Raw genomic sequence first — 142680 nt, forward strand, 5'->3', positions numbered from 1 at the left:
TTAAATATAGCCAATGAACTGGCCTCAACTGTTTCCTGTGGCAGAGAATTCCACAGATTCACCACTCTCTGTGTGAAGAAGTTTTTCCTCATCTCAGTCCTAAAAGGCTTCCCCTTTACCCTCAGACTGTGACCCCTCGTTCTGGACTTCCCCAACATCGGGAACAATCTTCCTGCATCTAGCCTGTCCAATCCCTTTAGAATTTTATATGTTTCAATCAGATCCCCCCTCAATCTTCTAAATTCCAGAGAGTATAAGCCTAGTTGATCCAGTCTTTCATCATATGAAAGTCCTGCCATCCCAGGAATCAATCTGGTGAACCTTCTTTGTACTCCCTCTTTGGCAAGGATGTCTTTCCTCAGATTAGGGGACCAAAACTGCACACAATACTCCAGGTGTGGTCTCACCAAGGCCTTGTACAACTGCAGTAGTCCCTCCCTGCTCCTGTACTCGAATCTTCTTGCTATGAATGCCAGCATACCATTCACCTTTTTCACCACCTGCTGTACCTGCATGCCCACTTTCAATGACCGGTGTATAATGACACCCAGGTCTCGTTGCACCTCCCCTTTTCCTAATCGGCCACCATTCAGATAATAATCTGTTTTCCTATTTTTGCCACCAAAGTGGATAACTTTACATTTATCCACATTAAATTGCATCTGCCATGAATTTGCCCACTCACCCAACCTATCCAAGTCACCCTGCATCCTCTTACCATCCTCCTCACTGCTAACACTGCCACCCAGCTTCGTGTCATCCGCAAACTTGGAGATGCTGCATTTAATTCCCTCATCCAAGTCATTAATATATATTGTAAACAACTGGGGTCCCAGCACTGAGCCTTGCGGTACCCCACTAGTCACCGCCTGCCATTCTGAAAAGGTTCCGTTTATTCCCACCCTTTGCTTCCTGTCTGCTAACCAATTCTCTATCCACATCAATACCTTACCCCCAATACCGTGTGCTTTAAGTTTGCACACTAATCTCCTGTGTGGGACCTTGTCAAAAGCCTTTTGAAAATCCAAATATACCACATCCACTGGTTCTCCCCTATCCACTCTACTAGTTACATCCTCAAAAAATTCTATGAGATTCGTCAGACATGATTTTCCTTTCACAAATCCATGCTGACTTTGTCCGATGATTTCACCGATTTCCAAATGTGCTGTTATCACATCTTTGATAACTGACTCTAGCATTTTCCCCACCACCGACGTTAGGCTAACTGGTCTATAATTCCCCGGTTTCTCTCTCCCTCCTTTTTTAAAAAGTGGGGTTACATTAGCCACCCTCCAATCCTCAGGAACTAATCCAAAATCTAAAGAGTTTTGAAAAATTATCACTTATGCATCCACTATTTCTTGGGCTACTTCCTTAAGCACTCTGGGATGCAGACCATATGGCCCTGGGGATTTATCTACCTTTAATCCCTTCAATTTACCTAACACCACTTCCCTACTAACATGTATTTCCCTCAGTTCCTCCATCTCACTGGACCCTCTGTCCCCTACTATTTCCAGAAGATTATTTATGTCCTCCTTAGTGAAGACAGAACCAAAGTAGTTATTCAATTGGTCTGCCATGTCCTTGCTCCCCATAATCAATTCACCTGTTTCTGTCTGTAGGGGACCTACATTTGTCTTAACCAATCTTTTTCTTTTCACATGTCTATAAAAGCTTTTACAGTCAGTTTTTATGTTCCCTGCCAGTTTTCTCTCATAATCTTTTTTCCCCTTCCTAATTAAGCCCTTTGTCCTCCTCTGCTGAACTCTGAATTTCTCCCAGTCCTCAAGTGAGCCACTTTCTCTGGCTAATTTGTATGTTTCTTCTTTGGAATTGATACTATCCCTAATTTCCCTTGTCAGCCATGGGTGCACTACCTTCCTTGATTTATTCTTTTGCCAAACTGGGATGAACAATTTCACATTTCACCCTGAACCCCTGACATCTAGTTCAAGTCTCACCCCACCTTAGTAGAAAAAGCCTGCTTGCACTTACCCTATCTATACCCCTCATAATTTTGTATGCCTCTATCATATCAAATCTCCCCTCATTCTTCTACGCTCCAGGGAATAAAGTCCTAACCGATTCAATCTTTCCTTATGACTCAGGTCCTCAAGTCCTGGCAACATCCTTGTAAATTTTCTTTGCACTCTTTCAATCTTATTGACATCTCTCCTGTAGGGAGGTGACCAAAAACGGCACACAACACTCCAAATTAGCCCTCACCAATGTCTTATACAACTTCAAGATAACATCCCCTGTGTTCAATACCTTGATCTAAAGTATGAAGGCCAATGTGCCAGAAGCTCTCTCTATGACCCTATCTACCTCTGACGCCACTTCCAAGGAATTATGGGTCTGTATTTCTGCACTCCGCAGTGCTCTACTGCTCACCGTGCAAGTTCTTCCCTGGTTTGCCCTCCCAAAGTGCAACATCTCACACTTGCGCTTGCCTGCATTAAATTCCATCAGCTTTTTTTTAGCCCATTTTACCAGCTGGTCCAGATCCTGCTGCAAGCATTGCTAGCCTTCCTCACTGTCCACTACACCCCCAGTCTTGGTGCTATCCGCAGATTTGCTGATCCACTTTACTACATCTTGACTCTTGAATTGTTGATATCCAGTTCCCTCCTGTCTGGCCATTCTCCTCTGACTTGCGGCTAATGAAGTGGTCTCTGAGTGTAAATGTTGAACATCACCTCACTCTTCATCCATTGAATCCATCTTACACAGTCATCTCATTTCACCAGTCCACTGACATTTTCCTGCAGTCTCAGACATTCCTCGTCACCCCCAACCACACAGACAGTCTTGTAGAATGCCAAGGATTAAGTATCAAACTAAAAACTGTGAGACTGTCAGTCTCAGGCTTCTCCAGGAGTTAATGTGACAACTGTATTGATAACTTCCATGGGAGACAGAGTGTAACATGGTGACCTTTGCTGACAGTATGAGGTAGATCATAAAGAATTTGAATTGACTTTATTTCTTACATCCTTCGCATACAGGAGGAGTGAAAATATTTATGTTATGTGTCCGTCTAAATGTGCAATGTGCAATTTATAGTGACTTGTAATAAATAGCATGTTCATCAAGACAGTCAATATAACATAGAAATACAATTGTGCCAGTGTGAATTAATGTCTGATGGCCTGGTTGAAGAAACTGTCCCGGAGCCTGTTCCCTGGCTTTTATGCTGCGGTACCATTTCCCCAATGGTAGCAGCTGGAACAGTTTGTGGTTGGGGTGACCCGGGTCCCCAGTGCTCTTTTAGGGCTTTTTTACACACCTGTCTTTGTAAACACCCTGGATCATGGGATGTTCACAACTACAGATGTGCTGGGCTGTCCACACCACTCTGCAGAGTCCTGTGATTGAGGGAGGTAGAGTTCCCATACCAGGCAGTGATGCAGCCAGTCAGGATGCTCTCAATTGTGCCCCTGTAGAAAGTTCTTAGGTTTGGGGGCCCATACCAAACTTCCTCAACCGTCTGAGGTGAAAGAGGCACTGTTGTGCTTTTGTCACCACACAGCCGGTATGTACAGACCACGCGAGAACCTCAGTGATGTGTATGCTGAGGAACTTAAAGCTGTTCACCCTCTCAACCCTAGATCCATTGCTGTCAATAGGGGTTAGCCAATCTCCATTCCTCCTGTAGTCCACAACCAGCTCCTTTGTTTTTGTGACATTGAGGGAGAGGTTGTTTTCTTGACACCACTGTGTCAGGGTGATGACTTCTTCTCTGTAGGCTGCCTCATCATTATTTGCGATTTGGCCAATCAGTGTAGTATCATCAGCAAATTTAATTAGCAGATTGGAGCTGTGGATGGCGACACAGTCATGGGTATACAGAGAGTAAAGGAGAGGCACAGGACACAGCCCTGGGGGGCACGTGTGTTGAGGGTCAGAGGGACAGAGGTGAAGGAGCCCACTCTTACCATCTGCCGGCGATCTGACAAGAAGTCCAAGATCCAGCTACACAAGGCAGGGTGAAGGCCAAGATCCCTGAGCTTCTTGTCAAGCCTGAAGGGAACTGTGGTGTTGAATCATATGTGCACTATGGTGCACATCTTTCCCTCCCCCCCCCGCTTTCTGTGGGGATCGCTCCCTACGCAACTCCCTTGTCCATTCGTCCCCCCCATCCCTCCTCACTGATCTCCCTCCTGGCACTTAACCTTGTAAGTGGAACAAGTGCTACACATGCCCTTACACTTCCTCCCTTACCACCATTCAGGGCCCCAAACAGTCCTTCCAGGTGAGGCAACACTTCACCTGTGAGTCGACTGGGGTGATATACTGCGTCCGGTGCTCCCGATGTAGCCTTTTATATATTGGCGAGACCCGACGCAGACTGGGAGACCGCTTTGCTGAACATCTACGCTCTGTCTGCTAGAGAAACAGGATCTCCCAGTGGCCACACATTTTAATTCCACATCCCATTCCCATTCTGACATGTCTATCCACGGCCTCCTCTACTGTAAAGATGAAGCCACACTCAGGTTGGAGGAACAACACCTTATATTCTGTCTGGGTAGCCTCCAACCTGATGGCATGAATATCGACTTCTCTAACTTCCGCTGATGCCCCACCTCCCCCTCGTACCCCATCTGTTTCTTATTTTTATACACACATTCTTTCTCTCACTCTCCTTTTTCTCCCTCTGTCCCTCTGACTATACCCCTTGCCCATCCTCTGGGTTCCCCCCACTTGTCTTTCTTCCTGGACCTCCTGTCCCATGATCCTCTCATATCCCTTTTGCCAATCACCTGTCCAGCTCTTGGCTCCATCCCTCCCCCTCCTGTCTTCTCCTATCATTTTGGATCTCCCCCTCCCCCTCCCACTTTCAAATCTCTTACTAATTCTTCCTTCAGTTAGTCCTGACGAAGGGTCTCGGCCTGAAACGTCGACTGCACCTCTTCCTACAGATGCTGCCTGGCCTGCTGCGTTCACCAGCAACTTTGATGTGTGTGTTAAATGCTGAACTGTAGTCCAAGAACAATATTCTCAAGTGGGAAAAAGGAGATTGGTGGGCGAAACAAGTGGACATAAAAGACATCACCTCATACAAATGCTTAACTTAGTATTGATAAGGGGTCTTTCTGCTGAACAATGTCACATTTATTCTGGCTTTAAATGTTCCCAAAGTACATTCCTGTCATTAGAGCTCTCACGAAGCTCTCTTGCTTCATTGCTCAGCCTCTGGGCTCTGATCTCACGGCCTGTTGCCTGTTTCAGCAGGGCCTGCTGTTCCTGCATCACATCATTGGACCTTCACCTCAGAGCTGTAAGATGGCAGCCAGTAGCTGTCATGTTTGAGGAAGATCAGAGAGGAAGGAAGTGGCTTGTGGCAAAAGGGCTGCTTGAGATTCAGCTGACGGGACAGCGGACCAGTCGAAAGTCTTCAAACACTTCTCCTTTCTGTGAAGGGATCTGCTCCACCAATGAACGCAGAGTGGAGGTGGGCCCACAGACTTTGGAGCCTGGTTTTCAAGGCGGACGCTGGTGTCTCTGTGTCGCCCGGCCAGCTCTCAGGCACACTTGCCTTGTGCAGAGATGTCACGAATATTGCAGCACAAGTTTGCCGAGAAACTTTCCATTCTGAATGATCGAGCGAAAGGAGTGCTCGTTCGAATTTACAACATTAAGAAGGTGAGTGTATGTTTTCAGATAGTACGTTTGAGCCACAGTTCCTTGTTTGCAGCTTGGGCCATCTTAAGCTCCAAGAAACTGGACAGTTAGGTCCACCCTTTGAAGGAAATCATGCAGCTCATGTAAAGGCATAAGTGTGCATTCTTCTAGAACAGTGGTAAGAAAGTGCAAGTTCTGCATTCTGGTGTGACAGGAAGAGTTCACTTGAATGAGGTGTGGCACTTACGCTTGGATGATATTACAGTCAAAATGTTACACGATGAAGGCTCGTTGCAAAACCAAGGTTGTGTTATTTGGACGGAGAAGAGTAAGGGGTGATGTGGCTGAAGGGTTCAGAATAACACAGGAGCTAATGAGGTTGGAAGATTTCCTCTGCTGGAAACTGAAGCTTCAGCATTGAAAAAGGCCAATCAGGGTGACATCATAAGCACTAGGTCATGAAAGGCAGCAGAAGTTTGGAATGATCTTCCAACATTTCTGATGAAGGAGAAGATTATGCTGTAAACCGAGAATAAATTACTCAGGGATCGTCCAGTGAGGCTCCAAAGATGCAGCTGAGAAATTGGGGTGGGGGAGCGGAATCACTTTGTTGGGATTGTACTATAGTCTCCCAAATCTCAATGGGAATTAGAGGAACAAATGTACAGAGACACTGCAGAAAGTGGCAAGAATATTTGGGCTGTCGTACCAGAGATTTTTTAAACACTTTTTTAATATAGACTGGGCATGTCATAGTGCTGAGGGCTCAGATGAGGTGGAAAGGGTTAAGCATGTTCAGGAAAGTGTCACCAGGCAGTTCATCAAGGGCCCGACAAGGGAGTGGGCAAAACTCATCATATGCTCAGGAAATGGAGCAGGGCCAGTGGCTGAGATGTCAGTACTGGAGCAATTTGGAACCAGTGGCCAAAGTCCTATTATGGATAGGTTCACAGGTTAAGCCCCTTGACTGGGGCAGAGCAAATTTTGGAGCTATCAGGTAGGATCTTAAGATTGTCTGGGCAAGATTGTCTGCAGGGAAAGTGGAAGAGCATAAAAGTATAATGGTATATTGAAAGTGAATGGGTAACAAGCAAGAGAACAGGTCCCCTTAAAGGTCAGCACAGCCATCTGTGTGTGGAAACAAATAAAAAATGGGAGAGGTTTTGCATAATTTTAATAACAAAGTCTTCCACAGTGTAAAGGAGACTCAAAGAATATATCAGTTGAAGATACAGCAGGAGAGGTGGCAGATGGCGTGTAATCTGTCTAATACTTTGATAAATCAAATGAAAGGAGAAAGTATAAACTGGAGGGGTCTGTCACTGTGTAACACTGGGACACGGTACCGGTGGGGACGGGTCTGTCACTGTGCAATACCGGGGTACGGTACCGGTGGGGACGGGTCTGTCACTGTGTAACACCAGGGCACGGTACCGGTGGGGACGGGTCTGTCGCCATATTAACACCGGGGGACAGTACCGGTGGGGACGGGTCTGTCACTGTGTAACACCGGGGTACGGTACCGGTGGGGATGTGTCTGTCACTGTATAACACCAGGGTACGGTACCGGTGGGGATGGGTCTGTCGCTGTGTAACACCGGGGTACGGTACCGGTGGGGACGGGTCTGTCGCCGTATTAACACTGGGGGACAGTACCGGTGGGGACGGGTCTGTCACTGTGTAACACTGGGGTACGGTACCGGTGGGGATGTGTCTGTCACTGTATAACACCAGGGTACGGTACCGGTGGGGACGGGTCCGTCACTGTGTAACACTGGGGTACGGTACCGGTGGGGACGGGTCTGTCACTGTACAACACCGGGGGACGGTACCAGTGGGGACGTGTCTGTCACTGTGTAACACCGGGGTACGGTACCGGTGGGGACGGGTCTGTCACTGTACAACACCGGGGTACGGTCCCGGTGGGGACGGGTCCGTCACTGTCCAACACCGGGGTACGGTACCGGTGGGGACGTGTCTGTCACTGTGTAATACCGGGGTACGGTACCGGTGGGGACGTGTCTGTCACTGTGTAATACCAGGGTACGGTACCGGTGGGGACGTGTCTGTCACTGTGTAACACCGGGGTACGGTACCGGTGGGGACGGGTCTGTCACTGTACAACACCGGGGTACGGTCCCGGTGGGGACGGGTCCGTCACTGTCCAACACCGGGGTACGGTACCGGTGGGGACGTGTCTGTCACTGTGTAACACCGGGGTACGGTACTGGTGGGGACGTGTCTGTCACTGTGTAATACCGGGGTACGGTACCGGTGGGGACAGGTCTGTCACTGTACAACACCGGGGTACGGTACCGGTGGGGACGTGTCTGTCACTGTGTAATACCGGGGTACGGTACCGGTGGGGACGGGTCTGTCACTGTGTAACACCGGGGTACGGTACCGGTGGGGACGGGTCTGTCACTGTATAACACCAGGATACAGAACTTTATACTTTATACTTCATTGTCGCCAAACAATTGATACTAGAACGTACAATCATCACAGCGATATTTGATTCTGCGCTTTCCGCTCCCTGAATTACAAATCGATATTTAATATTAAAAATTTAAATTATAAATCATAAATAGAAAATAGAAAAATGGAAAGCAAGGTAGTGCATAATCACCAAGAGGCAGGTCCGGATATTTGGAGGGTGTGGCCCAGATCCGGGTCAGGATCCATTCACCAGTCTTATCACAGTTGGAAGGAAGCTGTTCCCAAATTGAGTCGGTGGTTCCTAGGTTGAGTTGGTGGTGAAGAAGGCAAATGCAATGTTGGCATTCATTTCTAGAGGAATAGAGTATAGGAGCAGGGATGTGATGTTGAGGCTCTATAAGGCGCTGGTGAGACCTCACTTGGAGTACTGTGGGCAGTTTTGGTCTCCTTATTTAAGAAAGGATGTGCAGATGTTGGAGAGGGTACAGAGAAGATTCACTGGAATGATTCCGGGAATGAGAGGGTTAACATATGAGGAACGTTTGTCCGCTCTTGGACTGTCTTCCTTGGAGTTCAGAGGAATGAGGGGAGACCTCATAGAAACATTTTGAATGTTGAAAGGCATGGACAGAGTGGATGTGGCAAAGTTGTTTCCCATGATGGGGGAGTCTAGTACGAGAGGGCATGACTTAAGGATTGAAGGGCACCCATTCAGAACAGAAATGCGAAGAAATTTTTTTAGTCAGAGGGTGGTGAATCTATGGAATTTGTTGCCACAGGCAGCAGTGGAGGCCAAGTCATTGGGAGTATTTAAGGCAGAGATTGATAGGTATCTGAGTAGCCAGGGCATCAAAGGTTATGGTGGGAAAGCCAGGGAGTGGGACTAAATAGGAGAATGGATCAGTTCATGATAAAATGGCGAAGCAGACTTGATGGGCCGAATGGCCGTCTTCTGCTCCTTTGTCTCATGGTCTTATGGTCTAAATCTGGCCGTACGAGTCTTCAGGCTCCTGAGCCTTCTCCCGGAGGGAAGAGGGATGAAAAGTGTGTTGGCTGGGTGGGTCGGGTCCTTGATTATCCTGGCAGCACTGCTCCGACAGTGTGTGGTGTAAAGTGAGTCCACGGACGGAAGATTGGTTTGTGTGATATGTTGTGCCGTGTTCACGATCTTCTGCAGCTTCTGCAGCTGGTGGGGACGGGTCTGTCACTGTATAAAATGGGTACAGTACCGGTGGGGACGGGTCTGTCACTGTATAAAATGGGTACAGTACCGGTGGGGACGGGTCTGTCACTGTATAAAATGGGTACAGTACCGGTGGGGACGGGTCTGTCACTGTATAACACCGGGGTACGGTACTGGTGGGGACGGGTCTGTCGATGTATAACACCAGGGTACGGTACCAGTGGGGACGGGTCTGTCACTGTATAAAATGGGTACAGTACCAGTGGGGACGGGTCTGTCACTGTACAACACCGGGGTACAGTACCAGTGGGGACGGGTCTGTCACTGTGTAACACCGGGGTACGGTACCAGTGGGGACAGGTCTGTCACTGTATAATACTGGGGTACGGTACCGGTGGGGACGGGTCTGTCACTGTATAACACCGGGGTATGGTACCAGTGGGGACGGGTCTGTCACTGTGTAACACCGGGGTACGGTACCGGTGGGGACGGATCTGTCACTGTGTAACACCGGGGTACGGTACCGGTGGGGACAGGTCTGTCGCTGTGTAACACTGGGGTACGGTACCGGTGGGGACGGGTCTGTCACTGTATAACACCGGGGTACGGTACCGGTGGGGACGGGTCTGTCACTGTATAACACTGGGGTACAGTACCAGTGGGGACGGGTCCGTCACTGTGTAACACTGGGGTACAGTACCAGTGGGGACGGGTCTGTCACTGTATAACACCGGGGTACGGTACTGGTGGGGACGGGTCTGTCGATGTATAACACCAGGGTACGGTACCAGTGGGGACGGGTCCGTCACTGTGTAACACTGGGGTACGGTACCGGTGGGGACGGGTCTGTCACTGTATAACACCGGGGTACGGTACCAGTGGGGACGGGTCTGTCACTGTATAACACCGGGGTACGGTACTGGTGGGGACGGGTCTGTCGATGTATAACACCAGGGTACGGTACCAGTGGGGACGGGTCTGTCACTGTACAACACCGGGGTACAGTACCAGTGGGGACGGGTCTGTCACTGTGTAACACCGGGGTACAGTACCAGTGGGGACAGGTCTGTCACTGTATAATACTGGGGTACGGTACTGGTGGGGATGGGTCTGTCACTGTATAATACTGGGGTACGGTACTGGTGGGGATGGGTCTGTCACTGTATAACACCGGGGTATGGTACCAGTGGGGACGGGTCTGTCACTGTGTAACACCGGGGTACGGTACCAGTGGGGACGGGTCTGTCACTGTATAATACTGGGGTACGGTACTGGTGGGGATGGGTCTGTCACTGTATAACACCGGGGTACGGTACCAGTGGGGACGGGTCTGTCACTGTGTAACACCGGGGTACGGTACCAGTGGGGATGGGTCTGTCACTGTATAATACTGGGGTATGGTACTGGTGGGGATGGGTATGTCACTGTATAAAATGGGTACAGTACCGGTGGGGACGGGTCTGTCACTGTATAACACTGGGGTACGGTACCAGTGGGGACGGGTCCGTCACTGTGTAACACCGGGGTATGGTACCAGTGGGGACGGGTCTGTCACTGTATAATACTGGGGTACAGTACTGGTGGGGATGGGTATGTCACTGTATAAAATGGGTACAGTACCGGTGGGGACGGGTCTGTCACTGTATAACACTGGGGTACGGTACCAGTGGGGACGGGTCCGTCACCGTGTAACACCGGGGTACGGTACCAGTGGGGACGGGTCTGTCACTGTATAACACTGGGGTACAGTACCGGTGGGGATCGGTCATTCTAGACTGGGTATTGAACAATGAGGATGGGTTAGTTAGCAATCTAGTCATGCGAGGCCCCTTGGGTAAGAGTGACCATAATATGGTGGAATTCTTCATTAAGATGGAGAGTGATATAGTTAATTCAGTAACAAAGGTTCTGAACTTAAAGAAGGGTAACTTTGAAGGTATGAGATGTGAATTAGCTAAGATAGACTGGCAAATGATACTTAAAGGGTTGATGGTGGATATGCAATGGCAAGCATTTAAAGATCACATGGATGAACTACAACATTTGTTCATTCCAGTTTGGCAAAAGAATAACCCAGGGAAGGCAGTGCACCCGTGGCTGACAAGGGAAATTAGGGATAGTATCAATTCCAAAGAAGAAACATACAAATTAGCCAGAAAAAGCAGCACACCTGAGGACTGGGAGAAAATTCAGAGTCCAGCAGAGGAGGACAAAGGGCTTAATTAGGAAAGGGAAAAAAAGATTATGAGAGAAAACTGGCAGGGAACATAAAAACTGACTGTAAAAGCTTTTATAGATATGTGAAAAGAAAAAGATTGGTTAAGACAAATGTAGGTCGCTTACAGTCAGAAATAGGTGAATTGATCATGGGGAACAAGGACATGGCAGACCAATTGAATAACTATTTTGGTTCTGTCTTCACTAAGGAGAACATAAATAATCTTCCGGAAATAGTAGGGGACCGAGGGTCTAGTGAGATGGAGGAACTGAGCGAAATACATGTTAGTAGGGAAGTGGTGTTAGGTAAATTGAAGGGATTAAAGGCAGATAAATCCCCAGGGCCATATGGTCTGCATCCCAGAATGCTTAAGGAAGTAGCCCAAGAAATAGTGGATGCATTAGTGATAATTTTTCAAAACTCTTTAGATTCTGGATTAGTTCCTGAGGATTGGAGGGTGGCTAATGTAACCCCGCTTTTTTAAAAAAGGAGGGAGAGAGAAACCGGGGAATTATAGACCAGTTAGCCTAACATCGGTGGTGTGGAAAATGTTAGAGTCAATTATCAAAGATGTGATAACAGCACGTTTGGAAAGCGGTGAAATCATCGGACAAAATCAGCATGGATTTGTGAAAGGAAAATCACGTCTGACGAATCTCATAGAATTTTTTGAGGATGTAACTACTAGAGTGGATAGGGGAGAACCAGTGGATGTGGTATATTTGGATTTTCAAAAGGCTTTTGACAAGGTCCCACACAGGAGATTAGTGTGCAAACTTAAAGCACACAGTATTGGGGGTATGGTATTGATGTGGATGGAGAATTGGTTGGCAGACAGGAAGCAAAGAGTGGGAATAAACGGGACCTTTTCAGAATAGCAGGCAGTGACTAGTGGGGTACCGCAAGGCTCAGTGCTGGGACCCCAGTTGTTTACAATATATATTAATGACTTAGACGAGGGAATTAAATGCAGCATCTCCAAGTTTGCGGATGACACGAAGCTGGGCAGCAGTGTTAGCTGTGAGGAGGATGCTAAGAAGATGCAGGGTGACTTGGATAGGTTAGGTGAGTGGGCAAACTCATGGCAGATGCAATTTAATGTGGAGAAATGTGAGGTTATCCACTTTGGTGGCAAGAACAGGAAAACAGATTATTATCTGAATGGTGGCCGATTAGGAAAAGGGGAGGTGCAACCAGAACTGGGTGTCATTGTACACCAGTCATTGAAAGCGGGCATGCAGGTACAGCAGGCGGTGAAAAAGGCGAATGGTATGCTGGCATTTATAGCGAGAGGATTCGAGTACAGGAGCAGAGAGGTTCTACTGCAGTTGTACAAGGCCTTGGTGAGACCACACCTGGAGTATTGTGTGCAGTTTTGGTCCCCTAATCTGAGGAAAGATATCCTTGCCATAGAGGGAATACAAAGAAGGTTCACCAGATTGATTCCTGGGATGGCAGGACTTTCATATGATGAAAGACTGGATCGACTAGGCTTATACTCATTGGAATTTAGAAGATTGAGGGGGGATCTGATTGAAACGTATAAGATCCTAAAGGGATTGGACAGGCTAGATGCAGGAAGATTGTTCCCGATGTTGGGGAAGTTCAGAACGAGGGGTCACAGATTGAGGATAAAGGGGAAGCCTTTTAGGACCGAGATGAGGAAAAACTTCTTCACACAGAGAGTGGTGAATCTGTGGAATTCTCTGCCACAGGAAACAGTTGAGGTCAGTTCATTGGCTGTATTTAAGAGGGAGTTAGATATGGCCCTTGTGGCTAAAGGGATCAGGGGGTATGGAGAGAAGGCAGGTACAGGGTTCTGAGTTGGATGATCAGCCATGATCATATTGAATGGCAGTGCAGGCTCGAAGGGCCGAAGGGCCTACTCCTGCACCTATTTTCTATGTCTGTATGTTTCTATAACACCGGGGCACGGTACCGGTGGGGACTGGTCTGTCACTGTATAACACCGGGGTATGGTACCGGTGGGGACAGGTCTGTCACTGTATAACACCGGGGTATGGTACCGGTGGGGACAGGTCTGTCACTGTATAACACCGGGGCACGGTACCGGTGGGGATGGGTCCGTCACGGTATAACACTGGGGCATGGTACCGGTGGGGACGGGTCCGTCACTGTATAATACCGGGGCACGGTACCAGTGGGGATGGGTCTGTCACTGTATAACACCGGGGTACGGTACCGGTGGGGACAGGTCCGTCACTGTGTAACACTGGGGTACGGTACCGGTGGGGACTGGTCTGTCACTGTATAACACCGGGGCACGGTACCGGTGGGGATGGGTCTGTCACTGTATAACACCGGGGTACAGTACCGGTGGGGACAGGTCCGTCACTGTGTAACACTGGGGTACGGTACCGGTGGGGACTGGTCTGTCACTGTATAACACCGGGGTACAGTACCAGTAAGTCGGGTGCATCACTGTACAACATTGGGGTACCATAATGGTGATCTGTCTGTCATTGTGTCACACTGGGGTACGGCTGCTCAGGTTGTTCCCATCCTATTCACTCACTACCCTCTCGACCCTCTAATTTCCACCTGAGTCCCTGCATGCCTTTTGAACACGCAAATTCTTTTGTCTCAGCCTTAATTATCCAACCTGCTGCCCCCTGCTGTTACATTACACCTAAAGATTCTCAGATACAGCTCTGCAGGGCAGAAAACCACAGATTACAATTATTTACTTTGAACTACAAAGCTTTGTTTATTCGGACAGAATAGCAAGCATTAGCATTAAAATATATTTATCTATCTATGCGTGGGCCCCTCTTGCACTGCAGCACATCTCCTGTTCTGCTGAATCCATGCGGTTGTTCACGAGCAGCCTGTTAATGAGGCCTCAAAGACTACCTTCAAGTCCCAAATGCTCTATTTTATACCCTCTCTCCTCGTGTGAAATGTTGCAGTAAGTGGACCAATACATTGAGAGCAGCTGAACCTCTGAAGCAGAACCAGTCATCACTCTTCGCATGTATTCACCTGGCTTTCATGTCCCGCGGTTGTGCTCTCACAGCTGCTGCTTTGTCCTCCCACAGGATTTTGCATTCTCACTGTCCCAGTCATGTACGCTCAAGGCCAGGCCGCAGTGGAGAAGATAGTAAACTAGCACAAAGATTAATTTTTTACCATCCACCCTAAAAATCATTGCAGGCAAACCCAACCTGCAGAAGTCACAGGAGCCAAACCCTCACTCTCCTCCCGAGCATCACTCAACATCCCCAGACCTATCCCCACCCACGGGTTGACCAGGCTAGGAGCAGGATTGGTTCTGTCCGTGACTCTGCCGCCGCTGCTCTCTCCAGCGGTGTGTTCCAGAGACTCACCACTCTCTGGGTGAAGAAACTCCCCCTCAGATCCCCACTAAATCCCTCCCCCTCCCACCCAAAATCTGTGCCCTCTAGTTTTATACACCTCCGATACAGGGAACACTTTACACAGTGTAAGAGTTTACTCTCCTATCTGTACACGAAACACATAGCACAGAGATGGGTGTTTTCAGTCCACCCATCCTCAGAGAACGTGCCTCTCTGCCTTCTCCCTTTTGCCAATATTCAGCCTCCAATCCTCTCTGCCATCCTTATCAGACCATAAGACCAAAAGACAATGGAGCAGAATTAGGCCATTCAGCCCATCAATTCTGCTCCGCCATTCCATCAGGGATGATCCCAGATCCCACTCAATCCCATACACCTACCCTCTCGCCATAACCTATAATGCCCTGACTAATCAGGAAAGTATCAATTTTCGCTTTAAATATACCCACAGTCTTGGCCTCCACAGCTGTCTGTGGCAGAGCATTCCACAGATTCACTACTCTCCGGCTAAAAAATTCCTCCGTACCTCTGTTCCAAAGGGTCGCCCCTCTTGAGTTAGTCCATATCTCTCCATTCATGTACCTCTCTAAAAAACTCTTGAATGCCTTTATCATATCTGCTTTCACGACCACCCCAGGCAGCCTCTGCCACTCCAAGGAAGAGACCCAGCCACTCCAAACTCTCCTCGTAACAACAGTCCTCCAGATCAGGCAACACCCTGGTGAACCTCCTCTGCACTCGTCCATCATAATTAGTACCATAATCAGAGTTCACTTCTCCAACAGACAGCAACAGTAATAATCTGAATTGTGAGTGTGTGTGTGTGTGTGAGTGTGTGTGTCTCAGGAAGTGTTGCAAATGTTGTTTACTCACTTATTCACCAGGTGTTGGATTGAGGTTGAGAGATGCAAATCCAGTTTGAGAAAACCAGACAGATACACTGAGCTGGAAAGAGCAAAGCCCCAGCTGACAGCTAATGTCCAGATCAGTTCCAGCTGTGGTGCTGTGGTGGGCTGTGGGCTGATATCTTTCTTGCAGGCATTATGTGTATGGCATAATTCTTGGATTTTTAGTGTGTCCCTCTGAGAATGTATATGTGTGTGTGGGCCTGTGTGTATGTGAGTGTCTCAGTGTATGTGTCTGTGTGTGCGTCTGTGTATGTCTGTATGTGCGCCTGTGTGTGTGTCTCTGCGTGTGTGTGTGTGTCTAGATGAGTCTGTGTGTGTGTATGTCTGTGTGAGTGTGTGTGTGTCTGTATATGTGTGACTGTGTCTGTGTGTGGGTGTGTTTGTGTGTGTCTGGGTGAGTCTCTGTGTGTGTATTTGTGTGTGTGTGTCTGTGTGTGTGAATCTGTGTCTGTGTCAGAGAGTGTGTGTGTCTGTATGTGTGTGTGTCTGTGTGAGAGATTGTGTATCTCTGTATGTGCATGTGTGAGAGTGTGTGTGACTGTGTCTAGGTGAGTGTGTATGTGTGTGAGAGAGAGTATGTGTGTGTGTGAGAGAGAGAGTGTGTGTGTGTGTGTGTGTGTGTGTGTGTGTGTGTGTGTGTGAGAGAGAGAGTGTGTGTGTGTGTGTGTGTGTGTGTCTGTGTGAGAGATTGTGTATCTCTGTATGTGCATGTGTGAGAGTGTGTGTGACTGTGTCTAGGTGAGTGTGTATGTGTGTGAGAGAGAGTATGTGTGTGTGTGAGAGAGAGAGAGTGTGTGTGTGTGTGTGTGTGTGTGAGAGAGAGAGAGTGTGTGTGTGTGTGTGTGTGTGTGTGTGTGTGTGTGTGTGTGTGTGTGTGTGTGTGCATCTGTTGTTCAAGAATAACTTTGTCCTTGATGTGAGGTTGAGGGACGGATGGGGATGTTGAGGTCACCCATCCAAATGAAGTAACACTGAGCCTTGTCGCTCGGATGGCTTTTGCTTCCTGTTGCAAGCTGCTCTCTCAGCGACAGTCTGCTGCCCCAGCATGTCAGTGTTGTCAATCTGCTTCCAGCCTGATAGGTTGAACTCTGACTTCCACCAGAGCAATATTCTGGCAACCTTTTGGGTTTATTTCTGTCAAAAGATTTGTTCAACCCAATCTAATCGAGATTGGTAATGCGGCTGCCAAGCTGATGGAGGTGGATGTCACAATGTGACCACCTGTCAGTGTCAGACTGTGCTATTGGCTGTCACTCAACAACACTCGTGTAATGGAGGGCCGGGAAGAAGCATTCACCCTGCAGCCTGCCCCACCATCCACAACAGTCCCAGTTAAACTGTGCTTCAGCTGTCTCCCACCTTGGCCCACAGTTCTTCAAACATTGGGATCACAGAAACCCACACTTGAACAGGTCCTGACCTGCCTGCAGATCAGGGATCCATTTTCCAGAAGTCAGCCACTCAGAGGGCCTGATGGTGATGCTGCCAATTTCCCGGCCTGTGGAACACTTCATTGGCTCAGTGACAAGGAGAAGAGGGTGAAAGTGGAGGGTTGTTTCACCAACAGGAGGCCTGTGTCTAGTGGTGTGCCACAGGGGCTGGTGCTGGGATCTTACATGAACAATTAGGATGAGATGGGGTAAAGCACGGTTAGTAAGTTTGCACTAAAATAGGCAACACTCTCCCTGGGGAGTGCTGTCGAGCACAAGTGCATGGTTTCCTGAATGTGGTGTCGCAGATAGACAGGGCGGTGAAGAAGGGCTTTTGGCATGTTGGCCTTCAACAGTCAGGGCATTGACTATAAAAGTCGGGAGGTCGTGGTGCAGTGTACAGGATGTTGGTGAGGCTGCATTTAGAATATTGTGTTTTGGTCATCATGGTGTAGTCAGTGGGGGGAAGCTGGGGTTTAATCCAGAGTCATAGGGGTACGGGAACCAGAGCAGAACAGATGGTGGAGAGGTTGTGGAGAAAGATGTTATTAGACCTACAGTACGTACAAGGTCAGGAATGAAGAGGTTGGGCGTGGTGGGACTAATGTTCTGAGCTGCGAATATTTCAATGCAAGGAGTGTTGCAGGAAAGGTGGATGAGCTCAGGACATGGATCAGCACGTGGAATTATGACATTGCAGCCATTAGTTAGATTTGGTTGCAGACGGGACAGGACGGGCAACTCAGCGTTCTGTGGTTCCGTTGTTTTAGACGTGACAGAGCAGGAGGGATTAAAGGGGGAGGAAGGGATGGCATTACTAGTCAGGGAAAATGTCACAGCAGTGCTCAATCAAGACAGACCGGAGAGCTCAACTAATGATTTATGGGTAGAACTGAGGAATAGGAAAGGTATGACAATGTTAGTGGGATTATATAACAGACCACCCAATGGTCTGGGGGATTTAGAGGAACAAATTTGTAGAGGGATCGCAGACTGTTGGAAAAAACATAAGGTTGTGATAGTAAGTGATTTTAACTTTCCACATATTGACTGGGACTGTCATACTGTAAAAATGACTGGATGGGATAGGGTTTGTCAAATGTGTACAGGGAAGTTCCAACTAGAGAGTGTGATACTAGGTCTCCTGTTACGGAGTGAGACAGGGCAGGTCACAAAAATTTGTGTAGGGGAATACCTTGCATTTAGTAACCATAATGCTAATAGTTTCAAGGTTGCTATGGGAAAAGATAGGTCTGGTCCTTGGGCTGAGATTCTAAATTGGAGAAAGGCCAATTTTGGTATTAACAGAAAGGATCTGGCAAGTGTGGATTGGGATAGGATGTTTTCAGGCAAAGATGTACTTGGTAAGTGGGAGGCCTTCAAAAGTGAAATTTTGACATAGTATTGATGGGTGTATGGACCATTCCGAAATCTGATGGTGGAGGGGAAGAAGCTGTACTTGAATAATTGAATGTGGGTCTTCAGGCTCCTGTACCTCCTCCCCAATGGTGGTAGCACAAAGATGATGAGAGTCTTTACTAATGGATGCCGCCTTCTTGAGGCACTGCTTGAAGATGTCCTTGACGGGGGGAGGGTTGTGCCTGTGATGGAACTGACTGAGTCTACAACCATCTGCAGCCTCTTTCCATCCTGTGCATTGGGGCCTCCACATCAGGCTGTGATGCAACCAGTCAGAATGCTCCTTACCATACATCTATAGAAATTTGCAAGAGTCTTAACTAAGCACACAACCTTCACTACTCTCCATTCTACCGGCAGCTCACCTGTGGCTAATAATGATGCATATGTATCTCCCAGCCAGAACTCCCATGATTTCTTCCCTAGCCTCCCACAGTGCTAAAGTTGCTGGTGAATGCAGCAGGCTGAAAACCTACGCTCTGTCCGCTAGAGAAAGCAGGATCTCCTAGTGGCCACACATTTTAGTTCCACGTCCCATTCCCATTCTGATAACCCTCCCACTTTCAAATCTCTTACTAGCTCTTCTTTCAGTTAGTCCTGACAGAGGGTCTCGGCCTGAAACGTCGACTGTACCTCTTCCTAGAGATACTGCCTGGCCTGCTGCATTCACCAGCAACTTTGATGTGTGTTGAATGAAATTCCAGCATCTGCAGATTTCCTCGTGTTTGCGCTCCCACAGTGTTCTTGGCTATAACTGATCATGTCCAGAGATTTATCTACCTTCAGAAGTTTTAAGACATCCAGTACCTCCTCTGCTATAATATGGACTATCCCAATACCTCCCCACTAACTATCTTAAGTTTCAAAGTCTACATCTCTTTCTCCACAATAAAACAGAGGAGAAATACTCATTGAGGACATCACCCATCTCCTGTAGCTCCACACAAATGTGATCATCTTGGTCTTTGAAGGACCTCATTTTCTATCTAGTTACTATTTTCTTCTTAATGTCCTTATAAAATCTCTTTGGGTTTTTCTCAACTTTCTCTTCCAAAGCCATCTTTTGTTCCCTTTTCGCCCTCCTTGAGTACACTCCTTTATCCCCTATACTCCTCCCAGGATTCACTTGATCCCAGTTCCTTGGACCTGACCCATGCCTCCTCCTTTCTCCTGACCAGAACCTCAATGTCTCTCATCATCCAGGGTTCCCTGCTCCTGTCAGCCTTGCTCTTCACTCTAACAGGAACATATAGACCTTGAGCTCTCATTATTTCACTTTTAAAATCCCCCCGTTTGCCTGTGTCCCTTTGCCGCAAACAACCTACTCCGAGTAACTTTTGCAGGTTCCTGTCTCATACCGTCAAAATTTGCCCAGCCCCAACTTAGAACTTTAACTTGTGGACCAGGTCTGCCCCTTCCCTTAACTAAGTTAAATCTAATAGAACAACGGTCAGTGGCCTGAAAGTGCTCCTCCCCCACTGACACCCCATTCCCTTGCCCTGACGTTTTACCCAAGAGCAGGTCGAGCTTTGCCCTCTCCATAGTCGGGCCTTCAATATGTTGTGCAAGGAACCTTTCCTGAACACACTTAACAAATCCCACCCAATCTCAGCCCTTAATATGGTGACAGTCCCAGTCTATATTAGGAAAGTTAAAATTCCCACTTAGGATAACCCTATCAATCTTGCCACTTTCCACAATCTCCCTGCACATTTACTCTAATTCCCATCAGGGGGCCAAAAGTACAATCCTAACAATGTGATCACCCCTTTCTTATTTCTCAGATCTACCCATGAAGCCTCACCAATAATGTCACCTGTCATGACATGCCCCCTAATCACTCCCATTAATTTCTTTCTTTCTTTTTAAATCTTTTTATTGAGTAAGTATACAAAAAAGGTAAGCCATATAAACATTAATACAATGTTAAAGTATAATAAAATTCCAAAAGGTATCAATACCAAAAAAAAACTACAAACAATGTAATTTAAACATAAGAAACCAAGATAACATAATAGTATACTAAATTTTATATATATCAATGGAAAAAAAGAAAAAAAAAACCAAAAAAAACCCCACCGTGCAACTAACTAAAAGCAAGGCAAAGCAATGGGCTAACTTGAAACCAAACAGAGTTAAACTTAAAATCACGTCCTCAATCCCGACCTCCATTAAAAACAGTGAAAAAAAAACAAGAAGGGTATATATTACATTAAATGAAAATATCGAATAAAAGATCCCCAAATCTGTTCAAATTTAAATGAAGAATCATAAAGGTTACTTCTAATTTTCTCCAAATTCAAACATAAAATCGTCTGAGAAAACCAAAAAAAGGTAGTTGGAGCATTAAGCTCTTTCCAATGTTGTAAAATACATCTTTTCGCCATCAAAGTAAGAAATGCAATCATTCTACGGGCTGAAGGGGAAAGATTACTAGAAATTTTAGGTAGTCCAAAGATAGCAGTAATAGGGTGAGGAGAGATATCTATATTTAATACCTTAGAAATAATATTAAAAATATCTCTCCAAAAAGTTTCCAAAGTAGGGCAAGACCAAAACATATGAGTTAAAGAGGCTATCTGCCCCGAACATCTATCACAGAAAGGATTAATATGCGAGTAAAAATGCGCTAACTTATCTTTGGACATATGTGCTCTATGCACCACTTTAAATTGAATTAGGGAATGTTTAGCACAAATAGAGGAAGTATTAACTAATTGTAAAATCTGCCCCCAATCATCCACAGAAAAGGTAAGCCCCAATTCCTGTTCCCAATCTACCCTAATCTTATCAAATGGAACTTTCCTAAGTTTCATAATAATATTATAAATCATAGCCGATGCACCTTTCTGACATGGATTGAGATTAATTATCGAATCTAAAATATATGTAGGAGGAAGCATTGGAAAGGAAGAAAGTATAGTACTTAGGAAATTTCTAACTTGTAAATATCTAAAAAAATGTATTCTTGATAAGTTATATTTATTAGATAATTGTTCAAAAGACATAAGGGAACCATCTAAAAATAAATCCAAAAACCGTAAAATACCCTTAGTCTTCCAAGTTTGAAAAGCGCGATCCGTAAAAGAGGGAGGAAAAAATATGTTACCTAAAATAGGAATCGCTAACCCGAATTGATTAAGATCAAAAAATTTTCTGAATTGAAACCAAATGCGCAAAGCATATTTAACTATCGGGTTAGAGACCTGTTTAAGGCGTTTCGAATCAAAAGGGAGAGAGGAGCCTAAAATAGAGCCAAGTGTATAACCCTGAACAGATTGTAATTCCAATGCTACCCATTTAGGAATAGATAGTATGTCCTGGTCAAGTAACCAAAATTTCATATGTCGAATATTAATAGCCCAATAATAGAATCTAAAGTTAGGTAATGCTAAACCTCCATCTCTCTTAGCTTTCTGTAAATGTATTTTACCCAGTCTCGGATTCTTATTCTGCCAAATAAATGAAGAAATTTTAGAGTCAACTTTATCAAAGAAAGATTTTGGAACGAAAATTGGTAATGCCTGAAACACATATAAAAATTTTGGCAAAAAAAACATCTTAACTGCATTAATACGACCAATCAAAGTTAAGTATAAGGGAAACCATTTAGATAAAAGTTGAGTAATATGGTCTATTAATGGTAAAAAGTTAGTCTTAAATAAATCTTTGTATTTACAAGTAATTTTAATCCCAAGATATGAAAAATAATTATTAATCAATTTAAATGGAAATTTATAATATAAGGGAAGATGTTTATTAATCGGAAAAAGTTCACTCTTACTAAGATTTAATTTATAACCTGAGAAAAAACCAAATTGTGCTAATAACTCTAAAACAGCAGGAATGGATTTCTCAGGATTAGAAATATATAAAAGTAAATCATCAGCATAGAGTGATAATTTATGGGACTTTAATCCCCCATTAATTTCATCTCTGATTAATGCCGTGACATTCCCCCTAATCAAAAAAGCAGCTCCCCATCTTCTCTTTCCTCTGACTGCCTAGAGCACCTGTACCCTGGAACATTAAGCTGACAGCCTGTCCCTTCTCAGCTATCTTTCCATAATGGCTATCTTAGTCCCATAGCTATCCATGTCCTGCATTTATCCACCGTACTAGTCAGATCTCTTGCATTGAAGTACATAGTCATAGTCATAGTCATACTTTATTGATCCCAGGGGAAATTGGTTTTCGTTACAGTTGCACCATAAATAATAAATAGTAATAAAACCATAAATAGTTAAATAGTAATATGTAAATTATGCCAGGAAATAAGTCCAGGACCAGCCTATTGGCTCAGGGTGTCTGACCCTCCAAGGGAGGAGTTGTAAAGTTTGATGGCCACAGGCAGGAATGACTTCCTATGACGCTCTGTGTTGCATCTCGGTGGAATGAGTCTCTGGCTGACTGTACTCCTGTGCCCAACCAGTACATTATGTAGTGAATGGGAGACATTGTCCAAGATGGCATGCAACTTGGACAGCATCCTCTTTTCAGACACCACCGTCAGAGAGTCCAGTTCCATCCCCACAACATCACTGGCCTTACGAATCAGTATGTTGATTCTGTTGGTGTCTGCCACCCTCAGCCTGCTGCCCCAGCACACAACAGCAAACATGATAGCACTGGCCACCACAGACTCGTAGAACATCCTCAGCATCGTCTGGCAGAGGTTAAAGGACCTCAGTCTCCTCAGGAAATAGAGACGGCTCTGACCCTTCTTGTAGACAGCCTCAATGTTCTTTGACCAGTCCAGTTTATTGTCAATGCAGTTTAATCCCACAGACTTTCCTCATTCCTGACCTTCCTCCTACCTGACATGTCTATTCAACTTGTTGTCACTGAAATCTGCGTCACTTTCCAGCTGAGAATCCCACTTCCCAGCCAAATTACTATTGGCCGTGTTGTGAAGTGAACAAGGTCACTGGAGGGTGGTAGATATGAAGTAGTGTCTTTATTTGACAAGGTGAGACACAGTAGGCATCATGTTGAGACCCTTTCAGAGGAAGGGGTCAGTACGACCCAACATTACAGGACATTTTATATGCTAAAGATCAAAGGACAATTCTATATTTACAATGTATCTACAGTGCTTCCTTTGAATTACATACAACTTTCATACCTCCTTTGCACCCACACTACAGACACCCAAATGAATATTAAATCAGCATTGTCTTGTTTTCCTATTAACTGCGGCTCACGGCTCTTCTGAACCAATTCCAGAGCTGCATTTTAAATTTAATCTACAGTCCATATCCAGATCTGAAGAATGGTGGCTGAAGATAGTGCTGAAATTAATAGTTAATATTTTGCTGTCTATCCTAACCCCAAAATTTCCCTAACAGGCCTTTCCTCTTAGGACCAGCATATCTGCCTGCCAGGATATTGATTCCTCTCCAGTCCAGGTGTAATTGTTCCTTTTGTATGGCCCAGATCCCAATGGCCCAAAGATTTGAATCCCTGTCCCCTGCACCAGTTTTTCAACAACACATTCTTCTCTTCCTACCCCTTAAAACTCACCAACCTGCACGTTGTTAATTTTTAAATTATTATGTATTGCACTGTACTGCTGCCACAAAGCAACACATTTCACGACATATGCCAGTGATATTAAACCCAATTCTGATTCTGATTCACCAACCTACACGTTGTTGGGATGTGGGAGGAAACTGGGAAACTCACTTGGTCACATGGAGAACGTACAGACAGCGCCCAAGGTCAGGATCGAATTTGTGCCTCTGGAGTCGTGAGGCAGTGGCTCTGCCCATTGTGATACCACGCTGCCCTAGAAAAATTAACTTTCAGTAGCATCATAACAAATAACTTAGCCATTGCCTCATTGTCGTGGGGCCACGCTGTGCATACATTGGTGTTTCTTATTATTGCAATAGTGAACACACATCAAAGGTGTCTGAAACACTTTGAGTTCTTGCAGATGCAACAGATGCTTTAGAAATGCATGTTTACTCTTGTATTCACAAGAGATTCTGCAGGTGCTGGTCCTGATGAAGGGTCTCGGCCCGAAACCAAAACATCGGCTGGTTATTCATTTCCATAGCTGCTACCTGGCCTGCTGAGCTCCTCCAGGACTGCATGCGTCGCTCTAGTCTCGTAGTTAAGCCCCTTCATGATGTCAATGATTCATTGTGCACAAGGCCAGAGTTTTAACTTGCAATCTTTCCTTCTCTCTCCTGCAGACATGTTCAGAACCCAAGGCAAGGCTGCCCTACTTAACAGAGAAGAACATGGAAGCTGCTATCAAATGCATCACGAGGAAGTTTCCAACAATTGACATTCGAGCCAACAGTGTAAGTATTCCCTGTTGGTCTTGGGACTGCCTGTGTGCTGAAAGCCTTGCTGCACCAGTCCGGATTGTGTGCTTTCGAGTGATATCCCGGTGCACACAGGAAACAAAGCTTCATTGGGTAATCATGCTGAAACCCTGCATTGCTCCAAATATCAGTTCATTGCTAAAATGGGAGTTCTGACAGCAACGATTGCTGTCAGAGAATGCTTCAAGTACTGGGGTGGGGCACACTTCCCCAAAGGTTAATGGCACTGGTCAGGTAGTCCAGTACCAGTAGCAGAGAGTGAAGTCTTGTGAAAATACCAGTTGGTTGAAGTTTCTTATTGCAGTTTTCCATTTCTCTGTCACTGGAAGTAATCACACTGATAAATCTCAGCATCTGGTGACGCACGTGTCTCTGAACCTAGGCTGGATCTGTTTGTTGAAACGGGAGCGAGTCAGGGTGACGCAACAACACCAGGCCCAGAAATGGAATTTCCTCAAACATGAAATGTTTCCAAACTCCCTCTGCTTTGCACAATTTCCTCCTCCTTCCCAACTCTGGAACGCACTGCCAGAGGAGGTGGAGGAATCAGATACAACCATGATGTTTAAAAGGTATTTACTCAGACATTTCAATAGGCAAGGCATGGCAGGGTAGGGTCCCAATGCAGGCAAGTGGGAGTGATGTGGATGTGCTAATGGTCGACATAATTTAGTGGGCCGAAGAGCCTTTTTTTGTGCTGTACCACTCTGATCTTCATTTATGGAATTCCTCTCATTCCTTTATTCCTGCTCCCAGTGCTATCCTCTCCTCCTCACCACATGGAGCTGGATACCTGGTCATGGATGCTCCTGCCCCATCCTACATCTTGAGTAAAATTGCCTGTAATTGCAAAGCAGGAGCAAAGTGTACCAGATCTCATGAGACATGGTCTAGTATACACTCAATGGGCTGAATGGTCTTTAAGATCAATATAGTCCTTTCCTCTATATAACCCTCCATTTTTCCATCATCCACATGTCATGAGCCCTTCAGGCCCATGTGGCTAACTGTAGCGTGTTGGGCTCCGAGACCACCAGTATTTGTTAATTGCTGTTGTAATTGGAGTCGTTAAGCCCTTGTGCTTTGTTTAATCTTGTCAAGTTTATTTTGACAGGCACAGGTTTTCTGCATTCTGTGATTATTTAAAGCAGACTCCCAATTAGCCCTTATTGCAGGGTCCCTGTTTTGAGAATTTGTCTTGCGGTTGAGCCACGGATGTTCTGTTAGAATTCCTCATTTCCGCCATACCTGGGTTCAGTCGTTGCCATTGTGCCTACCTAAGAGTCTCTTAAATGCTCTTAATATATCCGCCTCTACCACCACCCTTTGTTCCACACACCTACCATTCTCTGTGTAAAAAAATCGACCTCTGACATCCCTCCTATACTTTCCTCCAATCACTTTAAAGCGATGCTCGAGAGAGAGTGGAAGTGGAGTCACTGATGGTATCCAGCTAGGAGCTGACAAGGAGGAAGGCGAGGGCTGTGAGGCCAGGACTGGATCAACCTTCTCTGTGGGGCAGCCTTGAGGAGCTGAGTTGCCTCCTCTTGCTCCTGTTCCTTGAGTTTTTATGATTCCATCAAAAGATTGGCGGCACCAAAAAGGTAACAGTGGGGTGGGGTGTGGTGCTTCAGCCAGACCTGGCAACATCAGGCCTTCTTTAAAGACAGCCCTTCTTTATTTTCTTGCAGCTCTCCATCACAAACACCTTCAGATCACACTTACTTGCATCAGGATTTTTAACGATGCTCCTTAAATCGCTGCTGCTACCTTCCTCCTTTCGCAGCCAGTAGATCTTTCGAGCTGAGTCTCCTAATCCGTTCGGGTGTTGTAGGCCATTGACCACAACTTGATGAAAGATCAACAAGACAGGTTTTGCAAAAATATCCATTGTCCTCCCATACAACAGTGCTCTGACCACAGCTGGAGTACTTTGTAAGTTTTGGTCACCACACTGTAGGAAGGATATGACTGCACTGGAGAGAATGCAAAGCGGATTCACCAGGCCATTGCCTGGATGAAGAGACTAGAGAGACTGGGTCTGTCCTCCTTAGAGTGGAGAAGGCTGTGAGGGGTGGGGGGAATCTGATAGAGGTGTACAAAATGATCAAAGTCATTGTTAGGATGAATAGAGGGAAAATTTCCTTCATGGTAGTGGAAATTGGGTTAGGGGAAGGAGTGGGGGGTGGTTAGAGGGGATAGAAACCATAGACAGACTACAGCACAGAAACAGGCCTTTTGGCCCTTCTTGGCTGTGCCGAACCATTTTCTGCCTAGTCCCACTGACCTGCACACGGACCATATCCCTCCATACACCTCCCATCCATGTATCTGTCCAATTTATTCTTAAATGTTAAAAAAGAACCTGCATTTGCCACCTCGTCTGGCAGCTCATTCCATACTCCCACCACTCTCTGTGTGAAGGAGCCCCCCCTAATGTTCCCTTTAAACTTTTCCCCCCTCACCCTTAACCCAAGTCCTCTGTTTTTTTTCTCCCCTTGCCTCAGTGGAAAAAGCCTGCTTGCATTCACTCTATCTATACCCATCATAATTTTATATACCTCTATCAAATCTCCCCTCATTCTTCTACGCTCCAGGGAATAAAGTCCTAACCTATTCAACCTTTCTCTGTAACTGAGTTTCTCAAGTCCCGGCAACATCCTTGTAAACCTTCTCTGCACTCTTTCAACCTTATTTATATCCTTCCTGTAATTTGGTGACCAAAACTGAACACAATACTCCAGATTCGGCCTCACCAATGCCTTATACAACCTCATCATAACATTCCAGCTCTTATACTCAATACTTTGATTAATAAAGGCCAATGTACCAAAAGCTCTCTTTACGACCCTATCTAACTGTGACGCCACTTTTAGGGAATTTTGTATCTGTATTCCCAGATCCCTCTGTTCTACTGCACTCCTCAGTGCCTTACCATTAACCCTGTATGTTCTACCTTGGTTTGTCCTTCCAACGTGCAATAGCTCACACTTGTCTGTATTAAACTCCATCTGCCATTTTTCAGCCCATTTTTCCAGCTAGTCCAAGTCCCTCTGCAGGCTCTGAAAACCTTCCTCACTGTCTACTACACCTCCAATCTTTGTATCATCAGCAAACTTGCTGATCCAATTTACCACATTATCATCCAGATCATTGATATAGATGACAAATAACAATGGACCCAGCACTGATCCCTGTGGCACACCACTAGGGATCTGAGGAAGATTTCTCTTCCCTGGGCAGGTTGCAAGCAGGAACACACTGCCTGAGGGGGTGGTGAAGGCAGGGAGTCTCACAATGTTTAACAAGTATCTGAACCACATTTGAATCGCCAAGACAGAGAAGGTTGTGGACACAGTGCTGGTAAGTGGAATTTGGCACAGAACAGCAGGGTACAGAAACAGGCCCTTTGGCCCACGATGAACTAACCCTATCACCCTGCGCACAGTCTGTATCCCTGCTTGGTTATGTGTCTGTCTAAGTGCCTTTTAAACATCACGATCTTATCTGCCTCCCTGTCTTATGGGGATGGGTTGAGTGAGCTTTTCTCTTCGGGGCAAAGGAGGATTAGAGGTGACTTGATAGAGGAGATAAGAGATGATAAGATAATAAGAAGCATAGATTGATTGGATAGCCAGAGACGTTTTCTCAGGGTGGAAATGGCTAATACAAGGGGGGCATCATTTTAAGGTGATTGAAGTAAAGTATAGGGGGATATCAGAGGTATGCTCTTTACACAGAGAATGGTGGGTGTATGGAACGTGCTGCCAGAGGCAGATACAACAGGGGCAATTAAGAAACTCTTAGGTAAGCAGATTGATGATGGAAAAGTGGAGGGCTGTATAGGATGGATGGGTTAGATTGATCTTGGTGTAGGTTAAAGAGTTAGCGCAACATTTCAGGCCGAAGGGCCTGTACTATGCAGTATGCTTTATGTTCTATGTGGAGGCAGATGGGATATGTTTAAATTGACTTTGTGTTTGGCACAGATATGGTGGTCTGTTCCTGTGCTGTTCTATGTTCTCTCCTGGTGAATCTCTTCTGTGTCCTCTCCAAAGCTTCCACACCCTTCCTGTACTGGGGTGATCAGAACCACACACAATACTCCGTATGGCCTGACCACTATCTTATACAGCTGAAACATTATTTCCCAAGTGTTATACTCAACATCTTGACCAATAAAGGCAAGTATGTCATACCCCTGCTATCCACCCGATATATTTGTGTTGCCATTACAGTGAGATATGACCTTGCATCGCAAGATCTCTGCTATTTAGAGAATATTTTACTCTTATACTTGACCTCCCTAAGTGCAACACCTCACACTTGTACAGATTAAATTCTGTCTGCCATTTCTCAGCTTTTCTACAGCAATATGAAACGTTGCTGTAGGAAAGCAACATCCATTATCAAAGATCCTCACCACCCAGACCTTGCTCTTCTCTCGCTGCTGCCATCAGGTCGAAGGTACAAGAGCCTCAGGACTCACACCACTAGTTTCAAGAATAGTTACTCCCCCTCAACCATCAGGCTCTTGAACGAAACGGGATAGCTGCACTCATTTAAGGAGTCTTTTCGGGACTCTGTTATATTGATGGATGTTGATTTGTTATTTCATGCTCATTATTTATTGCTGTTTATTTACATCTGCATTTGCACTGTTTGTTTACAGTTTAGTTTCTCTTCTATAAATTTGCTAAGTATGCCCGCAGAAAAAGAATCTCAGGGTTCTATGTGGTGACTTGTATGTACTCTGATAATAGGTTTTACTTTGAACTTTGAACTCTGCTCACATTTCTAACTGATCTCCATATTGCTGAATCCTTTGACAACCTTCCTCCGTCGTCTATGATCAAGTGTAGGTGGGCACAATGGTTGGCACGGACGTGATGGGCCGAAGGTCATGTTGCACAACAACTCTGTGACTTGTTTATTCAATTCTCCATTGCCAGAGTCAGCTCAGCAGCATCCAGAAGGAAAAGTCTGAAGTTCTGAAGAATGTGACCAATTTCTACCAGTCATTTGTGGATGTCATGGAGCTTCGGGTAAGTCTGGAGCTGAATGACACTGTCAACTTTGATTTTACCCAGAGACAGGTTGGACTGTGCAAGTTAAAGGCTGATTTATACTTGTGTGTCAAATGTACGCCCTAGGTACCGCGTACCCTACGCTGTAAGGTGACGTGCACCTTCACAAAAATGTAACTCGTGTTGCAGCGACGCAGACCGCAACAGCTGTGATCGGTCTGCTTGGTAGCATCGCATTTCCGGTTGCTTTTCTCCGCCGTGTCTGTACGCTGATGTGAAATAAATAGTTGGAGACAATGAACCAAATCGTCAAATCTACCTGCCGACATCCGAAAATATTTGAAATGCATTTCCTCATCCATGTCTGTCACGAAGATACTCAACACAGTGGCATAGAAACCCTGCCGCCAACTAGCGTTTTGGCGGCGAATTGCAGAGCGACGCAGACTCAACAATGCATGCTCACTACGGCATAGGGCTACACAAAGGTATAAATCAGGCCTACGGCGTAGGCTACGGCATAGCCCATATGTACAAGTGTAAATCAGCCTTAAGGGTTAAAGTGTGTTAAGTGAGACACACACCAACAACCCAATTCATTGCCTGGGGTCATGCACCATGCATTGATATATTAACAAATACGGTTTGGGTGCCACAGCCGAGACCTCGGCGATTCCCCTGAGCACATCCAATACAAGAGTTGAACTACTTATCCCTGATGTGCAGTGTATCATTAACTCTGACATTGACCCAAAGCCAACCGAGACCGGTCAGAGGCCATGGACACAGTAGTGACTGACTCACCTCCCGACACCCTGTAGACTTCTCAGCGTCCACTTCAATCGTCAATTGCAGGGCGGTGAAATATTTTGCCTCAGCATGAAACACACCAATGAGTGTTGCTGGTCCATTTCCCATCACTCCCAGCACAGTCGCCCTTGCAACCAGGGTGCACAGGATGACATCATTCCTTTTGGATCATTAGCGGGAATGTTGGACCTCATTACACCAGGGCTCCATCATTGGCACTGACTGCAGTCAGGGAATTCCCTCTTCAATTCCCCCAACAGTGCAGTCAGCACCACCACTGCCTCCCCTTTTCAGAACCCCCTCCTCCATCACCCTGTCCCCCATCACTCAGCCGGGATCTGTCCCACCAGTGGAGCCCTCTCCTGAAGACTATTTCGTGGCCTGCGTCCCCTCCTTGTTTTGGAATAGCAGCTGCTGCGTCTTGGGCACGCATCACAGTTACAGCAAGGGCCACTGGCTGTGGCTATCTAGACCACGAAGGGCAAAAATGGCCGATATGAGAGGGTGTAATTTTGAGGTGATTGGAAGAAAACATAGGGAGCATGTAATATTCTAAGTTCTACATTCTATGAAACTTGAAACACAAGGTTAATATTGCAGTCAATAATGAAGCAGAAAAGAGGAAGTGTCGAGCTGAACCGAAAAAGGAAATGAACAGTGAAGATCAAGTTTAAGTAACGCAACAGTGAACTCAGAAGTTTATTCTGAGCAAATGTAGGAAGGGTGTGGCTGACTAGGGGACATGTGAGTGCAGAGTGTGTGAGTGAGTTACTGACTGAGCACCATGTGTCTGTCCTCACTGGAGGAGGGGACGGATTCGATGTGCCAGCAGGGCAGGCGGGAGCAATGGTGCCTGGATCAGCACTGCCACATAGGGTCGGCCCCAATGGTCTACGGGGGGGGGAGGGTTAAAAACTTTCCTCAATGTATTCTTATCTTTGCTGGATCACACTTGTGTTTAATAAAAAAAATACAGATGTAGAGCTAACACAAGGGAGCATGGTTAAGATTTACAAGGATGTTGCCTGGAATGGGAAGCATGCCTTATGAGAATAGGTTGAGTGAACTTGGCCTTTTCTCCTTGGAGTGATGGAGGATGAGAGGTGACCTGATAGAGGTGTATAAGATGATGAGAGGCATTGATCGTGTGGATAGCCAGAGGCTTTTTCCCAGGGCTGAAATGGCTAACACGAGAGAGCACAGTTTTAAGGTACTTGGAAGTAGGTACAGAGGAGATGTCAGGGGTAAGTCTTTCACACAGAGAGTGATGGGTTGTGTGGAATGCACTGCAGGCGAAGGTGGTAGAGACGGATACAATATGGTCTTTAAGAGACTCTTAGATAGGTACATGGAGCGTAGAAAAATAGAGGGCTGTGTGGTAGGGAAATTCTAGGCAGTTTCTAGAGTAGGTTACATGGTCAGCACAATACTGTGGGCCGAAGGGCCTGTAGTGTGCTGTACAAGCTGGTCAGTGACGTGTACACTTTCAAGTTAGTAATGTAACTCAGCTGAAGAAATAATGTAATAACTGATAATCAGCACACATTATATCCTGACACTGTCCACTACAGCAACTTGAAGGAACATCAACAAGGAAGGAATGAGAGAGAGAAAGAGGGTCATGTTGGGGAGTCTGTGGAACAAATTCTGGAGCAGCTGAAAACATGGCTACCATAAATACTGAGGTGCAAGAGTCCAGAGTGACAGGAGCTTGGAGATGTCTAGCTTTGGAAGGGCAGGAAGAGCAAAGGTCTGAAATTTGCCCCTTCAAAGAGTAGGACCAAGTAGTCGCTCTCAGTGAAGATGGTTAATAAGAATTACAGCTGGATCTTGATCTGCTGAGTAAGTGGACTGAGAAAAGGGAAATGCATTTAGTTCAGTGAGGACAAGTTGGGGTAGGATGTTCACAGTGAATGGTAGGGTCCAGGGGGATGTTGTAGATCAGAGGGACCTTGGAGAACATGTATATTGTTCCCTGAAAGAGGCATTGCAGGTAGGCTGGAAGGTGAAAACAGGAGGTTCTGGAGATGCTGGAAGTCTTGAGCTGGGGGATCTCAGCAGGTCAGGCAACATTTGTGGATGGGAATAAACAGCTGAAACTTCAGGCTGAGACCCTTCATCAGGACTGGAAGGGAAAAGGCCAGAGTAAGGTAGTGGGGGCTGGGGGAAGGGGTACAAACTGGCAGGTGGCAGGTTAGACCAAGGGAGTGGGAATATAGGTGAGTGAAGTGAGAAACTGGGAGGTGACAGGTGGACGAGGTAAAGGGCTGAAGAAGGAATTTGATTGGAGAGGACAGTGGAATGAAGAGAAAGAAGTGGAGAACCAGAGAGAGGTGATGAATAGGTCATAAAGGGAGGGGAGGAGAAGAAATGGGGTGAGAGGGTCAACAGAATATGGGAGAAACAAAACTAGTGTGTGGGGGGTGGTGATTATGAATACTGGGAGGAATGGTTACCTCTAAAACAATGTCCATGCTATCAGATGGAATATGAGGTGTTGATCCTCCAGACTGAGTTTGGCCTCATTGTGGCAATAGAGGAGACCGTGGACAGACATGTTGGTATGGGAAGTGAAATGGATAGCCAGCAGGAGATCCTGCCTTTTTTTGCTCAACAAAGTGGTGCCCCAATATCCATCGGGTCTCTCTAACGTCAAGGAGACCGCACTGGGGGCTCCAGATACATGACCCTGGGCAGACTGACAGGTTGAGATGCAGCAGTTATCACTGTTGCAGAGATAAGTACCTTGAGGGAGATCTGTGGGGAGGGATCAATGGGCCAGAGAGTCACATCGAGAGTGATCCCTGTGGAAAGCAGAGAGCGGGGTGGAGGAAAAGATGAGCCAGGTGATAGGATCCCGTTGGAGACGGAAATGGAGAATGATGGATTGATACTTTATTGATCCCAAAGGAAATTACAGTGTCAGAGTAGCGTTACAAATGCACAGATATAAATATTAGAAGAAAAGTAGAAAGAATAAAAACAAGTTGCCACAAACAGTCAAACATGATTTCCCTGGCTATAGGTTGACTCATTATAGAGCCTAATGGCTGCAGGTAGGAATGACCTCATATAGCGCTCTTGGGAGCAACACAGTTGTCTTAGTCTATTACTGAAAGTGCTCTTCTGTTCAGCCAAGGTGGCATGCGGAGGTGAGAAACATATGATGTTTTGGATGTGGAGGCTTATGGGGTGGTCGGTGACTGCTGGATACAGAAGCTAAATGTCATGATTAATCTTTGATATCAGGTGTCTTCAGCAGGTCTGGGAAATGTTGGTATTTGCAGCAAATTCTTTTTATCATTAAGGACAAGTTTTGGCTGTTCATCTGACTTCCAGTATCGCTCCTGCCTTCTGACTTCTGTTGAAGGTCCTTCTGTTTGTGTTTTACAGGACAATACCTATGAATTACTGACTACAATGGATGCCTGCCAAATGTTCCTGGACATTGTAAGTACCTTATTCAGGACAGGAGATATGCAAAGTAGACAACAGACAGTTGTTCACACTGCTGGGAGGTGGGATATGGGGTTCCTCAAGGATCACTGCTAGGGCCATCGTTACCTGATGCTGCACACAAATGACACACGTAGAAAAATCGATGTGATCCTGCAGAGTTAATACAGAGAGTGAGGAGAGAGGTTAAAAAGCAGGACCTCAGGTGTAATAAACTCTGGATTGCTACCTGTGCCATGTACTATTGAAGGGAAGAGCAGGAGGATATGGTGGCTGAAGGATTGGTGAAGGGGAACAGGGATTCAGATATCTGGATCATTGAGATCTCTTCTGGGGCAAGGGTGACAACAGGGACAGGTTACACCTGAACTGGAGGTGGACCAGTCTCCTGGCAGGCAGATTTGCCAGTGGTACTTCATAACATGGGTTTAAACTGTATTGGCAGGGAGTGGGATCCTGAGGTAATGGAAAGGCAGAATAGAGATTAATTTCAAAGCAAGAAGCCTAACAGGTACATTGGATGAACTCAGGCCGTGGATAGCTATCTCTGCCTAGCTCTCTAAATTCTCTTTTCAGGACCTCATTGCTTTTCCTTCCTATGCCAGTGGTACCAATATGTACCAAGACATCTGGCTGCTCCCCCTCCCTCTCCAAAATGTTGTGGATGTGATCTGAGACATCCTTGACCCTGGCACCTGGGAGGCAACATGCCATTCGGGTGTCGTGTTCACGTCCACAGAATCTCCTGTCTGTTCACCTCACTATTGAGTCTCCTATCACTACCGCTCCCATAGAACCATAGAACCATAGAACATTACAGCACAGAAACAGGCCTTTTGGCCCTTCTTGGCTGTGCTGAGCCATTTTTCTGCCTAGTCCACTGACCTGCACTTGGACCATATCCCTCCATACACCTCTCATCCATGTACCTGTCCAAGTTTTTCTTAACTGTTAAAAGTGAGCTCGCATTTACCACTTCATCTGGCAGCTCATTCCACACTCCCACCACTCTCTGTGTGAAGAAGCTCCCCCCCCCACCGCCATGTTCCCTTTAAACTTTTCCCCCCTCACCCTTAACCCGTGTCCTGTGGTTTTTTTCTCCCCTTGCCTCAGTGGAAAAACGCTGCTTGCATTCACTCTATCTATACCCATCATAATTTTATGTACCTCTATCAAATCTCCCCTCATTCTTCTATGCTCCAGGGAATAAAGTCCTAACCTATTCAACCTTTCTCTGTAACTGAGTTTCTCAAGTCCCGTCAATATCCTTGTAAACCTTCTCTGCACTCTTTCAACCTTATTAATATCCTTCCTGTAATTTGGTGACCAAAACTGAACACAATACTCCAGATTCGGCCTCACCAATGCCTTATACAACCTCACCATAACATTCCAACTCTTATACTCAGTACTTTGATTTATAAAGGCCAATGTACCAAAAGCTCTCTTTACGACCCTATCTATCTGTGACGCCACTTTTAGGGAATTTTGTATCTGTATTCCCAGATCCCTCTGTTCTACTGCACTCCTCAGTGCCCTACCATTTACCTTGTATGTTCTACCTTGGTTTGTCCTTCCAAAGTGCAATACTTGTCTGTATTAAACTCCATCTGCCATTTTTCAGCCCATTTTTCCAGCTGGTCCAAATCCCTCTGCAAGCTTTGAAAACCTTCCTCACTGTCCACTACACCTCCAATCTTTGTATCATTAGCAAATTTGCTGATCCAATTTACCACATTATCATTCAGATCTTTGATATAGATGACAAATCACAATGGACCCAGCACTGATCCCTGTGGCACACCACTAGTCACAGGCCTCCACTCGGGGAAGCAATCCTCCACTACCACTCTCTGGCTTCTTCCATTGAGCCAATGTCTGATCAAATTTACCACCTCTCCATGTATACCTAGCGATTGAATCTTCCTAACTAACCTCCAATGTGGGACCTTGTCAAAGGCCTTACTGAAGTCCATGTGGACAACATCGACCGCCTTCCCTTCATCCACTTTCCTGGTAACCTCCTCGAAAAACTCTAATAGATTGGTTAAACATGACCTACCACGCACAAAGCTATGTTGACTCTCCCTAATAAGTCCCTGTCTATCCAAATACTTGTAGATCCTATCCCTTAGTACTCCTTCCAATAATTTACCTCCTACCGATGTCAAATTTACCGGCCTATAATTTCCCGGATTACTTTTAGAGCCTTGTTTAAACAACGGAACAACATGAGCCACGCTCCAATCCTCCGGCACCTCACCCATAGATGCTGACATTTTAAATATATCTGCCAGAGCCCCTGTAATTTCAACACTAGTCTCCTTCAAGATCCGAGGGAATACCCTGTCAGGTCCTGGGGATTTATCTACTCTGATTTGCCTCAAGATAGCAAGCACCTTCTCCTCCTCAATCTGTATAGGTTCCATGACTCACTACATGTTTGCCTTATTTCCATAGACTCCATGCCAATTTCCTTAGTAAATACAGATGCAAAAAAAAACATTTACAATCTCCTCCATTTCTTTTGGTTGTGCACATAGCCAACCACTCTGATCTTCAAGAGGACAAATTTTATCCCTTACTATCCTTTTGCCCTTAATATACCTCTAGAAGCTCTTTGGACTATCCTTCACCTTGACTGCCAAAGCAACCTCATGTCTTCCTTTAGCCCTCCTGATTTCTTTCTTAAGTATTTTTTTGCACTTTTTATACTCCTCAAGCACCTCATTTTCTCCGTTTCCTATACATGTCATACAACTCTCTTCTTCTTTATCAGAGTTCCAATATCTCTTCAGAACCAAGGTTCCTTATTCTTATTCACTTTGCCTTTAATCCTGACAGGAACATACAAACTCTGCACTCTCAAAATTTCTCCTTTGAAGGCCTCCCACTTACCAATCACATCCTTGCCAGAGAACAACCTGTCCCAAGCCACGTTTTTTAGATCCTTTCTCATTTCTGCAAATTTGGCCTTTTTCTAGTTTAGAACCTCAACCCTAGGACCAGATCTATCTTTGTCCATGATCAAGTTGAAACTAATGGTGTTATGATCACCGGAAACAAAGTGTTTCCCTACATACACTTCCACCACCTGTCCTAACTCGTTTCCTAATAGGAGATCTAATATTGCATCCTTTCTAGTTGGTATCTCTATATATTGATTTAGAAAACTTTCCTGAGCACATTTTACAAACTCTAACCCGTCTAGACCTTTAACAGTATGGGAATCCCAATCAATATGTGGAAAATTAAAATCCCCTACCACCACAACTTTATGTTTCCTGCAGTTGTCTGCTATCTCTCTGCAGATTTGCTCCTCCAATTCTCGCCGACTATTGGGTGGTCTATAATACAACCCCATTAATGTGGCCATACCTTTCCTATTTCTCAGCTCCACCCACAAGGACTCAGTAGACAAGCCCTCTAATCTGTCCTGCCTGAGCACTGCTGTAACATTTTCCCTGACTAGCAATGCCACCCCCCCCCCCACACCTTTCATCCCTCTGCCTCTATCATGTCTGAAACATCGGAACCCCGGAATATTAAGCTGCCAGTCCTGCCCCTGCTGTAGCCAAGTTTCACTATTGGCTATAATGCTGTAATTCCATGTGTCAATCCACGTCCTCAGCTTGTCTGCCTTCCCCACAATACTCCTTGCATTGAAATAGACACACCTCAGAAGATTATTACCACCACACACAACCCTTCTGTTTGTGACTTTGCATGAACTTTTAACGTCATTTATTTTCATCCCCGCTCCACTATCTGCTCTGGCACTCTGGTTCCCATCCTCCTAGTCTAAACCCTCCCCAATAGCCCGAACAAACCTCCCTGCAAGGATATTGGTTCCCTTGTAGTTCAAGTGTAACCCGTCTCTCTTGTACAGGTCCCACCTGCCCCAGAAGAGGTCCCAATGATCCTGAAATCTGAAACCCTGCCCCCTACACCAGTTCCTCAGCCACGTGTTCATCTGCCAGAGCATCCTATTCTTACCCTCACTGGCACGTGGAACAGGTAGCAATCCTGAGATTACCACCCTCCAGGTCCTGCTTCTTAACTTACTCACTTTCCAGGACCTCCTCACTCTTTCTTCCTATGTCATTGGTACCGATGTGCACCACGACATCTGGCTGATCACCCTCCCACTTCAGAATGCTGTGCACGCGATCAGAGACATCCCTGACCCTGGCACCCAGGAGGCAACAAACCATCCAGGAGTCTCTGTCACGACCACAGAACCTCCTTTCTGCACCTCTAACTATCGAGTCCCCTATCACTACCGCTCTCCTCTTCTTCCACCCTCCCTTCTGCACTGCAGAGCCAGACTCAGTGCCAGAGATCTGGCTGCTGCAGCTTGTCCCAGGTAACTAATCCCCTCCATCAGTATCCAAATCGGTATACTTGTTGTTGAGGGGAATGGCCACAGGGGAACTCTGGTCTACCTGCCCTTTCCCCTTCCCTTGCCTAACAGTAACCCAATTAGCTGTGCACTGCTCCTTTGGCGTAACTACCTCCCTGTAGCTACGATCTATAATCTCCTCATTCTCCCGAATGATCCGCAGGTCATCCAGCTCCTGCTCCAGTTCCCTAACGCGGTTTGTCAGGAGCTGCAGCTGGATGCACTTCTTGCAGATGTTGTTGTCAGGGACATCGGAGGTCTCCCTGACTTACCACATCCTGCAGGAGGAGCATTCCAACATCCTGCCTGGCATTCTCTCTACTCTAAACAAACAAAACAAAACTTACTGGAACCTACCCTGGCCTCTGCCTGTTCATGCCAAAGCCTGTTGAGCCAAAGCCATCCCACTCTGCGCCCTTCTTCTCTCTTTCCCTTCTGCACCACAGACCCATGGACACATTTCCATTTATTTTATTTGTTTAAGCTTACAATATCTTTCATGATCCTTTGTCCCTAGTCTTTGTCCATCACAGGAACATGTTGGTCCAGAATTCTGACCATCTAGTCTTTAAATGACTCCTTCGTGTCAGACATGGACCTACCCAGTAACAGCTGCTTCCAGTCTACTCCCCCCAGCTCCTGCCTAATACCGTTGTAATTAGCCTTTACCAAATGTAATACCTTCCACCGTCACTCTCTCTGTTCAATCATCAAGCCATTTGTGTATCCAATCTTCCTGGATCCCATGCGATCTAACTTTACATAGCAGCCTACCATATGGGATCTTATCAACAGCCTCACAGGGCCACATCGACCGCATCTACCACTCTACCCTCCTCAACCTTCTTGGTTAGTTCCTCAAAAAACTGAATGAAATTTGTGTGACGTGATTTCCCATGCACAAAGCCATGCTGACCATTCTAATCAGCCCCTGACTTTCCAGATGTATGCATATTTTACTTCTCAGAATCCCCTCCAATAATTTACCAAGCGCCTTACTGACCTATAGTTCTCAGGCTTTTCTTTGCAGCCCATCTTAAATAAGGATACAATATTAACCATCTTCCCAGTTTCCAGCAAATGATGGCAAATGATGAGGAAAATATCTCAGCCAGGGCTCCCATAACTTCTTCTCGAGCTTCCCATGGTCTTTTTGAATAAACATGATTAGTCCCTGGAGATTTGTCTACCTCCATATGTTTTAAGACTTTCGGTGCCTCCTCTGCTGTAATGTGGACTATTTCCAAGATTTCCCCATTAGCTATCTCAAAGTCCAAAGTCTTCATGTCTTTCTCCATCATTAAAACAGAGGAGTAATATACATTGAGGACCTCATCCATCTCCCATGACTCCACACAAAAGTGTTCACTTTGATCTTTGAGAGGATCCTATTGTGAGCAGTTTGGACCCCATATCTAAGAAAAAATGTGCTAGCATTGGAGAGGGTCCAGAGGAGGTTGATGAGAATGATCCCAGAAATGAAAGGGTTAATGTGTGAGGAGCATTTGATGACTCTGGGCCTGTACTCGCTGGAGTTTAGAAGAATGAAAGGGGATCTCATTGAAAACTATTGAATATTGAAAGGCCTCGATACAGTGGATGTGGAGAGGATGTTTCCTAATTCTGGGGGAGTCTAGGACCAGAGGGCACAGCCTCAAAATAGAGAGGTGTCCATTTAGACCAGAGATGAGGAAAAATTTCTAGAGGTGAACTTTTTCAATGATTACTTCGCTTGCAGAATGTAAACTACGACCTTACCAAGGGTTACCTTGATCTGATAACTACGTACACCTCCATCGTCATCCTGTTGGCTCGTGTTGAAGATCGCAAGATCCTGCTTGGCTTGTACAACTGTGCCTATGAGATGTCCAATGGCACCAGGTAAAGCAGCTTCCCATTGCTTACGTGATTACTGAAACAAAGAATTGGAAGGCCCTCACCATTGTTAATGAATATTTAGCTATCTTCCCCTCCATACTTGCCCTCTTCCACACTGTCCCTAACCCACACTCTCCACTCCCTCTCACTTTCTCCCCACTCTCTCACCTCTGACACATTCTCCAGTGCTCCATATTTTCCCTCTCCCACTCTCCCTTCATCCACTCTCACCCACTTCTCACTCACACTCTCCCTCCGCACACTCTCCCCGCCTCCCTCGCTGTACTTCCTCACTCCTCTCCCTCTCTCTGTCACCTCTGACACACTCTCCCTCCCCAATACTCTCCCTCACGCACACTCCCCTTTGCCCACACTCCCCTTCAACCATTCAACCCCCTCACCCACTCTTCCCTCCTTCTTTCTCACCCACCCCACATTCCCCCTCTTCTATTCTCTCCCCTCACTCACTCTCTTCTTCCCCATATTCTCTCTCAACCTCTCCCCTGCCCCCACTCCTTCCCCTTCCCACACTCTCCCTTACTCCAGTCTCTCCCCTCCCCCATTCTTTTTCCTTCCCCACTACCCTGCATTGTCACTGAAAACATCCCAAATGAGAGCTGTTTCAAAACAGAAATGCTCAATTTTCTCTTCATCATGGTCCTGATGAAGGATCTCGGCCTAAAACATAGAAACATAGAAACACAGAAAACCTACAGCACAGTACAGGCCCTTCAGCCCACAAAGCTGTGCCGAACATGTACTTACCTGTGAAATTACCTAGTGTTACCCATAGCCCTCTATTTTTCTGAGCTCCATGTACCTGTCCAGGAGTCTGTTAAAAGACTTTATTGTATCTGCCTCCACCACCGTCACCAGCAGCCCATTCCACACACTCACCACTCTCTGCGTAAAAAACTTACCCCTGACATCCCCTCTGTACCTACTTCCAAGCACCTTGAAACTGTGCCCGAAACGTCGATTATTTACTTCATTCCATAGATGCTGCTCGGCCTGCTGAGTTCCTCCAGCATTTTGTATGTGTTGCTTTGGATTTCCAGCATCCGCAGGCTTTCCCTTGTTTGCTCAATTTTCCCTTTTTTTTCCAAATTAGTGATTCCAATTATTCCAGGCTTGGGCAGATGTTCCTGGATTATGACCACCCACTGAAGAAACTGACAGAGGAATTTGAATCCCATTGGAAGGTGAGTCTTCACACAAAATCAGAGGTGGGGCCTACATTTTTCCAGTGAGGAAATGTTTTGTGCCTTGGTTCCAGTGCTTTTGGTTGAGCTCGTGTTTAAGATCAAATCTTAGGCCGATGCCCCATTTCACCGAATCTTGCGTTTCTCTGCTCTTGTTCTCCATCCAAGCTGCCTACCTCTGTAGAGGTGGGCCTTGGTTCCGTGAGTGCACTCAGTGTAGAATCTGAATGTAGCAGCTTTATCAAGTTAAGAGCCATAGGTATGGTCCCTTCCCCTCAGCTGGAGAAAAGGAAGTTTTTTTCCTATGTTTTTCTGATAATGGTACTCAGTATTGTGCGCTGAACAAATGCACAATTCCTTCTGGGTGGCATTCATCTGTTTGGTGTCACCGGTTGTTTAAATGGCTTCTTTTCTTGTTGTAGCTCCTCACTGATGCCCTCCTCTCGTTGCAAACCCTCTTCCCAAGGAGGAACCTCACGGCTGACCATTGGCGGAGTGCTCAGCTGCTCAGTTTGATCAGCACCTCGAATACTATGCTGATTCCTGCTGCCTCCAACACCGTAAGCATAACCGGTCGCTCGGTTTCCAACATAGCTTTCTGTCACCCATAGAACTGATCAGTTGATAAGGCCAGTGGGTGTTTTGTATTTCTCTACCTGCCTCTCACCCTTCTCACTCCCCTTTCTCCAGAAACCTATCTAATTAGTTTTTAAATCTACTCATACTCTGTGCTTGAATGACTTTGCGAAGTGAAACTGACAAGACACTCCGGCTCCTCAGGGTTGCTATTTGCTCTGGTACATCAGTCGATGACTCTGACAATTCACACTCGCTCTCAGTGCATGAGGAGTACAGCCCAGCCCCTGTCACCCACACTGGACAAAGAAATGCCATTTTTACACAGAAATTGATTAGTTGGACACAGATATTGATCCAATAGAAACTCTGTACAATTCAAAATCCCATCATTTGCATATTTAAGCATCAGTCATATTTTATTATTTATTTTTATTGTGCGATCACACAGAATAGGCCCTTCTGGCCCTTCGCACCATGCCGCCCAGTAGCTTGTGATTTAACCCGGGCCTAATCACAGGACAACTTACAATGACTGATTAACCTACCAACCGATGCCTTTGGACTGTGGGAGGAAACCAGAGCACCCAGAGGAAACCCACATGGTCACGAGGAGAACATACAAACTCCTTACAGACAGTGGCGGAAAGGTGTTAATAACTAATTAGATCTATGTTAAAGACCAATAACACTTGGGAATTAGTCAAATAACTGTGCAATAGTAAGCGTTGCCCTAGAATCCTTCGTTTGCCGTGTTCAGCCTGGGTGACTGCACTATGTGTGCACGCCGTCTCGGTCAGTTTATCATCTTGACTCTTGCCTTAATGAACTTCCACACAGAGGAAGGCCGTACAAGGTGTTTGCTCTCTGTTCTGTTAGTGCACCATTTTAACTCTTTCCTTGCTGCAACTTCCGCAACGTTGTGTGTGATTCAGGGTCGGAGCGACGTCAATGTGCCTTGCTGTGCATTGAAATCTGGGTCCCACATGCCCACTCACCTGGGTCCTGCAGCACACCATTCTGCGTGCTGATGCAACCCGAACTGTGGGTCGTTACCTTTGCTGCACTGCTAACTAATGAATGAAAATATCTTTGGGTTCCCATTCCAATGTTAGTAACACTGATGCGTTGGTTGAGAACATGGGGAATGAAAGTAACCCTTGAACTCTTGTCTTTTACTTCAGATGCCGTGTGAATATTTGTCCCTGGAAACAATGGAGAAATGGATTATCAGTGAGTATCACAACAGCATCAGTACAGCTCACCTGAACCCTGGGTTTTAGAGCTGTACACAATATGGACCATACATAAGATAGAAGAGACATGATAGTAAATGCAAACAAAACTGATATTGCTCTGATTGAGTAGTGCAGGAAGTGGAAATTAATTTTTAATCTGGATTTGCACATACATACGGTATATAGGTGAAATACATTCCCCATTCCCAATCCAACATGGCCTGCTCTTCTGCCATAATGAGGCCACTCTCAGGTTGGAGGGGCAACACCTCATATTCCATCTATGTAGCCTGCAATCTGATGGTACAAACATCAATTTCCTTAATTTCCAGTAATTTCAAACATCCCGCCTCCTTCTCCCTTTTTCCAGTCCCCATTCCGGCTCCCCTCTTACCCCTTCCCTGCTCTTCACCTACCTATCAGCTCCCTCTGGTGGCCCCCCCTTCCCTTTCTCCCATGATCCACTCTCCTCTCCTATCAGATTCCTCCTTCTTTAGCCCTTTACCTTTTCCACCCATCACCTCTCAGATTCTCAACTCAACTCCTCCCCCCCCACCTCCCCAACCCACCTGGCTTCACCTATCATATTCTAGCTCGTACTCCTCCGCCTCCCCCAACCTTTTTATTCTGGCCTCTCCTCTCCTTCCTTTCCAGTGCTGATGAGGGGTCTCGGCCTGAAACGTCGACTGTTTATTCATTTCCATAGATGCTGCCTGACCTGCTGAGTTCCTCCAGCATTCTGTGTGTGTTACCTTGCAAATAACTGCCAAATAACAGATAAATGAAGTAAAAAAAAAATCTGGAGGAGATGAGAGTCCAAATACTGCCAATGCTGGAAACCTAAAGTCAAACAGAAAATACTGAAAACACTTTAATCATTGGGGCGTAAAGAATGAGGGGAGATTTGATTGAGGTATGCAAAATTATGAGGGGTATAGACAGGGTAAATAAAAGTAGGCTTCTTCCACTGAGGTTGGGTGAGACTAGAACTAGAGGTCATAGGTTAAGAGTGAAAGGTGAAATATTTAAGGGGGAACCAGAGGGGGAACTTCTGCACTCAGAGGGTGGTGAGAGTGTGGAACGAGCTGCCAATGGGAAGTAGTGAATGTGGGTTTGATTTCAACACTTCAGAGAAATTTGGATAGATACATGGATGGGAGGGGTAAGGAGGTCTGCGGTCCAGGAGCGGGTCAATGGGACGAAGCAGAGTAATAGTTTGGCGTAGACTAGATGCGCCAAAAGGCTTGTTTCTGTTGAACCAAACAACAAGTGTCTTTGCCATGAACCATGAATTCTATTTCTCTCTTCACTGGTACTGACTGACCTGCTGAGTGTTACCAGCATTCGTGTTTATATTATAAAGAATTATCCAGACATTGTTAGGCAATGTTTGAAAGTCCTCAGAATCTGTCGCTCTGCAGTGTCCAGTTAAGTACATGTGGCACAAAGCAGTTTAGAGACATTTCATTTCGTCTTGGCGTTGGTGCGGACCATGATGGATCCCTGCCAGGGTGACATTTTCACGTTTGCATCGTTTCCCATTGACAAATTTGACTGGATGACATGAGGATCTGTGGAAAGCTGTCTCTGGTGTAGTTCAGACCTGTGACAGGAGGTGGGTGCAGTCTGAAGATCCAGTGGTGGACAGCCCACTCAGTTCACCCACTGCTGACACCAGCGCAGCCTTGCCTTGTCGCCTCCCAGCCTCCATCTCCACCCTCCCTCCCCACATGCCCCCCTCGTCTGATCTACCTACGACCTGTCAGCCCCTGCCTCATCCCTCCCTCGCACCGCTTTACACCAGCTCTCTCCCTTCTACTCTGAACCCCGACCCAGAGTCTCGGCCAGAAATGTCGACTGTCCCTCTACCTCCCCAGCTGCTGCTCACTGACCTGACCTCCTCCAAGGTTTGCTTTTTGCTTCAGATCATCTCCAGACTGATCACGGACCCTACAGCCACAGCCAAGTCACTCATGTTTATTCTACTGGCAGTGAACTTGGGAGCATGGTTCCCTGCTCGAGTAATCACAGGGGCAGCCACGTCGAGGGAAACTACGTTCTGCAGGAGCTGCAGGGGAACGCTGTGTCTTTCCAGGCTGCTGTGTAGCTGAGCACTGGGAGATGCAAGAAACTTGAATGGAGACCAAAGGATCCCAATTTCTAAATGGCACCGTTAAGTTTTTCGAGAATGTGAGGGCTTTGGAGAGGGTGCAGAAGAGGTTCACCAGGATGCTGTCTGGATTAGAGGGCATGAGCTATATAGAGAGGCTGGACAAACTTGGGTTGTTTTCTCTGGAGTGGCGGAAACTGATAGAGGAGACCTGAGACAGGTTGATAAGGCTATGAGAGGAATAGGCAGGGTAGACAGCTTGTATCTCTTCCCCAGGGTTGAAATGTCTAGTACCACAGGACATTTATTTCAGGTGAGAAGGGGAAAGTTTTTTTGCACAGAGAGTGATAGGTTCCCAGAATGTGTTGCCAGGGGTGGTGGTGGAGACAAATGCAATAGAGGTGTTTAAGAGACTGTTAGATAGACACATGGTTGTGCAGGGAATGGAGGGCTATGGACATTGTTCAGGCAGAAGGGATCAGTTTAGTTAGGTGTTTAATTAATAGTTAATTAATCAGCACAGACATGTTGGGGTAAAGGTCCTGTTTCCATTCTGTGTTCCATGATGCCCCAAAATGGTTAGAATCAGAATCAGGCTTATTATTCACCGGCACGTGACGTGAAATTTGTTAACATAGCAGCAGCAGTTCAATGCAATACATAATCTAGCAGAGAGAGAGAAAAAAATAATAAAAATAAAGTATAATAAATAACAAGTAAATCAATTACACATATTGAATAGATTATTAAAAATGTGCAAAAACAGAAATACTGTATATTAAAAAAAGTGAGGTCGTGTCCAAAGCTTCAAAGTCTATTTAGGAATCGGATGGCAGAGGGGAAGTGTGTGTGTGTGTGTGAGTGTGTATCTGTGTGTTTGTGTGAGTGTGTGTGTGTGTTAGACCCGTGAAATGATGATCAGGTGTTCACGTGTTTCTCTGTGGGGAGATTCTATCCTGACAGGACTGGGTGCCGTGTTATCTTTGTTCTTGTGGACCGGCACTGTGGAGGGACTATGGGCAGATGTGCAAACAGAACACGCCATGCAGTGAACTTGAATAAAATGCACCCTTACTTGTGCCACATTATACACCTTTCGCACCTCTAATAAATTCTTGTTTTTCTCTGATTTAGTTGGCTTCCTGCTCTGCCACAGCAGTTTAAACTCAGAGCAAGCATGCCAGTCACTGTGGAAAGAGGCGCTGCAGTGCAGTCTGTGCATTGAGCTTTTCAGAGACGAAGTTCTATTCCATCACAAGGTGACCGAGGAGCTGTTCAGCAGCATGAAAGGGTAACGTATTTAACTCCACTGTCATGTTACCTGGACTGAGCCTTCACTGGGAATGTGAAAGCTTTATTCCACAGTGAACCTTCCCTGTAGATGGAGCTGTACTCCACCTCTGTTGCTGCCTGCAAATGGCCAACGGCACAGTGTGAGGTTTGCTTCATTTCACTCATCTCCTCTATTTCTCTGTCACTCACTCTCACCTGGCCTCAGCAAGGCCTTGCCTCTCCTTTGCTGAATCCTAGTAATTCCCCAGTCTTCAGTTCGCTCCTTTTGTCGACATTATGAGCCTTTGTGATCTAACGGTGTCTTTAACTTCTGTTGTTAACCACAGCTGAAGCGTTTTTGTATTGATATTCTTTTGCCAAAAAGGCTTACATATGACTTGTGAACAACGTATTGAAGTGTTACATGCTGTACAGACCATATAGTGTTGCTTCCCAACTCCTCGTTGCCAGGGAATGGCTCGTAGATAGAAGAGCCTGGTTAGAGATTGAACTAAATCATTTCATAGATAGATAGATATACTTTATTGATCCCGAGGGAAATTGGGTTTCGTTACAGCTGCACCAACCAAGAATAGAGCATAAATATAGCACTTCCAGTCCTTCCACTGTTCCCTGAAAGCAAATCCTTGCCCTCTTCTCGCGGTTACCATCCAGCAGGAGGTACAAGAGCTTTTTGTCCACATTATGAGCCTTTTTGATCTCAGATCTTACGTCTTTTTCATAAATTCTGTTGTATTCTTTATTTTCCTGTAAATGCCTGCAAGAAAATGAATCTTAAGGAACTATATAGTTTGACTGATTGCACAATGCTGGAGGGAACTAAGATTCATTGGTTTTCTGTTGTTCCTTAGTGTTTCACCCCTCCGTGTACTCCACCCCCACCCAACACATCCCATCTCCAAGGAATACGTCCCCTCCTATCTCTCCTTCAAGGAAGACGGTCCCTTCCTATTTTTCCTTCCCACAGAGATCTCTGCCTCCTTCACAATGGAGGGTGGGTGGTGGGCCCCCTGGGCACAGGCTCAGGGCCTACCAGATGCTTCCAGTCAGGTGGTAATTCAATGGTTTCAGTACCACCAGCCCAAGCTGTGCCTGGGTTCCTTTCTCTGGGAATGGCATCCTGCCGGTCCCAGACCCTTCCAGTTTAGGGCAGAAAGCCAGGGAGCTGTCGGTGGGGATAAGTGCAGGAGGGAGAGGCAGCTGTGCAGTCCCTCTTAGAGTCATTGAATCATAGAGCACTACAACACAGAAACAGGCCCTTCATCCCATTTAGTCCATGCCAACCTATTTTCCTGTCTAGTCCCATCGAACCATAGCCCACCATACCCTTCCCATCTACAGACTTAACCAAACTTTACTTAAACCTTGATATCAAAACTGCACCCACCACTTCGCTAACAACTCGTTCCACACTCTCACCACCCTCTGAGTGAAAAAGTTACCCCTCAAATCCCCCTTAAACATTTCACCTTTCACCCTTAACCTATCACCTGTAGTTCTAGTCTCACCTAACCTCAGTGGAAAAAGCCTGCTTACCCTATCCATACCCTCATAATTTTCTATACCTCTGTCAAACCTCCTCTCATTCACCTACGCTCCAGGGAATGAAGTCCCAACCTACTCAGCCTTTCCCTATAACTCAGGTCCTCAAGTCCCGGTAGCAACTTCTTCCAAAGTTCTTGCTGTGCACACGCACACCAACCTCACCAAAGTTCAAAGTAAATTTATAATCGAAGTACAAATATGTCACCTGAGATTAATTTTCCTGTAGGCATTCTCAATAAATCTGTAGAATAATAACCATAACAGAATCAATGAAAGACCACCCGAGTTGGCCGTTCATGTATCAGGTGTGTGCTGCCGAGGATAGAGCAGGCCGGCTTCCAACCTGCTGCCTTCACTCCGTCACTTTCAGACCATTTTGCAACTTATGTCCCATCCGTGCTTCCCCGGATCCACGATCCGCGGCTGGAAGGGAATGACTGTCCTCAGTCACAGCACTGACTGCCATCTCTGCCCTTGCAGGTACAGTAAGCGGATCAGCGATGTGAAAGAGTGCCGGGAGCACGCCACCTCGAATGGGTAATGGACCTGCGTACGGACACAAACAGCGAGAGGGGCTCAGGAACAGGAAGGGAAGGAGGCCGAGGGAGAGAAACAGGGGAGGGGGGGTGTCAGGACATAAAGGTATGGGGACTGAAGGAAAGAAAGAGTGGGGGGTTATGTGGGGGCGTAGGAGGATCAGTGTGGGGTCAGGAACTGTTGGGTGGTGGGAGGGGTCAGTCAGGGGTGGGTGAGGGTGAGGTGAACAAGGGTGGTGGGACAGGGAAGCTACCCTCAGGGAGGGTGAGATCGGTTCATGGGTTGGAGCTTATGGCCAGATCCGCTGTGGCTTGTTAATGGGGGAGCAGTTCTTTGCCACTGATCCCCTCCTACCCCTACTACCCCTACTGACCCTGTCCCACTGTCTCTGACTCATTCTCAACCCAACTTCAGGGCTTTGTTTCCTCCGTTTCAGAAACTGAAATGGGAAGGAACGGTCACTTGGAGAGGCAGTTATTAATCACAGTTTGAAATCGACCATTTTAGTTGTCTTTATTTGGAATTGGAATTGGTTTATTATTGTCACATGTACCGAAATACAGTGAACAGCTTATTTTTCACACTGTTCATACAGATCAGATAATTACACAGTGTATTGAGGTAGAACAAGGTCAAACAATAACAGAATGCAGAATAAAGTGTCAAATACTTTACTTCAAGGCCACATTTGCAATGTTGTGTTCGGCTCTGGTCGCCTCATTACATGAAGGATGTGGAAGCTGCAGAGAGGGTGAAGGCGGAGATTTATCAGGATGCTGTCTGGACTAGAGAACACGTCTTAAATGGATAGGTCGAGCAAGCTCGGGCTTTTCTCTCTGAAGTGAAGGAGGATGAGAGGTGACTTGACAGAGATGTACGAGATGACAAGAGGCATAGACTGAGACTTTATCCCAGGGCAGAAATGGCTAATATGAGACGGCATAATTTTAAGGTGATTGGAGGAATGTATAGGGGGGGTGTCAGAGGTAAGTTTTTTCTTACACAGAGAGTGGTGGGTGGATAGAACGCCCTGCCAGGGTGGTGGTAGAGGCAGATACATTAGGGGCACTTAAGAGACTCCTAGATTGGCAAATGGAGGATAGAAAGATGGAGGAGTATGTGGGTGGAAAGAGTTAGGCACAACAACATGGGTTGAAGGGCCTGAACTGTGCTGTAACGTTTGATGTTCGATTAATGGTTTATGTTCTACTGAAAAAGGGCAATGCATGTAAATGGTTTTGGTGGTGTTCACACCTAGGAACTTAAGAGCTGTCAACCCTCCCAACCTCAACACCATTGATGTAGACAGGAGCATGTGCACCGCCCCAATCCTGAAGCCAACGACCAGCTCTTTGGTTTTATTGACAGTTAGGGAAAGGTTGACGTCAGGACACCATGTCACTAAACTCTCTAGTCTTTAGGCCAGGGAATGCCCTGGGGCGAGGTGACAGATCTGTTGACACTGGGTTTGTGCTTTTCATTTAGCGGATCTGTGCACAGGGAGAAACGGAACTTCCTGAGGGGTGCCGTGAGGGAACTGAGTACCATCCTGACTGACGAACCTGGGCTGCTGGGACCAAAGGTAGGGGCACCCTGGCAGGTGTGGATACCGTTCATCCAGAACCACTGCAGTGCAGGCAGTGAGAAGCTGAAACAAAACCAAACACTCAGGGCTCTGTGAAAATCTTACCTGGGTTTGACTTTCCAAAATGCAACACTTTGCACTTATCTGAATTGAACTCCATTTGTCTTTCTTCAGCTCACTTTTTTATAACTTTCTTCATTGTCCATCTACTTTAGTGCCATCTGCAAATGTCCTGAACATGCCTTGTACAATCTCATCCAAATCATTGATACAGATTCGAAACAGCATCGACCCCTGAGGCACACAACAAGTCACAGGCCTCCAGTTCAAGAAGCAACCTTAAAAATCTTAGGCACATATGTATAGCTAGTTTGCCTAAAACTTTTACACAGTACTGTAATTGCCAATGTGGAGCAGAGAGCAAGTTTATCAGTCTGGCAGGAGCAAAGGATGTTGGAATGTCGAGGGTGGAGTGCCCTGGGAGGGGTGTGGGACAGATGGCAGAGAAGGAGTGCCAGAGACAGGGGGTGGAGTGGGTACAGACACACCCAGCCCTGAGACACCAGGCAAGGTCGTTTGATTCCAAACAATCAGTTTATTGATCATTACAGAATGTCTCTCTGGTGCTTTCCACTCCCTCCCCTTTTCCTAACCATGACTCCCCCCTCCCTGCCCCCTTCCTACTCTCAGTCCACAGTAGAGACCCAGATCAGAATCAGGTTTATCGTCACTCACATATCTCATGAAATTTGTTGTTTTTTTTGCTGCAGTAGTACAGTGCAATACATAAAGTTACCACAGTACTGTGTAAAAGTCTTAGGCATCCTAGCTATATATATGTGTTTTTGCACAGTACCATATTATCCTTTTTTAGCCCCATTCTGTCTTTTCCCCAGAACTTTTAATGCCCTTACGAATCAAGAACCTATCAATCTCCAATTTAATATTGCCAATGACTCGGCCTCCACAGTTGTCTGCAGCAATGAATTCCACAGATTCTCCACCCTCTGACTAAAGAATTTCTGCCTCATCTCTGTTCTAAAGGGATGTCTTTTATTCTGAGTCTGTGCCCTCTGGTCCTAGACTCCCCCAGTTTAGGAAACATCCTCTCCATGCTCACTCTACCTAGGTCTGTCATCAAATGCTTATGTGACCTGACTTTACAGAGCAGCCTGCCACGTGGAACCTTACAAAGTCACAAGAACATATGAAGTAGGTGCAGGAGTAGGCCATTAGGCCCATCAAGCCTGCTCCTCCATTCAATAAGATCGTGGCTGATCAGGCCATGGATTCATCTCCATCTACCTGCCTTTTTCCCCTAACCCTTAATTCCCCTACTACGCAAAAATCTATCCAACCTTGTCTTAAATATACTAACTGAGGTAGCCTCCACTGTTTCATTGGGTAGAGAATTCCACAGATTCACCACCCTCTGGGAAAAGCAGTTCCTCCTCATCTCCATCCTAAATCTACTCCCCTGAATCTTGAGGCTACTTGAAGTCCTGACTGAAGACCATATAGACCACAACTACTGCCCTGCCCTCATTACCTTCTTGGTCACATCATCAATAAAATCTATCAAGTTAATAAGACACAATCTCCCATGCTGACTAACCCCTGTCTTCCCAGCTGTATGTGTATCTTATCTTTCAGAATCCTCTCTAGTAACTTATCTACTATAGATGTCAGAGTTACTGGTCTATAGCTCCCAGGTTTTTCTTTGCCGTCCTTTTTTAATATAGGCATAACATTCAGCATCCTCCAGACTTCAAGCACTTCATCTGTCACTAATGATGATACAAATATTCTCAGCAAGGGTTCCTGCAATTTCTTCTCTAGCTTCCCACCAGATCTGCCTGATCAGGCCTTGGAGATTTATCTACTTTCATTCCCTTTAAGATATCCAGCTCCTCACCCTTAATCTTCATCTACCATTTCTCTGCCTATATCTGCAATTGATCTATATCCTGCTGTATCCTTTGACAAGCATCTTCATTGTCCACATCAGCACCAATCTTTATATTGTCTGGAGATTTACTAGCCCACCCATCCACAGTTTCATCCAAGTCATTTACGGTACATGCATCACAAGCTGCAGAGGTCCCAGTACGGATCCCTGTGGATCACCACTAGGCAGATTACCTCCAGCCAGAATAAATCCCATTGACCACTGCTCTCTGCTTTCTATGGGTAAGCCAGTACTGAATCCAAACAGCCAAGTCACCGTGGATCTCATGAATCTTAATCTTCTGGACCTTGTCATACGCAACAGAGGGGATGTCAGGAGTAAGTTTTTCAAATAGAGAGTGGTGAGTGTGTGGAATGGGCTGCTGGCGACGGTGGTTGAGGCTGATACAATCGGGTCTTTTAAGAGACTCCTGGATAGGTACATGGAGCTCAGGAAAACCCTAGGTAATTTCTAAAGTAAGAACATGTTCGGCACAGCATCGTGGACTGAAGAGCCTGTATTGTGCTGTAGTTTTTTTCTATGCAAATAAAAGTGACGCCTTCTGTATCTTGGTCAAAGTTTCACTGTAAACTTTTTCTTTTTGATCCAGGCTCTTTTTGTCTTCATGGCTCTGTCATTTTCTCGTGATGAGGTTTCATGGCTTGTGCGTCACGCTGAGAACATCACTAAAACCAAGACCCCCGAGGACTACATAGACAGGTGAGGAAGAGGGATGAGAGAAGGAACCCCACACCGTGCCGGGCGAACTCGTAGGTTGGGCTGATTTACATCCTTATGTCTGGCAATGGTGACCAATTAAATAAATATATGGAGTGAGACTCTGCAGTGAGACCTGATTCACCCCGTAGAATGTATTGAAGAGTTAAGGAGAGCAGTAGGTACATTGTTGCTATCTGGACCGAGCTGGTGGAGGCAGGAACTGTTGTGGCGTGGATGAAATCACTGGAGAGACAGTCACTTGGAGATACAAAGCAGCTTCTTTATTCGACACAACAAGGTACAGCAGGCATCATACGGACGGAGACACTTCCGGTAGAAAGGTCTGCAAGCCCAATGTGGGCTCGATATTTATATGCTAAACACAAAGGCAATCGCTACTTAAAAGTTATAGACAACGCATAGACAATGCTTCCTATTGAAGCTACATACAAAACATCACACCTTCTGACTTCATCCTTTCCTCCCGACGCAAACTTGTCTGGGATGGTATCCACTGCCTTTAGGAGTGCAAGTTAAATCCACAATACATTTATTTGGCATTTTACATGCTAACGTAGAAGACAAATTCATATCTATGAAGTATAGATAATGCTGTCTTCGAAACTACCTGTAAACTTCCCACTTCCATCCGCAGCGTCTGGCTTGTATCCCGATATTTACAGCTTTTAGGAAATGCATTGTTGTGAACTCAGTCCACAGTACTTTGTCAAACAGAAAGCTGGTGTCCAGAGTCATTTAGGCGTAAATGAATCATCTACCCAAAAACCCACTCTAACAGGAACAGTAACAACATGGACAAGGCACCTAGACAAATACTTGAATGAGGAAAGCACTCAATGGGGGGAGTGGAGCCTTGGGGCAGAGGTTTCAAGAGATTGGTGGATGGGTGAGGAGAGTGACTGGAGAAGGGAAACCCTTGATGAGCTTGGTCATGGGACCTGAAGTGCTCATATCTGCAGATGTGGACTACAGCTGGCAAGGGCTGGATGGGATGAATGGCCTCTCTCCCTGCTCTAACTGTCGAAGATTGCATTCTCTACCCATCCATCAGTGGACTGCTTATCACACCAGAACGTAAGAAGCAGGAGGCCATTCAGCCCCTTGAGGCTACTCTGTGGTTCACCACAATCACACCTGATCGTTTCACTCCATGCTGTTTCCCTGGAGTCTCCTCTGACTGACATCATGTCCAAAAATCTATCAGTCTGTGTTCTGAATGAGCTGTGTTGCACAGCCCTGTGGGGAGAGAACTCCAGAGAATTTCCCCACCCCAGTGCAGAAACTTCTCCCCATCTGTGTCCTGAACTGTCGACACCATATTGTGAGACTGGAACCCCAGTTCTGGACCACCCAGCCGGAAGACACACCATCCCCACATCCAGCCTGTCTCAGGCCCTGGAAGGATTTTGTCCATTTCAATGAGATCTCCTCTCGTTCTGCTAAACACAACATAGTGCAGGCCTAATCTGCTTCACATTGCCCTGATAACAAACCTGCCATCCTGGCAATCAAATAGGTGAGCCATCCTTTCGACAATATAGAAAGAAGGATCTGGCTCACAGAACGATCCCATGGCTTTAGTGGCGTCCCTGTGACCTATTCTCGTCAGTTCCCTCAAATCCAATTTCTACCCCTTGCCAACAAATTAGGGGTAATTTATAGTGGCCAATTAACCCACCAACCGGTATGTCTTCCATGTCTTTGTGACCTTGGAGGAAACCAAGCATCCAGTGGAAACCCACATGGTCATAGGGTGAACGTGCAAACACATAGAAACATAGAAAATAGGTGCAGGAGTAGGCCATTCGGCCCTTCGAGCCTGCACTGCCATTCAGTATGATCATGGCTGATCATAGTATGATCACATAGACAGCGCCAGATCAAACCCAGGTCTCTGGAGCTGTGCGCCACCAGCACTACCTGCTGCACCACTGTGCCGCCCATTGCATTCACTTTATTGGAAATGCAGGCAATACAGGGGGAGCTGCATTCCGCAAAACGGCCGCATCATCCGTGCATGTGTCAAGAAATGTGTGTTGAAAAAGATATATTTTGTTTTTTCCTTTCTATTCCCCCACCCCTCAGAAATTTGGTGAGAGTGAATGTTGTTCTGTATCTCAAAATTTTGAGTTGTGGTTTGTGAATTCAGTAAGGCGAGTTTCTGTTCTGTATCGTGGAGGTTGATTAGTGATCCTGCCTTAAATAGATTAAAGATAAAGATTTAAAAGGTTACCTTTATTTGTCATCAATGACCAACACAGTCCTAAAATGTTCTGTATCATTGCACAAATCCTCTTGATTCAAAACCAACATAACTCTTACTCACTTCCATGCTGTTCCTACATATTAACCTTTAGTGACTGTTGTACATGGGCTCCCAGGTCCTTCTGAACATTAGCACCTTTCAAACTCTCATCATTGAAACAACACTGTGCCTTTCTCTGGTTTTCTTCCAGTAGCCTCACGTTTCTGCATTCAAGTGGCTATATCCCCCAACGTCTCCCCGCACCCTGCCCATATCCCACACTGCCAACCAGTTTTCTACCATCACCAAACTGGGATATATTACACTTGATTCCCTCACTCAAGTCAGTGATAGATTGTGAACAGCTGGAGCTGCCGTGAAACTCCTCCTTGCTCTTGTACTCTCTGTCTGTGCGCCTTCCCCAGCCAATTTCGCAGCCTGTGCTGCTGCTTTTAGTGATGTGCACAAAAGACCACCAGACCTCCCTGTTCTTGACTCCTTTTTAGAATTGCTCCCTCGTGTTTATACTGTCACAAGGGAAGGATGGCTGCTGTATGTTCTGAGGTTTAGATATCTCAAGAAGGATTGTTTTGGGGGAGGGGGAGAATGGTGGCTGTGCTAATCAGGAATAGTATCACGGCTGCAGAAAGGGAGAACGTCCTGGAGGGATTGTCTTCTGAGTGAGTGCAGGTGAAAGTCAGGAACAGGAGGGAGCAATCGCTCTGTCTGGAGTACTCTATAGATCCTCCAATAACAACAGAGACAATGGGGAACAGATCAGGAGGCAGAGTTTGGAAAGGTGCAAAAATAACAGGATTGTTGTCATGGGGGACTTCAGCCTCCCTAATATTGATTGGCTCTTGCTTCGTGCAAAATATTTAGATGGGGAGTGGTTTGTGAGGTGAGCCCAGGAAGGATTCCTGACTCGATATGTATTGAGGAGAGGCCATACTGGATCAGGTGTTGGAACCAGGTCAGCTTAAGATGACGTATGTTGTGTTGTCCTTCATAAGTCAAGGGATTGAGTTCAAGGGCCGTGAGGTAGTGTTGCAGCTCTATAAAATCCTGGTTAGACCACACTTGGATATTGTGTTCAGTTCTGGTCACCTGATTGTAGGAAGGATGTGCAAGCTTCAGAGAGGGTACAGAGGAAATTTGCCAGGATGCTGCCTGGTCTAGAGGACATGTCTTATGAGGATAGGTTGAGCGAGCTAGGGCTTTTCTCTTTGAAATGAAGGAGGATGAGAGGTGATTTGGTAGAGGTGTACAAGATGATAAGAGGCATAGATCGAGTAGATAGCCAGAGACTTTATCCCAGGGTGGAACTGGCTGATACAAGGAGACAATATTTTTAACTTAAGCTGATTGGAGAAGCGTATAGAGGAGATGCCAAAGGTAAGTTTTTTTACACAGAGAGTTGTGGGTCCGTGGAGTGGTGCAAGAGGCAGATTAGGGGCATTAGGAATCCCTTAGGCACATGGATGATAACAAAAATGGAGGTCTATGTAGGAGGGAAAGGTTAGATTGATCTTGGAGCAGACTAAAAGGTTGGCACAACATCGTGGGCTGAAGGTTCTGTACTGTGCTGTAATGTTCTATGTTAGCTCCTGCCTAGAAAGTCCATCTGCCGTATTTGCTTTTTCACAGCCCACACATTCTCCCAGCCCGTCTGTCTCCTCTTGGTCCATTCCAGTCCTGGCCACAGTTCACTATGCCCCCAATCTGGGTGTCATCTGCACATTTGCAAACAGTGCCCAGTAAACCCAAGTGATAAGGAAAGCAGGAGCAACGCCTGGAGAGACAACACATAATGAAAACTCCTTACCTGTTCTTACCTCCGACTCACCTGTGCCTCCTTACCAAAGCCTTAGACTCCTCCACTGGCCTACTCACACAATGCCAATCCAAAAAAGCCTCCACCTCTTTTTGTTGAAGCCTCTTGAGCCAAAACCCTATTCTAACACTGTCCACTCCAACAATCGCCACTCCCAGGTCACGCTGCTTAAACCTCATTTCTTTTCATTGGCTCAAGTGACTCACACACGCAATGAGACGATGTTTTTAGTAGCTCACACACTCTCAGGCTTTATGTAAGGTGTGACAGAGCTCCCGGCTGAATCAGCTCACTCCCCATCTCCTCTATGTCTTCCAGCCACATTGCAGAGCTCCTGTTTGTGATGGAGGAGCTGCGCAGACTGCTGCGCACGTACAAAAAGGTGATCCAGCGCTACTTCCTCCTGTTCCTGTCTCGTTTTGATGCCGTCAACCTCAACGAAACCATTCAGGTAAGGAGAGGCCATTGTTGGATTCTGGAGTTTTAGTCCAACGTTCTTTCCGAAGTCAGGAAAGAGGCACAAAACTTGTTGCTACACGGTCGTTTTATTAAGAGTTAATAAAACAAAGGAAAGTTGAACAGACTGTGATAGAGGTCTTCTAATCTAAGGACTGAACAGTCAGGTCCAACATTGTTTTAAAGGGAAGAAAATATCTGGGAGAGCAGTGTGGCGAATAATCACATTCCCAAGAACAATGCACAAAAAGTGCTGGAGGAACTCAGCAGGTCAGGAAGCATCTATGGAAAGGCATAAACAGTCGATGGTTCGGGCTACGACCCTTCATCGGGACTGGAAAGGAAGGGGGAAGAAGCCAGAGTAAGAAGGTGGGGGGAGTAGGAGTACGAACTGGCCCGTGGTAGGTGTGGGGGAAGGTGGGAGGGCGAGTAGAAGAAGAGGGAATGAAGTAAGAAGCTGGGAAGTGAGAGGTAGCAGAGGTAAAGGACTGAAGAAGAAAGAGTCTAATAGGAGAGGAGAGCAGACCATGATGGACTGGGCTGTTCCACTACTTTTTGTAGGCTTTTCCATTGAAGCACATTGGTGTTTCCATACCAGGCCGTGATGCAACCAGTCAGCATACTCTTCACTGTGCATCTAGAGAAGTTTGTCATAGTTTTAGCTGACATGCTGAATTTTCGGAAACTTCTAAGTAGAGGTGCTGCTGCACTTTCTTCGTAATGGCACTTATGTACTGGACCCAAGACAGATCCTCTGAAATGATCAACAGGGGAATTTAAAGTTGTGAACCCTCTCCACCTCTGACCCTCTGATCCCCGGGCTCTAGTTTCCTGTTCCTGTAGTCAATAATCTAACACTGAGTGAGAGGTTGTTGTTGTGACAGCACTCAGCCAGATTTTCACTCTCCCTCCTGTATGCTGATTCATCACCAACTTTGATTCAGCCTATGACAGTGGTGACATCAGCAAACATTAATATGGCATTGGAGCTCTGTTTAGCCACACAGTCGTCAGTATAAAGTGAGTAGAGCAGGGAGCTAAGCAACAGCCTTGTGGTGCACCTGTGCTGATGGAGATCGTGGAGGAGATATTGTTGCCAATCTGAACTGACTGGGGTCTGCAAGTGAGGAAATCAAGGATATAATTGCGCAAAGGAGTATTGAGATCAATGTCTTGGAGCTTATTAATTAGTTTTGAGGGGATCGTAGTATTGAATGCCGAGCTGTAGTCAATGAAGAGCATCCTGAAGTATGACCTTCACCGTCCAGATGTCCCAGGGTTGAGTGAAGAGCGAATTAGATGGCATCTGCTGTTGACCTGTTCGGACAGGAGGCAAAATGGAGTGGATCCAAGTTACTCCTCAGGCAGGAGTTGATATTTTTCATCAGCAACCTCTCAAAGCACTTCATCAGAGTGCTACTGGATGATAGTCATTGAGGTAGATTACCATGTTCTTCTTGGGCACTGGTATAATTAACCCTGTCTGAAGTAGGTGGGTACATTAGGCTGCCAAAGTGAGAGTTTAAAGATCTCAGAGAACACTCCAGCCAGATTAGCACAGATCTTCAGTACTCACCCAGGTACTCTGACTGGGCTAGATGCTTTCCATGGGTTCACCTTCCTGAAAGATGCTCTCACATTGGCCTCAGAGACTGGAATCACAGGGTCATCGAGGGCTGTGGAAGTTCATGAAGATGAAGGTCAAAGTGAGCATAAAAGTCACTGAGCTCATCTGGAGGCAAAACCTTGTTCCACCTATGCTGCTTGGTTTCGCTTAGTAGGAAATGATAGCATTCAAGCCCTGCCACAACTGTGGAACATCTTTCAGTGATTCCATTTGGTCACAATTGCCACTTTGCATGTGAGATAGTTTTCCAGAGGTTGTACCTGGACCTCTTGTATTTTACTTGGTCACCAGTATTGAACACCACTGACCTGGCTGTCAGCAGTTTGCAGATCTCTTGGTTCATCCAGGGCTTCAGGTTGGAGAAGACTCTGACTGTCTGTTCCAGGACACAGTGAGGCTGGCAGAATGGGCAAACAGGAGGCAGATGGAATTTAACACAGAGAAGTGAGAAGTGAAACACTTTGGCAGAACAAACAAGGAGAGACACAGTGGGCCCACTGGCACAGCGCTGAAGGGTGTGGGAACAGAGAGACCCGGGTGTACATGAACGTCAGTGTTTGGGAGTGGCCGGGCATGGTGGCAGAGCGGTTGGTGAAGTGTTTGTGATCCTGGGATTTGGAGAGAGAGGCACAGAGAACAGACACAAGGAGGTGGCGTAGAACCTGGACAAACACTGGCTCGGACACAACTGGGGGACTGCGTCAATTTCTGGTCATCACACTTCAGGAAGGATGTGAGGGTCCCAGAAAGGGGCAGAAACAATCTACTGGAATGGCTCTGGGGATGAGGGGTCCCATCCTTAGGGTTAGACTGGAGAAGCTGGGCTTGTTCCCCCTGGAGTAAAGGAGGTTGAGGGGAGACATTGTGGAGATGGAAAATGTCATGAGGGGTTCAGATGGGGTTATGGGGGCTAATGTTCCTATTGGTGAAGAGGTCAAGGATTGGGGACACTGAATTAGCATTTTGTGCTAAAGGTACGGCGGGGGGGGGGGAGGTGGTTGTGAGGAAAATCTCTTCACCCAGAGAGCAGTGATGATCTGGGACTCAGTGTTTGCAGGGAGTGGAAAAGGGGTCAGTTAAGGCCTCAAAAGAGAATTGGATTGGCACTGGAGGGAATTATCTGTAGGAGGTGGGAAAGGAGCAGGGGAAATAAGATGGGTGGGAGAGTCCACAGAGAGCAGGCAAATAGCTTTAGAATACAGACCATAGAACTGTACAGCACAGGAACCGCTCTTTGGCCTACAATGCTGTGCCAAACCAATTAAATTAGTAATCAAATGGCCAACAAAATTAATCTCCTTTCCCTACGCAATGTCCATATCATTTTCCTCACATATCTAATGTTTCTGCTTCTATCACCACCACAGGCAGTGCATTTAGACCATGTACTGATCCATCACCCTTACCCATAATACTCCTCGCATTAGCATACCCTCATCGAACTATCTGACTGATCATATCTAGTACTTTGCTCCTGTCTGTTTTTACTGGCCCTAACATCTACCTTCCTCTTCATCCCTCCACTTTCTAACCTGGTGCTCTGGCTCCTGTCCCCCTGCCAAACTAGTTTAAAACTCCCAAGTAGCACTAGTGAACCTCCTGGCCAGGATATTTCCCCCCCCCCCCCACCCCCCGCCAGTTAGATGCAACCTGTCCTGCGTGTACAGGCCACCACTGCCACAGAAGACGTTTTGACGTTTCAATGATCCAAGAACCTGAAACCCTGCCCACCGCACCACTTCCTCAGCTACTCATTCATCTGTACTACCATCCTATTCCTACCCTGTCTAGCCTGTGGCAACGGGAATAATCCAGAGATCACTGCCTCTTTCCTAACTCCCTATTCTCACTGTGCAGGACCTCTTCCCCCTTTCTGCCAGTGTGCACCATGACCTTTAAGTGCTTATCATCTTCCTTGAGAATATTCTGCAGCCGTTCCGAGACCTCCTGGACCTTAGCACCTGGAAAGCAACACACCAGCTGAGGTTGGGCGCACTTCCTGCAGATGTAGTCATCAGTGAGACCATTAGGTACCCTGCAATCCCACGTCTTTCAGGACGAGCTTTCCACTGCCTGGACTTGTTATACCTTTGGCTCTAACTTCTTAGGCTCAAAGTTCTACAATCAATTAAATGATTCCAAAGGACTCAGCACCCTGAGCCTCCGTATGTTCTCGCCAAAGCCCGTTGAGCCAAAGCCTCCCCACTCTAACCCTGGCCCACTTCAACAATGACCGCAACCACAAATGGCCTTCTCTGGTGCTGTACAAGTTCTATGATTCTACAAATTCATTGGATGTCTAAGTTTTTGCTTCTTTTTTCTCTTAGAATCTCTCAGTCTGTCCTGAGGAAGAATCTGTGATTATGTCTTCATTTGTGAGCAACTTGACATCTCTGGATATCAGACAAGGTAATGATAGAATTTGGTGAAAAAAAAACAGATCTCCTCGCCATGTGATGCTTTGATTCTGTCTAATCTAATCTGAGCCATGTGATTCTATCTAATTTAATCTGAAGCACATGGAGGAATGATTTTGCAGGGAACATTACTGTCCAGTTTATGGAGTAATCTCCCATTCAAAGACACTGCTCCATATCAAACACTGACCCATTGCAGAGAAGCAAAGACAAAGAGACCATAGGTGATTGAATCTGGAACAAGAGTTTCCACTCTGCTCCCAAATCCAACTGGACCATCTCTGACACTTTTCTTTCCTTCCTACATCTCTCCATCTCCATTCAGGACACCGACTTGCATTGATATCTTCTAGAAACCCACTGACTCTCACAGTTACTTCAACAACACCTCCTTTCACCCTATCTGTAGTAAGGACACCACCCATTTTACTCAGTTTATCTGTCTCCGACTTCTGAGAGGTCCTCCTTCTTCCAGACATGTGGCTTCCCTTCTGCTGTGGTTGACGGAGCCTTCTCTTGCTTTTCCTCCCATCCCTCAGTGCTCTCCCCACACCTTCACCCAGGCAGGACAGAGGTGGAGTTCCCTTCACCTTACCAGCCGTCCATATGAGGCAAAGGTTTACGTATCTCTCCTTCAACCTGGTCTACTGAACTTGGTACTCTCGATGTAGACTAAATGCAGACTAGCAGAGCACCTGTGCTGTGATTTCCCGGTGCATGCTGCTTCAATTCTCCTTCCCATTCCCACGCTCACCTCTGCTTCCTCCATTGCCAAAAACGAGAACAACTCCTCATCTTCCGCCTGGTCAGTTGACAACCCAGTGGTGTGAACGTTGTCCCAATGCTCTCCTTTCACTAACATTGGTCGGTCCACTGAGCTTTCTTCTCCCTTTGTTAACCGTTCCCAACTCCTCCTCAGCCTCCTTCGACCCTCATCCCACCCGCCCACCAAAGTTCCCTCTAATTTGTAATGACCAGTGTGCACAAAAATCTTGTGCTGTGGAATCTTTTGCCCAGTGAGAACAAGATGAGCGCACTGAATAGTTTCTTCAATAAAAACAGCATAAATAAGCCAGGTCTAAAATCTGCAGACAAATCATCGCAAACTCCGCGTTGTCAACACAGTCCGCATCAGAAACCGGAAAAGGAAATGTGATTGTGTACGATCGTGAAATATACTTAACATGCCAACGAGGTAGAGGGCGACAACCTTTTGTGCACCAGTAGCAAAAGATGTGTGCGCGTACACTTTAGAGGGAACATTGCCTTGCCCTCACCCCTTTCATCCTCTTCCTGCTCAGTCCTGCAAGAGGGCCCTGACATGAAATGATGACGTGTATCCTTTCCTCCGCACATGCTGCCTGGCCCGCTGAGTTCTTCCCAGCGTTCTGCTGGTCGTATTGACCCATTCTATCTCTGCTCGATCTCCAACATATCAAGTATTGACTCTTGTCCATCGCGGCTTGCACCTTGTGGTGTAGCTGCTTGTATGTACGTGAACTGAAACTCGTTCTGCAACATCGGGGGGTTAACAGTGGCGCATTTTTATTTTCATTACAGTTGACTCTGACGAGCAATTTAACTTCCAAGGTCTGAGACTGGATTGGTTTCGACTCCAGGTAATTAGATTTTTTTAATTTGACAAGCAAACAGCTGTAACCTTTGAAAACTTAATAGGCACGGTCACGTATTGTTATGTATTAAGGTAGATTGGTTTAATATCATGTCATTGTATAATATCATTGACGCAGGGATTTTTGTCCACATAATAACGTAACTTCATGATAGAAGGAGGTATCGAAGCCCCAAGACATTGTTTCATCTGGGGAAAATGTGAGTCGCCCAATGATGGGGCGATAGAGTGGGTGTGATGGATCACAGGGTTGTAATGGGTGTGTGTACAGGAAGAAGCTGGAGGTCCATGAGCCAGTCCTCATTAGGGGATTGGAGGTGGAGAGGGGCAGTAACTTTAAATTCCTTGCTGTTGTCATTTTGGAGGATCCATCCTGGGACCAGCACGTAACTGCCATCGGTGTCCCTTGACAACTCCGGCCAGTCTTGGCCTTCACTCTCACAGGAACATGCAGACCCTGAGCTCCCCTTGTCACATTTTTAAAAGCCTCTCACTTGCCACATATCCCTTTACCTGCTAAAAGCCTTTTTCAATCAAGCTCTGCAGCTTCTTGACTAATGCCTTCGAAATCAGCCTGTTCTCAATTTAGGATTTTAACCTGTGTGCCATTCTATCATTTTCCATAACTGACTTAGAACGAAAAGAAAACTAAGCTGATCCCAAAAGGCTCTCCCACTGACACTTCTCTCACTTGTCCAGCCTCGTTTCCCAATAGGAGGTCCAGTGTTGCCCACCCCCTTTGGTTTTCTTGGGTTTATTGGGTTGATTCCTCAACCTGATGGTGGTGGGGTGGGGGGGGGAGGCTGTTGTTGAACCTTGAGGTGTGGGTCTACTGACTACTGGGGAGGAGCAATCCCATCAAAATAACCTCCACTTTGGTCAGCTGAAGGCCCCGTTTCTGTGCTGTCTAAATCTATGACTCTAGGGCTCCATCCCAGGCAATATCCTGGGTGAATCTCCTCTGTACCTTCTCCAGTGCAGTCACATCCTTCTTACAGTGTGGCAACAGTACTCCAGCTGTGGTCTGACCAGTGTTGTACCATAACCTCCCTGCTCTTACATTCTGTGCCCCAGACAATGAAGTCAGTGATCCCATACACCTCCTTCATCGCCTCAGCAGCCTGTGTTGCCACCATGAGGGAGCCTTGGACTTGCACACCCAGGTTCCACTGTTGCTCAGGACTCGCTGGGGCCCTGCCATTCATGATGTGTGCCCTACCTTTATTTGACTTCCCAAAATAGATCACCCTACACCTTGAGCATCAAATTCCATCTGCCATTGCTCTGCCCAACTTACCAGCTGACCAATAACGTTTTGCAATATAAGAGTATCATCCTCGCTGTTTCTCAAGAAATCTGCAGCGTAATAATCGTGCTTCCTACGTCCGACCTCTTTGGTCAAGAAAGCACAGCAATGTCTCCACTTCCTGAAGAGATTGACGCGAGCGAGGCTGCCCCACCACCCCCATTCTAACCAATTTTTACAGGAGCACCATTGAGTGTCCTGACCAGCTGCATCACTGTTTGGTATGAGAATTGAAACACATCTGACCACAAGTCCCTACAAAGTATTGCGAGCCCTGCTGAGGGGAACATCGGGCTCTCTCTTCTACCCGTTGGAGATATTTATCAGGTGTGTTTCATCCACAGGGCCCTTAGCAATGTCAATGAGCCTTCCCATCCATCTAACTTTATTATGTGTACGGGAGAATGACAGTAAACTTGAACTTGAACAAATTGTTAAAGAGAAAGTGGTAATATGAGTAGGCAGGATGGGAGGGGAAGTGTACATTGGCTGGGGCATTCCAAACCAAACCAGGAGCTGTGTAAAACCCTGTTGGCCTGTGTCTACTTTTCCCTGTCCCTGGTTTACCTTGTCCTTGATGTCCAAATAAATACCTGACTATTATCCTTCAGCTTTGTGCCTCCAAATTTCAATTTACACACTCCCTCCCCCACACTCACTTCACCCTTTGCACTCCCTACAATTCCCCCACACACCTACAAACTTCCACACTCCCAACACTCTCTGCCCCACAAACTCGACGCGCTCCCTGCACTCTATCACGCTCCCAATATTCCCCACGCATCCCTGCACACTTGCTACACTCTCCACGCCACAATCTCGAAACTCCCCGCATACACTCCCTGCACTCACACACCAACTCTCTACACTCGTCCAAGCTCCCATCACCTCCTCTTTTATGACAGTGCACTCTTGAATGTCCACATCACCCCTCCCTGGAACAAAATGCCCTTCCCCTCAGAGTAGACAGATAAGAAATATTTACTTAAGTTCTCCCCCATACACAGATTGCCCCTTCGGTCCCTAATAGGCCCCTGTCTTTCCCTGGTTACCCTCTTGTGCCTAATACACTTCAAGGTATATTTATTGTCAAAGTATGATGCAGTATACAACTCTGAGATTCATCTTCTCCGACAGCCACAAAACAAAGAAAATCATGGCAGCCGTTAAAAGAAAAATATCAACCCCCTCACACGCAAAAAAAAGAAATCGCGCAAACAGCAACAACATTAACCCCCTTCCCCATGCGCAAAAAACACAAATCATGCAGATGGCAACAAGAGCATCAAACCCCAAACCCCACCCCGCACAAAAAAGCAAACAAATCACGCAAACAGCAACAAAAGCATCAAACCCCAAACCCCACCCCGCGCAAAACAAAACAACCGCATCGCGCGAACAGCAACAAGAAAGAACAGGCGAAAACACAAAACTGATGGAGTCCAAGAGAACCACAGTCCAATCCATAAATCGCAGATCCAGATCTTCAGTATCATCCTCCGACAGCACCGAGGGAGAGAGAGACCACTCACCCACTCTCCCGGACGCAGGGGCCTTCCCTTGGGAGCAGGAAGCGACAGATCCATCACACGCAGGCACCCTCCGCCGGCAGCAACGAGCGAGAGGCCAACAGACGACACCGAACCCTTGCTGGATTTCTCCACTTGAATAACGCCTTATGATTTTCCTGAATCTTTTCCACCAACATTAATTCATGGCCTCTCTTGATCTTCCTCAAGAATTTTAAAGTACCCTCTCAATATACCTGTATTCTATGCTCTTGGAGACTGCAGACGCTGGAATGTCGAGTAACACTCAAACTGCTGGAGGAGCTCAGTAGGTTGGCTGTTGTTCCTCCATTTTCAGTTCTCCGCTCTTTCATGTGTTTCTGATCTTCTTCTATGATAATTATCAAACCCTCAGTAAAACAGAAATCCACAGTTCCCCGGATACACTGTTCCACATCCTTCACTCTCTGGGGAACACATTTCTCCTGAACTCTCACCATTTCACTTTTGAATGACTCCCACGTGTGGGATGCAAATTTACCTCTGAGTAGCTGGTTCCAGTGTACGTTTTGCCGGTGCTGGTTAATAATATTGAGATGGCCTTCCTCCAGCTCATCCTTCAATGTCCAGACCATCTTTATCCCTTTCCCTAACTACTTTGAACCTGACTGAGTTATGGTCACTGTACTCAAAGTGCTCCCCCACTGACCCCACAACCACTTGCCCATATTTGCTCCCCAAGATAAGGTCCAGTACTGCCCCTCCTCTTGTTGGACTGTCTACCTAATGGCACCAAAAGCTCTCTGGATGGACCAACAATTCCATCCTTTTACACTTGGGCATTTAATGTGGGAGCATTGAGACCCCACCACTATAACCATATTCCTCTTATAGTTCTCTGTGATTTGTCTATGGATCTCCACCTCTATCTCCCACTGACTGTTGGGTGGCCTGGAGTGTAATCCCAACAAAGTGATCCCACTTTGTTATTGACACAAGAGATTCTGCAGATGCTGGAAATCTTGATCAACACCTGCAAAATGCTGGAGAAACTCAACAAGTCTAGCAGCATCTACTGAGGGGAATAAACAGTTGACGTTTCGGGCCAAGACCCTTCATCAAGACTTCCTCCAGCAATTTGTGTGTGTTATTTAATTTCTCTGCCATTTCCTCATTCACCAGTGTAGTTTCTCCTGCCTCAGACTGTAAGAGACCATATTAATCCTTTCTCCTTAAATATTTAACTGAGAGAAACGGACAGGCAACATTGGGCCGAGACTCATCATTAGGACTGGCTTTCAGGTTTATTTTCCCTCCGTAGATGCTGCCTGACCTGCTGCGTTCCTCCAGTGTTTTGTGTGTGTTGCCCTTTTTTATTACTATGCTCTGTTTGCTCTGATTTGAGACATTCTCCCTCATTACTGTATCACGTCAATTGATGGTTCTATTTCAGGCTTATACAAGTATTGCGAAAACACCTTTGGTTCTGCGAGAAAACCTGAACCTTGCATCCCTGATGAACAGGATAGCTTTCCACACTCGGATGCTGGACGGTTTGGACGGCTTGCTGCAGGAGACTGCAGACATCATTCCATTATGGTGTGTGTCAAAATCACAGCTCAGCTTCAGCTTTCTCACTTTTGTTAGTCCCTAGCAGGAGAGCAGGCAGCGGCATTATTCTTCCTTTTATCTTGAAAGATAAAAGCATCACGGTTGCATCATGGTCTGGTATGGAAACACAAATGCCCAAGAATGGCAAAGTCTTCAGGAAGTAGAGGACACAGCCCGGTCCATCACGGGCAAACCCCTCCCTAGCACTGAGCACAATTACGAGGAGCGCTGCCACAAGAAGGCAGCATCCATCATCAGCAACCCCCACCATCCAGGCCACGCTCTCTTCTCACTGCTGCCATCGGGAAGGAGATAGGGGATCCTTAGGTCCCAGACCACCAGGTTCAGGAACAGTTATTATCCCTCAACCATCAGGCTCCTGAACCAAAGTGGATATCTTCATTCACCTCAACACTGAACTGATTCCACAACCTATGGACGCACTTTCAAGGACTCTACAACTCATGTTCTCAGTGTTATTTATTTATTTGTTTGTTTAGCACAGTTTTTCTTCTTTTGCACATTGGTAGTTAGTTGGTTTTATAGTATATGGTGTACATACTGTACTTTGAACTTGAAGAGCCAGGAACAGGGAATATCCCTCCAGCCCTCGAGGCTGCGGCACCATCCCCCAGACCACGACTGACTTCCACCCCAAATCCATTGCTCTAGCTCTTCCCACATCCCTCGATTTCCTCCTCAGCCAGAGGTCCATCCTTCTCTGTTGTGAATGAACCCAGTGACAGTGACTGCACCAGGCTCTCCAGCCTCTGCAGAGGTTTGTCCCCATCTCAGTCCAGGGACGAAACATCTCATGTTCTCAGTATTGTTTATTTATTGTATCTGCACAGTTTGTCTCCTCTTGCACATTTGTTATTTATCAGTCTTTGTGTGTAGTTTGTCATTGATTCTATTGTATTTCTTTGTTTTACTGTGAATGCCTGCAAGAAAATGAATCTCAGGGTAGGCATGGTGACATCATGTACTTTGATCATATATTTACTTTGAACTTTGAACTTTCATGCTTGACACCTTATTCAGAGTGTGCACCCCCTGGTCCTAGACTCCTCAGTTCCCATTCCCCACAGTGTGTGGCAGTACAAAGTTCAGACTTCTTTTCCCTGTTCTGCAGAGAAAGGAACGGGTAGAGACCTGTGTGCTTTGATGCAGGTTACAAGGCTTGAGGTAGATGTGATTCCACAAAGAAAAAATTGGAAACTCTCACTCCATGGAGCTGATGATTTCCAGGTAGTGTTTGATAACAGAGTGAGAGCAAAATAGGAGAGAACGTGTCCACGACCCTCTGGACAGTCCGCACGAAAGTGTGACGAAGAGCATCGTGTGGTTACTCGGTGAGCAAAGCAAGACTAAGAGCTTCCTCTGGAGTTTGCAGCCGTGATCACAGCTTCACGTTCACTGAATCATGAATTGTACTCCGCTTCCACACCTACCCAAACCCTGCCACTTTGTACCCCATTCCACATCCAAAGCTGCTCTTTAGAACCATTTTTCTGCTCTGCCTCTTTCTCCTTTCCACAAAAGTGCACATTCACACATGGAATCACTTCACGCTGTAGGGGCCGAACTACTTGTTCGATTAACAGTGTCTCTTTTCTGTGGCAGCTTCTACCCAACTTTGTTTGAAAAGATGTTTTCACAAAGTGCAGAGGATCCCACACAGCTGCAATACTTGATTGCTTTTCCGATGGTTTGCGCCCACTTCTCCAGCTGTATCCATGACATGTGCCCTGAGGAGGTAAGTCACCCGAGTATCGTCTGGACATGGCTTTTCTGAGGTGAAATGCCAAGAATTGGGAGCGTAAATTGGGGAAATGCACAATGGAAACGTGGAGGTTGTTTAGGGAGCACTTCCATGGGATTCTGGATGGGTTTGTCCCATCAAGGCAGGGAAAGGATAGCCGGGTAAAGGAACCATGGTTGACAAGAGATATGGAACATCTAGTCAAGAGGAAGAAAGAAGCATAAAGTCATAGTCAGAGAGCACTACAGCATAGAAATAGGCCCTTCTTCCCATCTAGTCCATGCTGAACTGTTATTATACTTAGTGTCATAGACCTGCACGTGGTCCATAGCCCTCCCTGGAAACAGCAAATCACCCATTTCCGTTCCTTGCCATGATGTGAGATGTGTGAGCAATCACGTCAAAGGTCCCTCAGGTCCAGCCCACTCATCATCCACTCAGAGACAGGCAATGCACCACTGTTAGCCTGCAGATATCACCTTCATTCACATCACACAGGGCTGCAGTACAAGTTACTTGACTGGGGTCAAAAGAGGCATGAAAATACAGTATAATTAGAAATTGGTTTATTATCATCAGATGTACCAAAATACTCAAAAACAGTCACTTCCCTGAAGCCGTCAGGCTGATCAACACCTCCAGCCATTAACCCAGCCCACCACCACAGAACACATCAGCAAGCATCACTTCATGTACATACAATCAGTCTATGTACAAAACAGTTACTTGTACATTGTGTTTTATAGGAATGCTCTTATATTGATATTTATTGTGTTTTTTTTGTTTTTTTATTGGTTTCTTTATGCTTATTGTGTTTTTTATGCTGCATCGGATCCAGCGTAACAATCATTCTGTTCTCCTTTACACTCGTGCACTGAAGAACAGCAATAAACAATCTTGAATTGTCAATCCATTGGAAAGTAAAACTCAAAATAAGAAAGGTGCATTCACTCTGATGGGGTTATGTAACAGACTCACCACCCCCCAATAGCCACAGGGACATTGAAGAACAGATGTGCAGGTAAATTAAGGAAAGGTATAAAAACAACACGGCTGTTGCCATGGTGCCTTCCATTTCCCCAATATAGACTAGGATCTCCTTATAATGCATGAGGTTTAGACAAGGCAGAATTTGTTAAGTACATCCAGGAGAGTATTTAAAGGAAGCGTTGAGGAAATAGAGAATCTACAGAAGGACTTAGATTAGGAGAATGGGCAAAGAAGTGGCAGATGGACTTTAGTGTAGGGAAGTGTATGGCCATGCACTTTGGTAGAAAGAAAAAGGAATAAACTATTTTCTAAATAGGGAGAAAATTCAGAAATCAGAGGTGCAAAGGGACTTGGGAGTCCTCGTGCCGGATTCCCTAAAGGTTAACTTGCAGGTTGTGTCAGAGGTGAGGAAGGCAAATGCAGTGTTAGCATTCACTTCAAGAGGACTAGAATATAAAAGCAAGGATGTAATGCTGAGGCTTTATAAGGCATTGGTCGGACCGTACCTGGAGTATTGTGAGCTGTTTTGGACCCCTTAGCTAGGAAAAGATGTACCAACATTGGAGAGGGTGCAGAAGAGGTTCATGAGAATGATTCAGGGAATGAAAGGGTGAGGAGCATTTGATGGCTCTGTGCCTGCACTCGCTGGAGTTAAGAAGAATGAGGGAGGATCTCATTGAAATCTATGGAATATTGAAAGGCCTAGATAGACTGGACGCAGTGAAGATGTTTACTATAGTGGTTGAGACTAGGACCAGAGGGCACAGCCTCAAAACAGAGGGTCATCCATTTAGAATGGAGATGAGGAGGAATTTCTTTAGCCAGAGGGTGGCGAATTTGTGGAATTCATTGCCACAGACGGCTGTGGAGTCCAAGCCATTAGGTATATTTAAGGCAAAAGTTGATAAGTTCTTGATTAGTCAGAGCATCAAAGATTATGAGGAGAAGGCAAGAGAATGGGGTTGAGAGGGATAATAAATCAGCCACGATGGAATGGCAGAGCAGACTTAATGGGCCAAATGGCCTAATTCTGCTCCTATGTCTTATAATCTTGTAGTCCAATGAGAGAAGGGGCCACAAGGGAACTGATGCTGTGTGATGAACCTGGCCAGGTGACTGACCTTTCAGTGTGAGAACAGTAATCACAACTCCCCAAGTTTTCACATAGCTTAGATGTGGAGGATGTGGGTGAGGTTCTAAATGAGTACTTTGTACTAGTATTTACCAAGGAGAAGGACATGGAGATAGGGAGTTCAGTGTGGAGCATTTTCAGATAAAGAAGGAGGTAGTTTTGGGTCTCTTGGCAAACATTAACGTGGATAAGTCCCCGGGGCCTGCTGGGATATACCCCAGGTTATTGAGAGGGGCAAGTGAGGAGATCTCTGGGACCTTGACCAACATCTTTGTGTCTTCTCTGGCCACAGGTGAGGTCCCAGAGGATTGGCTGTTAGCTATTGTTGTTCTGTTGATTAAGAAAGGAAATAGGGACATTCCTCGAAAGTATCGACCAGGTAGTTTCATGTCAATGCTAAGAAATCTAATGGAGGGGATTGTTAGGGATAGGATTTATGAACATTTAGCAAACCATGGCCTAATTGCAAGTCTTTTTTCACATACACAGAGGGATGGGTGCAGAGAAAGGGGGATATGAAGATTGTGTAAGCAAAAGGGATTACTTCAGTCAGGCATTTAATTACCAGTTTAACTAGTTCCGTCACAACATTGGGGGTCGAAGGACCTGTTGCTGTGCTGCACTGCGCCGTGTTCACGACACTGGGAGATTAAGATGGAAGATAGGATTGCCTGAATTGGACTGACGGCAGGAACCACTCAGTGCTGTTGTTGGCTGAGCCCTGCCTTCATGTGGTAACTGATGGAAGTGTTGTCTATTTCTGTGCAGTACCTTGTCCTCCAAAACCGAAGTGTAAAGCTTTGTGCCAATTTTCTGGATGAAATCACCAAACAAGCCAGCATCTGTATTATTGAGCTCTGCCAGGAGCAACGCAATCTCAGCGAGAAGGTGAGTAACGTTGTGAATGGAGCGCCTCCTGCTCAGGAACTGGAACTCTACTGTTGTACTGACGTACAGCTTCTTGGGCTTTTGTCTCTGCAGCTCTTGCCCAAGTACACAGCGCAGACCATCAGCAAAGCTGTCAACAAGAAGCGAAAGAAGCCTGCCAGCAAGAAGGTTGAGCCCAGTCGCGAGAAGCCGGGCATCGAGAGCCAGCGTAAGGACAGACTCGTCGTCACCAAGTAGGTGAAGTGAACGGAGCACTGAGGACGTGTGACTGATGCAAGCAATCCGTTTACATACACTCAGTGGCCACCTGTGCACTGCTCATTAATGCGAATATCCAATCAGCCAATCATGTGGCAGCAACTCAAAGCATGCAGACATGGCCAAGAGGTCCAGTTGTTGTTCAGACTAAATATCAGAATGGGGAAGTAATGTGATCTAAGTGACTTTAACTGTGGAATGATTGTTGGTGACAGGTTGGTAGTTTGAGTATCTCAGAAACTGCTGATCTTCTGGGATTTTCACAACACTCCAGAGTTTACAGAGAATAGAGAGGAAAAACAACAAAAAAAATCCGGTGAGCGGCAGTTCTGTGGGTGAAAGCGCCTTGTTACTGACAGAGGTCAGAGGAGAATGGCCAGATTGGTTCAAGCTGACAGGAAGGTGACAGTAACTCAAATAACCAGACGTTACAACAGGGGTGTGCAAAAGAGCATCTCTGAACGCACAACACATTGAACCTTGAAGTGGATGGGCTACAGCAGCAAAAGACCGGGAACATACAGAAATACACTCAGTGGCCACTTTATTAGACACAGGAGGTCCCTGCTAAAGTGTCCACTGAGCGTAGATCAGCAATGACCCACGGTGAAACCATGGCACAAGTTGTTTCGGGCACAGGGCCACACGTGAAGCATGAGACCATCACCGGGCAGTTACCAGGTGCACTTCCCGGTTGCAGAAGGTGGCGATGCATCAAACGACGGGCACAAATTCCCAGTTTAGTCTGCGGTATCGTCATCTAAGCATATTGGTGTCAGAGGGAGCTTGAGGTCTTAGCTGACATGCGGAATCTACGCAAACTTCTGAGGAAGTAGTGGCAGAGTTGTGCCTTCTTTGTGATAGCACTGAAATGCTGGTCCCAGGACAGATCCTCTGATATGGTAATACCAAGGGAATTCAAAGCTTCTGGCCCTCTCCACCTCTGATCCCCTGATGAGGAGTAGGTCATGGAAGGAGGTGGAGGCTTTGGAGAGGTTCACCAGGATCTTGTCCGGATTAGAAGGTGCAAGATACAAGGAAAGGCTGGACAAGCTTGGGTTGCTTCCTTTGGAGTGTTGGAGGCTGAGGAGAGATCTGATCGGTTATAAGATTATGAGAGGCGTAGGTAGGCTAGACTGTCAAAACTGTCTAATACTGGAGGTCACGCATTTAAGGTGAGAGGGGTGAATTCTAAAGAGAGGTGTGGGACAATTTTTTTCCCCAGTGTGATAGGTGCTTGGAACAGGGGTGGTGGTGGAAGTAGACATGATAGTGAAGTTTAATATACTTTAGATAAACACGTGGATGTGCAGGGAGTGGAGGGATATGGATCACGTGTAGGCAGAAGAGATTAGTTTAATATAATACCATGGTCGACACAGACATTGTGGGCCAAAGGGCCTGTTCTGTACCGTGCAGTGTACCAAGAACATCAAGGCATCAGTGATAACGTGGCAAAGTGACTACATTAGAGTCAAAAACGTCAGAAATACAACAGAAGAATTCATGTGGAAATAAGCCACACAGCTCAAATGGGATTGTGCTGCAGATATTTCAGTGGCAGTGGAAACTGTTGGCGGGAACTCTGGTCATGGACAGAGTCACAGTGTGGGATGGACTGTTTCACCGTCAGGTGGGCAAGGCGGTGAGGGATGGGGAAAACACGGATGCCACCAAGGGAGGGAGGGGCACCGTCAACTTGGCATCTGCACCTGGGCCACAAATCAAGATGGTTCTGGTAACATTTGTCACAGCAGGGTTCCTGCTCTTTTGTTTTTTTTTTAGTTTTGTATATAAGCATGTCTTTCAGTTTTAATTCCTGAAATATTTAGTTATTGATCATATCATATACCCATGTTAACAAAGATTTGGTAAGCTAAATTTAGATACTCTTATTGTAAAAGGTTACTTATTTTGAGTGACGGGGCGAAATTAGACAGATTCTTCAGCTATGAATCAGTCTATCCATCTGAGTCTGATGTGGATTGACCCTAGCATTCCGTGTTATTCTGTATTGGTATTGGCACCTTCATCTGATTGCTGAGCCAACCTGTACACTCGGGATCCAGGCAAACAGAGCTTTGGAAAAATTTCATGCAACACCATAAAAAAAACACCATAACATATTTAAGATACTTAGAAATTCGATGGGAGTTTGATTTGGAAAAGTAACATCAAATCTGTTTGTGTTTCAGCATGGATAAACATCACCTTACCCTCACTGAGTACTGCAAGACCATCAACCATGTGCGACAGCTGATTGTCTTCGACCACATCATACTACCTGTGGAATACCTCACCAGTCAACTGGAACTGCGGCTCACCAAGTAATGTCCAAGGCTGAGCACATTCTGCGGCTTTGTTACTCTTGCTTAAATTTGGGAGTTAGCAGCAGGCTGGGTAGATTCACTTCTGAGTAAAGAAGGCTAAGAGTAGACCTGAATGAAGCTGATAAGTTATCTTGGGATCAAATATCAGTTGATATTTGCCTGCCTTATTCTCTGCATATGGCTAGACATCTGCAGAGGGCCTTCCAAAGGGCTTTCAGATGCTTGACTTTGGAAATTTGTCCTCCGATCCATCACACTGAGCACACAATGCAGCATCTGTTTTGTACAGGTTTATTCAGCACAGAAACAGACCCTTCAGCCCGACTGTTCCATGCCAACCAATATCCCCATTTAAGATAATCCCATTTCCCAGACTTTGGCCCATATTCTTCTGAACCTTTCCTATCCATGTACTTGTCCAGGTGTCTTTTAAATGTTCCAACCACTTCCTCTGTCAGCTTGGTCCATACACAGACCACCCTCTGGGTGAAGAAGTTGCCCCTCAGGTCCCTATTAAACCTCTTCCCTCTTATCTTGAACTTGTGCCATCTACTTCCTGATTCCCCAACCAGGGGTAAAACACTTTCCTCACCAAAAGCTTTCCTCACCACCCTGTCCACCCTTGCAAGGTGTCAGGCCCTGATGGTGTACCTGGTAGGGCTGTGAAAACCTGTGCCAACCAACTAGCTGGAGTGTTCAAGAACACCTTCAATCTCTCAGTTCTGCATTCAGAGGTTCCCTCCCATTTCAAAAGGATGACAATCATACCAGTGCCCAAGAAGAACAGGGCGAGCTGCCTCAATGATTGTCACCCAGTGGCACTCACATCTACTGTGATGAAGTGCTTTGAGGTTGGTCATGGCTAGAATCAACTCCTGCCTAAGCAGAGACCTGGACCCTCTGCATTTAGGTCTACAGCGGATTCAATCCCACTGGCTCTCCCCTCAGCCTTGGGTCACCTGGGCAATAGTAATCCCTACATCAGGCCGCTGTTTATTGACTGCAGCTCAGCGTTCAACACCATCATCCCATCAGTACCAACCAACAAGCTCCAAACCCTGGGCCTCTGTACCTCCCTCTGCAACTGGATCCTTGGCATCCCCTCGGGAGACCACAGTCTGTGTGGATGAGAAATTACATCTCCTCTTCGCTGACAATCAACACCGGCACATTTCAAGGACGTGTGCTTATCCCACTGTTCTACTCTCTCTATAAATCTCCCACACCTATAACTGTGCGGCTAGACAGAGCTCAAACGCCATCTATAAATTCGCTGATGACATGACTATTGTTGGCAGAATTTCAGATGGAGATGAGGAGGCGTACAGGAGTGAGATAGATCAGCTGGTTGAGTGTCTCACAACAACAACCTCACACTCAATGTGAGTCAGATCAAGGAACTGATTGTGGACTTCAGGAAGGGGAAATCAAGGGAACACACACCAGTCCTCATCGAGGGGTCAGAATTGGAGAGGATGAGCAGTTTCAAGTTCCTGGGTGTCAACATCTCTGAAGATCTACATATGAAGAAGGCATGCCAGTGGCTACATTTCTTTGGGAGTTTGAGGAGATTTGGTATGTCTCCGGAGATGTACAGTGGAGAGCATTCTGACTGGTTGCATCACAGCCTGGTGTGGAGGCTCCATTGCAGAGGATCAGAAAAATCTGCAGAGTGTTGTAGATTCCACCAGCTCCATCACGGACGCAACCTTCCCCGCCATCGAGGACACCTTCAAAAAACGATGCCTCCAGAAAACGGCATCCATCATTAAAGACCCCCACCGCCCTGGATGTACCTTCTTTCATTACTACCATGAGGGAGGAGGTACAGGAGCCTGAAGGCACACACTCAACTTTTTAGGAGTTTTTTCCCCTCCACCATCAGTTTTCTGAATGGTCCATGAACATTACCTCACTATTTTGCTCTGCTTTTGCACTAATTTTTTCATTGCTTATTGTAATTTATAGATTTTCATGTACTACACTGTACTGCTGCCATAAAACAACAAATTTCATGACAAATGTCAATGACAATAAACGTGATTCTATCAGAAATATAACTTCCCCCGCCACTCTTTCCGACCTGTACCCTGGAACATATAGCCCCCAATCCTATCCCTCCCTCAGCTATGTTTTGTAATAGCTATCAAACCCAATCCTATGTAGCTATCCATACTCCGAGTTCATCCACCTTTCCTGTCAGGCTGTTGCATTGAAATTGGTGCAGTTCAATCCGATGGGCATTCTGCACTCCCTGTTGTGCTCCTGTATGTCTTGCCTTGTTCTGAATTTCAGTCCTATTCATTTCAGTGGTTTATTTTCACTCTCAACCACATTCTCCTGTCTCACCCCCGTAACCTTTGGCACACTGATTAAACAAGAACCATGCAACCCCCACCTTAAATACACCCAGTGCAAAGCCAAATGTGGCGATGTTCCACTGATTCACCACCCTCTGGCTAAAGATGTTTTTCCTCATCTCCAGTCTAAATGGACACCCCTCTATTCTGAGGCTGTGCCCTCTGGTCCTGGACTCCCCCACTATAGGAAGCATCCTCTCCACACCTATTCTGTCTAGGCCTATCAATATTCAATAGGTTGCAGTGAGATCTCCCTCATTCTCCTAAACTCCAGTGAGTACAGGCCCAGAGCCATCAAAAACTCCTCATATGTTAACCCTTTCATTCCAGGGATGATTCTCGTGAACCTCCTCTAGACCCTTTCCAATGCCAGCACATCTTTTCTTAGATAAGGAGTCCAAAACAGCTCACACTACTCCAAATGTGGTCTGACCAAATAGGTTTCAATGAAATGTCTCTCCCCATCCTATTCTTCTAAACTCCAGTGACTATAGGCCCAGAGCCATCAAATGCTCCTCATACATTAACCTTTATATTCCCATGATGATTCTCGTGAACCTTCTCTGGACCCTCTCCAATGCCAATCCTTTCTTAGATTTGGGGCCCAAAACTGCTGACAATACTCTAAGTGTGGTCTGACCAATGCTTTATAAAGTCCCAGGATTACATCCTTGCTTTTGTATTCTAGTCCTCTCAAAAGGAATGCTAACATTGCATTTGCCATCTTCACCACCGACTCAACCTGCAAGTTAACCTTTAGGGAATCCTGCATGAGGACTTCCAAGTTCCTTAACACCTCTGATTTTAGAATTTCTCCCCATTTAGAAAATAGTCAATGCCTTTATTCCTTCTGCCAAAGTGCATGACCATATACTTCCCTGTATTATATTCTATCTGCCCCTTCTTTGCCCATTCTCCCAATCTGACTATGTCCTTCTGCAGACACCCTGCTTTCTCAACACTACCTGACCCTCCATCTATCTTCATATCATCTGCAAACTTGGCCACAAAGCCATCAATCCCTTCATCCAAATCCTAACATACAATGTGAAAAGAAGTGGGGAACACCACTAGTCACTGTCAGCCAACCAGAAAAGGCCCCCTTTATTCCCACTTTTTGTCTCCTGCCAGTCAGCCAATCTTCTATCCATGCTAGTATCTTCCCTGTAATACCATGGACTCTTATCTTCTTAAGCAGCCTCATGAGTGGCACCTTGTCAAAAGGCTTCTGAAAATCCAAGTAAACAACACCCACCAATTCCCCTTTGTCCATTCTGCTTGTTATTTCTTCAAAGAATTCCAACAGATTTGTCAGGCAAGATTGCCCCTTGAGGAAGCTTTTCTGACTTTGGCCTATTTTATCGTGTGCCTCCAAGTGCCCCCGAAACCTCATCCTTAATAATCGACTCCAACGTCTTCCCAACCACCAGGGTCAGGCTAACTGGCCTATAATTTCCTTTCTTTTGCCTCCTTCTCTTCTTAAAGAGTGGAGTAACATTTGCAATTTTCCAGTCCTCAGGAACCATTCCAGAATCTAGTGATTATTGAAAGATTATTACTAATGCTTCCACAATCTCTTCAGCCACCTCTTTCAGAACTCTGGGGTGTAGGTGATCTGGTCCAGGTGATTTATCTACCTTCAGACCTCTCAGCTTCCCAGGCACCTTCTCCCTAGTAATAGCAACTGCACTCACTTCTGTGTCCTGACACTCTCATATTTCTGACACACTGCTAGTGTCTTGCACAGAGAAGACTGACGCAAAATATTTATTCAGTTCCTCCACCATTTCTTTGTCCCCCTTTACTATCTTTCCAGCATCATTTTCCAGTGGTCCAATATCCACTCTCTATTATATATCTGAAAAAAACTTTTTGTTCCTCTTTTATATTATTGGCTAGCTTTCCTTTATATTTCATCTTTTCTCTTTATCCATTTTTAGTTGCCTTCTGTTGGTTCATAAAAGCTTCCCAATCCTTTACCTTCCCACTCATTTTTGCTATATTATATGCCCTCTCTTTTGCTTTTATGCTGTCTTTGACTTTCTTCATCTTTGGGATGTATCTTTCCTGCGCCTTCCAAATTTCCCCCAGAAACACCAACCATTGCTCTTCTGTTGTCATCCCTGCTAGTGTACCCTTCCAATCAACTTTGGCCAGCTCCCCTCTCATGCTTCTGTAATTACCTTTATTCCACTGTAATACAGAAACATTCAATTTTATCTTCTCTTTCTCAAACCGCACAGAGAATTCTATCACATTATGATCACTATCTCCTAAGGGTTCCTTTACCTTAAGCTTCCTAATCAAATTTGGGTCATTACATAACACCCGATCCAGAACTGCCATTCTCTTAGTAGGTTCAACCACAAGCTGCTCTAAAAACCCACCTTGTAGGCATTCTACAAATTCCCTCTGTTGGGAAACTGTACCTGGGAAATAATGAAGTCTTTATTCCCACAGGGGGCCTTCAGGAAGGAGAGTCTAGGAGAATCTCACTCTTCTGCCACAATGTTTTATACTTCTTCAACACAAAGATAACAATAAATGATTAAATACAAGAGATTCTGCAGATCATAAACACAAAAGAATTTGCAGATGCTGGAGATCCAAAGCAACACATGTGAAATGCTGGAGAACTCAGCAGGTCAGGCAGCATCTATGGAAATGAATAGATAGTTGACATTTCGGGCTGAGGCCCTACTTCAGGACTGAGAAGGAAGGGGGAAGATGTTAGAATAAAAAGTTGGGGGGGGTGGGTTCTGCAGATGCTGGAGATCTGGAGCAGGAAGGGGGAAGATGTCAGAATAAAAAGGTGGGGGAGTGGGTTCTGCAGATGCTGTGGAAGATGTCAGAATAAAAAGGTGGGGGGGTGGGTTCTGCAGATGCTGGAGATCTGGAGCAGGAAGGGGGAAGATGTCAGAATAAAAAGGTGGGGGGGTGGATTCTGCAGATGCTGGAGATCTGGAGCAACTCACAAAATACTGGAGGAAATCAGCAGGTCAGGCAGCATCTATGGGAAGGGATAAACAGTCATTGTTTTGGGCTGAGACCCTTCATCAGGACTCAATTAAACAACAAAATACAGTTTCAATTGCTATAATCACCTACTTTAACATTTTGAATGTAGTCAGGTAAATTTGCAGAATTACATATTTACAATGGTAGCACATCCCAACTAGCAGAACCCCTTTGAATAATCAACACTGGTGTCTGTTCTTAAAGCCATACACCCACAATAGCAAACATGAGGAATTCTGCAGATGCTGGAAATTCAAGCAACACACATCAAAGTTGCTGGTGAACGCAGCAGGCCAGGCAGCATCTCTAGGAAGAGGTACAGTCGACGTTTCGGGCCGAGACCCTTCGTCAGGACTCCTTTCGTTACAGTGTTGAGGATGGTCCCATGAACATACAACTAACCAGAAGGTTAACTGACAAACAGATCCATCCTGAGCTGTGTATTAAATTGCAGGGTTACACCTTAAACTATGTGCTAAGAGCAGAAACATTCATCAATTGTTATGTGTATTGCTTCAGATTGATGTCTTTTCAATGCTTTCAGGGCTATTGTGCGACTGACTGGTTACAACCAGCAAATGCAGGAGATTGTGAAGCCGTCTGAGGTGCTGTCCAGTGTCAAGGCTTTCATTACGTTCATACACTCTGTTGCCCATTACGTGAACGTTGACGTGACCAGGATTTGCAAGGATGTCCTGCTGCAGCAGTCTCAAGCCGTTGATGCCAATGGGGAAATAACCCTGACGACAGTGTACACCAATTGGTAGGTGAAGAGCTCACTGACACTGCATCAGAAGCAAAGTGCGGGACAGAGGGACAGATATGACCTGACCCCCCCCCCCCGCCCGCCCCACTAGTAGCTGCTGCCATTGTTCTCGGTGGCAGAGGTCACGGGATTGAGGGATGTAATTCAACCAGCCTAACTGCAATGTATTTTAGAGTTCAGAGACGGGCCATGTGCTGGTAGATGGAGGGAGTGTTTCAGGTGGTGGATGGGGTCCTGATTGAGCAGGCCGCTTGGTCCCAGATGGTGTCTTTCCCCTCTCGCCTTAAACTTGAGCCCTCAAGTTTCTAATACAGTGGATTCCATTTAATTGGGACACATCCGGACCAGTATGTTTTAGCCCAATAAGCAGCTGCCCCAATTAACCAAAGTTTCATGGAAATAGTTAAAAAGGTTTAAAAAAAAGACAAGCTACCATTTAACTGAGTAAAAAATTATGTATTTAAATGAAATACAGAACACTACCAATACTACTACAGCACTACAAAACTGTGTATTAGTTCCTAATAGTTATTGACAGAGGAATTTATCCAGTGTACACTGCCCCATTCTTTTGATTGACTGTAAACAAACAAAATCAGCACAGACCCAGTAATGAAATCGTTTCATTTTCACTCCCAGCTGTTTCTGCCATCTCCAAGCCTGAATGCTTGAAACTACAATGAGAAAAGCAGTTCTGAATTGTCTTAATGTTTATTTCTCACCAACTATCAGTGCCAAAAATCACTACTATCTTCTACATTCTCCCCGTGAAATGCATGGATTTCCTCCAAGTGCTCCAGTTTCCTCCCACAGTCCAAAGACACACTGGGTAGGTGAATTGGTCATTGTAAATTGTCCCGTGATTAGGATAGGGTTAATGGGGTTTGTCGGGGGTTGTTGAGGCGGTGTGACTCAAAGGGTCAAAAGGGCCGACTCCGTAGTGTATCACTAAATAAATAAAAAAAACAAACGCACACAACTGGCGCTGTTTAAAAACTGTTAACTCTAAGCACGGTGTAGTGTCTATAGGTCACGCAAATGACACTAGTTAGAAACGGTTCAACAGCAGTCTCCTGTTCCAATTATGCAACACAGTGTCCCAAATAAATAGAGGAAATCCCGGTATTTTCTTCATTAGTTTTCGTTCTTTAAGGGTTGTTCCAAATAAGCGGCTGCCACAATTAACCAATAGCCTAATTAACCAGAATCCACTGTACCTACTGTTACGACAAGGCTGCTCTGAGAATGGAGGAGTAACACCTCATATTCTGTCTGGGTAGCGTCCAACCTGAGAGCGCGAACATCGATTTCTCAAACTTCTGGTCATTTCTCAAACCCTTCCCCGTTATCCCTTTTCCATTACCCATTCTGGCTCTCTTCTCACCTGTCCATCACACTCTCTGGTGTCCCTCCTCCTTCCCTTTCTCCCATGGTCCACTCTCCTCTCCTATCAGATTCCTTCCTCTCCAGCTGTTTACCTTTTCCACCTATCATCTCCCAACTTCTCACTTCATCCCTCCTCCCCCACCCACTCACCTGGTCTCACCTATCACCTGCCAGCTTGTACTCCTTCTTATTCTGGTTTCTGCCTCATTCCTTTCCAGTCCTGATGAAGGGTCTTGGCCCGAAACATCAACTGTTTATTCTGCTCCATAGATGTTTCCTGATCTGCTGAGTTCCTCCAGCACATTTTGTGTTGTTCAGACTCCCCTACCCTAGGGAGAGTCTGTGCCCATCCACCTTATCTATGTCCCTCGTGATTTTAAAGTCACCCCTCAGCTTCCTGTCTCTTGGGAAAACAGTCAGGCCCTCTAGTCCAGGCAGAATCCTCATAAATGTCTTCTGCACCCTGGCTAGCTTGACAATATTTTCCCTGTAACAGGGTGACCAAAACTGTACAAGCGTGGTCTAACCATCAACTTACAGAACTGTAACAGAATAACTCTTAAACTTGATGCCCTGACTAATGAAGGCCTACATGCTAAATGCCTTCATTACCAGCCTGTCTCCTTTCAGTGAAATGTGTGCTTGTACTCCCAGGTCTCTCTGTTCTATAACGCTCAACAGTGCCCTGCCATTCACTGTATTCATCTTACCCTGATTTGACTGTCCAAAATTCATCACTGCCCACTTATCTAAGTCAAAATCTATTTGCTGTTCCTCAGCCTATCTGACCAACTGATTAATATCTCTCTGTAATTCATTGTAACCTGCTTCACTATCAAAAAACTAATTTAATATCATCAGCAAACTTGTTAATTGTGCCTTGTACATCCATATCAATACCATTTACATAAACAATAAATAACAGAGTTCCCAACACTAATCCCTGGGGCACTCCACAAGTCACAGGCATCCAGATGGAGAATCAACCTTCAGCCATCACCCTTTGCTTCCCACACAAAATGCTGGAGGAACTCAGCAGGCCAGGCGGCATCTATGGAAAAGAGTCAACAGTTGACGAGACTCTTCATCAGTCCATCTCTTCTCACTGAAGCCCTTGAACCAAAGCCTTGGGGCTAAGAGGAAAATTGGATCCGCCATGATGAAATGGCAGAGCAGATAGCTAATCAACTATTAACTAACAATTTGTAAATGTGCCTCTTTTAGAATCCTGTTATGTGAAACTCAGTAGCGAATCCTGAAACCCACCTCCTTTAAACTCTCATGCCTCTTGCTCCATGTCACGGCTCCTGGTAAAATTTATTTCTGAGATGACTCTTCTTTCTAGGTACTTGGAAAGTCTTCTGAGGCAGACCAGTAATGGGGTAATCATTCACTCCCCTGCCATCAAATCATTTGTGACAATGCCGATTGAGAATCTACAGATGTTCAATGCTGAAGAATATTCTGATGTTTCAGGTTGGTGAACTGATTCAAATCAATACCTGTTGATGGGTTACTGTTCTGAGTTTTAGTGTTTTCAACAGTGCAAATTGTCTAAGTCAGCACAAGAGTTCAGGGAGTTTCAAGTTTAAATTGAATATGAGCTCACAGTGAGTTCCTGCAGGTTTTGTTGGATTAGTGCAATACCTCTTTCAAATCTGGCCTGTCCATAAAATTGGCTGTGCTCTGATATCACCGTGAGTTTTTGTTGATTACACCTTCCAGTTGCTTTTTTTTCCCGTTTGTGCTGTTCTAGAAAATGTGAGTGTACTTTTTTTCCATAATTAAATTGATCAAGAAGCTTCCAACTGTACAGCAATGAAAATGGTAAATTGCTTTGCAAGATTTTTCCAGTTAACCAAATCAAAATGGTGGCCTACACAGATGCCCTGTTCAGTCTGAGAACAATTTTCAGCTCAGAGTTAGCACATGACTCTATGACACAATGTGACTACAAAGGATATCGATAGGTTCTGCAAGTGGGCAAAAATGTGGCAAGTGGAGTGCAGTCACTGACCACCGTACAGTGCACTCTGATGAGAAAGTGTAACATAATCATAGAGTCACAGAGCACTATAGCAAGAAACAGGCCCTTCGGTCCATCTAATCAATTCTGAATTATTATTCTGCCTGGTTCTGCAACTGGACCATACCCATCCATGTACCTATCCAAACTTCTCTTAAATGTTGAAGTTGAACCCACATACACTACTTCCATTAGCATCTTGTTCCACACTCTCACCGCTCTCTGAGTGAAGAAGATCCCCCTCAGGTTCCCTTTAAATATTTTACCTTTAACCTATCACCCCTAGTTCTAGTCTCACCCAATGTGAATGGAAAAAGCCTGCTTGCATTTTACCTTGTAACTTTCCCCTCAAATCTCCCCTCTTTCAAAATCAATTCATAGCTTGAGGTGAGTTTGTTCCTTTATTGGAAATGAAATCACCACGGCCTCACTGATACCAAAGGCTGATTATCAAATATGCCCTCTGCTAGGTGTTTAGCTTATAACTTCTTCATCTGCAAGTCCCTGGATTTGTAGTTATTCCGTTCACATGTTGCTGTGCCAGCACCGTCACTGTGTGTACGAGAGGAGGCGAAGTGTAACGTGAACGTCTGTGAGGGCCTAGTCTACACAGCAACCTGAGGTTTTCTGAGGAATGACCTGCATGTATTGATAGTGATAAATTGTTATTGAAATGCCCCTTATATACCTGCCTGTACTATTCCCCCTAGCCGAATGTTTCACCCACCCACCACTCTCTGTGTAAAGAACTAACCTCTATACTTTCCTCTAGTCACCTTAAAATTATACCCCATGGTATTAACTATTGCTGTCATGGAAGAAGATCCCTGGCCATCCACTCGATCTATGCTTCTTATCTATGGCTCTTAACTGCAGTGATTGGGCTCTGTACTGTCATGGGACAGTAGTCGACGACATTATTCCCATTGGATTCTGCTGCTCATTGAAGGATTATTTTTGTTTTGCAGTGAAGCCTTTGCTCCTCATTTCAATTATTGTGTCTCCACAGAGATGCAGGCATTGGCGGAACTGATTGGTCCATATGGGATGAAGCACCTGAGTGAGCACCTGATGTGGCACATCACCTCACAGATGAACGAGCTGAAGGTAGGCACTGTGTCTTTGAGCAGTCAGTGCAGGCGTCCTGTGGAATACTGCCTTGACCAATTCCACTTTCCATCTGGACTCGAGGGTGTCTGCCTAAACGTGACTTCCCAACTTTTATACTTGACGCCCTGACCAATGAAGGCGTGTACCCCCACGTGCCTTCTCTAATATCTGATCTACAACTGTCACCACTTTCAGGGAGTGGGTCCTTTGCACACCAAGATCCCTCTGTACATCAGTGCTTCTAAAGGTCTTGCCTTATCCCCTTTGCAAATCATTGGGTAAATGTAAAGCTGAGGTTGATGGCTTCTTGATTAGTAGGGGTGTTAATGGTTACAGGGAGATGGCAGGAGAATGGGGTTGAGAGGGATAATTACAGGGAGGCTCTACAGACCAAATGGCCGAAATCTGCTCCTCTGTCTTATCGTCTTATGGTCTTAATCATTGGTAACATATCTGCTTCCATTACTTCCCTTGGCAGAATGTTCCAGGCACCCACCACTCAAGGTTCAAAGTGAATTTATTATCAAAATACATACATATACGTATGTCACAATATACTACCCTGGTAGCCATTTTCTTGCAGGCATTCACAGTAGAATCAACGAAAAGCTACACACAAAGACTGACAAACAACCCCCCCGATGTGCGAATACAAAATGAAATAAATAGATAAGTAAATAAATAAAACTGAGTTGTAGAGTCTTTGAAAGTGAGTCCATAGGTTGTGGAATCAGTTCAGTGTTGAGCTAAGTGAAGTTATCCACACAGGTTCAGGAGCCTGATGGTTGTAGGATAATTACTGTTCCTTAGTCCCTATGTAGAAAAACTTTTCTTTTACATCTCCTTTAAACTTTCCCCCTCTCACCTTAAATCTATGCCCCCCCCCAAGTGTTTGATATCCCCACCCTGGGGGAAAGGACTCTGACAATCCACCCTGTCTATGCCTCTCATAATTTTACAGACTCCTGTCAGCCTCTGACACATTCTTCCAAACTCCAAGGAATATAGGCCTATCCAAACTCCAGGCACTGACTTCATTGACTTCTTTCCCCTTTGACATTCCAGAAAACCATAGGAGCAGAATTAGGCCATTTGACCCATCATGGCTAATTTATTATCTGCTCAACCCCATTCTCCTGCCTTCTCACTGTAACCTTTGACACCCTAACTAATCAAGAATCTATCAACCTCCACTTTAAATACACCCAATGATTTGGCCTGCACAGCCGTCAGTGGCAATGAATTCCACAGATTCAATGGTTTAAGAAATTCCTCCTCGTCTCTGTTCTAAAGGGTGTTCCTTCTATTTTGAGGCTGTGCCCTCTGGTCCTCAACTCCCTTAATATAGGAAACATCCTTTCCACGTCTATTCTGGTTGGGGAATGTGGTCAGGCTTTGAGAACCCTGCTGAGGTATCTGTTGACACCTTGACGTGGAAGATTGCTGTCTCGGTGTCCTTCAATTCTACCATTCCTGTCATTTCCTGACCATTGCATTTTGTAGTTAGTGAATTCTTATCCTTCTTTCGAATGAGTTCAAAGCCTAACTGTATCCAAAAGTTTATTTATTAATTTATTGAGATGCAGTGTGCAGTTGGCCGCCGAGCAACCCTAGCCTAATCACGGGACAATTTACAATGACCAGTTAACCCTACCAACCGATACATCTTTGGACTGTGGGAGGAAACCAGAGCACCCGGAGGAAACCCATGTGGTCACGGGAGAACGTATAAACTCCTTACAGGCAGGGGTGGGAAACGAACCCGGGTCGCTGCTGACCAAGCTAAAATGTACGCAAGTGAGGAGGGAGAGATGTGGGTGAATGACAGTTTACCCTTCGTTGTTTAAACAGAAACTGGTGGTGGAGAACATGGATATCCTGGTCCAGGTGTGGGCCAACGTTCGGAAACCCACTGTGATGGCCAACCTAGCCAAGCGCCTAACATGTAAGTGGCATAACATTATCGCTTAGTTTGACCCTTTACACAATTGTACCCGATGCATAGCTGCCTGAATCCCTGCCATACCCTCTGGCCAGGAATGGACCCAGTGAATCCTGGCTGCACCACGCCCGAGGCGAGTATTCCCTTCACGAGATGCAAACCACACCCACACGTACAGCAGGACTTCAGAATCAGGTTGATTATCACCGGCACGTGACGTGAAATTTGTTAACTTAACAGCAGCAGTTCAATGCAATACATAACATAGCAGAGAGAGAGAAAAAAATAATAAATAAAACAAAACATAATAATAAATAAACAAGTAGATCAATTACGTGTATTGAATAGATGTTTAAAAATGCACAAAAACAGAAATACTGTATATTTTAAAAACAAAAGTGAGGTAGTGTCCAAAGCTTCAATGCCCAAGTGCCCATCTGAGTCTCTCTTGAATGTCCCTCATATTGGCCATTTCCATCTCAGGGAAAAAGTCTCTGGCTGTCCACTTGATCTATGCTTCTTATCATCTTGTACATTTCTATCGTCACCTCTCATCCTCCAAAGTGAAAAGCCCTAGCTCGCTCAACCTATCCTCATAAGACATGCTCTCTAATCCAGGGAGCATCCTGGTAAATCTCCTCTGCACCCTCTCTAAAGCTCTCACATTCTTTCCTATAATGAGGCAACCAGAACTGAACACAATACTCCAAGTGTGGTCTAACCAGGGTTTTATAGAGCTGCAGTATTACCTCCAGGCTCTTGAACTCAATCCCCTGACTAACGAAGGGCGACATACAATACGCCTTCTTAACCACCCTGTCAATTCGCATGGCAACTTTGAAGGATTTGTAGGCAAGTACTTCAAGATCCCTCTGTTCCTCCACACTGTTAAGAATACTGCCATTAACCCTGCATTCTGCCCTCAGACTTGATTTTCCAAAGATTAATCACTTCACATTTTTCCAGATTGAACTCCACCTGCCACTTCTCAGCCCATCTCTGTATCCTGTCATTGTCCTGTTGTAACCTACGACAATCTTCGACACCATCCACAACATCACCATCTTATGTGTCATCTGCAATCTTACTAACCCACCCTTCTGTTTCCTCATACAAGTCATTTATAAAGATCACAAAGAGCAGGGGTCCCAGAATAGATCCTTGTGGAACATGACTGGTCACCATCCTGCGGGCAGAATATGCACCATCTACAACCAACATCTTCTGTGGAGGAGCCAATTCTGAATCCACACAGCCAAGTTTCCCTGGATCCCATGCCTCCTGACTTTCTGAATGAGTATTGGGCACCTTGTCAAACATCATATTAAAATCCATACACACCGCATCCACTGCTCTGGCTCCATCAACTTATTTGGTCATTTCTTCAAAAAATTAAATCAGGCTCATGAGACATGACCTGCCCCTCACAAAGCCATGCTGACTCTCCCTAATCAGACTGTACTTCTCCAAATGCTCGTACATCCTGTCTCTAAGAATCCTCTCCAATAGTTTGCCCAGCACTGACCTAAGACTCACCGGTCTATAATTCCCAGGATTATACCTTCCTTGAACCCTGCAATCATGTGGCACTATTCCTATGGCCAGTGAAGATGCAACAATCATTGTCGAGAGAGCAGCAATCTCTTTCCTCACTTCCCGCAGTAACCCGGGGTATATCCTGTCCATCCCCAGGGACTTACCTGTGCGAATGCTTTTCAAAAGTTTCAGGGCATCCTCTATCTTAACATCAAGACGTTCCAGCCTATAAGCCTGTTTTACGCTGTCCTCACATTCGTCAAGGTCCATCTCACTGGTGAATACTGAGCCAATCTATTTATTAAGGAACTTCCCTGCCTCCTCCAACTCCAGGCACACATTTCCTCCTTTTTCCCTGATCGGTTCTACCCTCACTCTGGTCATCCTCCTATTCTTCACATATATGTAGAACTTCTTGGTGTTTTCTTTAACCCTACTCACCAAGGCCTTCTCATGTCCCATTCTAACTCTCCTAAGTCCACTCTTCAGCTCCTTCTTGGCTACCTTGTAACTCCCTTGAGCCCTGTCTGATCCCTGTTTCCTAAACCTTCGATAAGCTTCTTTCTTCCTCTTGATTTGATATTCCACATCTCTTGCAACCATGATTCTTTCATCCCCGCCTCACTGGGACAAACCTATCCAGAACCCCATGCAAGTGCTCCCTAAAATACCTCCACATTTCTATTGTTCATTTTCCTGAGTACATCTGTCCCCAATTTACACTCCCACGTTCCTGTCTAATAGCATCATAATCACCCTCCCACAATTAAATGTTTTCCAATAGTGTCTGCTCTTATCCCTCTCCAAAGCTCTGGTAAAGGTCAGGGACTTGTGGTCACCCACCGAGAGATCTGACACCTGACCTGGCTCATGCCCAACAGGACAATGACAGGATACAGAGACGGCCTCTCTACATATTGTGACAATGAAGGAAGGGTGACATATTTCCAAGTTAGGTTGGTGTGTGACATGGAGGGGAACCTGCAGGTGGCGATGTCCCCCTGTCCCCGCTGACCTTGTCCCTCTTGGTGAGTTAAGCAGGTGCATGTTATAGATGGTGCACTGTGCACCCAGTGGTGGGGGTAGGGAGTGTTTGGGAGATGGATGGGCTGCTGATTGAGTAGCTGATTGCTCCTGAATGTTTTTGAGCTTCTTGAAAGTTGGAGCTGCGCTCACCCAGGCAACTGGAAAGTGTTCCATCATTTCATTTTATAGGACAATGTTTCTCCTTGCTGAGTAAATCTCATTTATGGAACGATGGACAAATTACCTTTCCAGTTGGTTTTGTTTCCTGCTGACCAGCTTATCCTAGATCCCATGTGATTTCACCTTCTGCACTCTTTCCAGTTTACCCACGTCTTTCCTACGACAGGGTGACCAGAAACTGTACACAGTACTCCCAGTGTGGTCCCTCCATCGACTTGTACAACTGCAACATAATGTGCCAACTCCTGACTATTGAAGGCCAGCGTGCCAGACACCTTCACCCCCCTGTCTACCTGTGACACCACTCCACTCTCAACGAATGATACACTTGTACTCCTCGGTCACTCTGTTCCATCACACTCCCGAGTGTCCCACCATTCATCGTACAAGTCCCGTGCTGGGTTCACGTTCCAAGATGTGTCGGCCCACTTCCCTAACCACCACCACCCTCCCCTCCACCCCTGTAATTGACGATAATCTTCTTTACTATCAACAACCACTCCCAATTTCCTGTCATCAACAAGTTTTTGATTCCCCAACCCTGGGGAAAAAGTCAGTGTATACATCTGCCCTACAAGCCCAGACAAGTTTAGTGAGGTACATCTACAGTGAAAGATTCACTTGCAAACAGCCTGACAGGCACATAGGCTCTGACAACACACAAAAGGTGAACTATACACGAATTGTGCAATGCAGTGGAAGTGAGAGACCAAAGCAAGACCCAAGTGCAAAAATAACAAGCGCACAATCTGGGGTGGTGCAAAGTGGTCACGGTGTTGCTGTACTGAGGTGGTGATCAGGGTTGTGCTGGTTGGTTCAGGAACTGAATGATTGAAGGGAAGTAGCTGTTCCTGAACCTGGTGATGTGGGACTTCAGGCTTCTGTACCTCCTGTCCAATGGGAGCTGCGAGAAGATGGGATGGCCCGGATGGTGGGGATCTCTGATGATGTACGTTGCCTTCCTGAGGCAGCACCCCCTGTAGACACTACCGAGGATGGGGTACCCTTAATATACCGGGCAGATTCCACTACTCTCTGCGGCTTCTTACGTTCTTGTGCAGTCGAATTGCCTTATCAACTGAACCAGTCAGGACACTTCCAACAGTACATCTGTAGGAGTTTGTTAGCGTGTTTAGTGACAAGATGGAGCTCCTGAGAAAGTAAAGATGCTGGTGTGCCTTCCTTGTGACTGTGTCTGTGTGCTGGGCCCAGGACAGGTCATCGGGGCGTTAATGCCCAGGGATTTAACACAGCTGCGGAGTGTGCAGGGGAGAACTTGAGAGAAGTGAGAAGAGTGGCGTGCCCGAAGGTCAAAGGAGAGGACAGAGTGTACAGTTAATGGTTGACTTTGTGTCGCTCCCTGAAAGTGGCAACACAAGCGGACAGGGTGGTAAAGAAGATACACGGAGTGCTTGCCTTCGTCAGTTGGGACATTGAGTGCAAGTGGACAAGTCACATTGTAGCAGTATAAAACTCCATTCAGGCCACATCTGGAGTATTGCCTTCAGTCTTGGTCACACCATTACAGGGTGTGGGGGCTTTGCAGAGGGTGCAGAAGAGGTTCACGTGAATTAGAGGACATGAGCTGTAATAAGAGGTTGGACAAATTTGGGTTGTTTTCTCTGGAGAGGTGGAAGCTGAGGTTTCTAGGATAGATGTACCTGATAAACTCAGACCCTCTAGACTCCCTGGGGTGACTCTCCTCTCACCCTTTCCAGTTTAACCACGTCTTTCCTACGACAGGGTGACCAGAAACTGTACACAGTACTCCCAGTGTGGTCCCTCCATCGACTTGTACAACTGCAACATAATGTGCCAACTCCTGACTATTGAAGGCCAGCGTGCCAGACACCTTCACCCCCCTGTCTACCTGTGACACCACTCCACTCTCAACGAATGATACACTTGTACTCCTCGGTCCCTCTGTTCCATCACACTCCCGAGTGTCCCACCATTCATCGTACAAGTCCTGTGCTGGGTTCACGTTCCAAAATGCTTCATCTCACATTTACCTGTATTGAAATCCATTTGTCACTCCTTGGCCCACTTGCCTAACTGATCTTTGGCAAACCCATCAATGATACACCTCAGCCTCTGACCCCTTCCTTCTCCTCCACTGTTAGCAACGTCTAGTCAGCCAACAGTGAGCCTGCATTCAACCGATCTCAGTAACACTCACAACACGCTGGAGGAACTCAGCAGGTCAGGCAGCATCCGTGGAAACAATCAGTCAATGTTTCAGGCCGGAATCCTTCGTCAGGACTGTAGAGGGAAGGGACAGAGGCCCTATAGAGAAGGTGGGGGGAGGGTGGGAAGGAGAAGGCTGGTAGGTTCCAGGTGAAAAACCAGTAAGGGGAAAGATAAAGGGGTGGGCGAGGGGAAGCAGGGAGGTGATAGGCAGGAAAGGTGAAGAAAGAATAGGGGAAAGCTCAATGGGTAGTAGAAGGTGGCAGAACCATGAGGGAGGTGATAGGCAGTTGAGGGAGGGGGCAGAGTGACATAGGGATAGGGGAAGGAAGGAGGAGGGAATTACCGGAAGTTGGAGAATTCTGTGTTCATACCAAGGGGCTGGAGACTACCTAGATGGTATATGAGGTGTTGCTCCTCCAACCTGAGTTTAGCCTCATCATGGCAGTAGAGGAGGCCATTATGGACATATCTGAATGGGAGTGGGAAGCAGAGTTGAAGTGGGTGGCAACCGGGAGATCCTGTCTGTTGTGGCTGACCGAGTGGAGGTGCTCGATGAAGCGGTCCCCCAATCTGCGTCGGGTTTCACCGATGTAGAGGAGGCCGCACCAGGAGCACCGGATGCAATAGATGACCCCAACAGACTCACAAGTGAAGTGTTGCCTCACCTGGAAGGACTGTTTGGGGCCCTGAATGGTGGCAAGAGAGGAGGTGTAGGGACAGGTGTAGCACTTGCGCTTACAGGGATAAGTGCTGGGTGGGAGATCTGTGGGGAGGGACGTGTGGACCAGGACCGACCTCAGCCTCTCAGTCGACCCCTGACAGAAGAGGTGGTCATGGACATTCCACCGTAAGCCCTCCTGTCCCTTCATGATGCGTTGTATCTGCCTTAGGTGTTGGCTGCCAAGGTTGGTGAGGAACACCTGAAACTGGCACCGTCCCGTACCCCTCCTCATCTCAGTGAGGACGGTTCAGGTTGGCCCCTGGTCTTTTCCAGAACTTCCTGCAGTTCCTCCACAGGGATGGGGGAGACTTGCTCAAGAGCATGAGAATGCTCCCCAACACCCTCTGCTTGGGGCATCCAGCCAGAGTGGTATCCTGAGGGGCTGGTCTCCCCGTCACAGTCCCACCGGGCTGGGGAACGATGTACGGACTTTGTTGTTTCTGGGGTGGGCAGCTCCCGACATCCATGAGGTCAGGATGGATGACCTGACCTTCACAGGCAGCTCTAAGAGGATCCCCACGAGAGGGGATTGGGGTCAGCAATCAAGGGATTTGTCTTTTCCCCTGAGGGAGCGAAGGCTGAAACCCCTCCCAATCCGCAGTAGTGGACTCCCTTCCATCAGGGGACCCATCCTCCATCTCAGAGGGCGGGTGTCTCCTCAGAGGGCTGTGGAGGCTAGGTGACCTCCATCATGGAGGAAGTCTCTGCCTCCACTGCTCCCTCTCCCTGCCCAGCTCCCCAGCACCTGGCTCTGCCTCTGGGCAGGAGGGCTCCCCAGGGTCAGGCTGAAAGGTAGGCTCAGGCCTGGAATGGTTGTCTAGGGGATGGGCCTCGATGTTTCTTGTCTTCCTCCACACCTTCCTGCCCCTTGGGCAGAGCCCTCCCCCCTCGCCAGCTCATGGTGACCCCTCCCCCTGCCCACGACTCTGGCATGGGACAGAGAGGTGGGGTGGCAGTAGCACAACTGGCTGAAGAATCAGGTAAACTTGTCTTGGGTCTAATTCCTGCTGTGTTATTCCAGCTTCTGAAAATGTCCTGAAGAGGATGATGATCATTGGAGTGATCCTGACCTTCCGATCAATGGCACAGGAAGCACTTCATGATGTAAGTGGCAGCACGTGCTTTCTGTTTTTTTAACTGGAATGCACGGGTTATGTTGATTCAGTAGGAGTGTACTCTGCACTGAACCCAGTGGGCTCTTCATATTCCTGACTTTTCCAGCAGCCCTCATCGTGCCCCTGTGACCAGGAGCGCAAAGTTTGAGAGTTCCTAGTGGCTCTGTCAGCCAGGCTGTCTCTGGTCTGTCAGTGCTACGTCTGTTGGTGCAAGAGCAGGTCCAGGTTTAGAGCTTGGTGACTTATACTGAGGGGAGGCTGGTGTTGAATTGCTGAGCTGTTATTGATAACCTGGACATCCACAGTTCCCCGGATACACTGTTCCACATCCTTCACTCTCTGGAAAACACATTTCTCCTGAACTCTCACCATTTCACTTTTGAATGACTCCCACGTGTGGGATGCAGATCTACCTCTGAGTAGCTGGTTCCAGTGTACGTTTTGCCAGTGCTGGTTAATGATATTGAGATGGCCTTCCTCCAGCTCATCCTTCAATGTCCAGACCATCTTTATCCCTTTCCCTAACTACTTTGAACCTGACTGAGTTATGGTCACTGTACTCAAAGTGCTCCCCCACTGACCCCACAACCACTTGCCCACATTTGCCCCCCAAGATAAGGTCCAGTACTGCCCCTCCTCTCGTTGGACTGTCTACAGTCTGGCTCACAAAGCTCCCTGGCATCCATATGAAAAATTTCACCTGCTCCAGACCTTTCTTACGAAGGGTAGTCCAAGGAATTATTAGGGACGTTGGAGTCTCCACTACTATAACATTCTTCTGTTTACACATCTCTGTGTTTTGTCTCTGGATCTGCTCCTCTGTCTAAGAAACCTCTAGTATACTTCCAGTAAAGTAATTGCCCTCTTCTCATTTCCCACACTCTTACCCACTCAGCCTCATTTGAAGAACCTTCTGAGCCATCCTCCCTTGTTATTGGACTGATAGCCTCGGTGAATAATGCCAAGCTCCTGTCCTCCTTTATTTCCTCCCTTGTTATACCTGAGGATCCTCTCGCCTGGAACAGTGCTCTGCTAGTCCTGCCCCTCTTTCAATCAATATTCCCCCGTGACGATTAACTCTCAAAGTTTCACTGCCCTCGCTGATCAGGCTCCTTACATTAAACTCATGTTGTTTCTTTTGCTTTGCCAGGTTTTATCCGGCCACATCCCGTTTCTCATGGGTTCCATGAATATTCTGAGTGATATCGCCAGCTTAACTACTGAAAGAAAGGTACGAGGTTTGCATGATCGATGATTACTTGTCTGTCGTATCTGACGATGGCAGCCTGAAAAATCCTGAGAGGGAGAGTTCTGAAAGTGGAAAAACCGGTGCACTTGATTGATTGGTGTATAAATTGATTTTGGTACCAAAAAAAAGGCTCAATGAGGCATTGGTCAGGCTGCACTTGAAGTATTGTGAATGGCTTTGGTCCTCTTATTTAAAAAAAGGATGGGCTGACATTGGAGAGGGTCCAGAGAAGGTTCATGAGAATGATCCCAGGAATGAAAGGGTTAACATATGTGGACCGTTTAATGGCTCTGGGCCTGTACTCACTGGAGTTTAGAAGAATGAAGGGGGGGGGTGAATCTCATTGAAATTTATTGAATGTTGAAAGGCCTAGATTGAGTGGAAATGGAGAAGATGTTTCCTATAGTGGACAAGTCTAGGTCCAGAGGGCACAGCCTCAGAATACAAGACATCTCTTTAGAACAGAAACGAGGAGGAATTTCTTTTGCCAGAGGTTGGTGAATCTGTGGAATTCATTGCCACAGATGGCTGTGGAAGACAAGTCATTGGGTATATTCAAAGTGGAGGTTGAAAGGGTTCTTAGTTAATAAGGACGTCAAAGGTTGTGGGAGGAAATAGGGGAATGGTGTTAAGATTGATAATATATCAGCCATGATGGAGTAGACACAATGGGTTGAATGGCCTGTTCTGCTCCTACATCTCATGGCCTTACAGGCCAGAATGCTAGAAACACTCAGGCAGTGTCTGTTGAACGAGGAAGAGTTAATGCTTCAGGTTACTGACCTTTTCTCAGGACCTGGACTGGCAAATCAGCATGTTGAACAATATAAAGAGGGAGTGCAAGATACACTCAGAGTAAGGATATGACTGATCTGGACAAATGTTGAAGGATTTGGCTGTGGGACTGGATTAGTGCAAACGTCTCAACGTTCAGTGTCATGGGACCAATGTGGATTGAAAAGCCACAATGGATTGAACTAAGGGAAACACTAGAGCGGCTGAATAGTCTTTGTTCCAGTGAAATCTTCAGGTATATATTGATGTTAATGGACATCAGTTGCCACAATCATTCACCTTCAACTGTGCACACTCCGTTCACTAACCTCTGCAGGCAAGTCTGCCCATCGAGGATCAGACTAGGTTTTTGCTCAGAGAATCATGGGATCGCACAGTGCAGCAACAGGCCATTTGGCCCACTGTGCCCTTGCTGACCCATTTCCCAGCACTTGGCCTGTAGCTCTCTCTGTTTTAGCGATTCAACTTTTGACTCAGGTGCTCCTTGAATATTTTGGGATGCCAAAATGACTCTGCCTCACAGTTCCAGACCTCTGAAGGTGTCTGTGTGAAGTCTGTACTTTGTTCTCCCATGACGGCGTGTGTTTCCGTGCGGGGGCCCTGATTTCCTCCCACATCCCAATGACATGTGGGTTGGTGGGTTAATTGGCCATTCTAAACTTCTCCCCGACTGTCTGGGCGAAGGGCAGTATCTGGCAGGAGCTGATGGGAATGTGGGCAGTTAACCCAGTACAGAAACAGATCCTTCTAGGGTTAGGATGAGCGTAGACTGAGGGTAAAAATGGGAGCCCAGTGTTCAGCATGGACCTAGTTGCCTGAAGGGTCTGCTTTCATGCTATACAGCTCATTAAAGCGTGGGGAGCGGGGGGGGGGAGTGTCCTAACTGAGGACAACAAAATCATTTGGGGCATAGGTAGGTGACCTGCTCAGAAAGTGTCCTTATAGTGGAATCAATAACCAGTGGCTATGGGTTTGGGGCAAGGGGAGGGTTATTTAGAGGGGATCTGAGGAGCAATATTTTCCCCCTGAGGGTGATTAGAATCCGGACACCCTGCCTGAGGGGGTGGTGAGGGCAGAGACTCTCACAATGTTTTGGGACCAGCACTTGAATCATGCTGGTAAATGGCATTTGTGTAGATGGGTACACAGAGTCACAGAGCTGTACAGTGCAGAAAATGGCCCTGACCATGCTGACCAAGGTGCACACTCAAACTAATCCCATGTCCCAGAATGTAGCCCATATCCCACTAAACTTTTCTCATCCATATACCTATCTACATATTTTATATGTATCTAATGTACTTGCCTCAATCACATCCTCTGGTAGCTGGTTCTGTATATCTACTGTGCGAAAACCCTTGCCCCTCACGTTCTTACTTAACCCCTCACCTCTAAACTTAAAGCTATGTCTTCCAGTTTTCGATTCCCCAACTCCTATGTTCCAAGGAGGAATGGCTCAGCCTGTAGAAACTCGAATACTTAGATGTTCAGTCCTGCAGCATCCTCATTAATCTTCTTTGCACTCTTTCCAGTGTAATCTCAGCCTTCCTGTAACAGGGAGACCAAAATTGAACACAATACTCCAAGCGCGGCCTCACCAATCACTTGTACGTTTGCGACATTGCTGCGTGCCTTCTATAATCAATATGCCCATCATTTCACGTCGTGGGTCAGCACGTCACAGGCACCACCCTCCCCTCCACGGACTCTGTCTATATTTCTCACTGCCTTGATTAAGCAGCCAACATCATCAAAGACAATCTCATTTCTCCCCGCTCCCATTGGGCAAATGATAAAAAGCCTGAAAGCTCACACCACCAGGCTCAAAGACAGCTTCTACCCCACTGTTATCAGACTATTCAACAGTCCCCTAGTACGATAAGATGGACTCTTGACTTCACAATCTACCTCGTTATGATCTTGCAGCTTATTGTCTGTAACACTTTATTCTTCATTCTGTTACTGCTTTTCCTTGTACTACCTCGATGTACTGATCTGATGAAATGAACTGTATGGATGGCATACAAAACAATGTTTTTCTCTGTACCTTGGTATATGTGACAATAAAGCAATTTACCAACTTAATTTACAAAGTTACCAGACTGATGAAGGCCAGCATGCCAAAGCCTCCTTCACTGCCCTGTCCACGTCAGGCTCATTTTAAGAGAACTATGCATCCATAAATCAAGGTCTCTCTGTTCTACAACAGTATCCAAGGCTCTTCCATTCAATGTAAGAGTCCAACTTTGATTTGTCCTTCCAAAATGTAACACATCGCACTTATCTGAATTAAATTCCATTTGCCATCCTCCTCTGGCCGATCCAGATCCCACTGCGATCCTTGATGCTCCTCTTCAATGCCTACAATGCCACTTGTTTTAATATCATCCTGAAAACTTACTGATTCTCATACACGAGAATCACTGATATAGATAACAAACGTCAGTGGGCCCAGCACCGACGTCTGAGGCACGCCGCTAGTTATGGACCTTCAGTCTGAGAAATATCCTTCCAACATGAGGTGACTTTAAACTAGAATGGTTGGGGGGTGGGAATCAAATTAAAGCGGCTAGGTGTGAGGAGGTTAGTTCACAACAGAGGGATGCGAACCAGTGCAGAGAGACAGAGGGGTGTAAAGTGAGCGTAGAAGCAAAAAGTACAAAGGGGAAAAGTAAAAGTGGCAGGCCGACAAATCCAGGGCAAGCATTAAAAAGGGCTAAGAGAGTTGTAAAAGAGCGCCTGAAGGCTTTGTGTGTCAATGCAAGGAGCATTCGTAATAAGGTGGATGAATTGAAAGTGCAGATTGTTATTAATGATTATGATATAGTTGGGATCACAGAGACATGGCTCCAGGGTGACCAGGGATGGGAGCTCAACATTCAGGGATATTCAATATTCAGGAGGGATAGACATGAAGGAAGGGGAGGTGGGGTGGCGTTGCTGGTTAAAAAAGAGATTAACGCAATAGAAAGGAAGGACATAAGCCGAGAAGATGTGGAATCGATATGGGTAGAGCTGCGTAACACTAAGGGGCAGAAGACGCTGGTGGGAGTTGTGTACAGGCCACCTAACAGTAGTAGTGAGGTCGGAGATGGTATTAAACAGGAAATTAGAAATGTGTGCAATAAAGGAACAGCAGTTATAATGGGTGACTTCAATCTACATGTAGACTGGGTGAACCAAATTGGTAAAGGTGCTGAGGAAGAGGATTTCTTGGAATGTATGCGGGATGGTTTTTTGAACCAACATGTCGAGGAACCGACTAGAGAGCAGGCTATTCTGGACTGGGTTTTGAGCAATGAGGAAGGGTTAATTAGCGATCTTGTCGTGAGAGGCCCCTTGGGTAAGAGTGACCATAATATGGTGGAATTCTTCATTAACATGGAGAGTGACGTAGTTAATTCAAAAACAAAGGTTCTGAACTTAAAGAGGGGTAACTTTGAAGGTATGAGACATGAATTAGCTAAGATAGACTGGCAAATGACACTTCAAGGATTGACGGTGGATATGCAATGGCAGGCATTTAAAGGTTGCATGGATGAACTACAACAATTGTTCATCCCAGTTTGGCAAAAGAATAAATCAAGGAAGGTAGTGCACCCGTGGCTGACAAGAGAAATTAGGGATAGTATCAATTCCAAAGAAGTAGCATACAAATTAGCCAGAGAAAGTGGCTCACCTGAGGACTGGGAGAAATTCAGAGTTCAGCAGAGGAGGACAAAGGGCTTAATTAGGAAGGGGAAAAAAGATTATGAGAGAAAACTGGCAGAGAACATAAAAACGGACTGTAAAAGCTTTTATAGATATGTAAAAAGGAAAAGACTGATAAAGACAAATGTAGGTCCCCTGCAAACAGAAACAGGTGAATTGATTATGGGGAGCAAGGACATGGCAGACCAATTGAATAATTACTTTGGTTCTGTCTTCACTAAGGAGGACATAAATAATCTTCCAGAAATAGTAAGGGACAGAGGGTCCAGTGAGATGGAGGAACTGAGCGAAATACATGTTAGTAGGGAAGTGGTGTTAGGTAAATTGAAGGGATTGAAGGCAGATAAATCCCCAGGGCCAGATGGTCTGCATCCCAGAGTGCTTAAGGAAGTGGCCCAAGAAATAGTGGATGCATTAGTGATAATTTTCCAAAACTCGTTAGATTCTGGACTAGTTCCTGAGGATTGGAGGGTGGCTAATGTAACCCCACTTTTTAAAAAAGGAGGGAGAGAGAAACCGGGGAATTATAGGCCGGTTAGCCTAACGTCGGTGGTGGGGAAACTGCTGGAGTCAGTTATCAAGGATGTGATAACAGCACATTTGGAAAGCGGTGAAATGATCGGACAAAGTCAGCATGGATTTGTGAAAGGAAAATCATGTCTGACGAATCTCATAGAATTTTTTGAGGATGTAACTAGTAGAGTGGATAGGGGAGAACCAGTGGATGTGGTATATTTGGATTTTCAAAAGGCTTTTGACAAGGTCCCACACAGGAGATTAGTGTGCAAACTTAAAGCACACGGTATTGGGGGTAAGGTATTGATGTGGATAGAGAATTGGTTAGCAGACAGGAAGCAAAGGGTGGGAATAAACGGAACCTTTTCAGAATGGCAGGCGGTGACTAGTGGGGTACCGCAAGGCTCAGTGCTGGGACCCCAGTTGTTTACAATATATATTAATGACTTGGATGAGGGAATTAAATGCAGCATCTCCAAGTTTGCGGATGACACGAAGCTGGGTGGCAGTGTTAGCAGTGAGGAGGATGCTAAGAGGATGCAGGGTGACTTGGATAGGTTGGGTGAGTGGGCAAACTCATGGCAGATGCAATTTAATGTGGATAAATGTGAAGTTATCCACTTTGGTGGCAAAAATAGGAAAACAGATTATTATCTGAATGGTGGCCGATTAGGAAAAGGGGAGGTGCAACGAGACCTGGGTGTCATTATACACCAGTCATTGAAAGTGGGCATGCAGGTACAGCAGGCGGTGAAAAAGGCGAACGGTATGCTGGCATTTATAGCGAGAGGATTCGAGTACAGGAGCAGGGAGGTACTACTGCAGTTGTACAAGGCCTTGGTGAGACCACATCTGGAGCATTGTGTGCAGTTTTGGTCCCCTAATCTGAGGAAAGACATCTTTGCCATAGAGGGAGTACAAAGAAGATTCACCAGATTGATTCCTGGGATGGCAGGTCTTTCATATGAAGAAAGACTGGATGAACTGGGCTTGTACTCGTTGGAATTTAGAAGATTGAGGGGGGATCTGATTGAAACGTATAAGATCCTAAAGGGATTGGACAGGCTAGATGCGGGAAGATTGTTCCCGATGTTGGGGAGGTCTAGAACGAGGGGTCACAGTTTGAGGATAGAGGGGAAGCCTTTTAGGACCGAGGTTAGGAAAAACTTCTTCACACAGAGAGTGGTGAATCTGTGGAATTCTCTGCCACAGCAAACTGTTGAGGCCAGTTCATTAGCTATGTTTAAAAGGAAGTTAGATATGGCCCTTGTGGCTACAGGGGTCAGGGGGTATGGAGGGAAGGCTGGGTTCTGAGTTGGATGATCAGCCATGATCATAATAAATGGCGGTGCAGGCTCGAAGGGCCGAATGGCCTACTCCTGCACCTATTTTCTATGTTTCTATGTTTCTATGTAACATCACCCTGCCAAAATGTAACACCTCACACTTATCTGAATTAAATTCCTTTTGCCATTCCTCAGCCCACCTACCTGGCCGATCAAGGTCCCATTGCAATCCTTGATTGTCTATGACACCACTTCTTTTAGTTTCATCAGCAAACTTACTAACTATTGCTCATATATTCTCATCTAAATCATTGATAGAGATGAGAAATGGGCTCAGCAGAGCTCTGGAGCACACTATTAGTTACAGACATCCAGTCAACATCACCCTCTATTTCCTACTATCTAGCCAATCTTGTTTCCAGTTTGCAAACACTGCTTGGATGTCATGCAATGTAACCTTCCAGAAAAGCCTACCATATCGAACCTTATCAAAAGCATTACTGAAATCCACACATACTATGTCTGTCACCCTTCCCTAGTCAACTATCCTCACTGCTCATCAAAAAACTCAAATTTGTAAGACAAGATCTCCAACACACAAAACCATGCCCTAATCAAACACTGCCTTTCCAAACATACATTATCCCTCAGAAACTTACAATAGACAATAGACAATAGGTGCAGAAGTAGACCATTTGGCCCTTCGAGCCTGCACCGCCATTCTGAGATCATGGCTGATCATCTACTATCAATACCCGGTTCCTGCCTTGTCCCCATAACCCTTGATTCCCCTATCCATAAGATATCTCTCTAGCTCCTTCTTGAAAGCATCCAGAGAATTGGACTCCACTGCCTTCTGAGGCAGCACGTTCCACACCTCCACAACTCTCTGGGAGAAGAAGTTCCTCCTCAACTCCGTCCTAAATGACCTACCCCTTATTCTTAAACCATGCCCTCTGGTACTGGACTCTCCCAGCATCTGGAACATATTTCCTGCCTCTATCTTGTCCAATCCCTTAATAATCTTATACGTCTCAATCAGATCCCCCCTCAATCTCCTTAATTCCAGCGTGTACAAGCCCAGTCTCTCTAACCTCTCTGCGTAAGACAGTCCGGACATCCCAGGAATTAACCTAGTGAACCTACACTGCACCTCCTCCACAGCCAGGATGTCCTTCCTTAACCCTGGAGACCAAAACTGCACACAATACTCCAGGTGTGGTCTCACCAGGGCCCTGTACAAATGCAAAAGGATTTCCTTGCTCTTGTACTCAATTCCCTTTGTAATAAAGGCCAACATTCCATTAGCCTTCTTCACTGCCTGCTGCACTTACTCATTCACCTTCAGAGACTGATGAACAAGTACTCCTAGATCTCTTTGTATTTCTCCCTTACCTAACTCCACACCATTCAGATAATAATCTGGCTTCCTGTTCTTGCTCCCAAAGTGAATAACCTCACACTTATTCACATTAAACGCCATCTGCCAAGTTTCTGCCCACTCACCCAGCCTATTCAAGTCACCTTGAATTCTCCTAACATCCTCATCACATGTCACACTGCCACCCAGCTTAGTATCATCAGCAAACTTGCTGATGTTATTCACAATGCCTTCCTCTAAATCATTGACGTAAATCGTAAACAGCTGTGGTCCCAATACCGAGCCCTGTAGCACCCCACTAGTCACCACCTGCCATTCCGAGAAACACCCATTCACTGCTACCCTTTGCTTTCTATCTGCCAACCAGTTTTCTATCCATGTCAATATCCTCCCCCCAATGCCATGAGCTCTGATTTTACCCACCAATCTCCTATGTGGTACCTTATCAAATGCCTTCTGACAGTCAAGGTACACCACATCCACTGGATCTCCCGCGTCTATCTTCCTGGTTACATCCTCGAAAAACTCCAATAGATTAGTCAAGCATGATTTTCCCTTGGTAAATCCATGCTGGCTCGGCCCAATCTTATCACTGCTATCAAGATATGCCACTATTTCATCTTGAATAATGGACTCTAGCATCTTCCCCAGTACTGATGTTAGGCTAACAGGGCGATAGTTCTCTGTTTTCTCCCTCCCTCCTTTCTTAAAAAGTGGGATAACATTAGCCACTCGCCAATCCTCAGGAACTGATCCTGAATCTAAGGAACATTGGAAAATGATCACCAATGCATCCGCAATTTCCAGAGCCACCTCCTTTAGTACCCTAGGATGCAGACCATCTGGACCTGGGGATTTGTTAGCCTTCAGTCCCATCAGTCTACTCATCACCGTTTCCTTCCTAATGTCAATCTGTTTCACTTCCTCTGTTACCCTATGTCCTTGGCCCATCCATACATCTGGGAGATTGCTTGTGTCTTCCCTAGTGAAGACAGATCCAAAGTACTTATTAAATTTGTCTGCCATTTCTCTGTTTCCCATAACAATTTCTCCCAATTCATTCTTCAAGGGTCCAACATTGTTCTTAATTATCTTCCTTCTCTTCACATACCTAAAAAAACTTTTGCTATCCTCCTTTATATTCCTAGCTAGCTTGCGTTCATACCTCATTTTTTCTCCCCGTATTGCCTTTTTAGTTAAGTTCTGTTGCTCCTTAAAAATTTCCCAATCATCCTTCTTCCCACTCACCTTAGCTCTGTTATACTTCTTTTTTAATGCTATGCTATCTCTGACTTCCTTTGTCAACCACTGTGGCCACTTTCCCCCCCTTGAATCCTTCCTTCTCCGGGGGATGAACTGATTTTGCACCTTGTGCATTACTCCCAAAAATACCTGCCATTGCTGTTCCACTGTCTTTTCTGCTAGGATATCCGACCAGTCAACTTTGGCCAGCTCCTCCCTCATGGCTCCATAGTCTCCTTTGTTCAACTGCAATACTGACACTTCTGATCTGCCCTTATCTCTCTCAACTTGCAGATAAAAACTTATCATATTATGGTCACTACCTCCTTACCTACCACAGGCATTAGGCCAACAGGTCTATCCTTACATTCCTTAAATAAAGGCAGACATTTGCTATCCTCCAGTCCTCCAGCACCTCACTTGAGGATAGCAATGTGGTAAATACCTCAGTGAGATTTCCCACAGTGCCTTCTCCAGCATCCCATTATGTTCTTGGGTAAACCTCATCTGGACCTGCGGATTAATCTACCTTCACACATCCTTACACATACAACACTTCTTCTACTGTCATATGGATGGCTCCAAAAAACATCTCCATTAACTTTGCCATGCTCCCAGGTCTTCATAACTTTCTCCATGGCAAAAACAGAGAAGAAATAATCATCAGGAACTCTACCCACCTGCAGCGGTTTCATACATTGATCTTTATCATGGTCTTTGAGGGTCCTATTCTCTCCTTAGTCACTCTTTGCCCCTTAATACATGTGCTTCTAAAATCTCTGAGAATTTTAACTTTCTCTGCCAATGCCATCCGCTCTTGGCCTTAACTTTATTTTTGAGTACATTCCGGCATCCTCTATATACCTCTGGTGATTCACCTGTTCCCAACTGCCTGTATCTGATCCAAGCATCCTTCTTTTTCTTGACCAGAGTTACAATATCCCTGGACGTCCAGGGTTCCCAACTCCCAGTGGCTTTGCTTTTACTTTAATGGGAACATATAGTCAGTGAAGTCTTGATATCTCACTTTTAAAAGCCTCCCACTTGCTAGAGACTGTTTATTCATTTCCACAGATGCTGCCTGACTTGCTGAGTTCCTCCAGCATTGTGTGTGTGTCGCTTTGAATCTCTAGCACCTGCAGACTTACTCCCGTTTATGAATTTTGTCCCTTTCCATGACTATTTTAAGACTAGCAGAACTAACAGAACTATGGTCACTGGTCACAAGGTGCTTTGTTGACCATTTGTCCATGGAACTAGGTTAGGAAATTCACCACACAACTCATAATTAATCAAAACTCGCACTTTATTGTCTCTGCACAAACAACAATGTAACTATGTTGACCCTTGGCCAACAGCTTAGAACATGAATTCTGCTGCTCCCTCTGTACCAATACTCACTCAGACCACTTGTCCAATTTATAACACCGAAATAAGGGATCTCCGTTGGCCAGGTGATCGATCCTTTCTTCGGCCAGCCCGTGGCATGGGAGTTGTTCCTTGCGAAGGTGGGTGTCTTGAGAGAGTTATCGCTGACAGCCCACTCGAACACCCACTTTTATACTCGTTTCTTATTAATTCAAATATTGCATTCCAGTGTCATTGGCTGTAGGTCATCTGATTGACCTTTAACACCTCTTTAAGGGCTCTGCTCTAGGCCAGCATCTATTTATTGCCTTCTTCCCAGCAAGTGACAGTAGTCGGTAATTTATGGCTCTTTGTTCTCTTCAGTAACCAGCTCAAATCACTCCAGGCAGGCACCAACCCCAACATTCACAAACCTGCACATTATGTCTAATCAACGAACATCTCACAAATAACTTCTTGTTTGGAAATGATGTCTAGTACAGCAGATTGCCTGAAGCATCATTGTGTCTTCTTTAAAACACAGAAAGCAAAGCAACTCCATCTCACAAAATGGAGAATGTAAAACAGTTCCACAAAATGGCAGCCTCCAATTCCAAGCACATGGCAAAAACAAAGACAATTGACCTGTCTGCTTCCACTGTCCTTGATCCATTTGAATTCAACGTTTTCTTCCATATTTTAAATCCACCATGGCCAACAACTTGTCCATCCTTACTACCCAAGAGTAAATCGAGCTTTGCCTTATCCCTACTAGGATCCTCTATAAGCTGCCCGAGAAAACTTTCCTAAACACACTCAACAAATTCCACCCCATCTAAGGCCTTGACTCTCTGGCAGTCACAGTCAATGTTAGGAAACTTAAAATCTCCTACGATGACAACCCTATTAGTCTAAAAATTCTCCCCAGTCTCCAAGGATTAATTGTATATATCGTACAATCCCAACAATGCAATCAACCTCTTCTTGATTCTTAGCTCCATACATGAAGCCTCACCAGATAATCATTCAGTAACGTCACCTTAAAGTAGTGCTGTGATGTTCCCCTTAATCAAAACAAGTTACCTGTATCTTGGAACATTAAGCTGCCAGTCCTGTCCCTCCCTCAGCCACGTCTCTGTAATAGATAGCTTAGTCCCACATAGCTATCCAAGGCCTGAGTTTATCCAACGTACCTGTCGGACCTCTTGCATTGAAATGAATGCAGTTTAATCCCACAGACTTTCTTCACTCTTTGCCATACTCCTTCTCATCCTGCTCGCTCAATTCGTTTTGCAGTTTCCTTTATCACTATTCTGCCTTTCCATTGCCTCAGGATCCCACCACCTGCCAATACAGTTTAAACCCATTTTATGTGGGACCACTGGCAAATCTGCCTGCCAGGAGATTAACCACCTCCAGTTCAGGTGTAACCTGTCCCCCTTGTCACCCTTGCCCCAGAAGAGATCTCAATGATCCAGATATCTGAATCCCTGCTCCCCCCCCCCGCCCATCAACTCTTCAACCACACATTTATCTGCCATATCCTCCTGTTCTTTCTCTCACTAGCACATGGCACAGGTAGCAATGCCCTGTAAGTCCTGCTTCTTAACCTCTTCCCTCACTCCCTGTATTCACTCTGCAGGACCTCACCCATTTTTCTACCTGTGACATCTGTGTCACTTTTGAGGATGTTCTGCACTCCAGGGAGACAACACACCATTCTGGGTTCAGTTTGTGACCACAGAACATCCGGTCCATTCCCCCCACCCCCAACTATCATGATCATCCTGACTGCATCCATCCTTCCTCACTAAACCTCAGAGCCATGGTCTTGGGTACTGCTGCTTTCTTCTGCAAGTACATCCCACAACAGGAGAACCCTGCGCTCTTCTGCCTATTCCCCTTGCTCATCCAGGTGGTCACCCGACTATCTGCAGCCTGAATGTTAGGCGTGACCTCCTCACTAAAGCTCTCAAGACACGGTGGGCCGAGTAGCCTATATCTTTACTGTATGATTCTCTGCAACTCTATGCAAGTTAATTGATCTCATCTAAAGCTGTTTTATGAGTTTTGAAGAGCAGCAGAGTAACCAAGGAAAGATAAGTGTCTCTGTGGGAGGCGTGTGTGTTGGAATGCAGGATGTGGGGAAGGTTGTTAATGAACCCTCTGCACTGAAGGAGGGGGAGGGAAAGGAGACACTGTACTTAATGTGAAAGAGTATGAGATACTGGATGGGGTAAACATAGGAGACAGAAGGAGGAGATGTAGTGAGGCTGTCAACATCGGTGAAAGAGAATAAAATATATCTCAAGATATAAACGGCAGGAAATTTCAGATACTCTGACCACAACACTTCAGGAGTCGACGACTGGAGTGCTGCAGCTGTTGTTATAAAGGGAGGAAGGGGTAAACCAGGCCAAGTTACAAGCCAGTTAGTTTAACTAGCGGTGAGCAGATTATTGGATCCATTCTTTGAGACAGAATAAACCATCATGAATCAAGACGAGTCAGAACAGAGACTCTGATGAATTGAGTTCTTTAAGGAGGTAGCAAGGTTTTGCAATGGAAACTTAAACATCCATCACCCCCTGTTTCCTGTCACAGAGCCATGAGGCATGCTGGACAAACACGGTATCTGAGGGATTCAAGACAGGCTCTGGCCCTGTGATAGGAAACAGAGGGTGATTAATGTTTAAATTTCCATTGCAAAACCTTCCATGGTGAGCTTTGAGCTCTTGGCCTTTGGGCTTCATGTCAAATGCTCACATACCTTTATCTCTACAACCCCATATCTGTTGAAAGTAGAAGCCTCCGTCTTAAGTGCATAGTGACAGATAAATCTTGCTTTCATCCTCTGCAGGATATGCTGGCTATCTATGAACTGACATCAGCATCCGGGACGCCGTGTCGCATGGACCCTGCGCTTGTCACTGCACTGTCAAATCAGAAGAGCGGTAAGTTTACTGGGGCATAGGGGAAAGGCCAGTTTAATGGCAATGGTGGTGGTATTACAAGGATGGACAGCCTTTGACAAATCTCTATAGATTCCCAGTGGAGAGTATCCTGACTGGTTGCAATGCCCAATGCCCAGGAACAGAAAAGTCTACAAAAAGTGATCGATACAGCCCTGTCCATCTCAGACAAAGCCCTGTCCACCATTGAGCACATCTACATGGAGTGCTGCCACAAGAAAGCAGCATCCATCATCAAGGACCCCCACCACCCAGGTCATGCTGTTCTTCTCACTGCTACCATTGGGCAGAAGGTACAGGAGCCTTGGGTCTCACACCAGCAGGTTCAGGAACAGTTATTACCCGTCAACCATCAGGCTCCTGAACCAGCATGGATAACTTCACTCACCTCAACTCTGAACTGATTGCACAACCTACAGACTCACTTTCAAGGACTCTGCAACTCAAGTTCTCAGTATTATTTATTTACTTTTTAAATTTATTATTTGCATGATTTGTCTTCTTTGGCACATTGGATGTTTGTCAGTCTTTGTTATGTATAGTTTTTCATAAATTCTGTTGTATTTTTTTATTTTCCTGTAAATACCTGCAAGAAAATGAATCTCAAGGTAGTGTATGGTGACATATACAGTACGTACTTTGATGACAAACTTACTTTGAACTTTGAAAACTTTCTACACAAATTACCTCAACTCACTAGTCCCATAGTGAAGGCGGACAAACTTTTGGACCAGGAGAACCTCAAAGGATTAACTTGGCCATGGGCTCCATTCTCACTGTGAGGCCGGGTCTGAATCCTTAACTAAATGTGAATCAGATGTAGATATGGTGAGGATACATATAGGTCAAATCAAACGCTCTGAATCAAATCTCATGCTTCTCAATCCACCTTCTGCATCATCTAGAGCCAAAATATCCAAAGTCACTGATGAATACAGGACTGAAGATGTTATATTTCAATGCATGCAGTATACGAAATAAGGGAGATGAACTTATAGTGCAGTTAGAGATTGGCAGGTATGACATTGTGGGCATCAGTGAGTCCTGGCTGAAAAAGGATGATAGCTGGGAGATTAATATCCAAGAATGCACATTGTATTGAAAGGACTGACAGGTAGGCAGAGGGGGTGGGGTGGCTCTGTTGGTAAAAAATTAAATCAAATCCTTAAAAACAGGTGACAAAGGATTGGAAGATGTAGAAAGGACAACTGTGATGGTATCAGAAAGGATCTGGCAAGTGTGGGTTGGGACATGCTGTTTTCTGGCAAAGGTGTAATTGGAAACTGGGAGGCCTTTATAAAATGAAATTTTGAGAGTACAAAGCTTGTATGTGCCTGTCAGAATAAAAGATACAGATAACAAGTGTAGGGAACCTTGGTTTTCAAGAGATATTGAGGCCCTGGTTAAGAGAACAAAGGAGGTGCATAGGAAGTGGCGGTAAGTAGGAACAAATGATGTACTTGTGGAGTACAAGAAATGCAAGGGAACACTTAAGAAAGAAGTCAGGAGGACTAAGAGAAGGCATGAAGTGGCTCCAGCGGACAAGGTGAAGGAGAATCCTAAGGGATTCTACAGATATGTTAAGAGCAAAAGGATTACAAGGGACAAAATTGGCCCTCTGGAAGATCAGAATGGTAATCTGTGTGTGGAGCAAAAACAGACGGGGGAGATCTTAAATGCATTCTTTGTATCTGTATTTACTCAGGAGATGGATACAGAGTCTATAGAGGTGAGGCAAAGCGGCATCAACTTCATGGACCCTGTACAGATTACAGAGGAGGAGGTGTTTGCTGTCCTGAAGCAAATCAGGGTGGATAAATCCCCAGGGCTTGACAAAGTGTTCCCTCGGACCCTGCAGGAGGCAAGTGCAGAAATCACCGGGGCCCTTGCAGAGATATTTAAATCATCCTTAGCGACAGGAGAGATACCAGAGGATTGGAGGATAGCCAATGTTGTTCCACTGTTTAAGAAAGGCTCTAAACAGAACCCAGGAAATTATGTCAGTACTGTAGTGGGAAAGTTATTGGAAGGTTTTCTAAGGGACTGGGTATACAAGTATTTGGGTAGACATGGACTGATAGGGATAGTCAGGATGGCTTCGTGCATGGTAGGTCATGTCTAACCAATCTTACAGAGTTTTTCGAGGAAGTTACCAAGAAAGTGGATGAAGGTAAAGCAGTGGATGTTGTCTACATGGACCTTAGCAAGGTCTTTGATAAGGTCCTGCATGGGAGGCGGGTTAAGAAGTTTCAGTTGCTCGGCATTCAAGATGAGGTAGTAAATTGGATTAGATATTGGCTTTGTGAGAGAAGCCAGGGAGTGGTAATAGGTGGTTGCCTCTCTGATTGAAGGCCTGTGACTCGTGGAATGCCACAGGGATCAGTGCTGGGTCTGCTGTTGTTTGTCATCTGTAATCAATGATCTGGATGATAATATGGTTAACTGGATCAGCAAATTTGTGGATGACACCACGATTGTGGGTGTAATGGACAGTGAGGAAGACTATCATGGCTTGTAGCAGGATCTGGACCAGCTGGAAAAATGGGCTGAAAGATGGCAGATGAGATTTAATGCAGACAAGTGTGAGGTGTTGCACTTCAGTAGGACCAACCAGGGTAGGTCTTACACAGTGAACAGTAGGGCACTGAGGAGTGTGGCAGAACAAAGGGATCCGGGAATACAGGTCCATAATTCATTGAAAGTGGTGTCACAGGTAGATAGGGTCATAAAGAAAGCTTTTGGCACATTGGCCTTCAGAAATCAAAGTATTGAGTACAGAAGATGGGATGTAATGTTGAAGTTGTCTCAGACATTGGTGAGGCCTAATTTGGGGTATTGTGTGCAGTTTTGGTCACCTACCTACAGGAACGATGTAAACAAGTCTGAAAGAGCAGAAAAAAGTTACAAGGATGTTGCCAGGTCTGGAGGATCTGAGTTATAAGGAAAGACTGGATAGGTTAGGACTTCATTCCCTGGAACGTAGAAGATTGAGAGGAGATTTGATAGAGATATACAAAATTATGAGGGGTATAGATAAGGTAAATGCAAGCAGGCTTTTTCCACTGAGGTTGGGTGGGAATACAACCAGAGGTCACAGGTTAAGGGTGAAAGGTGAGAAGTTTAAGGGAAACATGGAGGGAAATTTCTTCACTCAGAGGGTAGTGAGTGTGTGGAATGAGCCGCCAGCACAAGTGGTGCATGTGTGCTCAATTTTAGTGTTTAAGGGAAGTTTGGATAGGTACCTGTGTGGTAGGAATATGGAGGGCTATGGTCCCAGTGCAGGTCAATGTGAGTAGGCAGCTTAAATGGTTTTGGTTGGACTAGATGGGCCAAAGGGCCTGTTTCTGTGCTGTACTTCTCTATGACTCTATAACTACATCCCTTGAATAAAGTGAATACCTGCGATAGTGCTGGCACAAACAGGTCCTGTGTCATACACAGTGGAAACCAGTAACCACAACGGCTGGAGAAGGCGTGTTGATCAGCTGGTTCCCACTTCTGAGGCGTCTGAAAACCAACGGAAACTGACCAATCCCGATCCAGCGGAAATGGGACAGGATTCTGAGACGACGACTGCAGAACCGCCATTAAGATCAAATGTCACAGTCAGTGCTCCCCCATCACCTGCGCTTCCTGAGGTGCCCCCTGTTGACAATGCAGTACCCAAGCCAAGATCTACACATAGAGTACATCACCAAGAGATAAAATGACTTTGACATCAACCCCAGGTCATTGGTACCCATACAGAAACAGGCAGCCTCCAAAAGGATTGAATCTCTAATTTAGTGACTAAGCCTCAGCACTTGGGATAGAATAATCTCTGGGGTTACGTCTGGAAATAGAGACAGTCTACCCTTTTCCCCTAGATTAGAAAAAAAACGTTTTTTGTTGTTGGTTGAATTTGATTATTACTCCATTGAATAATTCAGCAGTATGGGAAAGGTGAGCAACCTTTAAAATAAGGTGGGGGGGTGAATATTTTATGTATTCATGTATATTTTGACCCTTACGGTTTTCTATCGAGCTTCACTGTGTGTTAACGTACTAAACGTAATGTGAGAGGGAGCCCTGGGTAGATGACTTACAAGTAAAATAAACAGCAACATGTTTGTTCCTGACCTCTCCACCTCTCGACCTCTCGTGTGCGTTATTCACGACCACAAACATAGCAGCACCCATGGAGAGGAGGGCACCATGGTACGCCTGGGGCACTGGAGTTTGGAATTCAATTCCGATGTCATCTGTAAGGAGTTGGCTGGATGGTGTGGCTCGAAGGGCCGGAGGGGCTTCTATATCTCATTAAGTAAAATAACAGTCATTGTTTCGGGCCTGATGAAGGGTCTCAGCCAGAAACGTCAACTGTTTATTCCTCTCCCTAGATGCTGCCTGGCCTGCTGAGTTCCTCAAACATTGTGTGTGTGTTACTCTGGATTTCCAGCATCTGCAGAGTCTCTTGTGTTTATGATTCTCTGCTTTGTTTGCAGATGCCCTGTCTGAAGAAGAATACAAACTGACTCGTCACCTCATGGTTTATGTGGCTGTCTCCCTCCCAACTCTCGCCAATGACCCTTTGTCTATTTATAATCAGGAGCACCAGGGTAAGTGCTGGCAGGGATCGGGTACTTTATTATGAAGCTAATGGACAGGAATCATTGTACGTGTGTGTACAACACTGAAGACGTAATCGGGGTGCTCATTAGCATGAATGCCTTTTCATGTGGCGAGGGGAGGTGGGGTGGGGTGGGAGACAGCGGAACAGGGAAGGGGAGAAGACAGCCAGAGAGAAGAGAGAGAAGTGGAGAAGATTGAGAGAGAGAATGAGAAAGACAGGGAAGACAGTGAGAGAGAGAAAGAGAAGGGGAAAAGAGAGAGAGAAATAAGGAAGATAGAGAATCAGGGAGGGAAATAGCAGAGGAAGAGTGAAAACACAAAACTGCGGGAGAGGGAGCAGGAAATTGCAGTGGGAGTGAGTGGGAGATTGAAAGAGGAGGGGAGAAGGGGATTGTAGGAGGGGAAAGGGAAACTTATTGAAGGAGGAGAGGTGGTCAGACGTGGGGAGGAGAATTGAGTAGGAGAAGTGCAGGAAGACAGTGCGCAGTATTATTGGGATGAGAAAGTCCACACATCACAGAGAGGTCTGAGATTGGGACTAGCGAGAGCTGAATTGTCTCCCAGCTGGTCGTTCCTGAGTATTCACGCCAGCCACCTTTACCATCAGGTCACCGGAACAATATCCACTGCCTGGCCAAGGCGATCAATGAGATTGCAGCTGCACTCTACACCATTCACCAGCAAGATATTCAGGCTCATCTGAAGGAGTTCCTGTTGGTAAGTAGAGATTAGGCAGGTCAGGGTAGGGTTGCATTGTGTCACCATGTCAATTCCTAAGGGACAGTGGGAAGAGTGAGGTCGGGGGGAGGGACAGTGAGGGGGGAATGGGAATAGTAAAGGAGGGACAGGGGTAAGGTGAAGGGGGATGGGAGAACAGTGGGAAGTGTGAGGGGGTGATGGGGCTCGGAGATAGGGAGATGGGGAAACAGTGAGGGACGGGCGGTGGAACGTGTGAGGGGGTGACAGGTGATGGTGAGTTAGGGTGTTACTGGTTATTTTGTGGAACGTTTGACAGGCTGATGTGTGAGAGTTCAGAAGAGTTAGTGAGGATGGGACTGCAGTGTTTAAGATCCTGTAGGCTTGTAACAGACCCTGAAGCTGGGCAACATTATGGAACGGTGTGATTTCTAACATTTAAGATGGAAGGAGGTGAATTTTGCTTCCCACCTGCCATTCGGAATGGTGCAAGCAGACCCACTGAATACTTTGCCGAGGGGCTGAGGTGAGGTGGCGGCAGCTGGCCCCGGGTGAACGTACGCGGAATGAGTTCTCGCTGTGCTGCCCTTTGTGTTATTTGTCCTTTCTCTAGTGTGCTTCGATGAGCCTGCTGCAAATTGGTCAAGAAACAGATAAAACCCTTGTGAAAAACAGGGAATCGGTTTACCTCATTCTGCATATGGTAAGAAAACACGACTTTTTGGAGCTTTTGCCCAGTCCACTGCAGGAACCTCATTCTTCTCCAGCCTCTGTTATCCTTCCTGTCCACCCATCCTGTTCTTGCACAGAGACATTGTTCTCCTGGTACAGCGGTCCGGTCACATCCTCTCACCCTGTTATCCCGACACACCCTTGCTTCTGGTTACACGAAACCCCAGTTTTAAAATTTGCATCCCCATATTCTGATGCATGCATTGGTTTAGCTGCTCCTGAGAGTCCAACATTTGCACAGATCAATGATAATCCAAATTGCAGAGGAAACACTACCCAGTTCATGCACCCATTGCAACGTCTCAGTCTCCTGCACCGCGCTTCACATCACATCGCTCTTGCTATGATGACATCTTAGCTTTAGCAACACGTGGGGGTCAGGAGAAGAGTTATTTTCCCCTCAGAAGGTGTTTGAAATGTGGGACACACTACCCGAGGGGGTGGTGGAGGCAGAGACTGTCACTACATATAACACGTATCTGGACGAGCACTTGTGTCACTCAGACAGAGAAGGGTGTGGACTGAGTGCTGGGAAAACAGATTGGTGTAGAAAGGTGGCTGATGGTCTGCATGGAGATGATGGGCTGAAGGGCCTGTTTCCGTGCTGTGTGTCTCTGTGTTGGAGAGCACGGTAGCGCAGTAGTTAACAGAACGCTATTACAGTGCTTGCGAACCGGGCTCAGTTCCCGACGCTGTCTGTAAGGAGTTTGGACCTGCTCCCCGTGACCGTGTGGGTTTCCTCCGGGTGCTCTGGTTTCCTCCCACAGTCCAAAGGTGCACAGTTTAAGAGGTTATTTGGTCACATGGTCTAATTGGGAGGCATAGGCTCGGGCTGTTTCCTCATTGTATCTTTAAATAAAAATATGAAATGAATATGAAGTCAAATCACTACTTTACTAATTCATTTGCATCCTTTACCTTTTACACATGAGAGTTACCTTTCAATTTCAACAATTCAGTAAAATAGTTAAAGTTTCTTGTTCAACTAATTAGTGTTGACGTGTTTTGCAGTTAATCGAGGAGTCTCCTTTCCTGGAAATGGACATGCTGGAGGACTACTTTCCGTATGTTCTGCTGAGGAATGCCTTCCGTGAAGTGTACAGACCTGTTGTCATGACCGTAGTATAACTGCAGCATGTTTCCTTTTCAAATCCATCTGTTAAGCTAAACATAATAAGATGCATTGCAGGTTCTAGGCACGGGGAGTAGGTGGGGTCAGGCGGGAGGGCCAGGTGAATCGGGACTGAAAGCAAGGATGTGATTTGGATACCACAGAGGACCAGTGGAGGAGCAGAAGAAAAGATTCAGGAATCTGGGCCTTGGGAGATGGAGGAAGGTGGGAGCAACAGGGGTTGATTTGGGTGATACGGGTAAGGTGCACAGAGGAAAGGGATCAGGTGTGTTTTTGGAGAAGAGGTACAGAGGTGGTGTGGGACAGTCTGGACGTAGACACCGTGGAGGGCATTAGGTCAGCAAGGGGGTATATCATTCACAGGACTCATGTGGAAGAAGATGGGGCTACAGTAGTTTAATCTGTCCCGACTCTGCCTACACAACTGCCGGATACAGATGTAATTACCCAAGAAGATCTGCTCTTCGCTGAAACCAAATAACGCTTTCCGCTCAGTACACTGTTTAACTCTGTGCCGCAAAATCAAATAGACAGCAACGTTTGCATTCTAGTTTGAAATATTTTACTTTCCTTGCTTTTACGACTGCCTGTAAGCAAACAAATCTCACAGTTGTATAATGTATACATTCTTTGATAATAAATGCACTGAGGAACTTTGAAAAGAATCATTTAACTGCTGGATAGTAGAGTTTCTGAAGCTGTGAGGAGGGGAGGGCAGAGTGGCAGGGGATTATGTGAGAAGCTGGGAGGTGATAGCTAGAAGAAATAAAGGGCTGAAGAATTTGATAGGAGAAGAGAGTGGACCATGGGAAAGGGGGAAGGAGGAGGGACACCCAAGGAAGGTGGTGGCAGGGGAGGTGAAAAGAAGGGGTGAGAGGGCCACCAGATGGAAAAGGAGAGGATGGACTACTCTAATTGTGGTCTCACTGATGTCTTGCCGACCCTCTCTCTCTGCTCCACACCGAGACTCCCTCACTCCAGGGAATCTGACCCAGTTCCCTCACAGGTACAGCCATCCCCTGCTGAAAGAGAAGGTAGGTAGTTGTGGGAGGGGATAAATTGAGAAGTTGGGAGGTGATAGGTAAAACCGGTAAAGGGCCGACGGAGAAGAAATCTGATTGGAGAGAACAGTGCAAACAAGGAGGGGCACCAGAAGGAAGTGTTGGGCAAGTGAGCAGAAGACAAGGGGTAAGAGGGGAGCCAGGATGGGGAATAGAAAAGCAGAGAAGAGGGAGGATGGAGAAACTACCGGACGTTGGAGAAATAAATGTCCATGCCATGACAGGATTACAGGAGAGCAGGAGCACAACAGAAGTTGTGAAACAGCAGGAGCAGTGGAACACATAACTACAGGAGAACAGAGAATCAAAACGAGTGCAAAGTCACATAGAATAAGAAGTGCACTCAGAAACTGTCACTGGGACTCAGGGGCATAGAACCTGGCACAGAGACGCGGGAGCGCAGAAACACAGGAGAATGGAAAGATAGGAGCGCAGACACACCAGAGTGCAGAGACACTGGAGTGCAGACACACAGGAGCATGAACACACTGGAACGCTGAGACACTGGAGGAAATGATGCTCAGAAAAGGTTGATTTTAATGTGCTTGCATCCAAACATACATTCCTTTCTTTTCCAATCTTTTTATTAATTTTCAAAATTATAAACATAACAACAGTATTAATGAACAGAGATTGGATTACATTATTAATAATTGACATTGCAAATATAGCATTGGTAATAATACAGATATATAAAGTTTCCCAAACTCTAAACATAATTGACATGGTAAAGGGATAAATTAGAAAAAATCTAAAGAAAAAACCCGAATTAGAAAAGAAAAAAAAAGACATATTAATTAAACTAAGCGATAATAACCTAAACTAAAAACAGAACTATAGAAAAAAAAGACAGGCTAATATATGACATTGGATAGAATCATTAATGTCGTTAACTCCACTCCTCTATCCATTTAAAAAAAAGTACATCCAAACGTATATTCCACTTTGCCAGAAGCACAGCAATACATTAGGGAAACAAATGAGGAGGTGAAGAATGCGATACTGACTATTATGGGTGGTAACAGAGGTGACAGCTAAGCAAATGTTACCCAAGGAGAGGAAAACGCCCACTGCATTTGCGTCCCACCAATGGATGGTGTCGCAAAGATTAACATTAGATTGAGATCATTTCAAACCAGAGCCCTCAAATAGATGATTAAGAACACTACTGTCTCAAGAAAATACACAATGTGTCATGTGGAGAAGCACAGTTCAGGGTAGAAAGCAGCAGAGAGATTGCAGAAGAGAGTAACACAGCCTTCGCCCAATCACGAAAACTGTTGTCGGGGGCAACCATCCCAGTACAGTGCTGTTTCAGCTGTGCTAATGTGGGTCATTATGCCCGGAGCTGTACAGCAAACAGTTTGGATAATCTGAATCCTAACATAAATCAGAGATTGGAGTTACAGAAGATACTGGAATGTTGGCTAATGTGGGGATGTCATGCTTTCTACTTCTGCATGATGAATCACTTTTGGCATTTCTTTATTTTAAAGTCATAAAATAATATGTTTCCTCAATGTTGTCTCATTGTAATTTAATATTTTGGCAACTGTTAACCCTTAAGAAGAGCGGGTTATTTTCTGAAATGGTTTCAAGTGCGAATGTTTGTGCTTTTCAAATTATGTGTGAGGTGTGGCCATTTGAGCTCACTTTAGAGAGGGAGAACTCATGAGTGAACACAGGCTCATTTGATATTGGAAGTTTGAATTAATCACACGTTTCAGAGGAATACAAGGTGACCAATTGAAAGAATTTTGATATATCAAAATAAACTTTATTCATCAAAGAATATTTACAAGTACAGGCCCTTCGGCCCATGATGTTGTGCCGAGCTTATAACCTATGCCTCTTATCACTTACACCTCTATTCAAGTCACTTCTCATCCTCCTTCGCTCCAAAGAGAAAAGCCCGAGCTCACTTAACTTTTCCTCATAAGATGTGCTCTCTAATCCATACAGCATCCTGGTAAATCTCCTCTGCACCCTTGCTAAAGCTTCTAGAACTGAACACAATACTCCAAGTGTGCTCTAACCAGGTCTTTATAGACACAAGAATTCTGCAGGTGATGGAAATCCAAAGAAACACACACAAAAATGCTGGAGGATCTCAGCAGGCCTGGCAGCATCTATGGAAATCAATAAACAGTTAACCTTTCAGACCAAGACCCTTTTTCAGGACTGATAGTCTTGAACTTCTCCACTTCTCCAGTCCCGAAGAAACATCTTGGCCTGAAATGTCGACGGTTTCTCATTTCCACAGGGCTTTATAGAGCTGTAACATCACCTGGCTGTCCATGCTATCTATGTCTCTCATAATCTTGTACACCCCTATCAAGTTGTCTCTCATCTTCCTTCGTTCCAAAGAGAACCTGGGTCTAGCTTGCTCAACCTACCCTCATAAGACATGCTCTTTCATCCAAGCAGCAGCCTGGTAAATCTCCTCTGCACCCTCTCCAAAACTTCCACGTCCTTCAAGACCAGAACTGAACATAATATTCCAAGTGTGCTCTAACCAGAATTTTATAGAGCTGCAACATTAGCTCATCACCTTTGAACTCAATCCTATGACTAATGAAGGACAACACAGCATATGCCTTCTTAACCACCTTAGCAACTTGCACAGAAATTTGCGAAGATTCCGAAGGAAGCAAAGTGCTTGCATGGATTTTTGTTTTGTCTTCTCTATGTTTTTAGTTTATGTTCCTTTATTTGTTTCCTGTGGAATTGATTTTATAGAAAGACCAAGGTTCTACACTGGCCATGTGGAATCCAAGTTAAGATGATGGAAATCTCTGCATCTCTATTCCAGATATAAGATGTCCACATTTCAGAGGGCAATCAGCGTTTGGGGAAATTTTTCATCAATGGATAGTTAAACTGGGAATTTGGAATCGATATTTTGAAAGATTGGGATATTTGTGGGGGGGGGGTCATAAAAGTTGTTTTTACTCTAAAGACTGCTTTCTTATGACAGGACCTAAAAGATGTTGCTCAAGACTTTTGACATATTGATATTCAGGTTTAGAGTTTCTTTGGAAAATAATTTTGATGCGATCATAGTGATTGTAGTGAGAGCTAGAGGCAGTTCTTTGTGGAGTTTATGCACCAGTTTTCAAAAGCAAGTGGGGCTTGTCAGGACTTGTCTGCAGAGTGGGAAATTGCTTGGATTATTAGTAACTTGGCAAGGGCCAGTAAAAGGAAGCAAAGTGTAAGCAAATCTGCCATTGTGTGAGTGGGCCAGAGTTAGAGTGGCAGGCTTTGGTGAGAACAGTGGGAGGCTCTAAGTAAGTTTTATTTTCTCTCTTTTTTTTAGTGCATAGCTAGTGCGCTGAGAATGGGTCCAGAGTTAATCGTATGTTCTTTGTGTGTGATGTGGAAACTCTGGGATACCTTCAGTCTCCCTGATTACTGCATCTGCATGAAATCCATCGAGTTGCAACTCAGTAGAGAGCGTGTTAAGGAACTGGAGCTGCAGCTCGATGATCTTCAGCTCATAAATGAGGAGGTGATAGATAGGAGCTGCACCTCGAAGTTGCAGGAGACAGTTAGCTGGGAGATTGTCAGGAGAAGGAAAGGAATAGACAGCCGGTGCAGAGTACCCTTGTGGCCTTTCCCCTCAATATAAGTATACCACTTTGGATACTGTTGAGTGGGACAACCTACTGGGGGAAGCTGCAGTGACCTGGTCTCTGGCACTGAGTCTGGCTCAGTGGCTCAGAAGGGATGGAGGGAGAAGAGGAGTGCAGTAGTGACTGGGGATTCCATAATTAGACAAGCAGAAAGCAGATTCTGTGGATGTGAAAAAGACACCCAGATGATATGCTGTCTCCCAGATGCCAATCTTGGAGCAGGTCCACAGCATTCTAAAGGGGAACGGTGAGCAGCCAGAGGTCGTGGTACATATTGGTACCAATGACATCGGTAGGAAAAGGGAGGTGGTCCTGAAGAGAGAATAGAGGGAGCTAGGTAGAAAGCTGAAAAGCAGAACTTCAAGGATAGTGATCTCTGGATCGCTGCCTGTGTTACGAACCAGTGAGGGTAAGAATAGAATGATTTGGCGGATGAATGTGTAGCTGAGGAACTGGTCTGGGGGGTTTCAGATTCCTTGATTATTGGAATCTCTTCTGGGGAAGGTATGATCTATACAAAAAGGACGGGTTATACCTGAACCCAAGGGGAACCAATATCCTTGTAGGCAGGTTATTTAGAGCTGTTGGGGGGGGAGGGTTTAAATGAACTTGGCAGGGGGATGGGAACCGGAGTGATAGGGCTGAGGATGGGGCAGTTGGTATACAAGTGTGTAGTGAGGCTGTGAGGAAGGACAGGCAGCTGATGGGGCAAAATTGCAGTCAGTGGGATGAGTTGAAGTGTAACGTGCAGGCAAAATCGAAAAGGGTGATGAATACAGGACTGAGGGTGTCATATTTGAATACATGCAGTATGCGGAATAAGGTAGATGATCTTATAGCACAGTTAGAGATTGGCATGTTTAACGTTGTGGGCGTCACTGAGTCATGGCTGAAAGAAGATCATAGTTGAGAGCTTAACATCCAAGGATGCTAGAGGCATTACTAGTCAGAGAAATTGTCACGGCAGTCCTCAGTCAGAACAGACTAGAAAACTCGTCTAGTGAAGCTTTATGGATGGAACTGAGGAACAAGAAAGCTATGACTCTGTTAATGGGGCTATATTATAGTCCACCCAACAGTTCACGGGATTTAGAGGAACAAATTTGTAGACAGATCACACAGACTCTCTACAAATCAAAATTGGCCTCTGTCCAGTTTAGAATCTCAAACTGAGGACCAGCCCTGTCCTTTCCCATAATTTCATTGAAACTAATGGCATTTTGATCACTAGATGCAGAGTGTCCCCTTAAACAAACTTCTGTCACCTGCCCTGTCTCATTCCCTAATAAGAGATCTAGTATCACTCTCTCTACTTAGTACTGATTAAGGAAACTTTCCTGAATCCATCATTCCCACCATCCTGATTGATAAGTTACAGAACCTGGGCCTCTGTAACTCCCTCCGCAATTGGATCGTCGACTTCCTAACCAGAAGACCACAGTCTGTGCAGATTGGTGATAGTATATCCTCCTTGCTGACGATCAACACTGGTGCACCTCAGCGGTGTGTGCTTAGCCCACTGCTCTACTCTCCGTATACACATGACTGTGTGGCTAGGCATAGCTCAAATACCATCTATAAATTTGCTGACGATACAACCATTGTTGCTAGAATCTCAGGTGGTGACGAGAGGGCGTACAGGAGTGAGATATGCCAACTAGTGGAATGGTGCCACAGCAACAACCTGGCACGCAACATCAGTAAGATGAAAGAGCTGACTGTGGACTTCAGGAAGGGTAAGACGAAGGAACACATACCAATCCTCATAGATCAGAAGTGGAGAGAGTGAGCAGCTTCAAGTTCCTGGGTGTCAAGATCTCTGAGGATCTAACCTGGTCCCAACATATCGATGTAGTTGTAAAGAAGGCAAGACAGTAGCTATACTTCATTAGGAGTTTGAAGAGATTTGGCATGTCAACAAATACACTCAAAAACTTCTATAGTTGTACCATGGAGAGCATTCTGACAGGCTGCATCACTGTCTGGTATGGAGGGGCTACTGCACAGGGCCGAAAGAAGCTGCAGAAAGTTGTAAATCTAGTCAGCTCCATCTTGGGAACTAGCCTGCAAAGTACCCAGGACATCTTCAGGGAGCGGTGTCTCAGAAAGGCAGTGTCCATTATTAAGGACCTCCAGCACCCAGGGCATGCCCTTTTCTCACTGTTACCATCAGGTAGGAGATACAGAAGCCTGAAGGCACACACTCAGCGATTCAGGAACAGCTTCTTCCCCTCTGCCATCTGATTCCTAACTGGACATTGAACTCATGAACACTACCTCACTTTTTAAAATATATATTATTTCTGATTTTGCATGATTTTTTATCTTTTCAATATACATATACTGTAATTGATTTACTTATATACATGCCGATGATAATAAGCCTGATTCTGATTCTAATTCTGATAAGTTTTTCCGTTCCTGGGCAGTGGTGTTTCCATACCAGGCCGTGATGCAACCACTCAGGATGTTTTCCACTGTGCATCTATAGAAGTTTGTGAAAGTTTGTGGTGCCATGTCAAATCTGCACAAACTTCCAAAGAAGTGGAGGAGTAACACACATCAAAGTTGCTGGTGAACACAGCAGGCCAGGCAGCACCTCTAGGAAGAGGTACAATCGACGTTTCGGGGCAAGACCCTTCGTCAGGATAGGTGCTGCCATGCCTTTTTTGTTATGGCATTTATGTGCTGGTCTCGGGATATATCCTCTGATACGAGAACATCAAAGAATTTAAAGTTACTGACACTTTCCACCTCAGTTCCCCTGATGAGGACTGGCTCACAGAACTCTGGTTTCTTCCTCCTGTAGTCAACAATCAGTTCTTTGGTTTTGCTGACATTAAGTGAGAGGTTTCTAATGTGACACTCCTCAACCAGATTTTCATTCTCCCTCCTATATGCCAACTCGTCACGACCTTTGATTGAACTAGCAACAGTGGTGTCATCAACAAACTTAAAAATGGCATTGGAGCTGTACTTAGGCTCACAGTCATTAGTGCAAAGTGAGTAGATCAGGAGGCTAAGCACACAGCCTTGTGGTGTTCCTGCGGTGATGGTGAGTGTGTGGGAGATGTTGTTGCCAATCTGTACTACCTGGGGTCTGCCACTGAAGAAATCGAGGATCCAATTGTGTAGGGAGGGCCAGATCTTAAAACGTTAGTGATGAGTTTTGATGAGATTGAATGCTGAACTGTAGTCAATAGAGAGCATCCTGATGTATGCATCTTCACTGTCCAGATGTTCCAGAGCTGAGCAAAGAGCCATTGAAATGACATCTGCTGTTGACCTGTTGTGCCAGTAGATAATTTGGAGCAGATCAAACCTGCTTCTCAAGCAGGGGTTGATATGTTTCATTACCATCCTTTCAAAGCACGTCATCACTGTGGATGTAAGTGCTACTGGATGATAGTCATTGAGGCAGATCACCATGATCTTCTTGGGCACTGGTATAATTGAGGCCTGCTTAAAGCAGATGGGTAACTCAGACTGCCAAAGCGAGAAGCTAGAGATCTCAGTGAACACTCCAGCCAGTTGATTAACCCAGTACTCAGTCAGGTATACAGTCTGGGCCAGACACTTTCCATGGATCCACTCTCCCAAATGATGCTCTCACGTCAATGCTAGAGACTAAAATCATAGGGTTGTTGGGGCCCATGGGGTTCATGAAGGTTCCTCCGCGTTTTGATGGTCAATGCAAGCATAAAAGGCATTGAGCTCATCTGGGAGTGAAACCTCGTTGTCACCTACGTCACTTTTTCTCACTTTGTAGGAGGGGATAGCATTCAAGCCCTGCCACAGCTGTCGAGCATCCTTCTGTGATCCAACTTTGTGCTGGAATTGGCACTTTGCATGAGATGGTTTTCCAGATGTTGTGCATGGACCTCTTGTACTTGCCTTGGTCACAAGACTGAGTGTCACTGATCTGGCTCTCAGCAGATTGTGGATCGCTTGGTTCATCCAGGACTTCTGGTTGGGAAAGACTCTGAATGATTTTGTGGGGACACATTCATCCACAAGTGTCTTTATTAAGTCTGTGACAACCATGGCATGTTCATTCAGGTCCTCTGATGAGTCTTTGAACATGCTGCAGTCCACCAGCTCTGTTCTAGGACCCCTGCTCTTTGTGATTTTTTTATAAATGACTTGGATGAGGAAGATGAAGGGAGGGTCAGTAAATTTGGAGATGACACAAAGGTTGTTGGTGTTGGATAGTGTACAAGGTTGTAGTAGTTACAACAGGACATTGACAGGATGCAGAGTTGGGCTGAGAAATGGCAGATGGATTTCAACCCAGGAAAGTGTGAAGTGATTCACGTTGGAAGGTCAAATGGAAAGACAGAGTACAGGACCATTGGCAGAATCTTTAGCAGTGTGGAGGAGCAGAGGGATCTTGGAGATCACTCAAAGTTGCAGCGCAAGTTGATAGGGTTGTTAAGAAAGCGTATAGTATCCTGGCCTTCACTAATCTGGGGATTGATGTCAAGAGCCAAGAGATAATATTGCAGCTCTATAAAACTCCGGTTAGAACACACTAGGAGTATTGTATTCTGTTCTGGTCACCTGATCATAGGTAGGATGTGGAAGCATTTGAGAGGGTACAGATGAGATTTACCAAGATGCTACCTGGATTAGAGATGTGTTCTGCATTCAGAGATGCTCTTTTGCACACCACTGTTGTAACGTGTGGTTATTTGAGTTGCTGCCTCTTTCCTGTCAGCTTGAGTCAATCTGGCCATTCTCCTCTGACCTCTCTCATAAACAAGGCATTTTCACCCACAGAAACCCTGCGTGCTGGATGTTTTTTTTTGTTTTTTATACCATTCTCTGTAAACTCCAGAGGCTGATGTACATGAAAATCTCAAGAGTTTTCTGAGATATCATCAGTTTCTGAGATACTCACCCACATGGTCTGGCACCAACCATCATTCCACGATCAAAGTCACTTAAATCGCATTTCTTCTCCATTCTGATGTTTGGTGTTAACAACAACTGAGCCTCTTGACCGTGTCTGCATGCTTTTATGCATTGAGTTGCTGCCACATGATTGGCTGATTAGATATTTGCATTAACGAGCAGGTGTACAGGTGCACCACATAAAGTGGCCACTGGGTGTAGAGCCATGAAATTTGATGTTTTGTGGAGGTGGTACAGTGCAATCCATAAAAATCTCTAAATTATAAGGAAATATTTTAAAAATAAATTAAATAAGTAGTGCAAAGAGAGAGTAAAAATAGTGAGGTAGTGTTCATGGGTTGGTTCAATGTCCATTCTATAATCTGATGGCAGAAGGGAAGAAGCTGTTATAAAAAGTTGAGTGTGTATCTTCAGGTTTCTGTACCTCCTCCTTGAATGTAGCAATGAGAAAAGGGCATGTCCTGGTGGTGGGGATTCTTAATGATGGATGCTGCCTTTTTGAAGATGGGGAGGCCAGTGCCCATGATGGAGCTGGCTGGGTTCACAACTTTCTGCAACATTTTTCCAGTCCTGTGCAGTGGCCCCTCCATACCAGACAACATGGCACATAACGAACAAATGAGTTGGTCAGAGACTTCTTCAAGCTGGCCTGGTTGAAATTCCCCTCAATAAACAGGAAGGCATCAAGGTGTGCTGTTTTGTGACAGCTGATCACGGTGCTCAGCTCCTCCAGTGCCTGCCTGACATTGGCCTGAGGTGCAATGTACACTGTTGCCTGGATGGTAGTGGAAAACTCCCTCAGCAGGTAAAGTGGACAACGCTTGACCGCTGGATGTTGCAGGTCGAGGGAATAGGACTGAGATAGAACTGTCACATCCGTGCGCCACAATGAGTTAATCGTGAAGCCTACTCCCCCTCCTCTACCTTTAAAGACTCAACTGACCATCAGGCTGCAGAACATGAGCCACGTTTCTGTGAAGCAAAGTACACAGCTTTTCCTGATGTCCCTGATCCTTCAATCTGGTGCTCCGGTTTCCTCCCACACTCCAAAGAGATACGGATTAGTGAGTTCATTGGTCACATTGGGTAGTACAGGCTCATTGGGCCAGAAGGTCCTGCTGCCGTGCTGGATCTCTAAATAAAATACTTTATTTTAAAAATAGGGTGAATGTGTTCAGTTTTTTTTTCCAGGGAAGGGGATAATAAATCTAGAGGGCAAAGCTTTAAGGTGAGAGGGACCTGAGAGGTAAATTCTTCATGGAGAATCTGACAAGCATAGGGAACAAGCTGCCAGACAAAATGGTTGGGGTAAGGTTAATCCTAACCCTACCCCTAAGCCAAACCCTAACCTTAACAACACATAAAATATCACAAAGACGAGAAAATCTGCAGAAGTTAAAAATCTAAGTAACACGCACAAAATGCTGGAGGAACTCAGCAGGCCAGCCAGCATCTATGGAAAAGAGCGAACAGTTGACATTTCAGGCTGAGACCTTTCATCAGCACTGGAAAAAAATAGGTTAGAAGTCAGAGTAAGAAGGTAGGAGGAGGAGAGGAAGAAGTACAAGATGGCAGGTGATAGGCAAAGCTAGGTGAGGGGGAGGGGTGCAGTAAAGAATCAATTGGTGAAAGAGATACAGGGCTGGAGAATGGGGAATCTGATAAGAGAGGACAGAAGGCCATGGAAGAAAAGGAAGGGGGGAGAGCACCAGAGGGAAGTGAAGGGCAGGTAAGGAGACAAGGTGAGAGAAGGAAATGAGAATGGGGAATGGTGAAGGTGGGGGGGCAATTACCAGAAGTTCAAGAAGTCAATGTTCATGCTGTTGTTGTGTGAATGAAATCACTGGAGAGAGAGTCAGTGGCAGATACAAAGCAGCTTCTTTATTCAACAAAACAAAGTACAGCAGACATCATACAGAGATGCTTTCGGTGGAAAGGTCTGCTGGCCCAATGTGGGGCTCGATATTTATTTGCTAAACACAAAGGACAATTCCATATTTACAAAGTATAGACAATGCTTTCTTTTGAAGCTACATACATACTTCACACCTTCTGGTTCACATCCATCCCACAGACGCCAGCAGCGCCTGGACTGGGATCCACAGCTTTTAGGAATCCATTGTTCCAAACTGAATCCACAATACATTTGCAAGGAACAGAAGACTGGTAGCCAAAGCCAGTTGCTAAATGTAAATGACCTAAACCCAAAAATCCCATCAGGTTAGAGGTACCCAGTTGGAATATAAGGTGTTGCTCCTCCAACCTGAGTGTGGCCTCATCTGCGACAGCAGAGGAGGCCATGGACTGACTTGCTGGAATGGGAATGGGAAGAAGAATTAAAATGGGTGGCCACTGAGAGATCCCAGTTTTACTTGGGCAGATACATTGATAGAAAAGGCTCACAGGGATATGAAACAAATGCCGGCAAATGGGACTGGCTTGAGTAATATTGTAAATACATTGGTTGACTAAACATTATTTGTTGTTTTCATAATTCAACACAGGTTATATGTAAAAGTACGTGAATGGGATACACTATTACATCACCATGTCATACGTGTGCACCTCACTAAGAGTAAAACAGACTTAGACACACATCCTGGACTCCCTTGTATTTCTTCCAATTAGTGTTATGTTTTGAAATGTGAAAATATAACTGGCACCTTGGTCAGCATGGACGAGTTGGGCTGAAGGGCCTGTTTCTGTGTTGTGTGACTCTGGATCAATGATTCTGGAACCTTTTTACAACTGAGAACTGTAGCACCTTCAGTAAATTTGATATGGTACATCGAGACTCCTCGAGGCAAATTGAATCAACCCACTACATCAACTATTTTGCCCCAGAACACCAATTCCATTTGCCCCATCAGCACCATGTCCTCCTAACCTCCACCTGATTCAGTGTCTGTTTAACTGCCCCTCAAACACGGTGATTCCGCCCCTTACCCTGGCAGTATCTGCCAGGAAACACTTACCCCTCAGGTCCCCTTTAAATCTCCTGGTGTTCGTATTTGGAATTGGAATTGGTTTATTATTGTCACCTGTACTGAGATACAGTAAAAAGCTTGTCTTCCATACTGTTCATACAGATCAGATCATTACACAGTGCATCAAGATAGAACAAGGTAAAACAATAACAGAATGCAGAGTAAAGTGTAACAGTTACAGAGAAAGTACAGTGTAGACAGACAATAAGGTACAAGGGACATGACAAAGGGTTATGAACCTGACAAGCTGAAGTCCCTCCTTCAACATGTTTGATATATAAGAACACAAAATGTGGTTATGTATCTGGACGAATTAGATAGAAGGAATATTGTGCAAATGTAAGGAATGGAGTGAGGTGGAAAAAAAAACATTAATTAAATGGTGGCACAGGTTCAAGGAGATCCTCCTTGCCTGCGGGAAACAACACTGGCAGGTGTCAATGGAAATAGGTTCCCATCAGCAAACAGGGTAGATAGTGAAGTCAAGAAACTGTCTTATCGTATCAGAGAACCGCTCAACAGTCTGATAATAGCTGTCCTTGAGCCTGATGGTATGTGCTTTCAGACTTTTGTCTTTCCTGCCTGATGGGAGAGGGGGAGAAGAGAGAATGTCAGTGTGGGTGGGATATTTGATTATTCTGGCTGCTTTACTGAGACAGTGAGAAGTGTAGACAGAGTCCATGGAGGGGAGGCTGGTTTCTGTGAAGTGCTGAGCTGTGTCCACAACTCTCTGTGGTTTCTTGTGGTCACAGGCAGAGCGGTTGCTTCTCCCCTCCCATGAGTGAATAAAAGTTCTGTCTGTCTATCTGTCCATGACTCTCATAATTTTCTAAACGTCTGCCAGGTCAACCCTCAGCCTCTGGTGCCCCATAGAAAACTAGCCTGTCCAGTCTCTCCCCTTGGCAAAGTCCTCCAATCCGAGCAACACCCTGGTGAATTTCCTTTACATTTTTTCTCCCCCATGTGCCCTCCCTGCCCACCCCAGCCCATCCAACCACTCCTTCTGAATGGGAGCTTTTTCAGGAAGGCAATATCCAAAGTTCAGGAAGGATCCCCGGCATCTGGGCCATTGCTATCGGGCACGAGGTACAGGAGTGCTGACCTAGCCTGGGAATCCCCTACACTATCTAAGACTGAATTTCTTCTCCTCTTTCTCAACTTACACTCAACTGCCATATATTTATCTTGTTAGAACATAGAACAATAAATCACTGGATGGGTTCATCAGCCCGTGATATTGTGCTGACCTACTCTACAATGAATCTAACTCTTCCCTCTACACAGCCAAGAAACCTCCATTTTTAAAGAGTCATAGAGCACTACAGCACTGAAACAGGCACTTTGGCCCATCTAGTCCATGCTAAACTATTATTCTGTTTAACCCATCAACCTGCGCCTCAACCATAGGCCTCCATGCCCCTCCCATCCATGTACTTACCCAAACATCCCTTAAATGTTGAAATTGAACTCACGTCTACCACTTCCACTGGCAGCTCATTCCACACTCTCACCACCCTCTGAGTGAAGAGGTTTCCCCTCATGTTCCCCCCTTAAATATTTCACCTTTCACCCCTAACCCATGACTTCTTGTTCCAGTCTCACCCAACTTCGGTGGAAAAAGCCTGCTTGCATTTATCCTATCAGTACCCCTCATATTTTTGTATTCAGCACTTCTATCAAATTTCTCCTCATTCTCCTGCACTCCAGGGAATAAAGTGCCACCCTGTTCAACCTTTCCCCATAACTCAAGTCCTCAAGACCCGGCAATGTCCTTGTAAATTTTCTCTGTACTCTTATGAACTTATTGACATCTGTCCTGTAGGTAGGGGACCAAAACTGCACACAATGCTCCAAATTAGGCCTCATCAATGTCTTATACAACTTCAACATAACATCCTATTTTCTATCATCCATATGTCTATCTAAGAGTTTCTTAAATGCCCCTAATGTATCTGCCTTTGCCACCACCCTTGGCTGTACGTTCACACACCCACCATTCTGTGCAAAAAAAAACCATCTCCCTCTGACATCCCTTCTATACTTTCCTCTAATTCACCTCAAACAGATGCCCTCTGATATTGTCCATTTCCACCCTGGGAAAAAGGTGCTGGCCATCCGCTCTGTCTACGCTCCTCATAATTTTGTACACCTTGTAATCCTCCTTCACTGTAAAGAGAAAAGTTTGTTGTGAAATTTATGTGTAATTTTTGCTAAGTTTACATTAACACATATTTGCAATATAAGTAACTTATAGTAACAATATTTGTACCAAACTGCTCATTTTCATAACACTGATACCCGGCGTATGAATGCCCATGTCAATAAACTTCAAGCCTCAGTGTTCCTCCAGCAGTTTGTTTTCCTGCACTAATGTGAAGCGTCCACTAGAGGGCAGCAGTGGTGCAACCCGACTCAGCCATTCCAACTGATCATCTCTCCAGCCTCCAAAGACAGCAAAATTCCAGCTCCCTTTGAAAAATTCACTTGATTTAAAATTCTATCATTGGAAAGGCTCAGTAGACATACAACCATGAAATCTGTCACAGTAATGAGACAACAGAATCACTGAATTGTACACCACAAAATGCTGGAGGAAGTCCATATGACCATGAGACATGAGAGGAAAATCAGGCTGTTCGGCCCATCAAGTCTGCTCCACCATTTGATCATAGTTGCTTTTATTTTCCCTCTAAACTCCATTCTCCTGTGTTCTCCTCGTAAACTTTAATGCCCTTACTAATCAAGAACCTATCAACCTCATCTTATAATATACTCAATGACTTGGCCTCCACAGCCATCTGTGACAGTGAATCAGAATCAGGTTTATTATCACTGGCATGTGTTGTGAAATTTGTTAACTTAGCATCAGGAGTTCAATGCAATATGTAATCCAGAAGAAAAATAAATAAACTTTAAAAATCGTGCAATAAAACCAGAAATAATATATATTCACAGGTTCAATGTCCATTTAGGAGTCGGGTGGCAGAGGGGAAGAAGCTGTTCCTGAATCACTGAGTGTGTGCCTTCAGGCTTCTGTACCTCCTACCTGATGGTAACAGTGAGAAAAGGGCATGTCCTGGGTGTTGGAGATCCTTAATAATGGACGCTGCCTTTCTGAGACACCGCTCCCTGAAGATGTCCTCGGTACGATGTAGGCTAGTTCCCAAGATGGAGCCGATTAAATTTATGACCCTCTGCAGCTTCTCTTGGTCCTGTGCAGTAGCCCCTCCATACCAGACAGTGATGCAGCCTGTCAGAATGCTCTCCATGGTACATCTATAGAAGTTTTTGAGTGTATTTGTTGACATACCAAATCTCTTCAAACTTCTAATAAAGTATAGTCGCTGTCTTGCCTTCTTTATAAATGCATCGATATGTTGGGACCAGGTTAGAATCTCAGAGATCTTGACACCCAGGAACTTGAAGCTGCTCACTCTCTCCACTTTTGATCCCTCTATGAGGATTGGTATGTGTTCCTTCGTCTTACCCTTCCTGAAGTCCACATTCAGCTCTTTCATCTTACTGACGTTGAGTGCCAGGTTGTTGCTGTGGCACCATTCCACTAGTTGGCATATCTCACTCCTGTATGCCAACACTGTGACTGGTTATCGAGTTGGGGTGAGTGATTGCAGAGAGGAGGCCAGCTTCAGTATGTTCTTGTCATCAATAACTCCTCAGCAAAGGCTCTCAGTGTGAAGCTCTGGGCAAAACCACCTCATTACTATGGAAATGGATTCCCGTGTGTGTGTGGAGGGGTGGGCAGGGGAGAGAGAAGAGGGGAAATAATGGGGGAGAGGGAGTGTGGAAGGGAGAGAGAGTTGGGCAAGGGAGCAGAGAAAGTGGGGAAGAGAGTAGGAGTAAGACAGGAGAGCACAACCCTCATCACTACCTCAGTTTAGCAACACTGTAACCACTTTGCAGTACAATGTTCTGACTGTGTTCTTGTAAAAATTGTGTATAGTTTATATTTAATTTGTTTTTCTTGTGAACCTTGTGTCTTGGGCGCTTCATGCCTGTGATGAGATGCTGCTGCAAGTTTTTCATTGCACCTGTACGCAGGTGGACGTGTATGTGGGAATAAACTCAGCCTTGACTTTGACATTTCTATCCACATACCTGTCCAACAGTCTCTTAAATGTTGTTAATATGCCCACCTCTACCACTTCCTCTGCCAGCTTGTTCCACACACTCTCCACCCTCTTTGTGAAGAAGTTGCCCCTTTGGTTCCTTTTAAACCTTTCCCCCGTCCTTAAACCTGTGCCCTCTAGTTTTTACTTCCTTTTCTCTAGGGATAGATAGAGAGAGGGAGTGGGAATAGAGAGAGAGAGAGAGAGAGAGGCAACGATAGAGAAAGAAGCTGAGAAGGGAGGCCAACATAGATAGATGAAGATGGATAAATAGATAGAAAAAGAATAATTTAGCCATGGTGTATGTACTTACATGCACATATGTGCGACTGTGTATATGGGCATACACACTGGTGCTTATGTAGAGCTATGTGTGTGTCAGTGTTCATTTACCATACAGTATATGTCACTGTGTGTGTTTGTGTGTAGCTGTGTTCCTCAGTACCCTGTCATCTGATGAGCCTGTGGTGTGCTTCAGTCAGGTTAGGGTTCAGAGAGCAGGCTAAAATCCAGGTTTCTGCTCTGCACTTGAAGGCCCGCAGCATGGACTTGTGACAAAGGACATCTGTAGATGTTGGGCCGGCAGGATCAGTAAGGCTGAGGGCTGACGGGCCTCTGGGTCAGCAAGGCCCCCAGGTCGGCAGGTCCCAGGATCGGATGTCCATATGGACAGAGCCACAAGGACTAATCACTTCCCAGATATGCAAGTGAGCGGGTCCGAAGTTCAAGGACTGGAGTTTAGGGTCCCGTTATTGGCTAGTCCTGGAGTCGATACTGAAACTCAATCTGAACTCCAGCAGTGGAAGCCCGATGGCCAAAGCCCTGGGTCAATGAGTCTGAGATTCCACTCTCGAAGTCTGAGCCCACATCACTGGAAACTGTCCTGAGGTTGGAGAACTATCTGTGTCAGGTAGGTGGGAGAGAGAAAAGAGGTTTGTTTTACTGCTGTTTATTGTTACTCGTTGTGTTCGGTGTTGTTCTGCTGAGCATTGTGGGTAATGATGCGATGTTGGCGCTGGAATGTGTGACAACACTTGCGGGCTGCCCTCAGCGCACCCTCGAGTTGTGTTGGTTGTTAACGTAAACAATGCATTTCACTGTGTGCTTCAATGTACCAGTGATTAAATAAGATTAATTGGAATCTGAATTGTGCAAAAGAATGTTAGTGAGGTAGTGTTCATAGGTTCATGGACTGTTCGGAAATCTGATGGCAGGGTGGAAGAATTTGTTCCTATATCATTGAGTGTGGGTTTTCAGGCTCCATTACCTCCTCCCCAAAGGTAGCAATGAGAAGAAATCATGTCCTGGATGGCAAAGGTCCTCAGTGATGAATGCTGCCTTCTTGAGGACCCTTGGAGACGTCCTCTGTGATGGGGAGGGTTGTGGCCCTGTTGGAGCTGGTAGAGTCTAAACCCTCTTGCAATCCTGTGCATTAGAGCCTCCACACCTGGCAGTGATGCAAATAGTCAGAATGGTCTCCACTGTACACCTGCAGAAATCTGTTAGAATCTTTGGTGACATACCAAATCTCCCCAAACTCCTCATGAAGTAGAGCTGCTGGCATATCTTCTTCATGAGTGCATCAATGTGTTGGGCCCAGGATAGACCTTCATCCAGGAACTTGAAGCTGCTCACCTTTCCCACCACTGACGCCTCATTGTACATATGTATTTGTAGTATGTGCATTTACGTGTATGTGAGAGAGAGAGCGAAGAGAAGGACAGAGGATAGAGACAGCGAGTTCCAACATAGAATCCGAATCAGGTTTTTATATCACTGGCTTGTGTTGTGAAGTTTGTTAACTTGGCAGCAGCGGTACAATGCAATACATGATAATATAGAAAGAAAAAAATAAATAAATGAATTACAGTTTTTTATATATATATATATATATATTAAATAGTTCGATTAAAAATAGTGCAAAACAGAAATAATAAAAGTGAAGTCGGGTTCATGGGTTCAATGTCCATTTAGGAATCAGGTGACAGAGGGGAAGAAGCTGTTCATGAACACTGGGTGTGTGCCTTCAGGCTTCTGTATCCTTCCTGACGGTAACAATAAGAAGAGGGCATGCCCTGGGTGATGGGGGTCTTTAATAATGGACGTCACCTTTCTGAGGCACTGCTCCTTGAAGATGTCCAGGGCACTACTGAAGATGGAGCTGACTAATTTGACTACTTTCTGTAGCTTCTTTCAGTCCTGTGCAGTAGCACCCCCTCATACCCCCATAACCAGACAGTGATGTAGCCTGTCAGAATGCTCTCCATGGTGTATTTATAGATGTTTTCAAGTGTTTTAGATGACAAACCAAATCTCTTCAAACACCTAATGAAATATAGCCACTGTCTTGTCTTCTTTATAACTACATCAATATGTTGGGACCAGATTAGATCCTCAGAGATCTTGACACCCAGGAACTTGAAACTGCTCACTCTCTCCACTTCTGATCCCTCTATGAGGATTGGTTTGTGTTCCTTCGTCTTAATCTTCCTGAAGTCCACAATCAGCTCTTTCGTCTTACTGATGTTGAGTGCCAGGTTGTTGCTGCGACACCATTCCACTAGTTGGCATATCTCACTCCTGTAGCCCTCTCATCTCCATCTGAGATTCTACCAACAATGGCTGTTATCATCAGCAAATTTATAGATGGTATTTGAGCTATGCCTAGCCACATGGTCATGTGCATATAGAGGAAATAGAGCAGTGGGCTAGGCACACATCCCTGAGGTGCGCCAGTGTTGATTGTCAGCGAGGAGGGTATATTATCACCAATCCACACAGACTGTGGTCTTCTGGTTAGGAAGTCGACGATCCAGTTGCAGAGGGAGGTACAGAGGCCCAGGTTCTGCAACTTCTCAATCAGGATTGTGGGAATGACGGTATTAAATGCTGAGCTATAGTCAATGGACAGCATCCTGATATAAGTGTTTGTGTTGTCCAGGTGGTCTAAGGCTGTAAGAAGAGCCATGGAGATTGTGTCTACCATTGAATGCCACAGATTCACCATCCTCTGGCTAAAGAAATTCCTCAGGTCAGCAGGCCAGGCTTCTATGGAGGGAAGTGAACAGTTGTGATGGAGGGTCTCGGCCTGAAATGGTGACTGTTTAATTCCCCTCCATAGACGTTGCCTCACCTGCTGAGTTCCTCCAGCACTTTGTGTGTGTTGTTCAAGATTTCCAGCATCTGTAGAATCTCTTGTATCTCTGATCATACTCCATAAACTTTAGGAAGTCAAGTTCTGCTAGGATAGGTACAGTAAATGGCAGGGACCTTAGGAGCGGTCACGTACAGAGGGACCTTGGCTTGCATAGTGGTGACATAGATGGACAGAATGGTGAAGAAGGCATTTGACATGCTTGCCTTCATTGGCTAATGTACTGAATACAAGAGTTGGGACATCACTTTGCTGCTGTACAAAATAAAACATTTCACAACATAAGTTAGTGATAATAAATCTGATTCTAATTCCAACTCTGTTGATTTGTGCTCATTACTGTTATGTTTTTTTATTGCTGAGCAACTCTGAGCTTCACACGAGCAAGGAATTTCAATGCACCCTGGTGTAAATTACAATAAACTAATCGAATGAACATATCTTTAAAAAAGAAGTCCAATCCATGGCAGAAACTTTTGAGGAATGCATGTGTGCTTTAGGAAGGGGTTGGGCTACATTCAGAACGATCGCCAGGAATTCAGGGAGGGATGATATTCCACCAGGAGAGCAACAGACCCGGCTGCAGCATTCTCAGGACAGGAGGCTGTATTCTTGCCGATGGATGTTTCACTTGCTTTCTTCGTGGCAACATCTCTCTTGCTGTTCCTGAGCTCTCGAGGTATTTTCATGCTTCCTCTGAACCCCGGGGGTATAATGTCCTGGTATTGTGTGGGAGAGGTGCACTGGAGTGGAATGGTGTGCAGAACAGGCAGGGCAATTCCAGGAATGGGGGGGGGGGGTGAGGTTGGCACCAGAGGCAGCAAACGGCCCCCTCTCCAGCCATGGGGTAATCATAAACAAGGGGATACAAATTTAAGCTGGAGGAGATTTGCAGGGGCGTAAGTTTTCCCACATGGGGAGTGAGTGATATCTGGAAGGTGCTGCCTGGAGGGTTGGAATCAGAGACACTCACTGTGTTGGACACTTAAATCAACAAAGTGTAGAAGGACACGGCCCTACTAGGGGCAAATGGGAGAGAGTTGCCAGTAAGGGAGGATGGAGATGCTGTGTTTATTCCTTCTGGGAAGTACGAGCCTGAGGGGTGCTCTGATTTATAAAATCATGAAGGTGTAGCTAGAGTCCCTTACCTGGGGAAAGGCGATGGGAGAGATTTTTAAAGGAGACCTGAGGGGCAACGTTTTCATCCAAAGGATGGTGAGTCTATTCAATGAACTGCCAGAGGATGTGGTTGATAAGGTGAGAGGGGAGAGGTTTATAGGGGTTCCCACTGGCCACAGGAGTAGTAGCAGAACAGAGATAGGGAGGAATTACTTTAGCCAGAAGGTGATGAATCTATGAAATTCATTGCCACAGACAGCTATGGAGGCCAAGTCATTGGCTGTAATTAAAGCAGAGGTTGGCAGGTTCTTGATTAATAAGGGTGTCAAAGATTATGGGAAGAAGGCAGGAGAATGGGGTGGAGAGGGATAATAAATCAGCCATGATGGAATGGTGCAGCAGACTCAATGGGCCGAATGGCCTAATTCTGCTCCCATGGTTTTATGGATTGGAGGGTGGCAAATGTTATTACTTTGTTCAGGAACGGTAATAGGGATAATACTGGGAATTATAGACCAATGGGTCTTACATCCATTGTGAGCAAATTATTAGAGAGGATCCTTAGAGATAGGATTTAGGAGTACCGAATTTGGGGAGGCACGATAGGGTAGTGGTTAGCGCAGCACCTTACAACGTTAGCTGTACCTTCGCCCCTTCGCCCCATCTGCAAAAAGCAGGATTTCCCAGTGGCCAATCATTTTAATTCTAGTCCTCACTCTTATTCCGACATGTTGATCTGTGTCTGCTCTGTGCCACGATGAGGCCACCCTCAGGCTGGAGGAGCAAGACCTCACATTCCATCTGGGTAGCCTCCAACCTGACGGCATGAACATCGATTTCTCCAACTTCCAGTAATTTCCCCCTCTGGCTTTGAAGGATGTAGAAGTTTTAGAGAGGGTGCAGAGGACATTCATCGGGATGCTGCCTGGACTAAAGAGCATATTTTATGAGGATAGGTTGACTGAGTGAAGACTTTTCTCTTTGGAGTGAACGAGGATGAGAGGTGGCTTGATAGAGATGTACAAGATGATAAGAGGCAGAGTGGACAGCCAGCACCTTTCTCTCAGGGCAGCAATGGCCAGTACCAAAGGACATCCTTTTAAGGTGATTGGAGGAAAGTATAGGGGGAATGTCAGCGGTAAATTTTTAACACAGAGAGTGCTGGGTGCGTGGAATGCACTGCTGGGGGTGGTGGAGGCGGATACATTAGGGACATTTAAGAGAACGTAGGCACATGAATGATGGAAAAATTTAGGACTGTCGGGAGGGGAGGGAAGGAGGGGATTGATCTTGGAGTAGATTCAAGGGTCAGCACAACAAAAGGCCTGTCTGACTGTGAGGTAAGGGGGAGGAAAATGCTCAAGGCGGATCATTCAGGGTCAGGGAGAAGGGACAGGATGGGACAATGACGGGGATTCAAGCGAGGATTGGGAGAGAGTCGGCAGGTGGCTGTAAGAACAAGAGGAGAGAGGAGGGCCTTGATGTTGGCACTAGTCTGAGTTAAGCAGCCTGCCTCCCATCTCCCAGACCCAGCGTCCTTCAGACAGTGATAACATTACTGTTGTGGGGAACTGAAGTTCCCACCACCTCGCATTTCAAAGCCTTTCCGCAAGCCATTAAGTTGCTGGTACCAGAGGGTGTTGATGAGTTTCTGAGTGGGGGGAGGCCATTAGGCCCATTCATGCTCAGGTCTGCACAACTGAGAAATTCCAGAATCGTTCAGTCACACACAGCACCAACACAGGCCTTTTAGTCCAACTCATCTTGATGCTTCAAGATGTCCTTCAACACTCAGACCCTCAGGAGGTACAGGATTCTGAAGACCCACACTCAGTGATTCAGGAACAGCTTCTTCCCCTCCATGAACACTATCTTGCTATTCCACTTGTGATCAATTTATTTATTTCATTTTTATTGAGAATTAAAATAAATTGGGAGCTCTTGAGAGTAATACTTGATAAAACGTCTCAGCCCATAACACCAGCTGTCTATTCCCCTCCATCAATGCTGCACTCCTCCAGCATTTTGTGCGCGTTGAACAAATTTCACAACATATGTCAGTGGTAATAAACCTGATTCTGATTCTGATTCCTGTCCAAGTTGTTACTGTACCAGACTCAACCACATCCATACACAGACCACCCTCTAAAGGAAAGAAAATTGACCCTCAGGTTCCAATTAAATCTTTCCCCTCTCACCCTAAACCTGTAGTTTTGGATTCCCCTATCCTGGGGGAAAGACTGTGACCATCCACTTTATTGGCTTTGGAAGTGTGGAGGAAGCTCGCCAGGTTGATTCCAGAGATGAGGGGGTTAACCTATGGGGAGAGATTGAGTTGCCTGTGACTACTCACTGGAATTCTGAATGAGAGGGAATTTTATAGAAACATATGAAACTATGAAAGGGATAAATAAGATAGAGGCAGGAGAAATGTTTCCACTGGTAAGTGAGACCAGAACTAGGGGACATAGCCTCAAGATTCAGGAGTATAGATTTAGGATAGAAATGAGGAAAGTTGCTTTTCCCAGAGAGTAATGAATCTGTGAAATTCTCTACCCAGGGAAGCAGTAGAGGCTATATCACTAAATATATTTAAAACACAGTTAGATAGGTTTCTGCATAACAGGGGAATTAAGTGTTGTAGGGAAAAGACAGATAGATGAAGCTGAGTCCACATGTCAGATCAGCCATGATCTTATTGAATGTCAGAGCAGGCTCAATGGCCGACTCCTGCTCCTAGTTCTTATGCCCTCTTTATAAACCTCAGCAGGTCAGGCAGCGTCTACGGAGGGAAATGAACAGTCAACATTTTGGGGCAAGACCAGAGGTGGGTGGCAGTGAGGGGAAATAGCCGGCATAAAGAGGTAAGGGGGAGGGAGGTATATGGTAAGGACTAGCCAAACTATTATCCTGCCTAGTCCCATCAACCCACATCTTGGAGGGGTATGGAGGTCTATGGTCCAGGTGCAGGTCAATGGGACCAGACAGAATAACAGTTCAGCACAAACTAGATGGGCTGAAGGGCCTGTTTCTGTGCTGTGGGGTTCTATAACTGAGGGGAAAAGCCTACTTGCATTTACCCTGTCTATACCCCTCATAATTTTGTATTCTTCTACATTCTAGGAAATAAAGTCCTAACCTACTCAACCTTTCCCTGTTACTCAGGTTCTCAAGTCCTGGCAACATCCTTGTAAACTTTCTCTGCACTCTTTCAATCTTACTGATATCTTTCCTGTAGGTAGGTGACCAGAACTGCACACAATTCTCCTAATTAGGCCTCACCAACGTTTTATACAACTTCAACATAACATTCCAACTCCCGTAGGGAATACTTTAATTTATGAAGGCCAATGTGCTGAATAACCCTGTCTACCTGTGACACCTCATTCAAGGCATTATGCATCGGGATCCTCAAGTTCCCTTGTTCTACACCCACTCCATCTGGCCATCACACCTACACTCCTCCCCATGGGTCCCCAACTCTGGTGAGGCAGGGTCCAATCATCAGACAATCTCCCTCGCTCCCTGCCCGGTGATTCAGCTCTCCCTTTCTCCCCTCTGTAGGAGTCTCTGGAGAAGGGAGAGTTTGCACAGTGTTCCCCTTGTCCACAAACCAGACTCTGGTCTTCAGGAATGGCACAGTCAGGTGCAAGTCCACTGACTTCTGTTTTGGAATCTGGATCCGTCATCCTGATGGAGTTTTCTACCCAGACAGACAAGGTGACCGTGTGTGTGTGTGTGTGTGTGTGTGTGTGTGCGTGTGTGTGTTCGCTTGTGCCAGGGAGATCGGAGATTGGAATTGGAGGGCAGGGAGTGAGTGAAGGAGAGGGGGAGAGCAGTGAAAAAGAAAATGGAGAAGAAACAGAGATAAGGAGCGAGGGAGAGAGGTAGAGACGGAGAGAGATACAAAGAGAGGGGGAGAGAGAGAGATGGAGGAGTGTGAGAAAGAGAAATTGAGAGAGGGAGAGATGGAGGCAGATATAGAGGGGGAGGGGGAAATGGGCAGAACGCAGGAGCAGAAAGGAAGAGAGAGAGAGGGAGAGAGATACAGAGAGAGTGAGTGAGTGAGAAAAACAGGGAGAGTAAGAAAAGGAGAAATAGAAATGGAGGCGAGAGAGAGAGAAAGAAATGGAGGGGTGACAGTGAGACAGAGAACCATGGGAAGAGGATCTCTTTTGGAGGGGTGTGGATGGTGAGTGGTGTGTTGCCTCAGGTTGCGGGGGAAAGGGGAGGGAAGAATCCCGTTAGGGGGTGTCAGGGTGGGAGAGGAGAATTACTGAGAACAGACTGACCCACTCTGTCTCCTTCTCCCCACAGGCTGCTGGCCGACCCGGAACGTCCTCTCCTGCACCCCACAGTGCACAGACCGATCCCACAGGTCCCACCGCTTCACTTCCTGCTGCTGTAGCACAGACCTGTGTAACAGTGGCCCCCCTCGTCTCTCTGGGTCTGAACAACTCTCCACCCACGGTGAGCCTCCATCCTACCCCACACCCCCAACATCCTCTGACCCCACCCCATGATACAACCTCCACACTGCACCCCCCCCGCCCCCGACATCTCCAACAGCCCCTTCCAGCATCACCAACCTCCTCGAACTCCTTCACCATCCTCCAACAGACCATGGCACACTCACTCACTCCCTCCCTCTCACACACATTCACTCTCTCACACACACGCACACTCACTCTCTCTCGTTGACACACACACACACTCAGTCTCTCTCTCACACATACTCACTCTCTGACACACACACACACACACACAGGCACACGCCCACTCTCTCTCTCACACACACACACACACACTCACACTCAGTCTCTCTCTCACACATACTCACTCTCTGACACACACACACACACACACAGGCACACGCCCACTCTCTCTCTCACACACACACACACACACTCACACTCAGTCTCTCTCTCACACATACTCACTCTCTGACACACACACACACTCAGTCTCTCTCTCACACATACTCTCTGAGACACACACACACGCACACACCCACTCTCTCTCTCTCTCACACACACACACTCACTCTCTCTCCCACACACTCTCTCTCTTTGACACACACAAACACACACACACACTCACACTCAGTCTCTCTCTCACGCACATTCACTCTCTCACACACATGCACACTCACTCTCTCTCGTTGACACACACACACACTCAGTCTCTCTCTCACACATACTCTCTGACACACACAGGCACACGCCCACTCTCTCTCTCACACACACACACTCACACTCAGTCTCTCTCTGACACATACTCACTCTCTGACACACACACACACTCAGTCTCTCTCTCACACATACTCTCTGACACACACACACGCACACGCCCACTCTCTCTCTCACACACACACACACACTCATTCTCTCT

The 142680-nt window shown here is 45.8% G+C and overlaps 2 protein-coding genes across 4 annotated transcripts in view; both read left to right on the top strand.

Annotated features, from left to right (window-relative positions):
* Window positions 1-5485: 5485 nt before the first annotated feature.
* LOC134340473 (nck-associated protein 1-like) lies at window positions 5486-116946 on the top strand. The gene is made up of 31 exons (XM_063037780.1): window positions 5486-5655; window positions 24770-24880; window positions 29857-29949; window positions 34135-34191; window positions 40338-40480; window positions 41589-41679; window positions 42102-42239; window positions 43440-43488; window positions 46738-46894; window positions 48922-48978; window positions 50464-50560; window positions 53122-53231; window positions 57650-57782; window positions 61742-61823; window positions 63392-63450; window positions 67732-67877; window positions 69513-69645; window positions 72542-72661; window positions 72755-72894; window positions 75115-75246; window positions 81172-81390; window positions 84125-84255; window positions 85815-85912; window positions 87767-87860; window positions 94532-94614; window positions 95776-95856; window positions 109013-109106; window positions 113609-113722; window positions 114343-114452; window positions 115045-115134; window positions 116175-116946. Exons 1-31 carry the CDS (start codon window positions 5560-5562, stop codon window positions 116289-116291), a joined length of 3375 nt encoding a protein of 1124 aa, XP_062893850.1. The 5' UTR covers window positions 5486-5559; the 3' UTR covers window positions 116292-116946.
* Window positions 116947-136707: 19761 nt separating this feature from the next.
* The window catches only part of LOC134340338 (bone morphogenetic protein receptor type-2-like), a 30514-nt gene continuing 24541 nt past the window's right edge, over window positions 136708-142680 (top strand). Inside the window, exons 1-3 of one of the 3 annotated variants that reach the window (XM_063037460.1) lie at window positions 136708-136849; window positions 140854-141009; window positions 141607-141759. In XM_063037460.1, the coding sequence (XP_062893530.1) occupies window positions 136789-136849; window positions 140854-141009; window positions 141607-141759 (370 nt within the window). In that variant the 5' untranslated portion in view covers window positions 136708-136788. The remainder of the gene's footprint in view (window positions 136850-140853; window positions 141010-141606; window positions 141760-142680) is intronic. The other 2 variants (XM_063037461.1, XM_063037462.1) reach the window with 2 other exon arrangements.

This window comes from Mobula hypostoma, chromosome X1 (assembly GCF_963921235.1).
Source record: "Mobula hypostoma chromosome X1, sMobHyp1.1, whole genome shotgun sequence".
Lineage (NCBI taxonomy): Eukaryota > Metazoa > Chordata > Chondrichthyes > Myliobatiformes > Myliobatidae > Mobula > Mobula hypostoma.

Bases quoted from the DNA above. Each gene is read 5' to 3' on its own strand.
- LOC134340473 (XM_063037780.1), top strand. From the start codon at position 5,560: ATGTCACGAATATTGCAGCACAAGTTTGCCGAGAAACTTTCCATTCTG. The intron at 43,489-46,737 runs GTGAGTATCACA...TCTCTGATTTAG, and splicing joins AATGGAGAAATGGATTATCA to TTGGCTTCCTGCTCTGCCAC. The intron at 46,895-48,921 runs GTAACGTATTTA...CTGCCCTTGCAG, and splicing joins CTGTTCAGCAGCATGAAAGG to GTACAGTAAGCGGATCAGCG.